Genomic DNA, 121045 nt, shown 5'->3' with positions numbered 1-121045 from the left:
TTTGGCTGGATCTTGCCTACTGCTCTATTTTCTCTAGCTCCCTGGTTTCCATGAGTTTGACCATCAGTTCTCCAGGGGTGCAGCTGCTTGCGTTCTTCCTGCTGATTTGGAGTTGGGGCTGTTTTAAAATAACACCAGTAACATCTTTGTTCTGTTTTGGTTTGTTTATTACATAATTTAAACATTTTGCTGATAAAGTTGGTTTTTTTTTGTCAATGACTGTTTTTTTTTTTTCCATATAGCAACATAAGAAAAAAAAAAATTAGGCTCCAAAACTTTTGACAAAGGTGAAATCGGTGGCATGGCAACTTCAACCCCTTTCCCTCCCTCCCCCCCCTTTTTTTTTTTTTTCCAAAAGGCGTTTGAAGTTCATTTCTCTTTCAGCAAACTGCACTGTTTAAAAGTGGAGGTTCAAAGACCAAAATCCACAAGCTTCTTCCCACCCCTCTCCTGTGCCCTGTAAACCCTGGTCCTCACCTCCCCAACGGTCTCATGGTTCTTCAGGGATTATTATTTCTTTTTCCGTACCCACCCAAAGACATTTTCCAAACCAGTCCAGAGCTGAACGACCTGTTACAAACCCCCCTGTCCCACCCCACCCCCCCGTACTGTGAATTTTACTGAGCGGATACACGAAGGCGCAGGTAGGAATAGTAAGACAGAATATGCTCATCATCTGTACCACAACGCTACGTCTCTAAGGCATGCCATCCTAACCACAATGGGGTGGGAAGCTGTCTCGCTTCCCCTGTGTCCCATCTCACATACCTGAGGGAGGAAGGATCTGAGATGGCTCTTGGACATGCCGCCTGTCTGCCTTCTCCATCTCCTTTGTTTTATTTCCTTGTGTCTTTTCCTCAGTTAAAACCTACTGTCCTTCCTCCCCCTTCAAAGAGGCATCGCTTCCCCAGGAGGTTAAAATCCCTCTGTGTGTGTGTGTGTATGTTTTGGAGGCTGATTGCTACCATTGCTTTTTCTCCTCTGGCTTGGAGCTAAGAAACAGGGGTGATGTCTGGCAAGGACAGGAGGCTGTTATCAGAAATAACTTCTGTTTTGGGCTGGAGAGGGAGGAGAGACTGAAAAACTGAACACGTGAGAATAACGGGTGGAGAGGAGTCTAGCTACTGGCCTACCTCCATTGGGTATCTCATGGATGTCCCACCATGGGCACCTGCCCAGCATGTTAGCTAAGAAGCTCAGTAGGGTGTTGGTGAGCAGCCTGAATAGGCTGAAGATCTCCCTGGAGAAGAGGTGTCCCTTCAAGTGCTGCATGCTCTCATTACCCTCTCTGCTTTGGCATCTCCATATCTCCTCACCCCATGGTATACTGCCTGGAGATATCAGAGCTGATGCTTAGGGATTCAGCTGCCAAATTTACCACAGTTCCTGAACAAGTCTTTCCATGCAGAGGGAAATCCCTGGCAAGGAAAGACCTCTTCTGGCCTTTGGGCAAGTCACATCACTTTTGTCTCTCCTGCTTTCCCTTCTGTGAAGGGCTGTGCCCTCCTCGAGGAATCGTTAGCTACTGCCCACCAAAACCCTGCCAGCTGCAAGAAGCCTGTGGCCGTAAACTACCTTGTTTCATCCAAAGCTACTTGCTGTTACAGACATGCCAGCAGCATCTAGCAGGTCATCAAATTTAGCACGTCTCATCTTTGGAGCTTACATGAGAGCAGTTTGTGACCTTTCATAGATGTTCAAGGAAGAAAAAATAAATAAATGTTTTCCTGAGACACCCTGGAGGACTCTCAGCCTTCGGGTGTCTCATCACTACACTGTCCCTCGCCAGGGACCAGAAGCTAGTCACAGCACTGCCCTGGGAAAGCCACAAAGCCAGCACGGGCAGTGGTTGTGCCTCAGTGAGAGGTTCTAGCCTGAGCCTAATTAAGCCAAGTTTGTTGGGAGTGGGCAGTTGCCCAGGAGCTATAGGCAGCAGGGCTACACCCAAAGCAATACAAGGTTAGACAGAGCAAAGGGAGAGGAAAAGATGAGGAGTTAAAGTAGGACTGCACCTTCCTCCATGCAGCTGTGACCTTTCCCAGGTGCTGTGCAGGGTCCTTCCACCCTAGGGGCGCTCGGCAGGACAATGGCCCACTTCAGCAACCTTCGTCTCCACAAGACTTAAATAATTTTCTTTTTCTCCATGTTATCTGCCCCGGTTTTAATGCAAGTGTCTCCACTAGGCTCCTTCCCTGGCATCTGGGAGCACGTCACAGGCAGGATAGCAGGAGCCTGGCATGTCCCAAGGGATGTGTAAAGTAGCCACAGCTGGTTTGGGAGGGGGAAAAGTATCATGCATTTAATAAACTCTTCAAGGAGAGGAAGAGGGGAGGAGTGGAGGGAGAAAGGGGAAGTTTAGAGACAAAAATGCAGATCTGGAGGCTAGAGGATGTGGGGGGGACCCAGCCCTCATGAAGCTCAGCCCCAGGTTTGGGGCAAATTCTCACTAGAGGCTTTAGGTCACCACCTGCTTCTTCCTCCCTCGTTTCTTGGCTTCATAAATGTCAGGTCCTTTTCTAGGTGCTGTGGGCTGCCCCCTCTGACACTGGGTCAGAGTAGAGCATCACCCCAACTCCACTTGCCTAGGTGCAGTGGGTTGGGTTCACTTGCAGCCAAGGAAAGGTGAGACATGGCATCCCCCCAGTAATGCTTTGGCAGCAGTACTTGCCAAGGCCTCTACTCCCCTTCAGAAATGCCCTTGCCATGATTTTTCAGAGCCAGGAGGAGGATTTTTTTAGCTGAGTTGTCCTCCTGCTGGCCTGAGGAGGTTCACCTGTGGTGGGGCACCAATCCAGTTGGGTTACAACTGCCCGCTGCCAACCAGGATTCGTTTGGTCATCGTGTTGAGAGGTCAAAAGGGCTTGCACTAGAACTATTTAAGAAACAAGAGTCCACCTAGATTTATTGAGCTTAAATACTGTAAGATGATGCAGAAGAGGAAGCCCCTGCTCTGAGCATGCTGGGAGGACGGACCGGGGGGACCATTTCCCAGTGACATGCTGGGAGGGGGGTGCTGGAGCTGCCTCCCCTTGAGCGCAATGAGCACATTGCTCTTTTACCAGTCTCCTCTACCTTCCCCACTGTGAGGGGGAGGGCAGCTCCCTGAAAAAAGAGACCAAACTGTTCCCCTTGGGGCCATGCCGCGGTTCCCTGGACATTGCTGCACGATGGAGCGTTGGCGCCGGGGGTGAGAGGCAGACATGGACAGGAGGCCATGGGGTGGAGAGAGAGATGGAGACACGGACTGAGAGAGAGAGAGAGAGAAAAGAGTGATGGAGAGCTGTAGGCAGGCGGGACATGAGGGCTGTCTCGCTGCAAGACCTCTGGCGCTTAGCCAGAGGCGTTGATGTAGAGCTGGCTCTTGAGGATGTAGTCGATGACGGGCTGGCAGAGGTAATCCACGACATGTCCATCCCCATGCTGCAGGGCCAGTCTGGGGGTACAGGTGGAGAGAAGGGGTCAGAGCCTGGTTAGGTGTCGCTTTTTGCTGTCCCCACAAATGGAGGGATGGGCTGGGGACACCCCTCTCCCCACCCCCTAGCAGGAATCCCCCTGCATCACCCACCTGCTTTTGGTGGAGCTGACAACTGACATAGGGTGGTTTGAATCATCCTTCACCACCAGGATGTTGTTCTGCAGGGGAAGGAAGAAGAGAGGAGTGAAGAGATGGCCTGAAAGCATGTGTCTGCCCCACCAGCCTTGGAGAACCGCTGCGTGGTGGCCCCATTGCTCATCCCACCCAGCAGCCGAGAGCACCTGGCCTCAAGACATTTTATGCTCTGTGGCAGAAGTGCTCCCCTGGGGAGCTGTGGGTCCTCTCACAGTCTTCCCTGGCCATGGGTGCATCCACTTACTTTGTACTTGCGGAGTATGGAGGAGTGGTTCATGATCCGGTCGGGGTCTGCTCCATCCCGGGGCACCACCACGATCCCGAACTCCCCGACAATCACTTCCATCTAGGAGCAACCCAAAGCAGGGAGAGCTTTATGACCACCCTGCGCAAAACCTGCCACTGTCTGCCAACCCCCCTGCGCCATGAAAAGCTGAGACGTGGTCTGGATGGAGATAGAAAGTGAATTGAGGCTATCTCAACAGCCTTTGGCGGAAACATGGAATTATCAAGGTGTGGTGAGTGGTCTGCAGTGGATGAAACAAAAAGGCACAGGGTTAAATCCTATTACTAGATGTTGAGGTTAGGCTTTAGGGAGGACCTGTCGTGGTAGAAGGAGGGTGGCAGCAGAAGAGGTTGCCTGAGGAGGATGTGACCTCTGCCTCACTGGAAGCCTTTATGAGCAGGATGGACATGTTGGTCCTGACACAGGTCTTGTAGGGTTGTTCTTCCAAGGTTGTTTGTGCCAAGGCTGGTGGCCAAGTTTGCCACTATATGGGTATGGCTCCTACTGCTCACACATATCTTGGCTGAGACAAACCAGGCTCATCCAAAAGAGCTTTGGGTCTGCAAATTCAGGCAGCAGGAGCCTGTGAGGTAGTGCTGATGCAGAATGCCTCCTCTGCCTGTGCTTAGACATCCAATTTTTGCATCTTTTGTGCTGGGCTTCAAGACTTGCCTCATCTCAGATTTTGCATCCTTTCAGAGGAGATATCTGCCAGCTAATTGTTTTAAAAAACTTAGGATTGAAGATGTGGTAACTGATTTTAGAAATGGTCGAGAGGTTCAAGGAAGGGGGGAGGCAGTGTTGGCTGCCTGATTTCAGCAGCCAGCCAGATGAGCTCCCATAGCCAGCACTGCTCTGAATGCCGGGAGCAGCATGCAGGTTGGTAACCCAGCCCCTCTCTAGGGCGAGTGTCCCCCCCAAAAACATGACTTCTTCAGACAGGGACCACAGTGTCCAGCATGCTGGGTGTCCTGCTGCAGTCCTTCACTAATGGGGGGGTGGGAAGGGGGGCACACAGAGAGGTGGGCAGTAGGTTTTGTCTATTTGAGTTGTGGCAGTGAAGGTGCTATCAGCTGTGAGTTGGTGTCAGGCATCACCAGGCTGAGGAATCACTGTTTTACTTCTTGGTCTTTGTAAAGATGTGTGCTTGGGTACCAGACATTGCAGGAAAAGCCTGCAATGAAAAGTGTTGATTTGACTGTAAATGTGTTTAATTTCTAAAGTCTGGACAACTTCTGTAAATATCTTATTTCCTACCTCCACACCTCACTCTGCTGGGACTGGCATCTACTTGATGCTGTCTCCTACCAAGTGATGAGGAGTTGGGAGCGCAGCCTTTGGAAATCCTTTGGGATGGGGTTATCCTGCACCCTGGGTGATGTCTTCTGCACGAACAGTGAGTAGGAGCAGGGCTTGGGTCTGCGGAAGGGGAAGCTGGGTAGGGTTGGTGACTTGGGAGTAGAAGACCCTGTCCCTCAGGCTGGCCATGTGTAAGGAAAGTGAGAGTCAGGGTTGGAATGGAGGAGGCAGTGGGGATGGCGGGCACAGCTCCTGCTATCCCCAGGGACCTGAGTGGCTCCCAGGAGCGCTAGGTGTGGGAAGCAGAGGAGGAAGAGATCCTGGGGAAGAGGAACATGGAGAGGTGCCCAGAAGTGGTGACTCACGTCTGCCTCATTCCAGAGACCAGGGATGCAGAAGGATTCCAGCAAGTCACTGCCACAGAGCAGTAAGATGCGAAGCTCTGAAGAAAAGAAGCAGAGAAGCTCAGAGGTGGGAGCAAATGGAGCTGAGCAGGCACCATTTCCCCCACCATCCCATTGCACTACCTGGGGGGATCCTATTCTGCACAGACCTCCCCTGTCAAAACAAGTCCCGCTAAAGATCCCATGGTCCTTCTCACATCCCTACTGGTGCCAAACATCAAATATCCCCCTCCTTACTTTAATTCAGCTCCCCTCCCATGCAGCTGGGTTGTCAGCATTGCTATGTGCTGTTCAACTACTCTTGTGCTCCAGCCCTGAAGGTGCTGTATCCCTGGGGAAGGGAATAATTTCTCTATGCTATGGGCACCCACAATTGCTTCGTGATCTGCTGCGGGGGCTCCAGCCACGGGGCAATGGGGAGAGTCCCAGGGACTGCTCAGAGCTGCCTGTGTTTGCTTTAGCAAAGCATGAAATGCCAGAGGTTTTCCTTGCTCATCTTGGAGGACTTCCATGTCCTCCCTTTTTCTCTCCAGGCTGGGACCGCTGCTTACTGACAGCTTGCTTTGAGGGTTGACTTTGCTGCTCAGCAAGACAGTTGTGCTGTGGGAAGGAGCTTTTTGCTCTAACGGGCCCATAAAAATTAATTTGTTTATACAACCAGCAGAGGAAAGCCATAAACTCACCCAAAGGCGTGGGAAGAGGCAGCTGCATGGGAAGGTGCCTCCCTGGTTGGCATTTCCAGGTGGGTAAAGCCTTTGGGCTCTGCATGGTGCTGGTGCCAGGATGGGCGTTGTGCCAGGCTGTGTGTGAGCTAGCCCATGAAACGGGTCTCAAAAACACCAGCAAGTTCCCCCTGCAAAGCTCTGGGTGATGTACAGTGGTGCTAAGTGCGTGGCAGCCTGATGGGTCTAAAACCCCTAAAGGGCTTTAGAGAAAGGGGCACTGTGGCTGGTTGGGCAGCTGAAATCCCTCCTGCTGCTGTGTGCAAAGCTCTGCAGGGCTGCAGGCAATGTGAGGATGTGAGTGGCACCACCATGGGAGGACAAGTTTTGAGGGCACTTGGGGTCACCTTCAAAGCATGGTGTCATGGCAAGTCCATGCCAGCTCTCGGAGCTGGGTCCCCACTCCCTTATTTCAGGCTGCTTGTCTGCCAATGGGATGGGCTCAGGCCAGTTAGTACTGCTCCTGCTTCACCCCTGAGCCCCAAGAGCTGGCATCGGGGTGCGATGATCCAGCATCCTTCACTCGCCACCGTATCTGTCATGCAGCTGCTCCTGAGCCACGTAACGCCAGCCTAGAGGAGCTGGAGGAACATGGAGCGGGCTGTGTACTCACCGATCTCCTCGTATCTCATCACTGTCCCCAAGTTGGCATTTTCATCTGGAGAAGGAAAGCAAAGCAGAGATGCTCGTGCCCGGCCTGGGAGAGGGGACTGGGAGAAAGGTTGGGGGCTGGTGCTGAAGCTAAGGTGATGCTGGGGCTTTCCACTACGTACCCACAAAGGTGAAGCGCTCCATGGGCGGGCGAACGCAGCAAATCCGGCTCAGGCTTTCTCCCACCTTCCCCAGGATCTTTGCTAAAGGTGAAGAAGATGGAAAATTAATGGGAGAGAGGCTGTGCAACCAACCTACATGAACACTTTGGCCACCTCGGTCCTGCGAAATACTCCTGTGCCTGGGTGCAGGAACCACTCTCAGCCTCTCCCTACCGCTGCCTCGTGCAGTCTTAACTCCTGAGAGCACTACACTGTGCCTTGAAGGGACCAGCTGGACAGCTGAAATCACTAAAAAAAAAAATCACAAGATGCTTGTTTTTATTGGATTTAAGTAATCCCCCCTCTTCTTCCCAGCCAATACCTCTGCGTCCCACATCCTGATGGTTCATGTGGGTTCCAGCTGCACCACCTCTCCTGCCAGCTTATCCCTCACACACACCCCATGAGTACCAGATACCCTTTCTCTTAGCTGCTCTCGCTGCCTGGACGCCATCCAGCTAAATTCCAGTGTGATTTCACAGCCGTTTTAAGCTGCTTTTGGTTCCCCTCACTGTGGTGGATGCTACTCCAGCTCCCCTCCCTGGCATCGCATCTCCACCCAACCCTGGACTTGGTGCATGGAGGCTGATGAACGGACCTGACCCAAAAATAAGAGGATGGAGCACCGTTCCTAACACTCAGCAGTCCTGGCTGTGAGGTGAGTGGTGGGTGGTCACCCCCTCCTTTCTCTACCCTGCTGCCACCTACCTGCAGTGGGCTTGTTGGAGACGTTGTTGTTGTTCTGGTAGATGGTCTGCGAGGACTCGTTCTGGGGCTGGCCGATCACAGGGGTGATGGAGGGGGTGTTGACGTTGGAGAGGATGCAGCCAGTCACTCTCTGCAACAAGAGAGAGAAGTAGCCGGACCAGCACCTTCACCCCAGTTGGCTCCCAAAACCTTTACAACCCCCGTATCAAGACTTTGCATCCCGGGCTGAAGGCCATCTTCAGTGACAGGTACATCCAGGCTTGCTTTAGGATCCCTGGTCCCATCCGACCTCACTTGGATGGGCCTGGGGCTAGCAGGACCTGGCGGATAACTCATGATTAAGGCTGGGGACTGTGGGATTACATTTTTGTGAGGACCCGTGAGGCTGGCAAGGCTGCAGCTGTGCTGCCTGCAGGGAGGCGTTGCCCCCAACACCTGGAGGTGCCTGTAAATCCGGATGAGTAAATAAAAATACAGCAGCTGATGAATCAGTGGTGCAAAGCCAGCGGCTTTGCCCCGGGAGCAAACTCATGCACTTATCTTCTCCCCCAGTCCCTGCAGGAGAAGGAAGGCATCCCCGGGGTCTCCCTGGTTTCCACACCTGGATGCACTGGACATCCTGCCGGGCTGCTTAATGCTACTTCTGTGCCTCCTGTCTGTGCTGCCCGTGAGTTTGTATGATGCTGTTTTATTGGTTTTCCATCCTCACTATATCCAAGTGTTGGCAGCAGCTGTGCCCCTCAGTCACCTGAGGGCAGTTGCCTTCCTTTTTTGCCCTCAGGCCTTCCTGGGCTTTTGAAGAGAGTTTTCCTCCTGGGTTTTGTTCTCCCTTGGGACTTCCCAGCTGCTGAATTTTCCTGTCTCACTCAGCCACTCTGGTGGGTGTATACAGTAGTTTCAGCTCAGCTGGGACACCCACCCACCTCTCCTTCCCCTTGGGATGGAGCAAGTGGTCGACATTAATGATCTGGCTTATGCCCACCCCTGCCTTCGCCCCTGCACCTCTCCTGGAATGCATGGGACTGGGATGGCTGCTGGCTCCAGCTCAATTTGCTTTCACCATCAGGGCAAGGAGCTCAAAGCAGCTGTGATAAGGTACTGCGCACCTCTTCCAGGTCAGGATTTCAGGCACATTCCCACAAGTCTTCTCTCTGACTCTCTCAGCCATATTTTGGTTGTTGATGTCCACATGCTGGTGCAAGAGCAACCCCACTCCTGCACTCTCCTTCCGCCCTTACCCCGAGATGCACCCACAGCGTGGGAGCTGCCTCACCTTCATCAGGTCACGGTGGTGCTCCAGCACGCTGCAGGTGGTCTGCCAGGTGTCCTGGTAGCACTCCCAGGGGTCCACCCTGTAGGGAGCATAGCAAGGCAACAGTGGTGGCCACTGCCTGGACCTCCTGGCCATGTTATCTCCTCCACACCAGGTTTGCCAGCAGTACTGGGAACAGCCACCCTTGCCCTCCCAGCTCTACCATGGACCATGTCCTTTTTCCAGCCCTTCCACCCAGCTCTCCCTAATGGCCTCGGGGACCTGAATGTGCTCCCTGATACCTTTTCACTCTTGGTACCCAACTAACCAGCTTTCATTTGGCTTGGATGTATCTATATGTGTTGTGACCCTGCTTCCTGAGGGCAACCCAGAGATTTTTCTGATCCCACCTCAGCCGCCAGACACCACGTGGCAATGCTGGGAAGGGGAGAGTCCATGGGCTAGTGCTGCAGGTGTAGAAAGGGAAGGTGCCATGGCACAAGGCTGGGGTGGGCTGGGTCAATACAGGCTTGACCCGGATACTTGCAAGATTCCTTGAAGACAAAGGGGCCCACTTGAATTCTCTGCTGGACTAGGAGAGGAAGTCCTCTGGTTTTTAATCAAGCTCACCTGATCCAGTCGGAGGACTGGACAGCCAGCTGGCACATGGTCAGGCGGTGCCGGCTTGAGACCAGACCCTGCAAGAGAGGGTGATGGGGGAGCAGTTATGGGGAGGAGGCAAGTGTCATGCCCTGGCCAGCCTGGGCTTGCAAACCTTCCTGGGGCAGAGCATTGGGCTTGCCCAGAAGGATTAACTCCTGCCCACAAAAAGTTGTTTAAGGTCTTGTTTGCTGGAGGAGGAGAGTCCCTGCCTTGCTTCACCTGTGCTTACAACCAGTCGGTGAGATTTGCTCAACACTGCTGCTCTCAGCCCGGTGCTGCAGTAGGACCAGACTTGGGGATGGTGGTTTCTCAAGGAAATTTCTCCAGCTTTCAGAAGATGAAATCCCTTCCTCTCCTAATTTGGATTCCATCCCCCCGCCTCCCACCCCCAAGAAGGTACTTTTAAAGGTTCCTGTTTGCATCATCGCCATCCCCACAATAAAATTTGCTTTGAAATCATTCAAACAAAAGAGTCCCAAGCCAACCCAACAAGATGGCCATCCCTATTTGGGTGAGAACATTTCTCTTTGCTGTTCAGTACTTTGGCTGGTTGTAGGGTCTCGCTGCAGTTTTTATCTAAAGAGCAAATGGGTTTATCTGCTCCATCCTCTTGGAGACTTTCCCATGGTCAGGGGCTGCCATGGGTAGAGGAGGTCAATGAAAGGACCACAGGTGCAGGCAGCACTGCCCAGTGCTTGACCCTGGCTTGAGACGCCATCAGACATATGATTCAGAAAGGGAAAATGGGGATGACCCACCGTCTTCCCGTAGGAGTCGTGCACGGGCGAGACAATGCCACCGATGACGATGAAGCGTCCAGTCTTATGCAGGTAATCCCGGGCTCGCTCTGAAGGAGGAGGACAAGGAAAAGCTTGCAGGGGGATTCAGCTGGACCCACCAACCCCGCAACACTCCACTGCTGCCCATTGGCTTTGCCCGGTGCCTGTGGAGTGGCTCATCCCAGCTCAGGCAGTGCCAGGTGGGAAAGGCAACCAAGTGAAGGGTTGGCTTCATCTTTACTGCCCGTCTCATTGTACCATCCTTGGTGATGCTGAGGATGGACCTTCCCAGGGACCCACAAACCTTCCAGGAAGGAGTATTTAGTGGGGAGGGGGCAGGTCTTTAGCAAAAGCTAAATCACATTCAGACTCCAAATCACCTTCAACCACCTTGCCAGGGCACCAGGGAGGCACCCGAGAACGTGCACCACCTGTGAGAGCCACTTGGCAGACACAGGCTCATTCAGCAGCCCTGGAAGAGCCAGATCAAGCTCATGAGGTGATGCATGAAGCTGATCCGTTCACTGCCTGCAGACAAATTCTTTCCTTTCTATTTTTCTCTGCTTATAAACTACATCCACCCTTTCTCTCCCCATGAATTCTCCCTTCCTTGCTTGCTCTGGTTTGCTGCTGACTACTAGCCAAAAGTTTTCTTAGCAGCTGAAAGGTGACCAACGGCTCTCCTGACCTCTGGCATCACTTCTGACAAGGGGCCCTTGGAGATGAGCAAGATCAAAAAAATTAGGATTATAACAAAACCTGCTGCCTCTGCCACCACTGGGCTGCAGGGACAACCCCATGGTTTTATGAGCAGAAAATTTGTTGCCAGCTCATGTGTTGGTGGCTGGCCATAAATCCCTGCAGAGGATATCAATGTAGGATGGGGGATGAATGGATTGAGAGCAGCTCCATGGGGAAGGACCTGGGGACACTAGTGGGTGACAAGTTGGGCATGTGCAATGTGTGCTTGCAGCCCAGAAAGCCAATCGTGGCCAGCAGGTTGAGAGAGGAGATGCTCCCCCTCTACTCCATTCTTGTAGGATCCCACCTGGAGGACTGTATCCAGCTCCGGGATCCCTAGCACCAAGACAGACATGGACCTGTAAGAGCTGGTCTAGAGGAAGCCACAGGAATGGTCAGAGAACTGGAACACCTCTGCTATGAAGAAGGGCTGAGAAAGTTGGGGTTGTTAGCCTGGAGAAGAGAAGGTTCCAGGGAGACCTTGTGGCCTCTCAATATGTAAAGTTGGCTGGAGACAGAAAGTCCTATATTTTTATGCTGCAGCAGCAACACCTCCTGCCTCCCAAGGTTTTTCAGCTTTTCCACCCTTTTTACTCGAGCTCTCCTGCTGGGTGCATTGCAACCACCCTGTCCCCTGGGCACACTGCACCCAGGCATGAACCACGGCACTTTTATGGTGTTGCAGCCTGGTAGAAAGCGAGGAGGAAGAGGCCGGTGCGAGCGTGGAGCAGGTCAATGGCAGTGGTGGCCATAGTAAGCCTGGCCCTGCCTCCTCTGCTGAACGTGGGGAAGGTGGTTGGGGAGCACACAGAGCAGCTGTGCCCTCCCCAGCTATTGAGAGAGCAGAACAAAAAAAAAAAAATACAGAAAAGGTAAAAGCAAAAAGGGAGACAAGATTGATGAGTCATTAGAAAGCACTTTTTTTTTTTTTTGGTGCAAGTAGAGGATCTAGAAAATATTTTGCTTTTGCAAAGAAAACAAGCGTTTCTGAAGCAAAGGTGACTTCAGGATTCATCAGCCATCCTGAGATGTCATTGTGCATTGTATCCTATAGACACCCTGCTCCTGGTATTTCCAGCCACTGGTATCTCCCCAGGGAAAGGGGAGCAGCCCTGCGTGAAGGGCTGGTGTCCTCCCATGCAGCAGCAGCAGGGAGACACTTGCAGGGAGCCTTCCTCCCTCCCACCATCCTGCACCCAGCCCCAGCTGGCACACGCAAACACTCACGCAAGGCTCTCCAGCCTGCATGGGATGGCTCATGCTTCCCTCGGTGGTACAGCTGCATTATTCCTTGTAAATTAGCAGGAAAGCTAGCTCCTGCCGTCTGGAGAGATTTTTTTCCCTATCCTGACCGCTCAGCATGGCATCAGCTGTTGGGGCAGGGGACGCACCCTACAAACCCTTCAATGCCAAAGCAGACGCATTCTCATTTCCCAAAAACAAAAAGGAAAAAAGAGGGGAAGGAGAACAGTCAGTATTTGCCAGAGGCAAGCACAATTGTAATGGGTATAAAGAAGAATGGGAGTGGATGGGGGATCCTCCTGTATCTTCTGAAGCTGCAGCAGTGAACGGGGGCTCCTGCGATTTCAGTGGCAACAGAAAAAACCTCGTTGTCCTGCTGCTCATTGAAAATTCACCACAGGATCGTTCACATCTGCTGGTGGCACGAGGGTAACACTGGTTGGGTTCAAGAAGGTGGGAGCAGCAGCTGAGCCTGGGGCCACAGTTCAGGGTGACAGGCAGGTGAGAGCACGACTTGGCACATCCAGATGTGGGGAAAGGGGCTTTTCCATGGGTACATGCGTCTTGCCCGCATGTTTCCTGGTCAAATGATCAGCCTGGCTGGGGTGGATGCAGTTGTGTGGTTTAGGAAAGGACTGTTCTCCTGATGGTGCATCTCTTTAGCTCCTGTGCCTTTGCTCCTGCTCTGCTTTGGGGTAAAATTCAGCTCTAAAATTACTTTAGAGCTCCCTCACAATGGCTTGTGATGGATGAGGAGCACTCGTACATCAAGGAAGGTGAGAAGGGCCAAGCAGGATGAGGAGGCAGGGACCTTGCTGAAGAACAGCCTGGGCAAAATAATTTTTTTCCTCTGAATTTTGAAATTTATACTAGGAAACATTGTTCAGTTATTGGGTCAGTCAAAAGTCAGTTAAGAAACTATAACTGCCATGGATTCCACACCCCCCTGCCCCGAGTGTGCTGAGCAGCCCCAGGCCCTTGTGACAGCCTGCGCGAGTTTTGCCAGCCTCAATAAACCCTTTTCCTTGGACTCATCCAAAATCCTTTCTCTGGCTTCTTTCCCGGCTCTTGTGCCCTGTGCATACCAGCCCCCAGAAAGAGAAAAACAGGCTTCAGTAATTTGATCAGTGCAAGGAGTTAAATTCAATGGGCTGATTTAGAGGTACTGTAAGTTTCCCACCCTGCCCTCAAAATCCTGGGCTCAAAGGGGTTATAACACTGGCTATTTGGTTTGAACCATATTTTTTCATCGTTGCTGGTTATTTATCCGCTGGGAATCGTGTGGGAGCATCTCCATCCGCCAGCGGATTTCACCAAGGCAGCCAGGAGACCAAACTCAGCCCTGTGCATGACTGTGGTTGTCTGTCTGTGCTCCAAGTGGTACCCGACGAAGCACTCTATGAGGGAGCACACACAGGAAAATAAAATATTCTCTGGGGTTTTTTTTTGCAAGGGGGTTTGAGGTTGAACCAGCACCATAAATTAAAGCATGAAACTCCGTGTGTGTGGGATTCCTTTTGCAGCCTACCATGACAGCCTTCTGTAACAACTTGCCCAGAAAGCCAAATGTGGGGAAAAAAATATATCCTCTTTCTTCTCCACTCTGTGTTTTAAAAAGAGGAATCAGGGAGTACTAGCAGCACTTTTCCCTCTCCAATGCTCTGTACTCGCCTTTATTGATGCTACTGGCTTTCTCATTGGTGCCTTCAAGGTTAATCAATCAAGAGGGAGGGGAAAAAAAAAAGCCATTTTTTTCCTGATGCTGCTCTTTCTGGCATCTTTCACAGAAACCATGTCCTGGTATCTCTTCTAGATTGAAAAAAAAAATTGACTGTGTGGGGTATAAGTTACAGAAAACAGCATCAAGAGACATTTATGGCAAAAAAACCAATATTAAAGAATTGAGCCATGATGTTGGAAGAGGCATTAAAAGGAGCAAAGAAATGGTTTTGAATGAGCCTAGAAGCAGAGGAGGTTTGCGGGAAGGCTATCCTGACTGCCTTGGAAGCACACACAACCAGACAATTGAAACGCTTGGAGCCGGTTACCACCACATAGGGACAAAACCCAGGCACGATTTTTGGAAAAGCCAAAGCGGAGCCTTCCTGACACATGCTGCCATGCAGGAGAGCCAGGGCTTCACGTGAGCAGAGAAGCCAAGAGCAAAGGACCAGCATCTACTTGTATATCATAATGCAATTTAAAATGCAATCTAAAATAAAAAGGAAATTTCCTAAAAAAAAAGAAGCCATCGAGTTTTAAATGAACACATCCTCTCATTATTCCCTGCCTCACCCTGACTTGATTTTCCTTGCTGGAAGAAGATTAAAAACACTGATCTACTCATCTCCATGCCTTTTCCTTCACATACAGCAACTTTATAAAGTTCACTGTTAAGACGAGCTGAACTCCTTGCACATAACCCCTGCTTTGCATTCTCAGGGATGGCTGATGGTATTAATTTGCCTTGAGTTTTTGGTGGCAAAAGCCACAGTCTCGCCTGGCTATCAATTTCTCAAGGTCTGTATTTAAATAGCCTGGTGCCAAGCCTGCATCTTTAGGGGATGTGTTCCATGCTGGTGGCACGTCATCTCAGCTCCGGCTCTCAGGAGCTCACGCCGAGTCTCCGTCACCACTGCCTGCCTTAATAAAACACCTTTTCTGGCAGAAAACAGCTCATCTCCTACAAATGCATGCAAAAGATTGGAAACCCAAGCAAACCCGTACAATTCCTGTGACTGTAAGCAGAAAAAGTATTTTCCTGTTTCTACTGCAAGGCCGATAGCTTCAGTGGGATGGATCCTATGGGATGCTGATGTGCCACTGGCCTCAGTGCTCGCAGAAGGGTGTGCTGCTGGGAGGGGATGGATGTTGTTGCTCTCTGTGTCACCATCAAAATTGTTCATTTATTTTTTAACTTCCACGTTATTATTTAGAGAAACCTGTAAAATTGATGCTGCTTTCCAAAATATGTGTGTGTATATATATATATATATAAAGTTGGGATCTGAAGTTTAAAGACCTTGTTGTCTACCTCACAAATACCAAACAACATAAATATGCATGGAAAAAAAATATATGTATTGACTGGTAAATCTCTGCAAGGTAAGGGTTCGGGACGACATGCAGGCTATGAAGCAGCAGTATGGTGTAGCGAATAGAGGGCTGAGCTGGAAACATGAAGACCTGCCTTCTGATCCTACCTCGCCTGCAACTTGCAGAGTGTCTCTTCACATCCCAAACTGGTCCATCTTCACTTGGTTTTGGGGCAGAGCACGTCCATTTTCTTGCAGGGCTGCGTCCTTGGGGCAGCTCTGCCCACTCACACGTGGCTCTGCTGGCTTGCTTGTTCATCTAACCGCCAGCTAAGCCAGACCTTCACAGCGACCCACTTCAAAGCAAAAGCCTTTAAAATGATTGTGTTTTCTTATATGACGTCTCAATCCCATTTGGAGAGGAGCTGTGCCACTAGTGGGGCTGACACTGTGGCAGGAGCAGCCACCCCCGCTGTTGGGATGGTGGCAGAAGACTCAGGCCAGGTGGCACCATGGCTTTGTGATGGCACAAGGTCGTGGCATTAGTTTGCAGTGTCTAGATGTGTCCGTGCTACAATCACACTGCTGCATTTAAAGCTTCATTATTTTTTTTACAAATTAAATCTTCTCAGACTGACTTATTCTTCAGTGGCTAAATGAAGAGCGTGACAGGCAGCCATAGCCAAGCCTGTCAGAACATGTTAGTTCATTGAGCGTTGAGTCTCATCTTCTGTATAAGCCAAGGCAAAATTTCTTTAGCTCTTCTAAGAGGTGCCTGGGCTATTGGTGGTTCATTCCACCTCTGGGCTGAGGTTGCAGTGCCTCCTGTCACAGTGTGTGCTCTTGGCAGGTGCAGGAGGAGGTGTGGGTCTCAACATCTTGAAACTACTGGTGATCAGCAACATGCCTCCATGCAAGGAGCAGCTAGGAGTTGGGCAGCAAGGGCAGGGAGATGGGATGGAGGTCATAGCTGACACAGAAAGGCCAAAGAGGGTGAGTCTTCTACTGTCCTTGTGTCTCCTTCTGCTTTTGGGCCTTCTGCTGTCCTTGGGTCTTCCAACACAAGAAAGTGGGGCTGTGCATGGCACGAAGCTAAGCTGTGGAGCTCCACATGCAAGCATTGGCACTGGCTGTTCTGGGTTTCTGGAATGGGACTCTGGGTTATCAGTGGGTTCAGTGGGTTATCACTTTGAACCGCTGTGGCAGCTCTGATGTGTGGTGCTTCCTCAGAACCCCCAGGTCCATGTTCTCAGAAAAGATCTCTTTCAACAAAATTTTTTGGGTCTTTCATGCAAAATAGCTGCTTGTGGGGACCAGGTTCATGGTCTCCCTGCAGACACGGCTAATGCTAAAGACACTGTAGTGGCTTTGTACTCCTCTTCTCATCCATGTTTCTTACAGCCAGCCATCTGTGCAGCTCCCAACCTTCCCTCCCTACTTGTGCAAAGATTTTTGCCTGGGAAGGAGTAGATTTTGGTCTGAAAAGCCATTGGATTTGGGAATTTCAGTCCTGTTCCTCTGCCGGTTTGTTGCATTTCTGGCCTGTTTGTCTCCTTTGAGCTCAGCCTTCTGTCATGGCTTCCCAGCCCTTTCCCAGCCCATTTCTTGCTTGTTAAATACTTATAATGTCCAGAGACCATGCTGGATCCCAGAAAAAACACTCTGGTATTTTCATTTTCTATGAGCACTTTATAGCCTGCAACACCAATGCAAGGATGTTGGGTTGGAAAAGAAGAGCTCGTTTCTTTTCTGGTGTAAATTGTCTGTAATGCTCCAGACAGTCTTGCATGGCTTTTAAATGTTGTTGACATAAATAAACGACCAATAGTAGACCCTGCCAAAATATGCATTAGACCACTGGCAGCACGCTTGTGCAGTGGAGAGCTTTCAGCCGTGGCTCCCCGGCTCCGTGCCTTCCGGCACAGCCCCGCTGCGGCAGCTGGTGGTTGACCTTAGCCTTACTGTGTTGGGGAAGGAATGGACCGGGATGACACTTGGACCCTTCCCAAGTGCTGGTGGCACCTCTCCACTGCCCCAGTCCAGCTTAGCTCCTCTCCCCTGCAAATGCAGTTCAAATAGCTCTGGCTCTACCACCTTCCTGTGAGATGACGGTGGGGAAAGACGAACCAAAGGATATGGTCCAGGGCTACAAAAATGATAAGTGATGATTTTGTCCAGATTGAATGAAAAAAATAGCATTGTTCCTCTCCAGTAGGAAATCAGCGTGTATTTAAGAGATGTTTCTTTTTGGCGGTTCTCACTGTGTATATTTAATCACTATGTTTCAGCTCCTCTGGCACTGCTCCATCACCTAAATTGATGTTAATGAAATCAAACATTCCTCGTGTTCAATATTTCAAGGTGTAATTTCAAATTGTATTTGCTTTGCCTTTGTATCTGGTTCATCCACACCCCTAAGAATTTCTTTTTCCTTTTTTTAATTGTTTTTATATTATTTTTTTTTAACGGAGGAATGCTGCCAGCCAGCTCTGATTTATGCCTTTCTACCCACTGGGGTTGAAGCTTTAGCCCGCTCATGCTCTGCGCTAGCCCTCTGAAAACACACATGAGGAAGCAGAGAGGCAAGAAAGTTTTGCACAGTCTTAATCGCTCTTCCCTGAGAGCCAAGGCAGAGGAGAGTGCACAGCCACGAGCGATGGAGAAGGCAAAACCATTTCCTGAGTATCTCATTTTAATTTCAAGCAATTTGGCCTCCGACATCCTTGGATGGGAGGCAGGACACGGCCACAAGGTGCTGAGGGCAAGGCAGGCACTTTCCCACTGCCTAAAATACCTTGTCCTGCAGGGGAGATTGACCCAGATATGCCAGCACACTTTGTTTTATTCTTGAGCAGCACTTGCAGGACCTAAATGTTGCTTTCTACGCCCGACCCCAACTTGGGCAAGGAGCCAGCAGCTATTCTCAGTCTAATTGAGTGGGGTGTGTGTGTGTATATATATATATATTTTAAAATTTTTTTAAATAAAAAAATATATAACTCTGAATGCCAAATCAGGGATGTATTCATCAGATGTACTCATCTCAGAGCCCAGCTCTCCCCCCTGCCCCAGGGCCACTTTCTCCGCCTCAGCCAGCATCTTCACCCACCCATCACCTACATCTGCACCTTGGTTAGAGCTGGGGAAACCATTGGCGCCTCCATTCCCTGGACTTCCTGGAGGGGCAAGACAACATTTCTACTGGAAGAACAATCCCTGACTGCTCTTCAAGGGAGGTTTCTCTTTTGGGAAGAAGCAGGAGGAGGGGCAGAGAGTGGTTCTTCATCATGGGGTTGACCCTTCCCAAGGCAAGCCTGGGGAGGTCCCAGTGTGTCCCACTGACACAAACAGCCTGTCCTTCCTCAAGCTCAGTGCCTCTTGGATGACCTCAGTCAGATTCCCAGGAGACTTTTTGTTGGTAGAAAAATCTCATTAAGCCCCCTAATTCTTAATGATTTTCATCTCTGAGCTAATTGCTCTGTTACACATTTCCCCCCCCACCCTGAGAGTCCAAGCTGCACACAGGCATTGTAGAAGTAATAAATTTGGAAGGGACTTCCATGCTAAATGGCTTCATTGCTGCACATTTGTTTTAATGGCTTTTCATAAGCACAAAAAAAGCAACGGTCACCAAATACTTTGAAACTCATGGTGGAAGCAGAGGCTATGAAAGGCCCCAGAAGTGCTGCTGCTGTACCTGGTCCTCCTACCTCCCATCCCTGCAGGCCCTGCACCAGTGTCCAACTCTGAGAGCCGCCCGAATGATGACTAACAAGACTCACGCTATCACCATCTGTTGACCACATGTGGATTCATCACAGAAAAGTGAAACTAAATATTTAAAACGAACCCAAAAAAAAAAAAAAAAAGGGCTGAAGACTGAGTCACAGTGAGCTGGCCTAGAAATAGCAAAGCATTTGTTGCAGACTCAACAATATGGGACCTGGGTAGGGGACCTGGCTGGTCCCAGGTGATCCGGGTTTCTTACATGATGCCATAGAGGAACAGCCTATTTGATATAATTGAAATTGAAGGCATCTTATTTTTCTCTCTTTTTTTCAGAACTGGAGTATTGCAAGGGGCAGTGCATGTGAGAAGGCACATAGGAACCTGCGAAGAAACCCTCTAGGTCCCAGAGCTTGAGAAGAAGCATCTGAGGAAGAGCCTGGCAAAGCAACCCAGGCCAAAGCACTTTTTCCCCCTGGAGCATCCCACCCTGCTCTGGTGGAGCAGGTGGGAGCAGGCAATGCCCATCAGGTGAGCAACATGAGGACAAGTACGGGGAGCTGCTGCTTGAGTTGAAGCTGCCACCAGCTTCTCCAGGTAGGAACTGGACCTACTTTTCTGTCAGGCAGGTGATTAGCACAGTGCTGTCACTCTCACCACTTCTAGGGAGGAGCAGTATAATTTATTCTCAGAGATCTCCGCCCTGTTATCACAGGGAGAGGAGGAACGTGCTCAGCACGTTGCTGGGTCTCACCTGAATGATGGGAAGCTGAGTCCTGCCAAGGTGGACCACCCACCACCTGATATTTGACACCCAGAGCTCCTGCCTGGGTGTCTTAGAGGTCTTGGGGTGGGTGAGGTGAGGTGAATCATCTAACCTGGTAAAAGCAACTCTTAGCAGACAAAAATGGATGAGGAAGATGACTTCATGTAAAGAAGGATGTTTTTTGAGCTCCCTACCACAGGACAGCACTAGAACACCCTGCTTAGAAGCCCTCAGAGAAGGATTAAGCATCTCTAGGTAAGAAGAGTGTCTGTATGCATGGCATTGAAGTGAAAAGTGAGAGGTCACGCACTTCTCCCTGGCTGGTGCATTGGCTGGCTGCCCCATAAGTCAGCAAAGGCTGCGCACACTGTAGCATGGTGTATGGTGGAGGGGAGCAAGTTTTCCTCTTTCAGTGTAGTATTTTCCTTGGTTTTTAGAGAGAAATTTGCCAAAATGTGCATTTACCAGCGCCTAATCTAAAATATCTCTGTGAGCACTGGGATATATCTAAGTACAAACCATCAGTGGGGGAGTGGACATCACTGCAGCTGGACCGGGCAGAAAGCAGTCAGAGTGATTTCAGCTGAAATCTGTCTCTCCTATAGGGTTTTCAAGGCTAACGGCTCTCTGGCTGGTGTAAAGCGATGTAAACACACTGCCCGCACTAAAGCAACATCAATTTGAGGCATGAATCTGGCCTGGAGCTGGTACTCTGTGTCTGTATCTTGGCTTTGAGAAGAGTCTAAATATCAGGAGCAAAAATAACCTGTTTGGCAAGTACAGGGGAGGGTGTTCCAGATAATCATTTCAAAAGAGAGCAGTCAGGACTTTTATCGCCCTGGGCCCGTGGATAAAGTCAAGCAGGACAAGGGTAGCAGCAAAAGGCACCTGGCAAATGTTTTCATTTTCCCGCCATGGTCTTATATTTCACTTCCACCAGGCTGTGGGTGGCACAGCCAAAGTAGGACATGCACCTCAGTGTTCACCCCTGGAGAGGTCCCGGTCCCCGTCTCAGCCAGCCACAGGGCTGGGAAGTGGGTGTCACCCAGTGCCTTTTTCTTTTTTCTTTTTTTTTTCAAATGGAAGCAGGGGGGAAAAAGCCCCAACAGATTTCCACGCTTGATTTCCACTGCCCTAATTTCCTCATGCAAGTGCTACGTTTGTTTTCATTTCCAAGCCGTTGTAGCACATCAAAGGCAGTGCTTTGTACGCCCTGGCGTGTGTCGTGCTGCTCCTTCAGGCTGACACACAGCAAGATCACAACCTTACCAGGAACGGAGTATTTACAGTCTCCGATTCCCCATGGAGCAGAAACGGGGAGCATTTGCCTGGTGGCTCTCTGCTGGTCTTGGATTGCCTCTACGTGGGGCTGAGCCCCGTGCCGTGAGGCTGACCCATGGCTTGTCTCTGCTGGCAAAGCATCTGAAGATGCTGACCCTGGTAGGGAGCTGTGTTGGCCGAACCAAGACCGTGCAGGCAGAAAACATCCCATCTATGGAGATGCAGAAAGGCTGGAGGGATGTTGGGTGACAGCATGGGGTGGCGAGGCAGCCAAGGTAGGCCTCATGGTGACACCAAAGGGATGTCATGTTCCCACTGCTACAGCTGCGTGTCACCTGGCTGCACAGCTCAGTGAAACCCTCTCTCTTTGCAGATCTATTCACAAGGCCCCATTTCCCCCAAAAGAAGCATCGACGATGTCTTTGCACAAAGCAAAGGTGCCAGAAGCAAAGCTATGCCTTTCAGCATCCCCAACACATCTTGGAAGTTCTCTCTGGGAAAACTGGATTTTCTTACTTCCCTTGCCAATAAGCCCTAGCAAAATGTGGTCTTCTCAGGGAAAGCTTAAGCTCAATTAGAGGCTGTTGGATTTTCAATGAAAGTAGAAACCTTTGTGGAGCAGGGGCTGAGCAAGTCCTTCCTTGTCTGGCTTTGAGATGGGCTCTCCACCCATCCCGTGGGGAGCTCCTCTATGTCTGCTTCTTACTCCAGCTCCAAAACAGTTATATCTCAGTTTGTCTCCTGCGGCAAGCCCTGTAGTGGCCCTTGAAAACACATATTTCTAAAGACACTAGGTTTTTCTGTTCCCAAATTCTGCTTCGTGGGGACAAGAGCTATGCCCTGGCCCTGGTTTGTTTTCAGGACTGTGATGGGCACTACGGATTTTGCCCAGCTTTCTCCATGCAGGGAGCCCCAAAAATCTAGCCCTGCTTGGCTGGGCACTGGTGGCACCATGGGAGTGTTTGGATTCAGGGGTTATAGATGCCAGAGAGGACATGCTTAACTCAAAGTTCAGAGGTGCCCTGGCTTTATCTCCATCTTAGGCTAATTTTTCTGTCTTAAAGGTTGTCAGGCCTTTTCGTAGCTGCTTTGGGCTCCTTGGTCCCAGGTGGAGGTTAGGGCTAGGGTAAAGGTTAGGGTTACTTGTGCTGCACACTCAACACAGCTGGACTGTTTCTGCTTGCCCCTTGCTCCCCGGCCACAAGTGGTGGGACGTGGTCTTGACCCCAGCTCTGATGCATCTCTGTGCCTTCTTCCTCTGCTTGGGGGACCCCTTGCGGCTCATCTGCTTTGCTGCTGGAAGGGATTTCAGAGGCACGGGCATGCAGGGGTGAGGATATCTATTTTGGGCCAGCTGCTGCTCAGATGCACAAAGATCAGCCTAATCATGCTCCTACCCATGTCCCCCATTGCTGCGATACCCAATACAAACCCACGGCAGCCTGGCAGGGAAAGCTGAGACATGAGTCCCCCTCATTGCACCAGCCGGGAGAGATTAAGTGACTTGCCCAAAGTCGCACGAGAGACATAGGCTGCCACTGCTGGGGTTTAGCATTCACGTAATTGATATCCTCGGCATCGCGCAGGCTGCTATTAAAATGCATCAGAGAAGACGATGCGGGAGGTGTGAGCATCTTAACGAGCGCAAACACTTTTTAAATAGAAGCAGAGCCCCTGTTTCTTTCTTGAATGAGGTTGTAGGACTAGATTTCTCACTGCTGAGTTTGTTCATAGTCAGTGGAATTAAGAGAAGAAACGTGGCACATTTTGGGAGGTGGCATTGTCATAGAGACAATGTAATGTCTCACAGACCGTAATAAATACTGCTAAATATTTAAGAGCTTATAAATATTTTAAAAGAATCCCTGAGTAGTTATTGATGGAGTTTAATCCGGTGCTTGGGAAAACTCCTCTCTGTGGGTCATAAAGAGGAGACAAGATGCTTGAGATGCAGGAAGCTGGTGATAAAGATCATGACAAAAAGAGTCTGTATGGGGTGCAGTGATGGGAATGTGACATTAACTGATGTATAATGGTACCCTAAAAAGCCATGGGTGCTGCGGTCCTGCTGGTTCTGCTCTGTCCTCCCATCACATAACCCAAGAAACTGCAGTTTCAGCATGTTTTGGGCAAGTCCTGGGAGTGGAGCTCTGTCAGTGACTCACCCCACCACAGCATGAGGCTGGGGTAACCGGTTTCGCTGCCTACCACCGCTTTGAGCCAGGAGCACTTGGCCGGGCTGGGCATGTCTTGCCCTCCCAGACCCCTTGCACCTATGAAAGATTTTGGCTGTTTGCTGTGATTCCAGCAGCTGTCAGTGGAACCTCCTCTATAGCATTGCAGAGCCTGGCCAGCATTAACTTAAAAAGCTGCTGAAAGCCCCAGGTCCAATAAATTGCCCCAGGTGTTCTAAGTAACATTTGTCCTGGCTTTGCCCTGGGTCGGATTCTTCCTGCTGCCACTCAGCCTGTGCTGCCTGAGCCCCACCAACACCGTGCAGAGCAAAGCCAGGGCTGAATCAGGTCCTCCTGGAGTCCCATTACCCACCTCTCGCTCCATCGATTGCTCTGGCTAATTACGCATTCAGATTTCAGCCCAGAGATGAAATGGAAACACGAGGCAGCCTTGCAGAGGCCTTGACTTCTTACTCATGTTGCAGATGGCAGAGGCAAAGCCTCTCTCGAGCTCCTGACGAGCTTTTGCTAGATGGGGGTGGGGAAGTGGAATTTTGCTTCTGGTCATTTGCAGATATATTCACATTTAAGCAAAAGGAGAAAAGGCGAGCTGTCATTCTGCTCACCCATTTCTCCCAGCTCTGTCCCAGGCAGCAGTGCTCTCATTAAACTGTTCTGCAGTTCAGTCATCTCAATAAAGTAAAAGAAAAAAAAGTGATTCTTGAAATTCAGGATATTAAAACAACACACTATAAACAAAAGCCTCAGCTCCTGCCTCATCTTCCCTCTTTACTTACAAAACTCCATCTCTTCCTCTCAAAACCCTCTTTATGGGATGCAACAGACCTCAGTGCTGCTTCTCTACAAGGACTGTGTTGAATAATCAAAGAGAAGCCTGCTGGGATTTCTAATTGCTCAAATTTTCTTAAGAAGCCACACAACAGAGGGTTTTACTTTTGATTGCAGAGTCCTCTTCCATTATTTTCCATCAGAAGCATTTTTTACCCAGCTGTTGGTTGGGATATAAACTCTCTTCAAAAACAGATGCATGTAGGATATAGAGCAAATTTAATTCTAATTAGACAAAAAGGGCGGGGGAGGAAAAAATAGTGGAGATTTGCTGAATTTCAAGAATCACCCTATCTATGAGCTATGTTTTTTGGTGCAAGTCCGTGTCCTGGCACTGTTTGAAATGAAGTGGGTGGGAAGTGGGTGGCCAAGCAGGTTTAAAACATCTAAGGTAATGAGACTCCCTATGAAAAGGCCACATCTGAACAATATCTCTCAAACCCCTTCCTCCCATGTAATCAGACCTGGAGCAACCCATCACTCCATAAACCAATGCACAGGAGATGAGATGCCCTGGATACAGACCGAAATGACAGATTTGATCAAAATCATCTATTCACTATCAAATACTTGGTAGTGCCCCAAAAAAATAGCTATAAAAAAACCCCAAGTGTCTCTGACAGACTCAAATAATACTGTCCCAAACCTTTCCTTGGGGGTCACCCAAATTGCTGCCTCTGAGGATTCCCGCTGCCCCCAGCCTCCATGTTGCTGGACCTCATGGGCACCATGCGGCCTGGAGGGTAAGGGAAGGGAAATGCCCAATAAAGATCTGCTAATCAAAGGCTGATGAGCAGATGTGGAAAAGGGGAATGGAGATGTGTCAGAGAGGGTTGGGTTTGATAGGAGACCCAAGCCCTGGAGTTGAAGCTGCTCTTAGAGCAAAGCAGAAATAAAGCTGTGTTTGGTGAGCCAGGCTGTCTCCTTGAAGCCAGAAGTTTGCATGTGAAAGGATGGGTTGTGAGAAATTTCAGAACTTTGAAAGGCAAAAAAAAATAAGTCTAACATGCCAAAATGGGGAACATGGGCATATACAGAGAGGTCTTTTCTTCTACAATTGAAGAAAAATGAATCAAATGGAAATAGGAAAAAAAAAAAAAATCAGTATCAAAACACTGCATCCTGATTGGCCTGATATCATCTCTCCACACCAAACCCGCCATGTTTCACTTTGCAGAAATCATCAGAACAACCCTCCCATTTTCACAGATCCACAGGACAACACAAGCCCTTTCCCCCACAGAGCTACAAAAAAGCTCGCTCAGAACCTTCCCTCCAAATCTGGCACTCCATTGCCTTCCTCCGCAACCCTGAAACACCAGGAGGGAGAACTATGTAAAACCTGAAGCCTCTGACCTTGCGTGGTGATGCCTTTAACCCCAGTATTTTACCCAAGGCCACCTTCCAAGTGAACCGCTCTTTTTTTATTGAAAAATACACTTTCTACCTTGCTCTGAAGGGCTGCCCTTTGGTTTTCATGCTCTGAGCCCCAGGCAGGAGGAGGACGCTGTTTTGTTGGGGTTCCTTGAGCTGGGACATGGCGGGGAAATTGTTTAATTGTCAAAGCAAGCACAAGCTTGTCATCTGGAAGAGTGCCAGCACTGGTTCTGGTGTGTTAGCAGGGCTTCACGGATTAGATTTTGCTTTTGACATTGGTTTGTTGGCTTTTGTCCTTTGGGTAGCATCTCTTGCATGGGAAGGAAGCAGTAGGTGAACTGCAGCGAGGCCAAGATGGAGGGAGGTGTCCTTTAGGCAGCAAATCCCACTGCTGGTGATGACACTGCTCCTTATGAACCCAGTAGTTCAGCACATGGATGCCAGAGTCAGGGTGGGGACATCTCGGAGGTTCCCCTCCTGAGCCAGCTGCAGGGGTGGATGGTTAAGCATCTACCCCGTGCTCAGTGTTTCTCTGAGTGTCAGTGGGAAAATAAAGTGAATTGGTTTGAGTTTGGGTGTTTTCCAGCCGTGCTGGCCGAGGTGAGCAGCTGGGCTCTCTGGCACAGAACAGTTGGTGGGGTTTTCATGTGGCTTTAATGCAGGATTTTGTTCCAAATCTTATTTTTCTCCAATTTACAAGACTTTTTGCATGGGATCTGCTTTTCCTTCCCTGTGCCTCTTTAGGATAAAAATGGAGTTTCATTTCAGGCTAAAGGCCACCAATGTTAATCTCAAGTTTTAGAAACAATCTTTGCCCTTTTCTCTACTCCTGCCTTTCCTCCCCCCTCCCCCAACCATAGCATCCTAAACTGTTTCTCATAGCCACAAAAAGCTAGAAAATACAACTCAAATTTGTGACTCAGAACATACGTACATCTCAAAGAACATCTGATACCACAAATAACTCAGAGTGTTTTCAGGTCTACGTGGGTGTTTGTCTCAACCCCTTGGTATGGATGGCTGTACAGCACCGTATCTCACCTACTTTTTTATTATATGTTATATATCTTAAGTTAATTATTAATTTATATGCATGGCATTCATTTTCTATATGCAGACGTGAATCAGTCTCATTTGGTGAGCCCTATTGACCCAGCCTTGTAACTGACAGAGGAGCCCTGTTGCAGTTAGTTTGGCTCTGCACAGACAAGAGGGTCAGTGGTGGGTTGCGGTTGCAGGTCTGGGGTTGTAACAAACATCCCAGCTACCTGGAAACCCAAGGATAATGATGATACTGAGTCTTAAATTCACATGACATGGAAAAAAATAACCCAGTGGGAACCTTTCCCCCACTAGAAGATACTTCCAAATAATTAACCCTTCTCCTGTTTGGGCAAAAATCCTATGGGAAGACGTTGGCTTTTGGCCTGAATAAAACATGGTGAGCAAGGCTGTTGCTTATCATGATTCTCATAATTGAGAAAAATTATGATGGCATACAATGGTATGTCTACAGTGGCATAACAGGGCAAACCTTATACTTTCTTTTGGCTTAATTAGTGCCGTGTGTTAAACAGAAAAAGTATACCTCTCTATGTTAAGCAAAAAATCCTCCTAACAGGCTCATGAAGCCCAAATTTTTGTCTGAAAGATAAAGACAATATTTTTGCACAAATTCAGCTGTTTGAAATACAACATTTACAGGATGGAGTACTGTTTTTGTTGGACTCATATAGCACAGAGCTAAATGAGTAACACAGATTTTGGTTGAGATTCCTATGGCTTCACATGATTATTCTTTTACACTTGGGGGGAAGTGTTCCTCAAACAAAAATGTACATGGATTAAGCTAAATTCTGGGCCTTTTTCTTGTAGAAGACTCATTTGTACCTATCGGTTATCTCAAGACTTATATTCCAGGATGTCTACAGAATATATGCATAGAAAATTTCCACATCAAGCCATCCTTTTTGAGCTAAAATGTGTCTTCCTGAAAGATGTCTGAATTTTCATTTACAGCGTCCAGGTGACAGAGAATCCATCAGGTACCCAAATATTTTTTTCCTACTACTTGATTACCCTCACTCAAAACCACATACCATATTTGCACTTTGAAGTTGTGTGGTATCCAGACCTGTTCCTGGCATCTCACCAGTCCTTCCTCTGCTCGATAAAGGAGCCCCTTTCCATGATATACCATATATCCTTTCCCCAAGCAGACACTGAAAGGCGATGATCAAGTTGCTCCTTAACATCTTTAGGATGGATGTAGACTGAGCCTCTCTTAGACTCTTGCCACAAAGCCTGGTTTCCAGACCTGCCATAATTCTTGCTACTGTTTCTCCAGGAAGGGTTTTGCTAACACTGTACATTAAAATACTACAACCTTTCTGCTTCTGCTTGATATTCCTCTGCTTATATCTACAAGGATTGCATTTGCTGCTTTATTTACAGTGTCACACAGAGTTTGTATTCATCTGGCTACGTACTATCACTCCTCAGTCCTTGACACAGTTGCTGTTCGGCAGAAGACGTTTGCCTGTTGTTTATATTTGACCTGCATTCCTCCTTGCTGGACATATGACTTTGCATTTGACTTCACTGTTTGAACAAGCTGTTTTTATCAAACAACCCAATTCCAGCAGCACAACTGATGCATTACCATCGTTAATTGATATTCTACCCACTTTCGGGTCATTGGTACTTTTTACTGGATGGGATTATATATTTTCTTCCAGGTCATTGATAAAGATACTGACCAGTACTGAGAAAAAAATCTCTCATCAGAAGTCTACTAAAAACACACCCACTGCATACCAATATCTCACTGATCCTTATTTTCTAAAATACGTCTTGTTTCTTGTTTTTAGTCCTCTGAATATGGGCCACATTGATATTTTTATTATTACTTTTCTTAATCAAAATATCATCTAGGACTAAATAATGTGAATCATAGAATTCTGTCTTATCAATAGTTGCTTCTATCAACCAAGTCCCTGTAATTTCATTTAATTATTTTTTATTTTTAAATAGTTCCTCTTGTTGCTTATTGTTTGCAATAGGTTTTAGCATTAGGTATAGGATTTTTTTGAAGTTTAAGGTATATTGATGCCTAGGATTACAATTTTCTGGCATGTATAAAATGGAATAACAATGTGATCATTTGCATCTAGAAAATCATCATTTTCTAGCCTGCTGCCCAACTCATTATGATCTATGAAAACAAGATCTGACGTAGAAATACCCCAAGCTGATTTCAATTATTTTTGTGCTTTGAAACTTCTGTACAGCTTTTAGAAACCCCAGGGATGCTTCTCCAGCTGTAGCATGAGACCTTCAGCATCTGCTCCCCAGCCTCAAATCTCCTATCATACATCAAGGGTGGCTCCTTTCTCTGCACTCTGAAAAGGGATGTCAGAGGAGCTGGTCTTTCTAATCCCGTTTTATTCGGTGGTCTGCAGCGGACACTTCACCCTTACAGCACTCGCCCCCACCCTGGGTAAGTCACTGTTTGCATGGGGATCTCCAGGCATTTCAAGCTTTACTCAAACCATCAGTGTTTATGGCATGTCAGACTGCCTTTGACAGAGACTGCCCTTCCTCCATCCCTCTCTCCCTCCTATCTTGCCTGAACAGGCTGTGGCAGTGATTCTAGCATGCCCATCATTTGGATCATCTCATGGATGCTCAGTATTATCAGTCATCTCACATGAACATTTCTGATTCCTCCAACCTATTATCAATCTAAAGGTTGGGTATTCTAAAACTTCAATTAACTCCCTATATTTTTGTTCACTTCTGCCATACCTGGCTTTAGCTGCTTGGACCAGTCCCTCCCTCCCTTCCTGGTCAGAGAGGATATAAAAGTGCTGCAGCGACCGCAGACTCGCAGACCCAATGGGCAAGCGGCATCTTACAAACACCGCCAGGAGCCCTTGCCAGGACCGACCCTGGAGGTTTGTGGGGGCGGGAGCATGACAAGGTGAGGGCAGACGAGGGGAACCCCGCTATCTTAAGGGAAACATAACCCAGGGCTGGATGCCAGCCTTTCTGCCCTTGGCTCTCGGTGTGGCCGGGGGGCAGAGGGCCGGGTCGGCCTCCGCCCCGCGGCGCCTTCAGCACCGCCCGCCGCGGACAGCGCCCGGCCGGGGCGGCCCCGCGCCTCCCCCCGCCCCCCCCCCCCCGTCCCCCGCTGCGGTCCCCCGGGAGCGGGGCTGCACCCCCCCAAAAACGCTCCCCCACACACCCCGGGGTACAACCCCGGCCCTCCCCCCCCCCGCCTCCCCCCTCCTTCCCGCCCCGCTGCCGGGGGGTCCCGGCGGGACTGACCGAACATCTGGATGTGGCCCTTGGTGATGGGGTTGAAGCTGCCGCAGGCCAGTAGGATAACGTGGGTCTTGGTGGTCTCCGTCATGGTGCCGGCGCGGCCCTGCCCGGCCCTGCCCAGCCCTGCCCCAGCCGCTTTTTGTGTCTCGGTGCGGCTGCGGCGGCGGGAGGGAAGGAGGGAGGGAGGGAGGGAGCGAGCGAGCGGGGCCGGGGCGGGAGAGGAGGCGGCGCCGCGGCTGCGGGAGCGGGGCCGGGGCCGGCGCCGCCCCCCGCCACGCACAGCCCGGGGCACGCACACCCCCGCGGGGTGGCTAGGCAGGCTTGCACACGCAGATGTGGCACAAGGCACACACACACGCAGGCAGGCGGGGCACCCCCTGCCCAGGGGCTGGGGGCTGCGGTCAGACACACACCTATATACGTATACACATACGCAGGGGCACACGAACACACACCCACACGCACACGTCCGTCTCCACAGGCACAAATATGTGCACACAAATATGCAGAGACATGCGCCCACCCCCCCCATGCATATACACCCTATTTATGCGTACGTTCACCTGCACACCCCCCTGTATATGCACACACACATGCATGCACACATACACACGTGCACGCGCGTGCACAGCTACACATGTGCACACACACAGAGATGAATCTCCATCCTCCAAAGAGGCCTGGGGAGAGGTGGCACATACCTACACGCACATACACATAACCCAGAGGGATGTGCCCCCCCACTCCCAACCAGTGGTGACACATTGGCATCCCAAGGGCTGAGGAGACGTAACACACACTCATCTGCAGACACAACTCAGAGTTTGAGAGCAGCCATGCTCTGAGTGACCCCTCAGTCCTGCTCAGATGACCCCAAAGACCCCAGCACCCACAGCCCAGCCCAGGACCCACACAGGCCTCCCAGCTCCCCCAGCCCCAATGCAGCATCGCTGCAACACCCTCTTCTGGGCCCCCATGGGGAAACTGCCTTGGGAGGCTTCATCTTCACCAAACACCTCCATTTCACTGTCTGATGGAAGTGAAGATCATATAGATGCTGTGGGTGCACCAAAAGCCAGTCTTTAAGGCAAGGTAAACCAGTATCAGACTGACTGACTGACTACTTGTCTTCATTTCTCGTTTGTGTGATTGCAGTACTGCTGTTCTCTGCTCTAGAAGCTCTTCTCCACGAGAAAGGGCTGGCAGAGCCCTCTCTGCTCACAGCCACTGCAGGCAGAGCTGTGGGCAGCTGCCTTCAGCCATCTCCCAAAGGCTGTCTCTGTCCTGTTGCTTCTCTCCATCTCCTTTGCGAAGCCTTTCCTCCCAGCAGGGAGTTATTTGCCACCAAAAGGCTTCCCTTTCTCTTCCTTCATTTGTTCTCCTCCCTCTGTCCTTAAGAGGCACTGACTGCAGGGCTTCACAGCCACCATTGACTCCCTTCTGCCTGCCTGGAGTGGTGGCTTTCAGACTTGTCTGCAGTAGCGGGGTGTATTTCTCACTGTCCTGCTGAGATGAATTATTTCCAGTCCTTTGCTTGAAAACTTTTGCCCTGCCAGCTTAGCCAGGTGCTTGTGATGCTCGTCAGTCCTATCCCTGAGTGATATGAAGGAGAAAGACCCCCAGGGAACAAACCCAAGAAGATATTGAGTCCATTTGCTCAGAGAACCCTTAAATCCTTGTTGTGGAGGCCCTGGCAGCCATCACACCCTCAGGAGCAGACATTGATAGCAAATGGTGGTCTCTCTCACTGCATAGGGGTGAGGTAACACACCCCAGGGTTATATTTTTATGCTGATTCTTAATTCAGACTGAGCTGGCATTGAGGGAGAGGGATCCTGAGACAGCCGGTGTGCTCTACCCCTCGCTCCCTGCCTCTCCCCTTTGACTCCATCCACATCCCCGGGGAGATGTGGGATATATCTATGGGGTGCTCCTCTTTGGTGACAAGTTGGTTCGAAACCCACTGGTGTTTGAGAGCTCACAGCCCCCTTCGAATAGGCTTTGCAGGTTGAGGGCCGCAGGAGGTGGATCTGGAGGGAAGCAGGCAGAGCTGCCAGAATTTAAACAAACCATTAAATACCCCACCCATGCAGCACATGCAGCATGGAAAGGAGAACACAGTTTCCGTGCGTTAGTCAGAGGTTCTTACAGCCACGAAAAAATAGAAATAAATAAAAATAAAAGGCACTAGGAAAATACTCACAAGAAGGAGAAAAAAAAAAAAGTATTAAAGGTGTAAATGTTTGTCTACAGGCAAAAGTCTTTCCGGGAATCTTATTTTCTCACCAATGAATATCCAGGTGGGGAGCTTGCTGCTGCAAACACAACATGATTTGAATTCTCAGGAGTTTACCCTCCGTGTTACTCTCAAAGCCAAAGAAACCCCACAACAACGGGACTGGTAAGTGACACGGATGTGGCAGATCAGCTGGAAGGTGGGCTTGGCTGGGGAATGAAGTGGGATCAAGAATGGAAACTGACCCAGCGTCCTGCCAGGGTGGCAGAGGTGCTGCCCCCGTAGCTAGCTCCTCTGGCCTCTGCCAAAAGCCGTCGCTGTGGCAGTGTGACCCAGGTGCGAGTCTGGATGAGGTCAGCCATCAAATTAGATGCATGCAGTGGCCCCTAATCCGTGCAAGGTGTCCTAACAGTGCCCTAAAAACATCAGTGTCACCTTTGCTTGCCCAGCTCAGCTGCAAGAAAGGCCAGGGGAAGCAGATCCACCTCTTCCCATCGGCTATGCGGGGAAGGGCGATAAATAAATGAACAAATAACATGCTCTACCTTCTTATTAGCTCTGTGCAGACATCTGATGATTCAATGGGATGAGGTTTTAAGGGTTGTGTTGGGCTTTTTTTTGTTTGTTTTTGCTGCTACTCCGAGCTTACCCTGAAAGGGAGAGACTTGCTGCTTTAGGAAAAGTTGTGGCTCTCTGCAGTTTAACACCGCTGCTGTGCTCGGTGTAACTCTGCCTTTAAAAACCACAGGCTTTAATTAGCATATATTAGCCTTAGGGTACCAGCAGACAAAAGAGGGCATTCTTCAAGCCTGCCTTGGTCATACGTGTGCGCTGACTGACCGGTCCTTTGTGCGCATGTGCACGCGTCTCTCTCTCTCTTTCTCTCTCTTTCTCTGTTTTCACAAAACTTGTTCTCAAATTTTGTTAAAAATTAGCCAAAAAGTTCAAAAGCTGGAATCTAATACACCAAGGAACAGAAAGCTCTTTTCATTTGGAAACTAGGGACACCTGATATTTCTGGGTAAGCTGCTTTCCACACTGCAAGGTGGAGATAACTGTGCTTGTTTTCCATTGCAGAGGCTCCAGCATCTTTACCAGAGGTAGCAATTGTTATTTGTGTGAAGTGATGGAACACGTTGCAAGCCACCACTGTTCCTGCACAAGACCGGACCTCAGGCTCCTCTCAGCTCAGCCATCTCCCCTGGCAATGGACCCAGAGCTCCTCGGCTGACCCTGCATGGGTTTTGGATGGGAACAGAGTTGTGACACTACTGGTTTGGTTCCAGCCCAGAGCCGTGAGAGGCCTTGTCATTAGAGAACACGGTGCTTCCCTCCTGCACGTTCCCACTTAAGATGGTGTCCTACCCCCTTCCCTTGGGGTGGTACAACCCTGCACCGATATGATATGTGGGGGTTTGCCCTTTACAAGAAGACTCCTTCACTGACTCCTTTCCTACAGAAGAGCTCAGGTGAGCCACTTGAAAATGAATTTTTTATTAATCCTAACCCCATTCCCCACTGATTTTGCAGAGAGGCATCTTTTCCCTTCAGCCTTCTGTAGGTTGCACCACCTGCAGCCATAGGAGCAAGAGGTTGCTCCTGCTGTTGCAGGAGAAGGCACAAATGGAGAAAACTCTCCTGCTGCCTGATGACCCCCCCACCACAACCCACCAGGCATGACAGCTCCTGGCGTGCATGGCCCAATCTCTCTGCGGGCTCCATTTCATGCTGGGGTTTGACCTTAAACACCAGAGAGCGAAAGGTTAAGGTGGCCTGTCCAGATGTGGGTTACGCACTGCCTGGCTGCGTCAGGGTTGAGGTCTGGCCAGCACTGCCCGAACCTCTTCCTTGGCTTTCCTGCGGTGCCGGGGTGGGTAAGGGATGTGGTAAATCAGCTGTCACTTAGCAACGCCGCCGGCTGGGGAGCGGCGGTGGGTTTTGTGGCGCGGGAGTGACGCCTGTGAGGCCGTGCAGTGGATCAGCCAGCCCGAGGGCACAGCCCCCTGAGATGCGCACCCAGAGCCAAGCCCCCCGGTAGAGAATGGGGTGCAGAAGGAGCTGCCTGCATGGGGAGAGGTTCTTCGTCTCCAACACAGACTATGTGTGCGGGAGGAGGTTATTTCACCTTAATGTTTTCCAACCCAGCCTTTATTTTCTTTTCCTTGTTGCTTTCCCTGAACCTGCGGGTGCAAATTTCCCACCGGTGAAGACAACGGACCTGGCTGCAGGAGCCAGGTGCTCACTGCCCGCCCTCGCTGTGATTGCCACGCAGCACTGGAGCGCCCCAAAGCCCCCAGCCGATTTGGGCTCCAACCCAGCCCGTGGTGGCGAGCAGCCATCTGCCATCTGCGGAGCTGGTACAGCAGAACAGAGAGAGGGCAGAAGGACGATTAGCTTGGTTTTATTCTCTGAGGAAGAAAATAGCATGGAGAAACACAGCGGCTTGCCTACCCTGGCACGGGGAGCTTGCAGCAGCACTGCAAATTTGTTGCGTGTGGGACTTGAGAAGCGAGGCTAGACCAGATAAGCACACCTGAAACATCACCTGTGGTTCACACCACGAGTATTTCTGCATGCGGATGTGTCCAGCTCTTCACCATCTGGGCAGCTGCTTATGGGGCCATCCAGCAGAAAGCAGAAGATCGTGCCTGTGTGTGCTGGGGTGAGGGATGGGGGCTCCTTAGTCCTCCTGGCACTGCCTTTCATCTTGTCTGTCCCCTTGGGCTTGGTAGGAGGAAGGGGAGCCTTCCAGCTTGAGGCTTTTAAACTGACAGTTTGCAAACTCCTTAAAACATCTATTGGAGAAAAGAGCAATTCCTGCTGGGGGTGGGAGAGGAGCAGTGAGAGAGGGTTGCTCTGCAAGGGCGGGTGAGCAGGGAGCTGAGCTTAAAAGCCTCCCTTGAGCAGAGGACGGAAGCCCTGAAGAGGTTCCTCATATCTCTTCTGGCTCCTTTCCCCCTGGGCTGATCCCAGGAGGGACCTACCATGTGGGAAGTGACCCTGAACTCAGGCACCCTTCCACTGTGCCCCCCTCCCCACCACCTCTCCCCTATCTCTCTGCTGCTGGACCAAGCAAGCACAAATCAGATCGAGTCTTTTGGCCATGTTACCCACAGCTCTCCAGATGCAAGGGCCAGCCGAGGAGTTAGAGGGGCTTAAACCAGCCATGAACCTACCCTGGCACAGTTCAGAGCCTTTGCTGGCCACAGCTAAACAAGGGGGTTCAGTTCTGCTCCCCACATGCCAGCCCTGTAACGCTAAGAAATTTTTGTAATGCACCAATGCACATTAGGAAAAAAAAAAAAAAAGGCTTTTCTTGAGAATTAAGAAACAGCAGATCTTGAATTAGGGTGTCACTTCATGGCCCACTTAGAATAAACCCTCTGGTTCCCACGAAAGCAGGTTTTTCATTTACACTCATTTCTGAGCTATAATCTGAACGTACCTAAACAAAACTCAGGCCTGCAAACCTAGCCCCTGGGAGGGAAAGGATTTGCAAATATAAGGCTGGACTGGCCAAGCTGAACCAGTTGATCATGGAGCAACCTGCACAGGGCAGTAAGTGGAAGCACATGGACAAGGCTCGGGGGTAGCTACTATGGTGTGAGCCTGGTTGAGCTGGAGGGAGCTGCCGAACCTGCAGCAACCAGGTCTGAGGTCATATGGGATGGGGCAGCCTGGCCCCGAGGGAGAAACCTTCCATTTCTGATGGCCCAAGGTAGGAGCAGACATCCAAACAAGGAAGGACTGAGCAGGGCTCTTCAGTCAGCAAAAGAAATGATTTATAACTGAGGTCTGAAAATTCATGAGTAGCCTGGGGAGTGTGGCCAGGGACCAACAGGTGGCTGACTTTTCCAGCTCAAGAGCTTTTTTCAGGATATGGTTCATCGTGTCCTGGAAGAAATTACCAGAGGGCTCCCTGCGATAAAGCTCCCGTGGGCTCCTAGGGACATGTCGAGGTTGTGGACCTAATACTACAGCGTGGTGGCCTCTGCAAACCCGATCCCAAGTGCTGTGCAGCGTTTCTAGGGCACTGGACTGACTTTTCAAGATATCTCCTCGGGAAGGTCAGCTTGGTAACAGATTTCTCTGTTGCCCGTATTCAGCAGCTGAACATTGGCCACAGATGCAATTAGCTCTGCAGGCATTTTAATGTCTCTAATTCTGTCTGAGGTTACAGCTCAGCTACACAGGATGGATCGATCTGCAGAGTCACGACCTGAGCTGGGTTATATGGGATGGGGGTGCGAGGCAGAGGCACTCAGCATGGCTCCCCAGGAATGGCTGCTTTCTCCTTCCCTTCCAAGAGGGATTTAGCTTTTATTTAGCGTGAAAAAGTACTTCTTTCCAGAATGCGCAGCACACACTGTCAGAGAATGAAAAGTAAATCCATTAGATACCTTATGAATTATAAGGATTAAAAGGGATTTATTTAAGAGTTGCAGCGTATTTTACTTTTTTTTCTTTGTTCTGAGTGATATTTGCAAGGGACTAATGAAGACTTGACAGACCTCTATCCAGTCAAAATTCCTGAATTTTTCTGTATAGGCTATATTTGGAGAAATGAGGTTGTAATTTGGGAAAGATGCAGCTTTTGTCACTGACAATTAAAACTCTAAGTAGTATAATCTGGGATGACAACAAATACATTTTAATCATGGTAGCATAATTACAGAGAGGGCCCAATATAAGGCAAAATTAAGATTGTTTAGGTATCTTCATACTTTTTTCTTCCTTCAAGTTCTTCAATTGCTTTTGAGTGCTAATTTCCCACATTCACAACATTTAGATTGAAATAATCACAAAACCTGCAGAGAATCTGGCATTAAATCATTCAGTTGTTGAGCTGTACTCTCATCTTTCCTTTATGTGATGTCTTTTGTGATAAAGACCTAAAAGCAAAGGTTTGGCACTGAGACAGAGGGCTGTCCAGCAGCCACATCGGTACATGGAAGCAGGGGGTGAGTTTACATACACAAAAGGGAGATCTTGGACTCTACAATGCTCACGGGATATTCCTGGACAATTAAAGATGTCAAAGTTAATGAAGAAGGATGGGAGCAGGCTCTGATTTGGACCACTTCTCCATTCTTGTCTTAAACAACTTTGAGGAAATCTCTTCTGCTCCTCTCACTATCTGTTAAGTGGAGATGGTCACGCACCCTCCTGTTAGAGCAGGCTGGATCAGTGTTTTGAGGATAAATGTGTCAAAAGGTCTGTGAGATGCTGAGGTCCTATGGTAACAGGCTGTCAAAGGATGTAAAATAGATTCACATTTGGGATTATGAGACTTTCCCTCTGGAGAGCAGAGCAGCTTCGCTCCTGGGCATTTTGGCTGCATTGCTGGCGAGGGACAGGGTTATTCACGGGGTTTGCAGGGTCTCTGGTCAGCTGTCCTCACTTGGGGATCAGATCCTTCCCAATGCTGTGTAATTAATAAAATGGTAGGCCACACTTATTGGCCCATTAACAACAAAAATGATAATGTGTGTTGACCTCTGTGATAAATCTGCTTCTTTGAAGATAAGACTTTTATCACAAAAAGTGGCTCCCCCTTAAATGGAAGGAAATTACCCCCCTCGCTGCATGTACCCTGAGAAAAGGAGAAGGGAGTCTTTGTGGCTGGGCAGGTTGCCCTGACAGGCCATAGCTTGCTTCATATACCTACATCGAGGCATAGCTCCACTCGGCAATTTATATTGCCGTTAATGGGTTAAATAACACCCATAACACCACCTATCAGATTGCCTTGAAAATACCCGGGGCTGCCTATTCCCCACTGCCCAAGACTCAGAAGTCAGTTCTGCCCCATGCAAACCTCTCAGGTGTTTTGGGGTGGCTCTGGAAGTGAACTGGACTCAAGACAAGACAAGACAAGGCATCTGATGAGTCAATGCTGCCCGCTCCTTGCATCTGCCTGACGTGGCATGAGCATGATGCTTCAAGGGAGCGCTTTGTGGTCTCCTGGATGAGACTTGTGTTTGGTGGCCTAGGAGATACTGTAGAAAGCCAGAACGTCCCACCCCCTCCCTGGCCATAATGCCCCAAATCAAGCTTCTGCCTTCAAATTTCCCTTCTTCTATCCACATGCAAACACAGAGGTCAGGGCGAGGCAGCCCTGGAAACTCCTGTTTGCACAGATCCAACCTGTCAAGCTCAGAAGTGCACTCACAGTTGCAGAGAACAACAGCCTGTGCTCCTGTGACTTTGTCTGAGGTTCAGAACGGTGCTCTAGTGGACTGGAAAATAAAGAATCAACATTTATTTTAAGCAATAACAGTGCAAGTTAATGTTATTTTTATTTTAAGCATTTTATTTTAACCAATAACATTACTGCCAGGAGGGCATGGATGTGCCTGAGTGCTCTTTGCAGTTTGGGGGCTACCTTATAGTCGGGCTGTACAATATCATTCTGCCTGAGAGGAAGCCTCTGGCCAGGGATCCTCTCCAGCAAAAAAAAGGTGGAAAAGCAACAGTTTGTTTGGCCAAGGCTAAAGAATGGAGGGGGAGTCCCTGGAACTGCCCCTGCAAGAAGAATGATGAAGAAAACTGTCAGGAAAATCCCAAGTCAACTCTGTGGGAGGTGGGGAGGCTCACAGAGAGCCTGAGTCCCTGTAAAGTTTTGGCTTTTGCTGCTTAATCCAACGTAAGCTGTTCTCACAGCGCTGCTCTGCTGCTGTGGTATACTGCAAACATGGGACCAGAGAATGACCTGGCTGCAAACAGGGGTTGGAAGCGGGGGGCTGGTGGAAGGGGAAACAGCACCAGGTTAAGGTGCACCTGCTTTCAAAACTCGGGTTATTCAACTCCTCCATAAGGAGAAGGAATGGATGGAAAAATTTGTGAAGAGTAGAGACAGGCCTGAGGTATCTGTGCAGTAGTACGCACTGCCTGGGAGTCTCCTCCAAAATGCAGGGTGCCCTCACTGTGGTCCTGAATACTGCGTCCAGTTCTGGGCTCCCCAGTTCAAGAGAGACAGGGAACTACTGGAAAGAGTCCAGCGTAGGGCAACAAAGATGATTAAGGGATTGGAGCACCTGCCTTATGAGGAAAGGCTGAGAGAGCTGGGACTCCTCAGCCTGAAGAAGGCTGAGGGGAGACCTTATCTATGTTTACAAGTATCTAAAGGGTGGTTTGAGGGAGGATGGAGCCGGACTCTTTTCCCAGTGGCAGGACAAGGGGCAACGGGCACAAGCTGGAACATAGGAAGTTCCACTCAAATATGAGGAAGAACTTATTTACAGTGAGGGTGAGGAGCCCTGGAACAGGCTGCCCAGGGAGGTCGTGGAGTCCCCTTCCCTGGAGATTTTCAAGACCCGCCTGGATGCAGTCCTGAGTAATGTGCTCTAGGAAATCCTGCTTTGGCAGAGGAGTTGGACTAGATGATCTCTAGAAGGTCCCTTCCAACTCCAACAATTCTGTGATTCCATGATTCCGTGAACCAGAGGGTGAGGCTTCAGATCACACTGGAAACATGAAGGGTCTGGGACAAGTCCTGGACAATGTGCCCTGAGAGGCCCAGCTCAGAAGAGCTGAATTTCTGCGTTGATACGAGATACAAACCCATAGAATTCCTGTGGCAGCTGTGCAGACTCAGCCTGTTTGATTTAGCCCAGAACAGGCTCCAGGCAGGCAGAAGCAGCCCCAGTTTGCCCAGTGCTGAACTAGTTTGCTCCTGCTCTGCAGCTGAGAGCCCACAGGGATGGAGGCTGAGCCCCGAGCCCTCCTGCAGTGCCTGCCCGAGGCGCTGCGCAGCATTCGGTGGGAGCTTTGGCACCATGGCTCACTGCCCAGCCCTGATTGCACTGAAACCAGGAAACCCACTCCTGCAGCCCTGGGAGGAGGCTTCTGTTTAAACATGTGGGGCCCTGAAAATCATTTCCCTAAACACGTTCTAGTTTCAACTTGAAGAAATGCAAGGGATTTATTTTCGAAACAAGATCTTTCATTTTGTCCTTGGGGTCACTTACGTGCTCAAATAACACCATTTGCATTAGCCAGCCTCCTTTGTGCTCATCTGATCCCACATTGTCATCTGCCTCATTTCTTCAGGCTGGCCCGCATGGTCGAGCGGCCACTGAACTCAGTGGGACTTATTCTGCCCCAAAAGACAAGTTTGAGCATAAAATGAGTCACCAAGTCAGCACAGGAGGCAGCACCACATGGTGTAAATAGTGTAAAAAGTGTAAATATTCAGATGTGATAGACTGCTGTGCTGAAGAGCAAAGTTACTGCCTAATGTGCTTGTGTCCCAGCTCCATGCTGAGACCTGCCGGCCGCAGTCTCCACATTGGGGCTGTGGGCCACATCCCTCGTGCAGCCCCTCACCCCATGCCCGAGCTGGCTGCCTCCCAGGTGCCGGGGCTGGTGCTGCCAGTGGGTTTGGGTAATGGAGGGAATCTGAGGTGAGGGCCATTTGGGGTGACCCTTGGGGCTGGACACCTAGCAGCCAAACCCTGGGAATCCTTCAGTGTGGGCAGGCAGGGAACGGGCAGCCAGCCCAGTTTATGTGGGAAGTCCAAGCCAACTAGCATCGTTCCTGAGAAAACCTCTTCTGTCAGGAAAGAGTGAGGCTGGCTCCACCACCGTCGCCCTGGCGGACAGGCGGCTCCCTCACAGCGCCGTGGGTCACCGCCGCTCGGCAAGCCGACCCTCCCTCCCCCCCGACCGAGCTCCGTGGAGGGGAATCCGATAGACCGAGGTGTCGTTGCGCGGGGCCCGGGGCGGGAGAGGCCGCTTAACGCCGCAGCTGCAGGCCAAGGCCCAGGCCCAGGCTCAGGCTCAAGCCCGGCCCCGGCCCCGGCGGGCGGGAAGGCGCCTCGGTTGCCGTGACGACGCCCCGCTGCCCCCCTCGGTTGCTATGGCAGCGGACGAGCCAATCGGCGGGCGCCGCCGCGGGTCGGCGGGGGGGAAGGCGCGGGGGAAGGGTTTGCCGGTGGCGCCGCCGGAAGTGCTGGCGGGGGCGGAGCCGGGCCCGGAAGCGCGGCCGGCGCGGCGGGAGGGTCAGGGCGCCTCAGCGGGGCGGCAGGAGGGCAGACGAGGAAGCGGCGGCGGCTGTCGGGGCCGCTGAGCTTTCTGGGGCCGGGGCCGGGACCGGGACCGGCGGGGCGCAGGCGGCCTCTGCCCGGCCGGAGCGCAGAGCGGGGACACCCCCGCCCCTTCCTTCCTGCCGCCCCTCCCCCGCGGCGGCAGGCCCTGCACGGGAAGATGGCGGCGGGGGCTGGAGGCGGCAGCGGTAGCAGCAGCAGCAACGGCGGCGGCGCGGGCGCGGCGGGCCGGCCCGGGCTGTGAGACCCGCGGCGGGACGGGGCGGCGAGCGGCGGAGGATGAGCCTGCTGTGTGCGCAGTATCTCCGGTGAGAGCCGGCCGGGAAGCGGCGGGAGGGGTGGGGGGGTGGGGGAGTCGCCGCCTGCCCTGAGGCGAGGCCGCGGCCAGCGGCCCCGGAGGTGGCGGGGAGCGAGGGGGAGCGGCGTGTCCCTTCAGGCGTGGGGAGTCCTCGCAGGGACAGTGAGGAGCTCGGGGCTGTGAGTGGGATGTGGCCGGGGCGGGTGTGGGGGTTCCCGGCCGCCACGTTACCGGGTCTCGCACCGCTGGCGGAGAGCGGGGGCCGAGGCGGGACGGAACCGCGTACCCGCAGCCGGGCGGCTCCGTCTGCCGCTTAGCTGAGGGCGGCCCGGCGCTGCGAGGGCTCCCCAGCAAGGTCATGCCGGTGCCTTGGAGACGTGGGGAAGGCAGGGGAGCCCATCGAATTCTCCAGCCCCTCTCGAGTAGGTGCCGTGATAACCTGCCGCTGCCGAGCGACCGCGAAGTTTGACCCTGGTGGTGAAGCGAAACCTGGGCTCGCAGCCCCGTGAGGTGCTCTGAACGGGAGCAGCAGGAGTTGTGTCTCAGCCCTCGCCAGTCAGCCCGCGGCCTGCTGGAAGTCCTCTGTCGCAGCTTCTACAGTAGATCGCTTTTGGGGGTGGTCAGCTGAGAGTTTAGGAGAGAAGCAAGTCTGCCAGGGTCGTGCATCTTTGAAATGCTTTGCTGAATGGAAACACTCCTAAGCCCCTGAAGTCAAAGAGTGCTAGATGCTGCACGTTGATATGAGCAGAACTTTGATAGGCTCTTGGGTGAACTTGTCTTTTGGAATGAAATGCTCTTTCTCTAGTGATTTTGGAAAGGAACATTGTGAGATTAAAAATAGCTTTTCAGTAGCTGTAAAATACTAAATAGTGCATTGTCTGTGGCGTGTTACCCCCCAACCCATCCAGAGCACCTCACAGAAAAGGTGTAGATGCGCCAAAAGGGTGTATGCACTCTTTCTGAAGAGTTTGGGGCTTGAGAAAGATTTGTAAGGAGTGAATTCAAGGAGGTTTTTACGTTTCCAAAACCCTTTCTATCCAGGGTTCTGAAACACTTCAGCTGTCTCCCCTTACTGATTCTCCAAGTCCTCCTTTTCCTCCTCATCTTGTCTTGTGTCTCTGCCTGCCTGCCTCTGGTAGTCCAGAACCTGTCTCAAGTTTATCTTTTCAAAAAAGAGAGGGGAAAAAAATAATCTTTTTATCTACTAGCAAGTTTATGAGCCTTTTTCTCTCCCAGGCTGTTTACCTGTGCTCCCTTAGAAACTTTGTTCTTTTTTTTCCTGTTACATTATGGAAAAAGCTCTTACATGGCTTATTATTAGCTCTTGTCTACCAGCAAGAGACTTGTTTTTATATTGTAGTATGTGTCCTAACAATATTGTAACTTCTTGCTCCCCTCTCCCTCCCCGTGACTGTGAGTCTTCGGCTGCCTTGCGTTGTTACAGGGCGGTACTGCTGAAGTTGCGCTTGTCCTGCCCCAGTCACCTTCCTGCACCACTGGACTCTTAGCGCTCTGTGTTCTGCAGCACCAAGCTGGAGATTCTCCTTGCCTGCAAGCATGTGGGGAGTAATCACCTATTTCTCCTAGCTTTTTTCCTCCAACACTCATCCTGGGCCTTTATCACTTTCTCCTGACTGCTTTGTTTGTATTGTGCCTAATACAACGGGACTGAAGCATCTGGACACTAATGTGTAGTACAAGTAAGGACTCCTGTCTCTTACCAACAACCTTATCTCCTCCAAAAAAACCCACCCCACACCAGGACAATCCCCCTCCCAAACTTTTCAAGCACTTTGTAGTTGGCAATCTTCACCTTCTCCCTCTAAAAAACATTTGGGTTTGTTTGTCTGTGTAGAAGGTAAGCTCAGGGTTCCTTAAAAGCTGAGAAATGCTTTTTACATCCACAGAGCGTATATTTAAATTCTTTGATTTGCATAGGGCAGAAATAGAGCTGCAGATTACTGCAGCCCAAGCTCATAAAGAGAACTGGGACTAGAGCCTCAAACTCTCAGAGCCAGTTCTGTTAGTCTTTAAGGAGAAAGGCATCCTCTTTCTTACTGTAACATTACAAGCTCAATCTGAGTGTAAAGATGAAGGAATAAATAGGCAAAAGTGTAATGATATGAAAGGGCAGGTTAACAAAACATTGTGCCAAATGAAGATGTGGAGCAATTAGTCTCTGCTAGTCTTCATTGTCTTAAAACTAAGGAGGGACAGAAAAGTTTTTGTGAGAAATCCTTCTCTCTGTATTTGAAGTTTAGACAGAAGAGAGATGAATTTCTAAGGTGACCGTGTAATGGTTGAATAACTAGTGAAATAATGACTCTGCAAGAATCAAGATGCTGAAAAAATGAGCAGGGAAGAAAGGACTTTTGGCTGGACTGCCTTAACTCCTCCACCACCAGTCTCTCACTTTCTGTATAAATGTATATGAAACAACTGTTTTAAAATGTTGTCCTTAAAAGATTGTGCCCCTTCAATCAAAGTGCAAGAACTGAGAAACACCTGAGACTCCTACAGAAGTCTTCGAGAATGAGCAAAGAAAGTCAGACTTCACGTACCTTTTTAAAAGTTGCAGGAGAGCCCGTTTTTAAGTCATCTTCATATGTTGCAAGGAAGTGTTCAGATTTTTGCTTTTCTAGTCTTACTGTCCTTTCCAAGGTCACCTTTCAAGAGTACTGGAGTGCATTCTGCCTCATCTAGTTTCTTAGATACTTCTCTCGGGTCATTGTTTGAGTTACTTCTTAAAGATTTGCTTTACATCTGGTCAGGTGAGTAGGCCTTTCAGAAGGTTCTTTCAAAGAGCTCTTAGGAAAAAGAGGCATGGTTCACACCTCTGTTCAGGTGAATGTTTGTCTCATCTAGTTAAAAAATTGTACCTATACCATTTTTATGCTGCTTCAGGAATCTAAAAGTACTCCCCATAAATCAAATAAGTCTCGTGGGACAGTCATCTTACAGTAGACATTTCATGTATCCTCCTAGGTACAGAAGAAGTCACTTTTAAGCAAAATGTCAGTACCGATAGGATTTCTTAAATAATACTACAGAAAACTTCTGAGTGCATCCTTTTTATAAGACAGTATCCTTTAATCCACGTTTGTTCACTTTAAGGAAATTATCTTCATTGCCAGTTTTATATGTTAATGTTTAAACGTAGTTAACTTGTATTCAAAAGTCTAGTAGTTTGACTGAGATATGACTGTCTCAATTGCATTTCACAAAGATGTGAACTCTAGTCACTAGTTAAATGTGGCATTACCCTGGTAAATTGTGGCTTTTGGCATTCTGTAAACAAAGAATAAAAAGCGCTTGAATTACAGGCTTGAACACCGCTTAGAAATTCTAGTGCTGACAAACCAGTAGGTAGTTTCCTGTAGTCTTATGATGAGGCTATAACTAACTTCATTAAAGGTTTGACTGCTTTAATAATTTAAATTGTGGCTCTCTTTTCAAAGACTCATCAGTAGCTCCATTAACTTCTGCATCTGCCGTGTCTCTTCATGGTTGCTCCTTTGCTGTCTGCCAGTCTATGACGCACCTTTTGCAGTGTTTCTTCACTGTTAATGGAGGAGGGTAGAGCGGAGGTAATTAAGTGCCGCAGTCTGTGTGTGTGAGTGTGTTCTGGTACCAGTTCCTGATTGGGATGATGTAGAGTTTGTCAGTGCTGGAAAAGCACAAACCAGAATACTGCTTGAAACCCAAAATGAATCTCAACAGGCAAGAGTTACTTAATTATCTTGGGACTATATGGAGGAAAAAGTTAGTAAATGTAACTTCAGTGTTAATAGAGAATCTTGTAATGCGTGCCTGCAGTGTGCTGCCTGGAGCTCATAGGATCACAAGGTAACTTGGCCTGGAGGTGACCTCAGGAGGTCCCTGTCCAACCCCCTGTTCAAAGCAGGGGCAGCCCTGGCGTCAGACCATGTTGCTCAAGGTGAGATCCACTCAGGTTCTTGAAAATCTCTAAGGATGGAGACGGCTCAGCCTTTTGGGGCAGCCTGTGCTACTCCTTGACTGTCCTTGTGCTGGAAAAGATTTTCTTTATATAGAGTCTGAACCTCTCATATTTTTACTTATGCTCGTTGTCTCTCATCCTCCCGCCACATGGCACTATGGAGAGCCCGGCTTCATTTTCTCAATCCCCTCCCCACAGGCATGCAGCTGCTGTGGGTGCCCTGAAGCCTTCCCTGCCCGAGGCTGACCAAGCTCCACTCTTCCTCCAGCCCCAACCAGTCTGGGGGCCTCTGCTGACCTCGCTCCAGTTGATCCACATCTTTCTTGATTTGTCTTGATATCTGAACAAGACCAGTCAGTCTTGGAAAGTATTCCCTCCAGCTTTTTTATGTTCTGAAATGATTAATGGTACTTTCATATATTGTTCACTCGTGAATTTTAAACAGGGGAGGAGTAGTGGAGAGATCAAATACTGTGTTGGCCTTTCAGGAGGCACCTCTTAGCACCATGTTTTCTTTGGGGGAACATAAAGGGGAAAGCATTTCCTCCTCCTTTTTTCTATTTTTCCTCCATACAAGGTATTTCTAGCATTTGATAACTAAAATTGCTGGCAATATTTAGTACGAGCAACATTTCTTATCCCTCTTCAAGGGTGAGGGTAATGGTTTAAAAAGGCAAATAAGATTGATGACAATTACTACTTACTACTGATCAACAAGTTTTTTGTGGTGACCTAAGAAGTAAAAAGAATTACAATTTTAAAAGTGTTAAGCAGTTCCCCTCTGGGCTTTCTGCTGAAGGAAATTCATCTTGCTGAGAGCCCCAAGGCACGCACGGTACCCCTCAGGTCTCTGGGCAAGTTCTTGCCAACCCCAGCCTTTACAGCATGGTATCTGGCTCAGCCAGGCAGTGGTAGACAGAAGCTATTACTTGCTCCCTTTGTACTGTCGTGGAGATTTGGATTATTGAGCATCTTCTTGCCACCCAGGGACAACTTGTGCTAAAGTCACAAGTTGGCTGGGTGTGCTGTCATAGCTCTGATGCTTTTTTCTCAAGCCTGGATTCCAAAGGAAACAAGGCTTGTGTGAATATACTGCTTATCATTTGGTGCTCCCCTGTGTCAAATGTCCTTGACAGATTTTAACAGTCTTCTACAGAGGGATATAAGTTTCGAAGTTGTTTGTTGCCATTGACTTTATGAAAGTTAGCTGGTTTGAAGAGCAACTCAATTGAAGTGTGCCTGTTGAAAGCAGCTCAGCTGATGTAAATCAGCACACGTGGAGCTTCATGTCGGCCATGGCATGTGCACTTTTCTGTCCCTGGAGTTTGAGTTTGCTCCTCTGTGTGGAGTTTGAGTGCAGTTGGTGCAGTATTTTAAAAAAGTGGATAGATACATATCCTTAGTAGTGAGGATTTGAACGCATGTACAGTTTAGCAGGTGGTGGGTATGTTTTTTTGCCAGAGAGACTGGCAGGAAGGTGACTATGTATGAATGTGTGCTGGAGGGAAGAGGGCTGCAGTAACCTGAGAACTTGACCATTCTTGCTTAGTGCTTGGCCAAAGCTTGGCCATATAGACAAAGGGTGTGTTTTAAACTTGAACTGCTCCCAACAGGCTCTTCCTTTCGCCCTTTCCTGCAGCACTGATTTGATGGTGTAAGTTTATGGCCAGGTCTTCAGTGAACTGAAGTTCCATGGGGAACTATGCTAGGTTAAAGCTGCTTTTGTTTTTGTTTTTTGTTTGTTTTTTTTTTTACCTATGGAGTTTAGCCTGAGTTGGTTTCCTGATCCCATTCATGACGTTACCAGACATGTACTGACGAAAGGGGTGAGGTTGTGTGTAACAGGAATGAGGCACTAATAGTAAGGGCAGGGTGGGACTGCTTCTTGTAGTGATAGCGCTCATTGTCATTAAAGTGCTCACTGACCCATAATACTAGCAAATAATGCCCTGTTTCCTAGAATATACCCCTTAATGCCCTTGCGTAGGTAGCTGGTGTCACTGTCATGATTAGTATTCCTGTTTGCAGTCTGGGCTGAGAGTCTCCTTTTTTTTTTTCTTTATTTTTTTTTTTTCTGCAGAACACAGCTTTTTGTGGATGCTGTTACCGCGCTTTCTTTGTGCTGTGCTTTGAGGTTACTTGCAAAACAGTGTTCCAATGACCTAGAAGTGCAGGTTAGTGTAAGTAAAGTTACAGCTGTATTTATTTATTTTTGATGGCAGGCACGATTCTTGTAGCCATTAGTTCTTGTTCTAACCTGCATACTCCTACATAGTTTGATCTTTATTGAAAAGGAGAAGGTTCTGTTGTGGCAGTGAAACCAGGCCATGCTTATCTGAAGTTTTCATTCAGCGCTTAATCTGCACCAAAGCATTCTGAGAAGGCTGAATATAGAGTTTTGGAGGCTTTTTACTGAGTTTTTTTCATTTCAGTGCATGGTAGAAGGATCCATTTGCTTGGTGAATGCTTAGCTATTTTATTTAAGTACTCAACATAAAGAATGCCAAGATATTCAAGCTGCTCGTAATGTGTTTCTTCTGTCCTAAGAGTGCATCTTCCATATAGCAGTTTCATAACAAGTAAGCCTGGCTTGCTCCAGTGAGATGTTCCTGCAAATAAGCTGATCTGGGTACTGAATTGTATCACTAACTTTTACCTCAAGCAACTCAAAAGCTTTGCTTAAATCAATCTGTATAGAATGTGATATTCATTTTGCCACACTGGCCCGTGCTTCTCATTTTGCCACACTGGCTATTGCACGTACTTTTGGATGTCTTGGTGCTTCCCACTTGAGAAGAAAAGGCTGGCTGCAGTCACTGCTCAGGATCGCTTGGGCTGATGGGAGAAGACAGTGACTTGATGGATAGATGCCTTGGCATCTTCCCTGCCCTGCTCAGCCAGCAAAAATCAGTAGGGAAGAGAAGTAATTGCAGATTGAGTGCATAGTGGCTGGGGAGGGAGGAGAGGATAGTTTGCTGTAGTATAGTGTCTGATTTTTGTTGGATGAGGAGCTGCTGGTGGTTGTAGAGTTTTAAGTGTCCTTCATTGCTACCGTTGGATCTTTACAACAGCAGCAGAGATTTGCTAGTAGGAGCAGACTCCTCAGAGTAAGGAATGGTAGAAGAGCAGTTAAGTAATGCAGCTATAATATATATGGAGTGTACGTGGGAGGACATTAGTTACTGCTTTTGTTACTGTGAACTTGAGGCTTGTCCTCATCTCGCTTGAAAACTGCAAAGCTGCTGTCAAGCAGGAGGGGAATAAAACCACAGATTTGTTACCTCAAAATCATTAGCAGAATTGCATACTTTGGTCCTGCACTTTTTAATCTTTTTAGTGTATTACCAGGGAGGTCATTGATTTCAGTGGTGTTTGATAAAACATAAGTTTTTCCTGTGCTCAGGGAGGGGTATGGCATCTTAACTCTATTTCTCCATCTTACTGCACTGAAAAGAACAGAGGACTAACTTAATGTTTATTGCGGAGTGACATGAGGAATCATGGAGCTGACCCGTAAGCTGTAGTTTCTCACTATTTCATTTAGGAGGGAGGGCAGGTGGTTTTTTTTCATATGTGCCTCCTGAGCACTTGTGTTGTTACATGCAGTATCTTGTTTTACAGTTGTACTGGTTTCATCACCTGCTTCCACTTGCACAGCTGTGCTCAGAGTCCTGCCTTTAGGCCACGTTTCTAGACCTGTCTGGCCACTGCTTTTCTTTCCATTTGAGTTTAAGAACTTCTGATCAGAAGCTTGGGGACTTCCTAGACAACCAAATGAGGGGGAAATGACAGAAGCAGCGTGTTGATATTGTGTATTTCAATTCCTCTGAATTAAATCAGCAGCTACCCGTTCAGATCAATGTAATGCTGTGAGTTGGGGTGGAATAAGAACTTTTTGAGTAACACGAGGCCTGCTTTCTCTTCTTTCTGTATTCCAGTAGAACTTTTCTCGGATTATTCACACTGGCTTCTGCACTCAAGGGATTATCATAAGGAACCAGAAGGCTGAGGAGTCTCTTGGGATTGTTACACAGCCGTGGGCGACAGACTGAATTTCACTGATGGGACTCAAATCAGAGATACCCTTGAGGTACTTAGGAGTCCTGCTAGAGTTAATTTTCTCTTCCATCTTTAGGGACAATAAATGTCATTTTTCTGAAAGTACTTATGATGTCTCTAACACATCAGCAGTCTATTTCTCATTTTAATTTCATTGTCTGTGGTGTTGCAAGTATCCTCTAGTGCTCAGCTCTATTGAACTCAGCTCTGCTTCATCTAATATTGGTATATGTAAACTGATTTTTATTTTATTTCCACCCCCTTGTGCTCTGAAGCATTGTCTGTTTTGAGTCTGCGGGCCACCCTTGTCATAAGGCTGAATTACCTCAGAGAGCTGCTCTCTAGCTGTCAGGAAGTGAGAAATTAATTCTGAATGTTTTTCTAGTGAAATCTTTAAGATTGATTCTGCCAAATGAACTTGGGGAAGAATTCTTTAATTACTTTAAAGAACCTTAGGCAGAAATTAGACTCTTTGTTTGGATGCAGTAAAACAGACCTTTTGGGCATCAAGTGTCTTTGTTCAAGACTTACTTTGGTGTTTCTTGGTGCCTTGATGTGTTGAGGCCTTGGTAGTTGTTCCTGTTTGATCAGGCTACAGCAAAGGGTAGTTTGTTTAGAGCCAGCTTGTTCTAGGTTCCCCCAGACTCCCCAGTGGTCTGTGCTATGTTATTTATCACTTTGACTTCCTTACAGGTGTTGTCAGGAATAGAAAGAAAGCAATTTTTGCTAAATCCCTTGGGAAGACCATTTTTTCCCTTTTGTTTTATGATAATCCTATAAATTCTGCTACTGTATTTTCTGTTGCAATGAAAGTCTCTTGGTGTTTCCTCTGCTGTGTCCTGTCTTGGTCTCACTGTGATTTGAAGACAGCACGTGGATATTGCTATGTATCAAACAGCTGCGACTGTGTGATAATCTTTTTTTTAAATCAGGGTTTTCTGTAGCCAGCAAGGAAGCTTTGACAGACTCCAGCTTCAGTTCCTTCTGCAGCGCCTTTGAGCATTTATACGCTTAATCTGAGGTACCCTTGACCATTAATAGGGGTCTCTAAGGGTAGTCTTTTCAGCATAGCCTAATAATAACTAAAACCAGGCATGCTAGTCATCTGCACCTGTGAAGAAGGGGAGGAGGAAGGATGGGACAAGACTTTTGCCTGTTGAATAGATGCTAATTGTCCATCTTGAAGTAGTGTAAATGCTTGCCAAAGGCAATGCCGTGACAAAACTTCTGACCACGGAGGCTTGATCTACCCAGCTATTCCCTAAAAAAAGCCAATCTACTAGTGAGTCTGGTTTTTGTGAATGGCAATAGGAATAATGTCCAAAGGATTTAAGCTACATTTTTTAATATTAAAGGAAGACCTAAAACCACAAAGAGTGTATAAAAACCATGAAAACTGTAGCAGCTCTTTGAGCTTCAAAATCCAACAGTTGCTAGTAAAATAGAGGGAATGTTATTTCAATATGAAGAAAAATATGAGATTTAAGGAAGGCTTCTTTACTGTATGGGTTAATGATTATAAATTATTAAAAGATGGAGAGGAAACTTGCAATAAAAATCTAGAAGGTGTTACAGTGTGTCTTAATGCCATCAGTATGCACAAAGTTGAACATATATGTGAAAACTTTCACTAGAAAAGAAGTTATAAACTGCCCAGTATGCATTGTCAACATTTATTTGAATTAATACTTTAGTTTAGGCCTTAATAATAAGGCCTTAATGTAGGAGCATATTGCATAGATTATGCTAAGGCATGAACTTCTGGCAGTTTTTCCACCCCCTTTGAACGTACCCATACTATTTCATTTTGGAGATTTATTTTGTTTTGAGGTAAACTGTAGGAGTTACAGAGCTCGGGGCAAAGACAGTTGTAGTGGATCGTGGCTTGCCAGGTGTGCAGTCCAGCTTCAGCTGAAGTACTCATCTTTTCCTGCTTTTGATATCAAAGACTTAAATAATCTCTAAAGTTTCAACCTATGCAGAAATATATTTCCAGTATCTTTCTAATGAAGATATCAAAGGCTTGCTGATGCTGCTTGTACAACTACAGACTATTTTGGTAGCTTCCATCATAGACAGGTGGGCAGAAATGAACACTAAAAAAAGTGATGTGTCTACCTGTAACATTATGTTATGTAGTCAGAATTTTGGGATGCTACTTCAAAATCAGGAAAAATTCTTTATACTTTGCATTAAAGGTGGTTATAAAAATATAATTTCTATTGTGTATAACTGATTATATTAATTCCTGAAATAATTCTTTGAGGACTGCAAAATCAGAAACTGCTATGCTGGATGTGATGCAGGCCAAGATTGTCTTGTCTTTAGGAATGACAGATCAGAAAGACATGAAGATCTTTGGGCCTCTAAGGATTCAGCTGCTGGAAATTCTGTTTGTACGGTTGAAAATGCTGTTGAAGATGTGGACTTCAGATTTTGGGGTTAGAGCAGTGTGATTTGCATAGTTTCTGTGTTTTATTGTCAAATGCTGAAATACAGTGCCAAGATTATTCTATTTTAAAATGTTTTGGACATGCTGGTATACTATACAAATCATTTGATGGTGAGATCCAAGCTATTGGGGTTGCAAAGTGAAATCCCAGGGCTGAATTGGCTTGTGCAACCTGAGTAACGCACTAGTGTTGAGTGAATAACCACTAATTGCGTAGTCACATGCTGAAATCTTTTCCCGGCATCATCCCTTCTTGCTTAATTTGCAGCAGTGGTGCAGAAAATGTCTTCTCAGTCTAACCGAGTCAGACCAGTCCCTGTCCCTTCACCACCTTACAAAGGTAGCAGTGGGTTGAGCAAGGCTGGTGATGTTTGCTGAGGGATTTGGTGAGAGGAAGGAGCCAGAGTGCGTAAACCCAAGGCATACCTTTAAGGCAAGATGTAGAGCCATACGGAAATGGTTTATCTGGGATAAGATATAGTGGCTGAGATAGCCTTCTTTGGAGGCGTCTGCCTCTGGAGGACTTTAAAAGCAAGCAACACAAATGCTTGTCAGGAGTAACATCAGGCTGAGGGAATAGGCTATGTAACCTTTTGAGGTCCTTTCCAGCCTTAAGAGTTGATCTTCAGATGGGATGTGTTAGTCCATTGCTGTGGAGCTGTTGCGGAAGGTAAAATGAATGTAATGAAAAAGTCTGGTCTGACTACTGGAAGGGAGACTGCAGACTGGAAAACTGCATTCAGAATTTTGTTTTCTGTGGAGTTTATGTTCAATAGAGATCTGCTAAACCCAATGACTTTTCCATACATGATTCCTAAAGTAGATACTGATTTGTAATTGACTGAACATCATGTGAACTTCTTTAAGATAGAGACTTTTTTAGATCTCCAGCTAAGGTATTTAATTTACATTTTAAATAAAATTATTTTTATAAAAATGGTTAATCCCCAAAAGAGAGATTAGCCTTGGAAGTTACAGATTTGCTCAGATGCTTGCTCCTAGCCAATTAATGAGTTTTTAAAAAGGGAAAGGTAGGTTACTGGTTAACTGGCAGTACCTGAGAGCGTTCCACAAAGCAATGGCTGGGGTGGTGGCAGCTCCATTCGGAGGCAGTTTTGACCTGCTATGAGCAGAGCTGCAGAGGTCAGCTAGATTCAGCCAAGTGAGCTGCACCACTTCAGCCAGACTGGTTTTCCTTGGGACTTGTTTGTGTTCAACAGGGCTCAAAAGCTTCAAGCTTCGCCCTTCGTTGATAGGGTTAGTTTTCATAGTAGCATATCCAGGCTGCTTCACTCCTGAGCTAATAAAATTTGCTAGGTCTGAGCTGGTTGCGTTGCTCATCAGTTTCTCCTTCAGCTGAATGCAGACCAAAGAGTAACTTTACACATTCCAGGAGTACATGTGGTTTTTTTGGTGGACTCTTCAGTATTGTAATGGACGTCCTATCAGGATGAGCCACTCATGAACTGAGGAGAACCAAGAGCAGAGGACTACGGGAGAGTCGTGTGTTGATAAACCAGAAGTCAAATTTGAGGTTCAGTAACAAACTCTCCTTCCCATAGCTCCATGCAGCTCAAATGGGTATCCTTGGTACCTTGTGTCATGTTTATGCTTTTGCTGAAATATGTAGTAAATAGTGCTGGTTGAGTGGTTTGAGGTAAGAATTTAATGATGGTGCTTTTCTTTTTTTTAATATAAATTACTGTATTTGATAGAGCTGCATCAAATCTGTGGTGGTAGAGGATTCTGCCTCTTGTTCTTTCTTATGTTCATACTTTTTTGGGGAAAATAATTCTTCGGATATTCTCTTGTTGAAAAATAAGCATGTTTCAGGACAGCATGGCCTGTGTGTTTCTGATAGAGAATGGGGAACAGCTAATGAGGCTCCTGTAAACTATTGGCAATGATGTACTGAGTATCCATTTAATTATCATAAATGGATGATATAATTCTCCCTGACTGGTATTCAGCCTTCATGCCTTTGCTGTGCTTTCAGTGTGGCTTGCATTTAGTTTCAAGATGGAGAATTGAAAATAATTTCGAAGATGCGGCTTGCAATTAGGATCATACATGATGTAATCTAAGTGTCGTTTGTCATAGCTTGTCTAAACTACTCAGTGCCCTTTCACATTGAAAAATATCTTAGTTATGAAAAGCTATTTTAAAACTTCTGGGTATGTCACATTTGTGCCTAGAGAGGAGTTTTGTGTGATCTTTACATAATTGTGAGTTTATAAAATGAATGTGGTTGGGCAAAAAACAGCTTCATACAATTGTTGAGTGACCACAATGAATAATTTAAATATCGATAATTTTGCCTTAGGCCTTATGTTTTTGAAGGTTTTGACTATCTGAGCATAGATCTCAGTATTAGTGCTTGAAGAGTACATGTTCAAAATTCTGAACTCTACCATATCTATCATAGTTAACTTACTACAAGCACAGGATGAGGGGGTTAACCGTACTTTATTTTTACTACCTCTGATGGTGACATCTAATGTTTTTGCTCTTTCTCTGTGTGCTCCTTAGCAAGGATGAGAGTATCTTGAATTCCCAATATCTGACTCCTCTTTACTGGTGATTACCTCCTGTGTCAATTTGAGTTGTTCTGAGTGTTACTGAGCATAAGGATCAGCATTTGCCACTGGGCAAGAGGTAATTTCAGAGTCAGGGATTGAGAGGAAAACACCGAAAATCAGCAAGATATCTCTGCTTTATATCCAGAGCTATTAGTGGAGGGTAGAGGCAGCAGGAAATTGCTGGACCTTAAAGTAAGTGTGTAGGGGGTTGCAAATATTGCCCTTTCCATGAAAAGTGGGGTGGACTTTCTAGGGGGAAACGTATGTTACCTTTGTAACTGGCTTCTACCTGCAGGTGCCATGCTCTCCAGATCCACAGGCAGACAAGAGGGTAGATTTTAGCCCATGTTGCAAGAGTGTGGCACTAAACTGACTGTGTAATTACCAGTTTTTGAATTGAATACTGTACGTTTGGCCTGGGAGATCTCATACAATGCCCAGGGAGGGTTGGCATCTGCTACCTGACCTTAGCTGATCTGGCTTAAATAGCATAACTTTCTGCAACTAATTTGATGATATCCATGTGAAGCTGATCTCGATGCTCAGATTTCTGTATTTTCCATAATTCTGAACATGGTTTTCATAATGCAAAAGTTGTTATAAGAGCTTAAATAATGTTCACTTATTTTAACATCTATTGTCTGCGGTTTCCATCCCTTAACACAAGTGAAGATTTTACAGGAACTGTATATTACAGGAACTGTAATGTAACAAATGAGTACTGGTGTTACTATATATTTATCACAACTGAAACCTGATATTGTGTGTGCCCTAATCAGGGTGGATTTGAAAGAGTGAAAGATAGTAATATTACAAGGGCATAATTTGTTGGGTGTTTTGTTTGTTAGTTTGTTTTTTCTTGTTCAGAAAGTAATTCTTTTGTTTTTCCTTGCTCAATCCCAGAACATTGTGAGAATTGCCACAAAATAAGTTAGTTCAGCTGCAAACCTCTCACATCTCGCTTAGCACCGTAGTCATAAGTATAACCTTTCTGTGTGCTTACCAGAAGTTCCCCATTGTTGGTTGTGAGTGAGCAGAGCTTTATGACTTTTCTCTCTGAGATCTGTATCTTTCTAAGGGGGCTGGCTGTCAATGGTTGAGTGGATTGGAAGGAAATCTTGAAGAAGTTTTTGTGCCATCACACCTTTAAGATTGCTTTAGTTTTGAAAAACTATCTTATCTAATGGGTAGTATAAAGATTAAGGAGATACACAAATTATGTATTCTATCTTAAACCTTTTGCCTTTAACTTGTTTTCAGGTCAACTGTAAAGCTGACATGTCAGCCAATGAAGTAAATGTGTTACTGTATGGATGCTGATAAGGAAACAGAGTATTCCATAAGTGTATTCATTTGCTGACTGTTTCCTATTAGAAACTTTCATTATATAGAATCATAGAATGGTTTGGGTTGGAAGGGACCTTAAATATCATCAAGTTCCAAGCCTCCTGCCATGGGCAGGGACACCTCCCACTAGACCAGGTTGCTCAAAGCCCCATCCAGCCTGGCCTTGAACACCTCCAGGGATGGGGCAGCCACAGCTTCTCTGGGCAACCTGTTCCAATGTCTCACCACTCTCACAATAAAGAATTTCTTTCTGGTATCTAATCTAAATCTCCCCTCTTTCAATTTAAAACCATTACCCCTCGTCCTATCGCTCCACTCCCTCATGACAAGTCCCTCCTCATCTTTCTTGTAGGCCCCCTTTAGATATTGGAAGGCTGCTATAAGGTCCCCCTGGATCCTTTTCTTCTCCAGGCTGAACAATCCCAACTCTCTCAGCCTGTCCTCATAGGAGAGGTGTTCCAGCCCTCTGATCATCTTCGTGGCCCTCCTCTGGACTCGCTCCTACAGGTCCGTGTTCTTATGTTGGGGGCTGCAGAGCTGGACACAGTACTCCAGGTGGGGGTCTCACCAGAGCGGAGTAGAGGGGCAGAGTCACCTCCCTCACCCTGCTGGCCACGCTTCTTTTGATGCAACCCAGGATACAGTTGGCTTTCTGGGCTGCCAGCGTGCACTGCCAGCTCATGTTGAGCTTCTCATCCACCAACACCCCCAAGTCCTTCTCCTCAGGGCTGCTCTCATTTCATTCTCTGCTCAGCCTGTATTTATGCCTGGGATTGTCCTGACCAACGTGCAGGACCTTGCACTTGGCCTTGTTGAATTTCATGAGGGTTGCACAGGCTCACCTCTCCGGCCTGTCCATGTCACCAACAAAGATGTTAAACGGCACCAGTCTCAATACTGACCCCTGAGGAATGCCACTTGTCACTGGTTGCTACTTGGACATCAAGCTGTTGACCACAACTCTGAGTGCAACCATCCAGACAATTCCTTATCCACCGAGTGGTCTATCCATCAAATCCATGTCTCTCCAATTTAGAGACAAGGATGTCATGTGGGACAGTGTCAAATGCCTTGTAGAAATCCAGGTAGGTGATGTCAATTGCTTTTCCATTATCCACCGATGCTGTAACCCTGTTGTAGAAGGCCACCAAAGGCCTTTGTCAGGCACAATTTGCCTTTAGTGAAGCTATATTGGTTGTCACCAATCACCTCCTTATTTTCCAGGTGCCTTAGCGTAGCTTCCAGGAGGATCTGTTCCATGATCTTTAAAGGTTTTCCTTAGAAAGTGAAAAGATACCCATGTCTTGAAGTGCCACACATATTAAGTATCCATTAGTTCTTTCCTGAGTGGGCCTTTTTTATAGTTATTAAATTGTTTTTAATCGTTTGATAATTTGCGCTTAATTTTTCTATACTGAAAACACTGTCAGGGTTACCTGCAGAGCTATGCTGTCGCTTCCTGGAAGGTAAACAAAGTAAAGGTGACTGGACTTCTTGTGCTTATTGGTCATGGGCAACATTCATCTAGAGGTTAGTTTTCTCCCTTTTGGCGCTAGTAAAATTCCAGATAAGTAGTGGGTCAAGATGGAAAGTTAAAGAACAGCATAGTCAGTATTTTAAAAATATCTTTACAAACCAGCGACTATGGAAAATGCAGCTGAGTTTTCCTGAGCTACTCTTAATACTCCACGCTTATTCCAAGCTATTTTTGTTTGAATTGAGAAATACAGGGTGTTGGGTATTTAGTTTGCAGGTTACTGTCCTGACTTCAATTTTAGAACTCGGTGGAATAGACACAGTCATATTGCTGATCCTGAACAACTGCCTGCAGACCAAATCCCATTTCTGAGGCATTTAACTCACTTTTGCAACACTGCTCTTCTGAGAAGGCTCAGAGTCACTCCTGTGCTTTACGTGAGCTCTAGGCTGTAATGAGAGGGAAAGTGCAGATTTCGATGGAGACAGTTGAACACTAGAAACCTTATCAGGGTAGGAGACTTGTATTTCCCTCCACGTAGATTGAATTGGAGAGTAAGCATGTATCAACTTCCCGTAGTGTAGCTTTTACCTGTTGAGCACATCTCTTTCTAGTCTTGACACAAAGGAACTGACTTCCACGAACTGGAGGGGAAAAAAATGAGTTTGAATGAAGCTGACTATGAGGGTACTTTTTACCCAGGGAGGAGGATTGTCAGTTCTGATCAAACTTGGGAGAGAGTTGCTTTTGGTGGTTGCTTTTTGAGGATGATTATTATGACTTGCTTCTAATAAAGTCTGGGCTAGGAGAAAGGGGGAAGATGGGACTTTAAAAAATCCTATTGTGTCCCCATTTCTCATCATCCCTCTCAGATGATGTGAGAACAAGAAGGCAGTAGAGCAGGATTCCCTGTGGAGAGGGTTTGGATTCAGGTGGTGATTGGTGATGCCAAGCATCTGCTTGCAGAGGTGCGTTTTTCACTTGCACAGTTACACTGATGCTGAATGAATTGTTTGCATGGCCTTGATCTACAGCTATAGTCTGATAAAGCCATTGGTCAAATAAATTAGCCGTACCCTGACTTCAGCTGCCTGTAACAGGAACAATGAGCTTTAAACTTGTCAGCATATAATATTGACAATAAGGTGGTACTGTTGAAGGTGTTTTTCATTACTGTATCTATGAAGACTGTCCTTCAAGTGTAAAAGGCACATGGAGCATTTAACTTGATGAGTCACAGCCTGAAGATCTCTTGTTATGTCAGCAAGAGCTGACATCACCGAAACCTGCCTGCTCCCGAAGCAAGTGATTCCTGCACTTCATGAATACTACAGTCAGTTAAATTAGGTGGCAACGCTGGCAAGTTTGGAACATTTAGAACTTGTTCAATAAAGATAAAGCTGCTTTTAAAAAGTTGTTAAACAGTACATATCTGATGCACGAGTGTGTAGGTAAAGTCTGTACACAAATAAGTAAAATCTGTATCAGACTCCATATACTACTACAAAATCATGACTCCATCCTATCATCCTTTCAGTAAAAGATGTGTCAGGTTGTTAACTGGAGCTGCTGTCTGAAGCCTGTTTTATTCAGGTGATGTTGAATTAACAGGTGAAGGAAATACCAAAGATGAAGTTTATTCACAAGTTCCCTGCTACTGTTATTCAGGTATAAAAATGTAGGTTTGTGCGCGATTCTAAGATTGCTATAAAAATATTTTTCTGTGACAGGTCTTAGTTAGAGATACAGTTGCTGTCTACAGAATAGTTCAGGGAAGTGAAAATTATTTCTACATTTTTCAAAATCCAACTTTTAGCAAAGTGTACCAGCTGTAAAGGATTAGCGCCCCGTGGGTCTCTAAAAACTGCTAATAACGCTTTATATTTTAGCAAGTGTTAGTCATTACTCTTAGGTATGGAAGGAAGAATGGTTATTTCCCATGATACTGTCAACCACTTATATCAGACAGTAGTTTTTGCTCAGCGCTGAACTCCAGATGTGAATGCTGCCTTGGGTACAGTGTTTAGGGACTTCTGAGCAACCCAACCATCCCCTAAATTTGCTGTAGAATATTTGGTACCTGTGCTGTTAGTGTTTTCTACTGCTTTCCCCTGCCCTGAATCAGCATGGGCATACTTAAATACAAGTAAGCAAACAAAAAGCCCGCTGAGGTATTAAGCCATTATAAATTTTTGTCGAAGTTTACTATTATTTTGAGGAAAATCTAAAATAGTGGTTGCAGGTTGTTGCTTTATAGTTCCTTCTGGATGTGAGCCTTGCCACTTATTGGAATGGTTAAAATAGAGTAAGAATTTGTTTTAAGTGTATTTGACTTTCTTTTTAGTATGTTAGCATAGAAAATTTACCTTCCCTACCCAAAATGAAAGATTTCCTACATTTATTCTATATGTGCTCTGTATCTTCTTATTCCCTTTCAGGAGAAGGAAAGCTTGCTGGCAGTGCCCTTAATGAGCCTTCGGATCGCTCCCCTCCAGCTAAGGCTTGCTAGGCTGCAGGCACTTTTCATTGTGGTACTATTTCTGCACGTACCTCCAGGGAAGAGAAGTGCAGGAATATAAATTCCTGCTTGGAGTCAAACTACCCTGACCATTTAACGTGGCTTTTAGTTTGTATTCACAGAACAAGTGATTGGATTCTGTTTGCTTTTGTAAGCCCAGCTGCCTGGGCTCATTACCCATTTTAGTACTGTAAATCCGCAATTCCTTATTGGGGAGTTTGTGTTACTGAGATTTAATAAGGGAACTGATACAGCTGCTGGTGCTTCAGGGCTGCCAGGGGAAAACCGGGTGGAGTTCCCCTTTAGACATGGTGGAAAGCAGAATGTTGTGTTCAGTCGTTGTTGTTTTTTTAAGGTAGGGGGTTTTCCATGTTTTTTTTTTTTTGTAGGACTTGTCATGCCGTAGCAGATCATGCCTGGCTCATCTTCGCTGTGTAAATGAGAGGAGTGTGGTGTAAGAGAAGCTTAACTTTGACCTGTTGGACTTCCAGAAATAACAGGTGTTAGCTGGTTTGCTGCTTTGAAAGCTTGGGCTTAATTTTATTTGCTTTTCTGTGATTGATAATGAAGCTTTTAGCAAAACTGTCCTTCTGTAGAACTTATATTACCCTCTTACAGATGCAGCATGATGTATGCAGAACTGAAAATTTATTATTGTGTGTGCCTTGAGTTATAACAAAACTGAAGAATATATATTGAAACAGAGATTGAGCTGTTTTGGGGCAACAGTAAAATAAATGCACTTGTTTAGTGATACGGGAATGGAGTTTGAAGTCAGGTGGCAGTAAGAGGATTAGAAAACTTAATTTATGAAGGTCAACGTTTTAGCTTACAAGAGAGAACTGGTGGTTCAGAGTGTGCATGTAAGTCTTTGGTTTTCCAAGTGGCTGTTGTACAGAGGCAGTTGTCAGTAACTCCACAGGGCGGTGGGGTGTGCTGTGGGGAAGACTCGGTTTGCAGTAGAGGGATTTTAGGTTGGCATTTCAGAAAAAAACTTTAGGACTACCACTGAACAATAGAGTAGTCAACCAGGCAGGTTGTATGATCTTTTCTGGTAAGATTTTAAGACCAAATTAAGCAAACTTGTCCTAGTGTAAAAGTGTAAGTGGGACTACGTGATCTTTCAATGTACCTTTCAGCCTCTCAATGTGATGGTTTAAACACTTGAAAATGTGTATGGGAGAGACATCACTGTATTTGTGGGGTTTCCTTTCTGTAGTGTTACCAGCTAAAGGGGAACAACTTGTTCTCTTTTTCTGCTTAATTGATCTAATTGACTTAATTGATTAAGAATGATAAACACTTGAAAATGGAAAAACAGAATGTGTGTGTCTTGTCTTCCTTTGCTAAATCCAGTGGCTCATTCCGGGCTAAATGTAGCCTCTGAGTTCCCCTGAGTTACAGCAAAACAGGACTTTGTATACTACCAGATTCTTAAGAAAAGTTTTCTTTGCCATTTGGGGAAACTTCAATTTTAATATATGTTATGCCTTCAGAACTTCAAAAGAAAGTTCTGACTACTGTGCTTTAAAGTTTTGAAGCTTTTCGAGTATTTTAATAAAATGAAAAATCCTTTAGCTGTCAAGCAGTTTTACTGAATTGAGTGGAAGGCTTTTGTATTCAAGTTTGACTAATGCATGGGGCTGAACTTTGATTAGGAAATTATAAAGAGTGGCTATTATGATATACCAAGATGATATATCATCTGATGGAGATGCTCGAAATACAATTTTTTGAACTATGGTTTGTGCTTATTTGGCTTTGGACCAATGAACTTGGGGAAGCTTGACTTGAAGACTGAACTGCTGAGTCCAACTGGGCAAGGAGGTACTTGAGAATATTCTTGAAATGATAAAATGTGTAAGCGAGTCGTACCAAGTTTGCTGGCAGGCATCATGTATTTGCACCAGAATGAGTCATTCAAATGCAAATTCAACATGAGACAGTGCAAGAAAATATATGGATGCTGTAAAAGATGCTTGACAATATAAGGAGCCATTTGCACTCTCAGAAATTCTTGCTGTTATCAGTGAAGTCTGATTTGTGCCCACTAGGAGTCTGAGGAACAGCCACGCTCTTCAGTAAAGTCTGTTAAAGGAACAGGCAATGCATCTTTTTCTCTTGAGATGCCACTGATACAGAACAAGTTTGGTACCCAGGCTGCCCTCTCTTATCCTGGCTTAGCCACAGTGGATGCAACTGTTTTAAATAAAAGTTGGGTTTGGATGGAAATGAGATAGTGACCATGCTAATGTTAGGCCTACTTTACTAATTCTCTTGGCCTCTAGGAACTATTGAAATAAGTTCTATATGTTTTTATTAAAAATTATAGTGATAATCCCTTTAGTGTAGCTTGTTGCAAGGTTATAAAATATAAAAGGCAGTTTGCTTTATGGCTAGTGAAGAGACTGGTGCTGAAGGGTCTCATTCTGTAAGCCTATGAGTATTGTCTTCCAAAATGGGTGTTCTAATAAGAAAAAAAAAAAAAAGAAGTTTTTGATAAAAATTCAGGTCCAGTGTTATTGTTAGGGCTCTGCATCTGTCAGCAGTTGCACTGATGTAAGGGTCAAGGCTCTCTTCATCTAAATTCTCCAGGCAACAGCTAGTCAAAACTATGAAAAGAAAGCCATTACAGTGGTGCTATTTGTATTTCCCCCTTTAAAGATTAGTAGTTAACATAGAGGAAGTCAGTTCTGCACAAGTAATTTTCAGAGGAGCAGTTCTTGTCTTTTAAAGGGGAGAAACTTTTTGCCTGGAGGAGAATTTTGGGCTCTTGTTTGCCGGAGCGGTACCACGTGTCCCACTCGGGCTGAGCCTCTCAGTAGGTTTCATGGCTTTGGCAACACAGATCAGGCACTCAGCTTAAAGAACAAGTTTGCACAACTGGCAGGTGTTTAAAGTACAAGCTGGCTGCTCAAAAAAGAGTCTTCAACACCTGAGCAAGTCAGCTTTTCCTTCTGAGCAGTGGCATTTCTAGCTGCCAAGTCATAGCATCGCAGAATTGACTCGGCTTTGTGCTTGACTAGACTTGCAGGTCAGCATCGCAGAGGCTCCCGAGGCACAGCACGCAGTGGAGATTGCTGTCCTTCGTCAGCTCTTCTTAGCTGTGTGGGGGAAAAGATCTGCTCTTTCCCATCCTGCTCGCTGCAGGGACGGGGAGGGCATCGCTGAGGTGCCTTTCGTTACCTCCATGTCGACAAGGCAGAAATGTTTCTTGGGCTTTCAGCTTTCTCATGACACAATATCTAAAATTTTCCTTGCTTGTCTGTCAGTAATAATAGGGTATCTCTTCCAGCGTTCCCTGTTGTTAGGAGCTGAAAAAATGTTTTCATGCCTTCTTGAAAGAAATAAACTAAAAGAAGTTATCTTAAATAGATTAGATTTGTGAAGCAGGTGAGAAACATACAGATGTACTTCTGGCAGCAGTTAAGATATTCTTAACTTAATTAAAGCCCTTGGAGCATCCCGTTGCTTCTTAGATGGTACGCTGTGGTGACTATGGTGAGTTGCTATAGATAATTCTTGCATTTAATAAACAGAAATTTTTGTGAAGGGACTTACAAATACGCACCTTTCTAGTGAAGCATTAGCACTATTGTGATATCTTTTTAATCCTGATGTGGATCTCAAAACCTTGCCTGTAATTTGTGGCCAGCAGGGAGAACCCGGAACAACACAAAAACTATTTTTACGGTCACCACAACTTCACATCAGTAAAAGAGAATATATGCTTGTTTCTGAAGCCTCTTTGGGAATTAGGTGGTGCTTTCTCCTGGCCCTCCCTTCTTTCTCAAGCTGACATCTGACTTTCATGTTAGTCGCAGTGTGACTTCCATCCAGTTTTTTTGCTGAGGGAGGCAAGTGGAAGTGGGTATTTCATATGCGAGGAGAATTCCATGTCTGGTATGGAAAGCTTACGCTCTTTGCAAATATATGTAAACATTTGAGTGTAGCAAAAGCAAAGGGACATGTTCCACCAGAACCCAGCCAAACCAGGCAGTCTTGTGTCCCTTCTGCCTCTGCTTGCCCTGTGTTAATTCCGTGTCAGTCACACAGGCCAGCAGCACTGCCCCGTGAAGTTTTGTGTACTGCTGACACAGTGCTTAACCATAGGATCTCAGTTGCCTGTTCCATCCGGCCATTCATGACTGTTCATAAATATTTATTTATTTATTGAGTACTGTGTCCCGGTGTTCCTCTATTTGAGAAACAATTTGCCAGCCTCCACCAGCAGTGGGGATTTGCAGAGGATATTCAGCGAAGGAGTGGTTTACCTGTAGTTGCCATTCATTCTGCATGTTCTGTATGTGTGGTTTTTTTCTTGAAAACTTGATCAAACCATCACTTCAGGGAGGTAGTTCAAGGAAGAGAGGTAATTCCAGAAGCCGTAGTCTTTTTATTGCCTCTCCTGAAGGGAAGCTAGTGCCGCATGGAGGGGCAGGAGGGCTGTAGCAATGTGCTGACAGGCACTGATGGGATCTTGCTTTGCTCTGATTGTGTTGGCTACTGCATTTCACGTGTGACAACACATGTGAATGATTTAAAGTTAATATCAAATTCCCAGTTACAGGTAAGCAGGTATCACTAATGTTCACAGGACACTGCTGCCAGGTAAAGCTTAAAAATGTAGTGTAAGCATTTTTTAGTTTGTATTTTTTCTGAAAGAGACTTAAGCAGGGAAAAGTAAACAGTTGACTTATGGTATGAATTAGAAGAAATCATACTGTTAAACAGTAGCTCAAATCTGTACTGCGTGGGGTAAATTATAGCAGTGTAGGTTGTAGGTAGCCTCTACAGAGCTGACCCTGCTTTCTCACTGTTGCATGAGTGTTCTTTAGCATAATTAAATTATTTTGATCAGTCTGTTTTCTAATTTATATTGTTCTATTGCTTTCTTACAGGCAGGCAGAAGTCCTGAAGGCTGACATGACAGGTAATTGCCTTGATTATACAGTTGATCTAGCTGCTAATACTTTATTCCTGATTTTGTTTTCCTTTTGTGTTCTTTATGCTTCTCATTCCTAAGAATTCTCTGGAAAGCGTGTGACATTACGTTAAGGGTTTGTCCCCTATATATAAATAAATAGCATTTTAGCATCTGTGCCCCTCTCTCCTGTATCTAAAAATACATGTATTTTTAAAGTTGACTTTGGGTGTTTTAAAGCATTTGGAGATGGAGGTCATGCCCCTAGTCCTCTCCCATTGTGTTCTCCTTTTGGGAATAAGAAAGAGACTCCTGTCCAAAATGCCACAGGAACTGCTGTATTTGGGATAAGCAAGGATCTGGATGGTTTTGAGAAACCTGGATGATGGAAATGTTAGTCTGAACGCTGCATGTGTTATGAAATTGCAGTCTATACATGCTATAAAATGCTACAAGCTATGTATTAATGTGAATGGTTTATATTAATGCATCAGCCACGCAGTACAAGCAGCTTGCATAATGGACCTGTGCTCAGCCTTACCACCTTGGTGTAGTACACATAGCAGGTTGGTGTAGTCCCTGTAGGAACATTAGAACTGCCTGGATCCTTCTGATCCAGCAGGGGTTGGCTACACCATCAGCAGAATGGTTTCCCTCGGGGTAAGGCCCATGCCTTGTGCTCCCACAGCCACAGCTCAGGTGATTTTCCAAGGCATGGGATATCAGACTCTCTAACTTGAGGAAGCAGGGAGCAGTGTTTGCATTCGCCCTCAGTGATGGAAAGCAGATGGCTAGCAAAGAGTTAGAAAATGGCAAGCATGCAGTAATACTTGCCCACAATGTTCCCCTAAAAACCAACAGTGTTGGCTCAGGGGACTGTCCTATTTAGCATCCCCTGATTGATTTCTTTTCTGCTAATTTTTTCAAGCTACTCGGTAATTTTTTCTAAATTCATCCAGTGGCAAGAAGTTCTGTGGCTTAATGACTTACGGAGAATCACCTCCTCATGTCTGTTTTTTTTGTTGTTTTTTTTTTTAACTTGCCAGCTGCTGACTTGGCTCATGTCTAGTTCTGGTATTGTAGGAGACTGATCAGTTAATCAGTGATCAGTTAATCCTCAGTCCCCCTGTAGTTCTTGTATTTCAGTGTTCTGATGAATCTGTGATAAAAACGGGTGTTTGGCATTGGATATCTTACACCGGGCTGTATTCTTTCCTTTGGTGGATGAGTCAAAAATCGGTTGGAGTAACTCCATAAGTTTGAGTGTTACAAAAACTGTTGTGTCTTTGTTTTTTCTTTTTGTTGCTCAGATTCGAAGCTGGGTCCAGCAGAAGTCTGGACATCCAGACAGGCTCTACAGGACTTATATCAGAAAATGCTAGTGACCGATTTGGAATATGCTTTAGATAAAAAAGTGGAGCAGGATCTGTAAGTACCTCAGTAAATTTGTAGGTATATATGTAGTCTGGGCTGACAAGTAGGAAACCCTGAGACTTCCAGAAAAGCAGTTGGATCGTATGAACGGTTCTTGCATTTTCTTTAAAATGAAAGCTGTGCTGTGGGTGAAACATGAGAATGCACTGCAGAGTCGATGAAGAACGTTCCATAGGTTAGTATTTTACCTCTGGCAATTAGCAGCAACCGTGTCATGCAGGAGTGGGTTTTGGTGAGCCAGATAGAAGGGAGAGAGTCTTCTGTGCTGTCATGGAAGCTCTGAAGTTTAGAGTTTCCAGAAAGAAGGAAATTTGCCTGATGTAATCACCTGGAGCTTTGAGCAAGGTCTAACCAGAGTTGAGTAGCTGCCAAAGACCCTCACTTTAAGCATGTGGTTCTTCTGGCACTCTGAGAGAAGCAAGATGAGTAGGCTGGCTGAGTTGTTCTGTCCATGCCTCCAGATGCTGAACGATTTTTAACTGAAATTTCTATACCCCATGTCCTGCTTTCAGAAAAGAGCACTATGCTGCCTAAAACAAAACAATTACAAGCAAATATTAATGCTGTTACAGTGTTGGCTATACAGTATCAGGATTGGTTTCTGTAGTTAGGAGAGGTGGGGGAAGGTAACTCTTCTGTATTTAATGTTATTTGTAATCTGAATGTTGCCTGAATTTGTATAGACAAATTAATTTTCACGTCTGACGCTATGTAATTAAACAGTTCTTTCCTGTTGCTTGTGCTATCTGCATTGGAAAAAAAAAAAGGAAAACACTTATTTTGTTTTCAGTTGGAATCATGCCTTTAAAAATCAGATCACGACGCTACAGGGTCAGGCGAAAAACAGAGCAAATCCAAATCGGAGTGAAGTTCAGGCGAACCTTTCTCTGTTCTTAGAGGCAGCTAGTGGCTTCTACACACAGGTGAGTTGCAAAAAATACATTGGCAGTGGTATATTTGCATAGTCTGGAAGCAAGCGCTCTTGAGCCTTTTGCTGCTTGTGTGCGGGTCCTTTACAAAGCTTTGGCTGCCGGATCTCCTGTGCTGCTCCAGCAACTGCTCATGAGACATGAGCTCTGATATCACAGCAGCACGAAGAACTAGTATTAATCTCTTTGAGGAAAGGTAGGAGGATCGGTTTTAGGCGGGTAAAATATATTCTTTTCCCTTAGTGTAGTGTTCCCTATTGTTGTTCTGGATCAAGCAGTGTACCAGTGCTCCCAGTAGAACATGTCTACAAAGCTGGTGATGTGCTTTCTCTTGATCGTGCACAGCCTTGAGTTGATCTGAAACTTCTGTGAATCTGGCAGTTGTGCATTTAAGTTGGGTGGTTGTCTCCAAGAGTGTTATGTAGTATTTACAATATATAATGTCTTGCTGTTTTTTTAATCAAGGCTTCCAGGCTTACAAGTACATCTTCAGTCTTAACTGTTGACAAAAATATTGAATTATTTAGAATTGCTAACTTCAGTTATGGGAGCTTTTCTCTTAAGCATCTTTCATGACATTTTCAGTTAAATGCAAAAGGGGTGCGATTCCTGTTCATACTTTTATTTCTTACTGCCATTTTTTTCCCCATACGCTCTTTCCAATGTTAGATTTCAGCTTGTAGATTATGAATAGTAAGAGCTGCTGTATGATAATGGCCTTAATTAAGTTAACTTGCCTTTATTTTCTTTTTCACCTCATTTGGTGTGTGCTGCAGCACACAATTTCAAGTAGTGGTCTGACAAAACTTTCTACCAGCTAGTTTGCACTGGCTTCAAGTTACAACACACACAGTAGGGCATTCTTACTGTATCGCTTCCTAGTTTGATTCTGAATATCTGCAAGGCAACCCCAGTTTTTTTTCCAGAATCTGTGATTTTATTTTTTTTCCCTTGCGCTTTTTTTTCTGCAGGGAAGCAGACAGTTTGACGGGCTGTGGTGTGGTTGCCACAGGTTTTCTACAACCTATACAGTTTGTCTTGCAAAAGCCTTGTTCTTTCCTGTGGTGTATCAGGGAATTTTGATGCTCTTGTGTATGACATCACAGACTGGGTCGTCTTTCTCTGTTTGGTGTGGTGTTAATTGTCCCATTTTTCAATCTAAAGATTTTGCTCAGGCAAGATACCTGCTCTTCAACTGCGAGGCCTGTGTAAATGACATCTTTGAAAGAGAGCATGAATTCTCCTAATTCAGCATGTTGGAAGATGTCAAGTTTCTCACTTTTGTCCAGCTTTCATCAGTGAGATTCCTCGTTTGGGGATTTTTACCTACTGTATAAAAGACAGAGCAAAAGGGGAGGGAGGTCTAACACAAACCTTTTTCTGCAGCAAGCAAAAGCATCACATCGCGTGTTTAGCTGTTGACAAAATGCATATCTTTGTGAGCCCTGAGCTTTCTATATGCTTTTATCTGGAAGTGGAACCCTGCTGCAGGCCTGCTTTATTTGGAGACTGAGTATGTTCCCAGCTGGGAGAAAGTCTGTCAATCCTTACTTGCATTTTTAACCCTGTAACACAGTAGAATAAACACTTTTCATCGCTACTTGGTGACTGTTACTTCCCAGAGTATTTCCTGGACTCCATTAGGAAAAACTTCAAAAGCGCTGATTCGAATGGCAAAGTTCAGGTTTTCCTTGGATCAGCTTCTGAGATATCCGATCAAGCAGCTGATGCCTTGTTCTTTGAAAGAGTCTGACTGTTAGCTAACTATTTACTGACAGCTCAGCCGCTGAACTGTTAGCCACTATTGCCTTGTGTTGCCTACAAACTTGGTTTTTTCCAGGCTTATATCTAAAGTTTAAGTCAGGGTAGTACTGTTTCTGACATTGGAACAAGCTGCTGCTTCAGAGGAATGGCATTCCTTTCTCTTGTTTTTGGAGAACAGTGTCACTTCATCTAGGTATAAAAAGACTGTGTTCCTTTTAAGAGAGTGGCCTGTATAAAAAAAAAAAAAAAAAAGGGGGGGGGGGAAGCCAACAAGATTTTTAGACCTCTGATAATCAATATCCACTGATGATATTTGGTAATTTAAGTATCATGGGAATTGAGTTGGTTACTGGTCTGGGATGCACAGCTCTTTCTTACAGAAGGTTCTGGGCAGAATAATGCAGCATGGAGCTCAGTGACTTTGGTATGGAGAATGTAATTTAAAGTCTCACTTTCAGTAACCTAGGCTTATTTCACTTCAAATACCTTTAGCTAATCCATGCCTCTTGAGTCATGCTCTGTTACTTTTGTCTGTTGTTTCAATACTTTCCTGATTATTATTTCTATCTGCTACTAAACTAGACCTGTTTTTCTAGTTATTACAGGAATTGTGCACAGTTTTTAATGTAGACTTGCCATGTCGTGTAAAGTCTTCCCAGCTGGGAATCATTAGCAATAAACAGACGCACACCAGCGCCATAGTGAAGCCGCAGTCTAGCTCCTGCTCTTACATCTGCCAGCACTGCCTTGTCCACCTTGGAGATATAGGTGAGTTCCTGAAGGAAAAAGAGGTGGGACGTTTGAGTCCTACCAGTGGTCAGCCTTCATGAAGAGGGATCAGTACATACCCTGGGCAACTACTAGACCAAGAGTGCTCCAAATTAGTAGCTAGTAGCTAATTGTATGTTTGGTGGTTGCTGCAGGGGGAAAGTTCTGGAAAGCAATGTTGTTAGACTTTTATAGTGTGTGTTACATGTTAACACACGGAGACAGTTAATCGCTAGCTTTCTAGTGATTTGCTAGAATCTGTCTTCTAGAATACTAATCATGTTATAGCTGCTAGGCATAGTGAAATATTGAAACTGGTAACTGTTACCAAAGCTTGTTGCAGCAGGCTAACACACTTCTCCATTTCAGGATGTTACTTTTAAACCTTACATACAAAGACAACAGTTAGAAATCCAGCCTTTCATAAACAAGGTTTCTAAAATTATTTCCAAAATAATAGTAAAATGTTCTTCAGGTAAACTGCATTGTATTTAAGTAAATGCAGGAGAGTTGGTTGGTGGTTTTTTTGGTCTCAACTTGGGTTTTTTGTTGTTTTCTTAGCTCGCTATAGGAATCAGACCAGCCAGGCAGAGTCTTACTACAGACATGCAGCTCAGCTTGTCCCTTCTAATGGTGAGTCTGGGATACCTTTTAGCTTCATAATTCCAAAATAAGATTTGGGGTATTGCTTTTCTTGTGTGGCAGTTGGAAACTTGGGATTTTATATAAACCTTCCTCCCCCAAATACCCCAAACAATCATGCAACAAAGCCTGATGCATCGGTAAATCATTTAGATAGTAGCTGTTTGCCTGATCTGTGTCACCTGTCTCCCTTTTGTGAAGATTTAAAAAAAAGAAGTTAATGCACGGCTTCACTCCAAGGCTTCTCTACTACTACTACATTATACTGTGCTACATTCTTATGTTATAAAGTACAGTTAATGAAAACTTGCCTACCAGTGGCATATTTTCTATTATTGCTTGTTCACATGCCAGTTTGTAAAGTTCAGTAGCAAAAATTGGACTTTTCAAGTTGCTCGTGCAAGTTAAGAGCTTCTTTAGTTCAGGTATATAGCTTTTTACACCATATTTGTTGTCCAGTTTTAAAGCATGTGTTTAAAAAAAGAAAACAACCCACAACTCAAACCCCACCACCACCAAAAATGTATTCCAAGTTTGGAAACTTTTTCATCTGAGTGGTACTGATATGAGGCTGGAGTAAACGGGTCAGCAGATGAATCTGAACTTTGCATGCTGAAGATTTTAGGACTTTGCTCTCCTTTTTAAATGCTGAAATCCAGCACACGTCAGTCTATGACAACTTGTTGGACAACTTGTCTTTTTCTCCCTTAGGTCAGCCTTATAATCAGTTGGCTATTCTAGCTTCCTCCAAAGGAGACCACTTGACCACAATTTTTTACTACTGCAGAAGCATTGCTGTGAAGTTTCCTTTCCCAGCTGCCTCCACGAACTTACAAAAAGCACTTTCTAAAGCACTGGAAAGGTAAGACAAAGCATAATGTGTTTCTGCTCAGATAAGATGGAGGAGACTTCTCCCAAATGTTACCTCCCTTGCCAAAAGCTACTCATATTTGATAGTAGAAACAGAAGTTTCTCAACCTCGGTCTAGTCAGAACGTCCTTACATATATATGGACAAAGAATAGTTTGTGTCTTGGATGCTCCTGAGTGTGAATAGTGACTGCAGGAAATAAGCACATTGTGCCAACATGAAAAGTAGCTTTGCTTGGACATTCCTCCTTCCTTGAACTTCACAAAAAAAGTATGTGATGTTACATGCAGCTGTGTCTAATTCCAAAGTCTGAAGTCTGGTATTTCTGTTCTGGATGTAGTCGTGATGAGGTGAAGACTCGATGGAGCGTGTCTGACTTCATCAAGGCATTTATTAAATTCCATGGCCACGTGTACCTGAGTAAGAGCTTGGAGAAGCTGAGCCCTCTTCGAGAAAAGTTGGAAGAACAGTTCAAGGTTAGTTCTAACAACATATTAATTAGTGTATTGAGGAGAGTATTTTTAGCAGCTGAGTTCTGAAATTACAGTCTAATAATAACTTTTTCACATGTTAAAATATAAGAAGCTCAAGTAGCCAGTTATGGAAGGTTTGCATCGCAGCTAACACTGCATAGCTCTGTTGATTTCTGCAAGTAATAACGATTTTTCCCATTTGACATGTGGTGTGGTACTGGTGGAAATACAGCAGAAATCAATGACCACAGTTGATTCTCTGCTCTTTAACCTGGATGATTCTTGGATACCTGTGGAAAGCACTTGATTCATCCGGGAAGTCTTGGCTCAGCTGCCTGAGGAATTTTGAGAGCTTTGTTTTTTGGATGGTGTTCATTCGCTCCCACTAGTTATTAAGGCTGCTTTTAATCTTCCTCAGACAACTTGCCGCTCCTGTCAGTGGTTTGCCTTTAAAAACAGTGTTCCAGAACAACCTTAATTTGTGTGTAGACTAGAACTGTTCAGAAGGTTTTTCCTCCATTAATTATGTAGCCAGCTCATTAAGTTAGACAATATACCAAAGACTGTAACAAAGAGAATTTTGTAAGGTATTTATACAGGGTGGTAAAATTTCAAAGAGGACATTGTATTAACTGTTAGGTGCCTTTTGGAAACTGCTCTGCTTCAGCATCATTTGTGGAAAATGTAGTATGGGTACGTTCAACAGAGCAGTTGATACTTTTTCTAAATTAAGAAAGGGAAGGTGGTCGCAGCGATATAAAGAGCTACAAATGTTCTTTACAGTGTCTTTTTGCATTTTTGTATTGGACTGTTACAACTAGGTCCAAACTGTCTTTAATATAAATTAAGAAAACGCAAAACTTGTTGTGAATTGTATTAGCTTTGAATGCGAGCTGCTTAAACGCCGTTTCAAAATGAAATAATTATATCTCTTTTTGTGTTTGATGTTGGCTGTTGAACAAGTACTGCTCTTTCCACAGTGCTTATAATCAATAATTATGAGCATTGCTCAGGCATGTGTAAGTCTTATTTTTCTGAACTGATCCAGGGTCTTAAGAGAGCTAATTGAGCCCTGCTTTGTTGCTTAGATTACTCTTTTGTTTATATGATGTGACATATGGCATAATTTGCTAGAGAGCAACTCTTGTGACTTAAATGGGTTGAGTGTGGCTGTGAAATTGGCTGTGTGGTGCGTAATCACTTCAACTGTGGCTGATTCTACATGTGAGTGAGGAGAGGAGTCGGAGGGTTCAGGCGGGCCAGTGATTCTGCTGTTGACAGCTCTGCCAGTTGGAATTGCCGGCTCTAGAGTGCTTCATGCCCTTAGCTAAAAATCAAGGTTGAACATGGAGATCAAACCTTTTCCTGATGCTTACGCTGGTTAATCCATTTGCATCCCTGACTGTTGTGTGTGAAGATAAGTTTGTTCTGGTTTAGGATATCTCCTTTTTTTCACAGTGCTGCAAAAAAAGCATTAAAGTTTCTTTTCCCCTTTTGAGAAAGGTGTCTTTTACAGCATAGTTACTGAACTGCATTTGTAAATAGCTCGTGCTATTTTAGTCCACCATGGCATTCCATGACCCATGAAGTCAGATGTGGAATTAGTCTTTAATACATAACCACACAGTAGTTAAATTTTCCTGGGGTATTTTTTTTTTAAATGTCACCTTCTCCGTGCTCTTTCTTCAAAAGACTGAAAAATACCGTGGATGTACGTCTCTGTAATTGTTGCAGTTGCACCGCAATGCTGTCATTGCATATTAAAGTCACACTTGCTCTCAGAAAGAAACGTATCCAAGGAAGCGTTGATTTGTTGTGTGTATGAGTCGGTGTATGAGCAAAAACCTTGGGTTTAACAGCGAGCATCTCCCCGTATCCTCCTGGGAAGCCCAGTGCTGTGCTAATAGGGATGACCTGAAAACAAAATCTAGAATGAATGTTGCCTTAAGGGCAGAATCATTAGTCAAGCAGTGAAGTAGCAAGTACTAATCCTTTCAAGTGTGTGCTTTCTGGTATAAAAATATATACATTGTACACGTGTCTTTGTTGCAGAGGTTGTTATTCCAAAAGGCCTTCAATTCTCAACAGTTAGTACATATTACTGTTATCAATCTGTTTCAACTACATCACCTGCGAGACTTCAGCAATGAAACGGAGCAGCACAGCTACAGCCAGGATGAGCAGCTCTGCTGGACACAGTTACTGGCCCTCTTCAGTGAGTATGAAAAAAATTGTTTTTTTAATTTCTCTTTCATTTTTATATGGAATCCATTAGTAATTTGCTCTCAGCATCTAGCTTAATGGTTGAGTGAGATAAGTGATGAGAAAAGCGATATTCTGGGGGAAAGTTAGGAGATGGTTGTGCAGGATTGTTTGTCTAGTAGTGCTGACTAACGCTGGATTTATGTGCCCTGGACTTTGAAGCCTTGCAGAACTCTGCATCTGGCCATGATCAGCTTAGCCTTGTTTGTAAACACCTAAATATCTGAATAACTGACTTTCTCCAGATTCCAGCCTGGAGTTGCTTCTGCAAGCAGATGGTCCCACTGGTGTGGTTACTGTTTCTCAGCTGGGTGCCTGACTGCGGAGCTAGCTGCAGTGCATTTCTGTGCCTGCTGACCTGGGAGGGGGAAAATGCGGATAGATAGTTGGGTTGATCACTTCTTAAAAATAAATGAAATAATATTTTTGTAATGAGCTTGGGTCACTGGATTTTGTTAGCTTACCAAAATGATGTCATTCCATTTAAAAAAAGGGGGGTGGGGGGGAACCCACCAAGATTTTGCTTCATGGTAGAAAAATCTTTATTGAAAAAAAGGTGGTCTGATCTGCTGGTGGATCTTTTAACATGAAATAATTGTGCTGCTTTGTTCTAAAGAACTAGCTCTTAAAAATTGGGTCCTATGGTGATACATGTTTGATTAGGTTATTTAGTCAAATTTAAAGTGTCATTTCTGCATTGTTTGTTTTGGCATTCTTTGTTTTTTTGTGGTTTTTTTCCTGCTCTGTTTCTAGTGTCCTTTCTTGGAGTTCTGTGCAAGTGTCCTTTACAAAATGACTACCAGGAGGACTCTGGGGCTGCATATCCTCTTCCAGCTGTGAAAGTTTCAATGGACTGGCTGAAACTTAGGCCCAGTGTTTTCCAGGAGGCAGTGGTTGATGAAAGACGGTAGTGAGTGTTAATCTTTCTTTTGATACATTTAATTGCATAAACTAGTAATAACTGATGATACACAAATTAGTAATGGGGAAAGTGATTGTATAACTCATTACTACAGACATCAAAATGATAGAGAATGTATGTGCTATAGAAAGTTCATAAGACAAAACCTGAAAGTTGTGGGCTATATGAGCAAATTCATTGTTTTAATTGGCTTTAGGTTTGTGTGTAACTTTTTTAAGATCAGAAGCATCTACTTTATAATGCCTGGCCCGAGTATAACTACTTGAGAGAGTACCCTTAGTCTAATCTATTGTAATGATTTCTCAGATTTATTGAAGTAGGTGGTAGGAGAATATTTGCCTCAATTTCATGCACTAAGGCATCTCTTGGGCAGTGCTGGAATCCAGTTTTCCTGGCTCATCATCCAGGAATTAAATTGAATTTAGTAGAGGGAGTCTTAAAATGTCAGCACAGGCGTTACTGTTCTGGACTGTTGCTCTAATTTTTCACTTCTGCCTTTAATCTCCTAAATTTAGGCTTAAATAGTTCAAAACTCATCAACTTTTTTATAGCCTGTTAACTTTTTGTGAATTATAGCAATTCAGTACAGTGTTTCTGAATTGTGAGATATTGCTTCGGATAGGAATGACTGCTACTGATGCAGTTAGATGAGTGTTTTTCCTAGGATGGCCACTATAAGGAAAGCAGTGTGAAAACAGCTTGCTTAGCTGATCTTGTGCCATGTGCCACAGTGGTTTCAGCTCCATCTTGGTAGTGTGTGCTGTAAGATGCTACTCCAGTCAAGGCTTGCATTTTATGTATGTTGATGTATGGGAAGCAGGGGTGCCTATAACCTCTGCTTGCTAAATAAGTAATAAGTACTTGCTCAAATGTGTGCAAAACCTAAAGCCCTGTAGCTTTGAGAACTTCAATTTCAGAGTTCCTGAAGGCAAGATTAGGGAAAATAAGAGTTCACGTTGTTTTGAGATGGTAATAAGTATTGCTGTATGCATGTTCTGAAGGGAGACTTTATACCAGTATTTCACTGGGAAGATTTTACTGGGAAGATTATTACTTGATATAAAGTAGTCCTTGCAGAGAGGAGGTACAGGCAATACTTTATGGAGTATCAAAGTGAGTCCCCAGGTGTGAATGTATATTTTAAGTTAGCCAGAGCAGGTCCTTTTGCCCACAAAGCTATCAGGCTCTCTTCAAAGAGCATGCCTGGCTTTTAAATCTGTGGTGTGATAACTGTGATGTTTAGTTACTCATTGTAGAAAGGAGTTGTGAAGCAGGCAGCGTACAGCTGTAAATTGCACAGGTGAACTTGAAAAGAGTTAAGATTCGCTAAGATTTGTCAAAATGGGCATTAGTAGTCATTACACTTGTTGTCTCTAGAAAGTAGAGATGACTGTCCATCTTCCCCGTTATTTGTAGGATGAGAGATGTATATTTATTTCTACTGGAAGATCCTAATGAAAATCATTCTTTGCAGACTACACACACACATCCACATACTCACCTTTATTGGCCTCTGTTTAATAACCTGATGTCTGTTTTATATCGAAAAACCTTCATTACTCTGCATTCATACTTAATTGTGCTCTTGGTTCAAGAAAAATAACCCTTATTCCTTTTCAAAATTTCAGTTGTTCCCACTCTATGCTTATCATTTTCCTGGGGATAATTAGTCCTACCTCAAACTGAATGAGCATCTGAAATAGGAAGGAAATGTGTTTACCTAGAAAAGTAGATGAATGTGAAGGCGAGAGCTGAGTACAGAAATTACTACATCAATACTACTGTATGCTCTTTAGAAATGAGTTTTTTCAAACCTGCCCTGTGGATGCCGCATTAGGTCTAGGTTTTTACATCTATCACTAATCACTTTTCTTTAGAGATCTTTTATTATGAAATCTCATTATTTCAAGTGTTGTGCAGGAAAAACTGCAGTTCGCTGTAGGTTGCAACAGACTTGCACTCTCCCTTTTTTTCTTCCTGTTCCTTGTCAGCTGTGGGAAGGAGCTTAGTTTAGTGTAGAGTATAAGCATAATGTTTCCTGTTCCTGTGGCGCTGCAGGAAAGCAGCTCACCTCAGACTTTCAAGTGCACATTATGTTCTACAATCCAGGTGCTGGGTGACGGCAAAAAGCCTTGCTGAGGCAGGGCGGAGATCCATTTCACTAACACGAAGCACAGTGGGCACCTTAAAATAGTTTGCCTGTTGCCTCCAATGGCTTCATGCCTGTTCCTAAAGCAGAAGCAGGATGCTTAGACGTTTGAGTTGGAGCTTTTAAAAAAAAATAGGAGAAAGCAGACTGTTGGTGGCAGTTAAAGATTAACCACCTATGCAGTGATCGTTGAGATTTTTAAATTAATTGCTCCAGGGCCTTTGTCAAAAAATTCTAGTTGTTGCTCTTGCTGATACTGCCAATGCAAGGCAGGGAGACTGTTAGCTAACCTCTAGTTTAATGGTCTTACTCAGTGCAACCCTTACTTAGACCTTCTTGGTAACTGTTTCAGTGCTACGGGAGAGTGTTAATGTTCACAGAAGTACTTCTGCACAGCGGTATCTTGATGAATTGTTTTGCTTCCTGATTAATTTACTGTGTTTCTGAGAGCAGTCAGCTTTGGACTGGAAAACGTGAATTGCAGACAGGTGCTCTGAACGTTTGCTCATGCAATAGGTTTGTCTAGTTAAATTCATGGCAGGCTTTCTGACTTGCTGCATAATGAACACTATGCTACGAGAGCCTGGCTTCCTTGGTAACCTTAGATTGGCTTTTTAAAAATATTCGTTTTTTTCAAGAAAGTGGTCTTTTCCCTGACACTTGAGAGAAACTTTACCTTTTCTTGGCAATCAGAGGCTTAACGGAAGCCGTGACTGTATAACAGAGTTCGGTGTTTTCTTGATAAGGCAAATAGATTCCATGTTCTGTAGTTTTCACTTAGTTTGTCTGTTTTCTGATTTGTAGCATATGGCCCTGGCTGATTTCTCTTCTAAACAGCTTCCAGCCACATGAAGAAGATCTATCCAATAATAATGGTAAGGATCCTTTTAAACTGTGCTGTAAAGAACTGGGAATAATGCATGGGGTTTTTTCTGACGTTGTGGGGAATTTTAATTGAAGAGCAAAAAGGGAGCAAGTTGTCTTCTAGTATTAGTGCATATGAACACTTTGCAAATGCTGCTTTCTCATGCTGAGCAGACTTTGCTCTGTTTCATCATTCCTGATCTCCTCAGACTGCAGACCTATGATACTGTACTTAATGGATTCATGCTTTCTTTATGCTGTTTACTGTCCATTCAACAGCAACCCCCCTTCCAGAAGAATTTGAGTTGCAAGGATTCTTGGCTCTGAGGCCCTCGTTCAGGTGGGTGACAGCTGAAGGAAACTGTGCTCTTGCTGATGTCACTACTTTGATAGACATTGACCTGTTCCCTACAATATCTTATTTATGAGTACTTAGTAATGTAAAAATTGATGTAGGTAACTTTGCAAAAGAACTGTAATAGGCAGTGCAGGACTTGAGTCTCCATTGAGTAAATCTTCAGTACAACTCTGGGGAAACTTAGGAGCCTATAATACTGCTTATAACTTTTTTTGGTTTTCTTCAGTAAAATGAAAGAGGAAAAAATTAAATAGGAAAGGAATACGTTTACATGAAAGCCACTTGATGTGGTTTTACTTTACTGCTTTTTATACTGTTTTTTACTGTGTCCCTGTACCTAACATCATGGACAAATGTTAACAATATTAGATGCATTCACTCTATTATTATTTTTGTGGGTTTTGGTTAGCACACGGATGAGCTTTCATCTTTATGTTAAAAAAAAATAAAAGCACCTCTTTAACGTAGATGCATCTTGCCAGAAGAGAATTGCATCTGTAAATGAGATGTCCATAACTGTCATGTTTGAAATAGGATCTGATGAAATTTCACAGTTTATAATAGAGTAATGCTGACCCAATTTTATTTCTAAAGAAATATGATGTTGCAGAGGCTGTCTAATTACTATTGTCCCCTCTCCTATGTCAATACTAGGAACTTGGATTTTTCCAAAGGCCACCAGGCAATTACAGGAGATAAGGAAGGGCAACAGCGTCGGATACGGCAACAGCGTCTGATCTTCACAGGCAAATGGATTGCTGATAACCAGCCGAGGTAATGGCAAGTAGTATTTGTGTGTTTCAGTTGCTGCTGTAAGATTAGGTAACACAGGAGCCACAGCTGAGCTTTATTTTGTCACTATTTGGCACAGCAGTTAGATACAATGTGAATTCAAGATGCTGACAGCACTGTTGTGTAGGTCAGCATGCCGTTGCTTCATAGACTGATTATGATAGGGAATGTATTTGGAGTAAAGCATCATGCTTGAGACCTTTTTAGTGATACTGCAGCACAGCTAAGTGGAAAACAGTATTTGAAATGGTAGCAAGAGTGTTAGCATGTGAGCATACGTTGTGCTAGAGATACCCGTAGCTGGGACACGTGATGTGACATCGTCTTGTTGCTGGGGTGAAGAGATGCATGGTGCATATGTTGACGTTCTGCTTTTATAACTTGGGGAAGTGTGTTACTCTGTGAAAAACTATTCCTACTTGCTTTTCAATTGCTTTCTGTCTTTTTCAGGTTGATTCAGTGTGAAAATGAAGTAGGAAAGCTGTTGTTTTTGACGGAAATCCCAGAATTATTACTAGAGGACCCTAGTGAAGCCAAAGAGAGTCTCACCTTGCAGGAAACATCTATTGCAGAGCCGCTATCTACAGATGGGAGTCCTGGACTCAAATCAGTTCTGTCCTCTGGCAGGAGCCTGAACAACAACTGTGATGCAGGAGAAAAACCAATGGTCACATTCAAAGAGAACATCAAGCCACGGGAAGTTAACAGAGAGCAAGGGCGAATCTATCCCCCTAAAGATGTAGGTAGGGAAAGACGGGACTATAGCAAAGGAATAGTAGCCAATAAGAATGATGGAAAGAAGGATAACAATAAAAGAAAGAACGAGACCAAGAAATGCAGCTTGGATAAGATGCAGGAAGCAGGAAAGCAGAATGTGGCAGTTCAGGTAAGCCTTTAGATCAAAGGGGTACTGCATCTTAGACAGTACAATGTTTGTGTTGGGGCCATTGCTGCTTGTATAGAGTACAGTAGAGTTGAGGTCTCACTGTGGGCCCTGCAGGTACAGGTTATGCACAAAAAAAATAGGAAAACATCTGTCTCAAAGATGAGGTATTAGTGATCTTTCGGTCTCTGCCCTTGATGCTGTCTCAGTTTTTTGGGGAGGAAAAGGTAGGGAGAAATGAAAGGTGATTTTGCTACTTTAGCTACCTTAAAAAGGAGACTTCTACCTGTTGTTCCACAAATTATACAGGCTACCAAGGCAGTTCACCTGGCCAGGTCTTAGTCGTGCTCTTGGTCTGTTGTGAAGGAACTGGGTACTCTGGATTTTTCATTCAGTTGACTTGTACACATTCAATAAATTCATCACAAAAGCACCCAGTTGTTGGGTGGAGGAAGATCATCCATACTGTGTGTGCAGTCAGGTGGCCCTCTGTGGAAGTAAGGAAAGCCACACTGCACTTAAACCATAATTCTGTGCTTGGGCACTTGCTCAAAATTGTTGGTTTTCATATCACCTGCTCTTTTCTCAGTCGTATTTTTAAGGCATGCTTTTTTCCCCTATTTCTGTGAGCATTATGTACAAAAATGCTGACCTCATAAGTAGATAGTGAATTTACTAGTCTGACTTCCATTGAGCTGTAGTAAATGAGGGTGTAGTGTTTCAGGGTTGATCTGATCTTTACCTGAATAGTTTGGCTGCATCTCAGTCATTCCCTGATGATGTCTGGAAGCATTTAATGATAGTGATGGAGACTATTATTTCCCTAGAGAAATTGTGTTGGTTCTTCACTGTTCTTGCAAGTGGAAATTATTTCCTAATGCGCTTCATCTCCCTTGCCTCTCTGTAAGCCTATTACTGCTTCCCAGGACAAGCCTGCAGGATAACTTGTCTTCCACTTTGCAACTGCTCTGAAGGCCTGTGTAATTGAGGTCTTGTTTTCCCTAGGCTAGACAAACCAGCTCTTTCAGGCTTTCCAGCTTGTGTTGTTAGGACCCTTGGATCCTTTTTCTTGTTCTGCTCCTGATTATTTGTATTAAACAACATTGTTATGAAATGGAAGATGAACTGGCAGTGTTGTTCACTTGGTTTTGTGGGGGGGTTCTACCAAGGTGGGTAGAGGGGAGTAGTCTACAGAAACCATATGGCAATCATTTGTGAGTCACCGAACAAGATTCTGGTATCTGAAAACCAACATAGGTGAGTTAGAATAGCAGGTTTCTTATTTATTTGTTGAACATGCCTGGTTGCAGGCCTGAGCACAACTCCCAGGTTCAGTGTTTGTGCCCTGTCTTGCAAAATAAGGACTTGAGGCTGATAAAACCCACTGGATCTTCTGAGAAGTATGTGTAGTTTTTTGGATAGGGAAGATATTTTAATTTTAACCTAGCTGATGTATCAGAAATTTGCTTGTCTTAGTCTTAAGAGATAACAAACCCAGGAAAAACTTTATTTCAAACCTAGTTGTAGCAGAATCTGTTCTGATGTGCTTGGTCACTCTTCATCTCTTGTTCAATAGAAATTAATTTTGAAGCTTTAGTTCCATCAGCTGTATTTGTTATGGCAACTCTTCCAGTGAAGTGCCTTTTGTTTTACGTAGTTTGGTGGACTTATTTATCCAGACCTACTCCAGAATATGGGGAGAGTTTGCTTCTTCCCACTAAGAAACCTGTGTAGGTTTTGTGCTGATTGGTCGTCTGTTAGTGCTCTGCTTTGGCTTTCCTGGAAGTTTCAGGCTTTATCTCCTCCATAGTTCATTGCCTTCAAAAGCCTAAACGTTAGAAATGTTGCAGCTAAATGTTAACAAAAACGTTGAGGATGTTATACAGAAGTAATTAGTCCCGTTTCACAGATAAGTGGACAACTTGCACTCTCAGACAGGATCATGAAAGTGTGACATAGGTTGAATCTCTCCTCTCTAGGGAAAATAGCGTTAGGTGCTGAGGAAGGTTTAATGCAGACTTACTCAAGGTGTAACGTACTCTTAAGAGATGAAATGGTGATTCTCTCAAGTGCCATGTAGGAACCCTCAGGACTACTCAGGGAGTAAATATTTAGTAGTATTGACACATTTGAGGTGAGGTCAAGTAGAGGCAGGGAGGCAACTGAAATTGTCTTGATTAATCAATTTTAGTTATTTATCTTTTAAAAGTTAACTATAAATCATGCAGGGGGTCTTTTGGAAGCCACCTTTGCGAATGTGTTATAGCAGCTTTGAGTTTATGATGGACTAGAGCTCATGTTTTGAAATCCCATGCAGAAGAGTGTCTTTGAATTCTCCAATGTTGCTATCAAAGAATGCATAGATCTCAGTATGGGTTATGAAAAATGTTTGGCTCATTGTGGAGATAAAAGGGACAGCATGATGTAAGTTGAATATTCAGAATGTGATGAAGGGCAAAGGTGGGCAGTGAACAGATGTGGCATGAACAGGGGCTGCATCATTCATGGTGCTAAGTATCAGCCAGAACCTTGAGGTGGAGTTCCCTCCTGACTTTTTCTAGCGGGAGCTCAAAAATACATCCAAGCCTCCCAGTCTTACAATCTACATTTTTAATTAAATGCAAAAAATAAACTACGTTCCCATAATTTCTAAATGGGGAAATTAAAATTTATTTGAAAAAACTCAAGAAAGCATTTGAATGCATCTACCCCTTTACCACTGTATTTTGGCAGAAAAGACCTGCCCTCTGAGTCCTTTCAACTCAGCAGCACTAAATGTTGAAATAAACCCCACAGAGTTTTGGTTTGCTTGGTTTGGATTTTTTTAATTGTTCCCTGATAAAACCCCTTTCTTTCAAATCACCTTTGAGGCTTGGCGTCAGGTCTGCTCCTGGGCCCTTTCTGTATTGCCCGGGTTCCTTGCTTGCTGTCTTTCTCCTGCCTGCTCCATCTTGCATTCCAGGCAGTTCTGCCGAGCTGAACAGAAAGGGAAAGTAGTCTTCCCCTCTGTCTTCCTCTCCAGGAAGACCCAGACCGCAGCAGACTCAGAATCAGGTAAACATTACATTACATTCTTCTCTCTGCCTTTAACTGGTGCAGCTCTTTTAACAGAACATACAGCAGTTACACAGTAAACTGAAAGAGGTTAAGCACTTCTGCTATTTGTCTTGTGTGCTCTCGATCAAAAGAATTTCATATTATGCAGGAGTTGTGCATATACGTTGCTGTATGGATTAGGCTGAGAGAGTTCCCTAGGAAGAATGTGGTAGTGTTTGTTTTTTGAGGTGCTGCAGGTAAGTAGCATAAGTTAGGTTGAAGCAGTGCCCTAGGAGAAGCATAATAGCATCTGAATTTTCTGTTTTTAAGGACCTGTAGGTGAGCAGCACGGTAAGTTTTTTTTGTATGGTTTAAGGATATTATTATGTCTGCTTCCGACTCTCTTGCTAGAGAAGGAGCCTGTTGCAATCTTCTGGGTAGATACCCTTAGAGTGCTTTTGGGAGGCAAGGAGTGCCTGAGAACAGGCAGGAAGACCTGCCTGAGGTCAGTGAGGAGGGAACTGAGTTCCTGTGTTCCAAAGCTCTCCCAATTACTTAGGGAAAAGAAAATAATCTCTCAGACAATCTGGGAGTTCATTTTTTGGCTTGAGACTTGATGTAGGTAATTACGGGAAAAGTTATCTAATTTCTTCTTACTTTCTTCTGTATTAGGTGAAATCCCAGACGGAGATGAGGAAGACTCCAGTGTCTGAAGCCAGGAAAACGCCTGTAACTCAGACTCCAAGTCAGGCCAGCAGTTCTCAGTTCATCCCCATTCATCACCCAGGAGCCTTCCCTCCCCTCCCTAGCCGGCCAGGTAATTAGTGTTGTTCTTTTTGAAGTGCGATTTCCTGTTGACTGCAGAGAAAATCCTGTAATAGTGGTTGTTACCAGCCTCTGAAGGTAGGAGCTGTTTTAATGAACATGCATTCCCATGTTGAAAATCTTACGAAGTAGTAAAGAAGAGGCATATCAGAACTGAAATGAGGTAAGATTCCTTTTGCTTTGGAATCAAGGTCGGTCATGAAATCTGCCACCTTCCTTCTTAGTTAGTGGGTGCGAGATCAAGGAACTTCACAGTAGGCTGTTTCTGTAGTTAGTCAAAACATGACAAAGTCTTCTGCTAGCTCAGGAGGAAGCATTCACTCTGCATAGGACTCCATTCCAAAAGATCAATCATGCTTCTCTCTTCTTTAAAGCTCAGTTTCTTTTGTAGTGGTGCTCATGTTTCATGCTGTAATTTGTGTCATCTTATTTGCCGCGTTGCGTATTCCCAATTGTTGTGGAGTGTTGCTGTCATACCTTGCTGTCCATGTTTGCTCACAAAATAGCTGGAAGCTGTATCTTCCCTGCAGCTGTTATGTGTAGTTGCTCTATATAAGACAGAGGGACATCTTCCCTATCCCAAAGTCAGCATAGAATCTAGCCTGTGAGACACAGAATTAAAGCTTGCCTTTCAAACCTGGCTTTTCAGTGTGAACTGCAGGAAAGGAATTGATCTTGTGGATATGAGGATTTGTTTGCTTACCATCTGTCTCTGTTGTAATTGATCCTGAGACTGGTGATCCTCTGGGAGGAGGCAGTAGACTTACCTATTGCTTCTGTTCGTTGCTCCAGAAATTTAGTCCCTGAAAATGTGTGTGTTTGAGGGGGTGGAAACTTTGGGGCTAAAGCATCAAAAACCCCAGAGTGGTGAAGGAAAAAGGTGGGGAGGAGATTGAGATGGGAGGTGGGAAACCTGTGACTCTCCCAGATTCTGCCTTGGCTGACTGCTATCAGTGCCTGGAATATTGCAAGAACACTCGAGCAAACTGAATCCTCTTGCAGAGGTGAGAAAGGACATTATAGTGCAGGTATGCAAATCGTACTTGGTGTTTCCTGTCCTCATGGTCTAAAAGAGCAAATTAGGAAAAAAAAAATAACAACCCGACCACTAAATGTTTTCTGGAGGGAGCTGTCTGCTCTGTCAAATTAAAGTGTGTTTTTATTTTTCCAGGGTTTCCACCTCCAACCTACGTTGTCCCCCCTCCTGTGGCTTTCTCCATGAGCACGGGGTACACCTTCCCAGGTGGTGTTTCTGTCCCAGGAACCTTCCTCCAGCCCACAGCTCACTCGCCTGCAGGAAACCAGGTGCAAGGTGGGAAACAGTCCCACATTCCTTACAGCCAGCAACGGCCCTCCGGACCAGGGCCAATGACCCAGGGACCTCAGCAAACGCCACCTCCTTCCCAGCAACCCCTCTCATCTTTACCAGCTCAGGCAACAGCACAGTCCGCAGGCCAGTTACAGGTCCAAGCTCTGGCCCAGCAACAGCAGCAACAGTCCCCTACAAAAGCTGTCCAGGGCCTGGGGAAGAGCCCGCCACACCACTCCGGATTCCAGCAGGTAAACTTGACTAATGTGATGTGCTAAACTTCATTTAAAAGTAAATGGCAACATTCAAGACTTAGGTTCCTGGATTACCTTTTCAAAACTGTCATTAAAGACCTTAGTGTGGAATTTTGCTCTGTGAACTTCTGGGCAAATTCGAAAAAGCTGAAGTGTAGTGAGTACGAACATGTGATTCTGTAGCTGAGGGGAAGGTATCTACTGGAATGAGAAGGTGGTCATCTGTTTTCTGTGTGTTTCTCTTTATAGATGAGGTATGGAAGTGTTCTGACCAGGTATTTTTATCTTAGGCCTTTCTAGATTTCTTGTGTGAGTAGTGAGGACTCAGTCTGAACCTTCACCTGCATTCTCCTTTTGGCTAACTGGGTTGCAGTGTCAGTTCCCTCACAGCTCTTAGATTTATGCTCAGGTTGTGCTGGAGAAATCTCCCTTCTGGCATGTCCGGACTCTGTGGTGAGACCCTCTTGGTATTCTGGGCAGCAAACTGCTGGCTCAGTACCTTACTAAAGGTGTTTATAACGTCCGGGATTAGAGTAAGGATTATACTTGGCTGTTGGTTAAAACTTGACTAGGGAGCATTAGATGCCTATTGAGACTACATTTTGGTGAATAGCATAGCAAATCATGTGGAAATGTCTATAACAAGAAGAAGCCAGATTGATAATTTGAGTGGCATTAGGCATTCAGTTAATATTAATTGTTCATATCTGCTGGTGAAATTATGTATCTCTGCCTCAGTATCCGCAGACAGACTCGTCAAAGCAGCTCTGGAACCCGCCTCAAGTCCAAGGCTCACTGGGGAAGATCATGCCTGTAAAGCAGTCCTATTACCTGCAGGCCCAGGACCCTCTAAAATTATTTGAACAGTCATTACAGCCTCCTGTGATGCAACAGCAACCTTTGGAGAAAAAAATGAAGCCTTTCCCAATGGAGCCATATAACCAAAACCCCTCAGAAGTTAAGGTGCCAGAATATTACTGGGACTCTTCCTATGGCATGGCTGACAATAGGGTGATGGCACAGCAGTCTAACATGGACCGCAGGGGAAAACGGCAAGGAGTCTTCCGCCCAGAGCAGGATGCTGTCTCCAGGATGACCTTTGAGGTAAAGATCCATGCTCGAAGTGGTGAAAAACAGGCTCTGACATTCCTGACAACTCCAGGAGTTTCCCCATTTCGGGAACGCCCTGTAGCCCAAGGAGATCAATGCGAGCTTATTTAGTAGGAAGCAGTGTATCAGTAAATGCAGCAATTGGTGATGAATTCTCCGCTTTAGTTGGCTGTGTGTGGGATCCAGCTCTCGAAGATTTGGTTTCAGGTAGTTGTAAGTCTTGTTCGGTGTAGATGTGACGTTGATCTCTGTACTGTGTCTGTCAGGTCAAGAAACATGGCAGCTGATAGTTTTGGGGAAAAATCTTAATGTAACAGCTGATAAAAACTGTAAAATCCATCCAAATAATTGCAGTTGAATTATCACCCTTTAGATGAACTCTTAACACCCATTTATTTCTTGAGCGTGTTGAATGGCTGAGTCTGCAGTAGTCAGGTTGAGGCTAGAAATTGAAGATGGTAGAAGCAGTCTTGTCTTGGATGTTTTGGGTTTTTTTCCTGCAAATCCCACCGCGCAATGAGAGAGCTGAATGACTTGCTTAGCTCTTGGTTGCACTAATGGAATACTTCTGTTCACGCAGTTGTGCTTCCTGTTGCTGTTTATAAAACCTGCAATCTTTGTTATTTATTACCAGTCCTGGAGTTGTCTGTGAGCGCTTTTGGCAATGTTTATAAGGAAACTTAAACAGAGGCCTCTTTAAACCTTTGGTCAGATATGCCTCTGTAAAGGCACTCAGGCTTTTCAGAAGGTTGGCTGAGATTGCTTGGCTTATCCTTCAGAGAAAAAAGCCAGACAACATACAGGAGTCTGCCTCTGCCCTGGTGTCAGGTTGTGGTTTACGGATGGAGATGGGGTCAAAGCCTTGTTCTCATTCCTAAAAGGGAAACCTTGCCTTGTTATAAGCACAGTGCAGTAGGGATGGAAACTGCGTCTGTGATGCTTGTGTTTTAAGTATCCCTCACAAAATTCAAGATGTCAAGTTTCACCAGCACTTTGCAGGGTTTTTTTGGTCCAGTGGTCTGGTCAGCTGTATGTTGGTGTAGCAGCCGTTAGCAGTTGGAAATAAGTCTCAAGGGATTTAAACCCTCACACATAGAGAAGGGAAGAAGATGCAAACTCAGTTCTACTTGAAGCCTAACTTCCTCACAGGTCAGCTGTAGAAGAACAATTGTAAGATTTCACGCTCCTTGAATGTGAAAACAGGTTCAGTATTTGGCATGAATTGCGATGGGGAAGCACATGCTCCACTAATTAAAACTAGCTGCCCATCATTTTGATGATGCGGTGCTCTTCCCAGTACGCATTAGACCTCATGGCCAGTTTTACTTTCTGCTCAGCATTTTCTCTCTCTGTACCTTGACACGCTTCTGCTGCTCCACTTTCTCACCTTGCACTTCTGCATGCCGCCTGCTGCCTTTTTCGTGCTAATTTCTCTCCTGCTGTGGTTTAGCTTTTCCTCACTGTCCCTTGCTGTTCCCCTTTCTGCCTTCTGTTGTCTCACTGTGCTCATTTCTGTCACTAGGACCCCAAGAGCTCCCCTCTGCTTCCTCCGGACCTGTTAAAGAGTCTGGCTGCCTTGGAGGAGGAGGAAGAGCTGATTTTCTCTAATCCTCCTGATCTTTACCCAGCTCTACTGGGCCCTCTCGCCTCTCTTCCTGGACGAAGCCTCTTTGTATGTATTTGATGTAATACTGCTGCTTCTCACTCTAACTGGCATCTCTTTCTTCTGTGAAATTTTATAAGAAATGTGAAATTCCTTTCTCTCCGCCATCCCTCCTGTCCAATTCCCTGCCTCACCCTTGACCTAGAGCAAGAGCTCAGGCCAGCTGAAGGCCCTCAGTGTAGCTCTTGGGCCAAATCCAGGCCAGCAATTTTGTTCAGAAATTGAAACAGTGGGGTTTTTTGTAAGTACAGTCCAGAGGAGAAACATTGATGCGTCATTTAATGCAGGGAAAAACTGCCCTACTAAATGCAGAAGAAATTGTAAAAGAACAAGATGACATTGGAAGAAAATTGCAAGCAACTGGCTAAATAATGACTAACTCCTGTAGAAATACTGTCATTTTTGACAGACTGAGATATTTTTTTTTTCCTACATTTATGTATTAAAACCTTCCTAGTTCACTAGCTGGAGGGTCTGAGCTGCTGAATTTCTAAATTGCCTTTGAAAACTGCAGTACGCCTTTCTAGTGTGGCTACAAGCGTGTCCATTAAATACTACTATTTCAGATTAGTAGCAGTAACAAAGAAGAGTTATTTGTGACTCTACTTGAAATCTCTCATTAAGTCTATTCCTCAATTTTACATACCATCCCAAGGAGCCACTAGCAAAATAGACACCCATTTCTGTCTCATTAGATACCCTTGCTAAGAAACTAATAGCTGCTTCTTCAGCAGCTTCCTTTGAAGCTCTTACAGTTGCTGTCTGCTGACAAATGGAAGGAAATTCTTCTCTGTGCAAGCTGTGTGGATATGCGGAGTGTGAATTTTGTCTGCCTTTTAAAACGTGCTTTCAAAGTAATGAGTTGTCACTTTGAAAATCTAACAAGCTAGGAGCTGCTTGCCAAGAAAATGAGGCTGTTTGTCTTAGGTTTACAGGATAAAAGTGAAGATATTCCAGATATTGAGACAATGTCAAAGAGAGAGGGATGCTAGTTCAGGTTTTTGTTGTTTGAACAATGCATTTAAAAACATCAAATGTGCTGAGCTGGTATGAGCGCAAGAGGCTTTTATTTAAAACAAGACTACAGCTTTAATTTTGGGTCACGCTCAGTTTTACTTACGGCTTCACAGTTCTGTGGCTTGGTGATCCTGATCTTAAGTTTGGTGATGTTTGTTGTCCACTAGCCTAGCTTTGATTTTTCTTTGGTTTCTATATTGATGATAACTGATCATATTTCTTCCCTAAATAGGCTTCTTTCCGAGAGACTATTTTTCACTGCTTAATCATAGTAAGAACCAAAGAGAAAGCTGAGAAATATTATGATGGAAATAACTGTATGAGAGGGGGTAGTGTAGATGATGGAAAAAGTTATGGTCCATAATACCTTAACATGGAACCCCAGGGGAGTTTTGGAACCTCTGTTATAAACACTGGGTGTTTGGGGGTTTTTTCCTCTCTACAGTCATTTATAATAAAAATGAGAGATCATTAAATGAAACTTGGCTTGTTTAACACAATTAAAAAATCACAGCACTTGGCTGCTCTTACTGTCTAAGAATGTCTGTACAGCAGGGAGGCTCTCAAAACCAAAAGAATATTCTGTCATTAGCAATATACAAGAGTCTAATCATGTTTGAAGGAGCCCTCTGATCACTGGGAAGGATCCTGTCTCATTTGTACAAAATTCTACACAACCATAGGGGGTTTTTGGCAGGGATATCCTCTCTAGATGTATCAGACAGAGTATTACACTTAACGATTTACAAAGCTGTTCTGGCAGTGGGGTTTGTCTGAGACTCCCAGCTGTCATGATTGTTGATTTTTTTAATTTATTTATTACAGTTGGTAGGGAAACTACTGATTTTCTGCATTTGTTAATTTGCTCCCCCTGTCCTCCAAGGTACTGGAGCTAAAATAGAAGGAAGGTTTTAAATGTGACCAAAAAAAACGTGGCAGTTTCTGATAATGTACTTTCCTCCTGTTCGCTACACTGACCACTAACTGATTTTTCCCTTTTTGGTTTCTGAAGAAGTCCCTGCTGGAAAAACCATCAGAATTGATGTCTCAGTCATCATCTTTCTTGTCCCTCAGTGGCTTTTCTCTTAATCAGGTAAGTGAGGACCACTCTGCAGTTCTTTGCTGTTTGAGCTTGCCATTAAACTAGGTAACATGGCAGAAATATGGGGACATCCTTTGGTTCAAACCAATGGAAAACCTGAAAGAAATCTTGTGGCTGCCTAATTTCAGTCTGTATCAGCAAGATTATCTTTGCCTTTAGCAGTTGTCTTCCCAAATTCCTCCTAGCTGTGTTTCTGCAGACGTACTGTTGAATCTTGCTGAGTTCATGGGCCACTTGCTCTTAATAGAATTATGGAGTTGACTGAAAAGGTGCACCCCAAAGTGTTACCATGTAGCTTTTTGTTCCTGAGCAATGGATTACCACTTCTCTCCCAGAGAACTGTGCAAATTCTTGATACAATTTTTTTTTTGAGTACTGGGAATTTAAAGATTTTTGTGAAGGCTTTGCAGTCCAGCCAGGAGAAATCTGTTCTGATTCAGAATGTGATGGACTTCACGTTAAATAAAATGGTCAAAGAACAGGGGGCTGCGGAGTGAAAAAGGAGTTAGGAAAACACTTTTATCTATCATTGTTTCCTTTGTACAGTCTCAGTCTTTGAAATGAATCCAATACCTAAACTCTTAAATGCATTTTTTTGCAGGAAAGATACCCAAATAACAGCATGTTCAATGAGGTATATGGGAAAAACATGAATACCAGCACAAAAACAGAAGTCACCCCTTCAGTTGCCCATCAGGAGACTTCGCTATATTCTCTCTTTGAAGGGACTCCGTGGTCTCCATCCCTTCCAGCCAGCTCAGGTAATCCTGGTATGATTTTTGATTTTAAGAGGATTTCAGTTAATTCTGAACCTACTGCAAGTTAAATGTAACCAGATATTAAAAAAAACAATCTGCTTGACAAGATGTCTGAATGCTTCTATTTGTTTTTCTGTATATATCCTCAGAAATATGAGGTGATTCTGTAATTAATAAAGCATAAGAACCTGGATTTTAATTGAGGTATTTGAGCAGGATAAAATTTGTAGGTGGTGTTAAATCCTGAAATCTCTTTGATTTAGATTCCTGACAAGCACTTGGGAGTAGGGCTTCAACTCAAACATCCATATACTTTCAGTGTTGCTCTTTAGAAAAAAGCAGGAAGAACTGGATTTCACAATTGAGACACTTGAAAGAGAAAGAAACTGTATGACCAAAAAGTGTGAAGAAAAACATGACTGTTTTGGGGTTTTTGTTTGGTTGGTTGGGTTTTTTTTTAACTCTTAAGCAGCCTAACAATGCAAACCAGCTTTTTCCTTAGTAGTTATCTTAAAGGCATAAACCATAACTATTCTGTCATGATTTTATTCTCACTAAAAATCCAAAAGAGTGTGGGAGGAGAAATTAGTTGAATCTAAGCAATGAGTGGATTTTAAATAACATCTTCACTGGAGGAGATTTTTGGTTGCACTGAGACTTTTGCAACCAACCAGGAATAACCTTTGTGGGTAAAATGGAAGGAGTCGCAAAGTGCTTTTATTCTAGCACCATTTATGGCTCACGTGGTTTCAGCTTTCTTTCCCTCCACCTCTTCGTTCAAGACTGTAGTCTCCGGCCACCCTGCTATGCTGTGTTGTCTTCAGGCATCGTTCTCGCCTGCCTGCAGATAGGCTTTTCCCTGTGTGCTCTCCTCTTCTGCTCAATATTGGGTTCTGGTCTGAATTGCTTTAAGACTCACTTCTGTGTAAAACATTCACAGGCTTGGGAGTTGGAGTTGTAAACTTGCAAACTCCTCAAGGTCTAATGTAGTATTTTTTTTTATTGGTTTGCCAAGCTTGGAGACAGATATGGGGGTTTTTTAGATTGAGAAGCTCTTCAGGAAACATGGGGAAAAGTCGCTTTGGCTAGCCAGCCCTTTTGAGATTTTGCTGGTTTGTTTTTTCTGGTAAGCACATATATGCATTAAACACAGTCATTCTGTTTTTGTATACACACACAAATTTTCACTCAGAGCTTTAGGAATTTGCATTATGCTCGTGTAATGGAGGGAATAAAAACTGACCTTCAGCACTGCAGAAAACTGGGTGATGGCAGAATTTGCAGCAGCACTAAGAAATTCAAAATTGGGAAGGTTGCTGCTGTTTCTGTTGACCTTTTTGCTCTTGCCTTGTAATCACCAGATCACTCAACACCAGCCAGCCAGTCTCCTCACTCCTCCAACCCCAGCAGCTTGCCAAGCTCCCCTCCAACCCATAACCACAATTCTGTTCCCTTCTCCAACTTTGGACCTATTGGGACTCCAGACAACAGAGACAGGAGAGTCGCAGACCGCTGGAAAACCGATAAGCCAGGCAAGTGCTGGGTTCTAGGCTTGCGTGAAGCCAGCTGTTGGCTTTTGTTTTGCAGTGGTTTTGCTATGTTCCTTTGAACTTGTCTATCTTCCATTTTAGCAATGGGAGGGTTTGGTCTGGACTATCTCCCAGCAACATCGTCGTCTTCAGATAGCAGCTGGCACCAGTCCAGCACTCCCAGTGGCAGCTGGGCAGCCCAAGGGCCTCCTGCTATGGAGGACTCCTCAGCTGTGCTTATGGAAAGCCTGAAGGTATGTTTGACTGAAATTGTGTTCAGGAATGGGTGCTTGGCCGGAAGATCCAGTGATGAGCGCTAGCCTATTGCAAGAGTCAGAGTTCAGTGTCAGACACTGAAGGTTTTTCCTGCAGATTCTCTTACGCAGGCAACGTAGGAGGTGTGACCAGTGCTGGAAGATGTCACAGTCTTCCAGTTCTTGCTGTTCTAGAATATTTTGCAGAACAAGACCAGGCTGGCAGAACTGGAAGAAATTATAACATTTGCTTTGACTAGTCTAAAATTAGTAATCATTAATGTGGGATGAATTTTTATGGTAATGATGATTCTGGAGGAGGATAAGCTTCTTCCAGGGAGTTTCTCTTTAGAAAGACCTTCTTTGAAGTCTGAATAACTTTCATGGTAAGCCAGGTATAAGTGATAAGGGAAGAGGGAGAATATAGAAAACTGTCTCTGCCTTCTCATCTGTAAGAGGGGGGGCTGTCTAATGCAAGGAGGTGCTAGTGTTGGCTCTTTGTTTTTAGTCCATCTGGTCCAGTTCCATGATGCACCCTGGACCCTCAGCCCTGGAGCAGCTGTTAATGCAGCAGAAACAGAAGCAGCAGCGTGGACAAGGCACCATGAACCCGCCACATTGAGACAGAGGTGGCAACCCTTGCAAATGAAGGCTCCATAAACCATGGCATGTTGGGTTTGCAGGACTGGCCCACACAGTCCTGTGCAGGTGGCAGCCCTCTCTTCTGTTCCTTGCTGTCAGGAGGGCGTAAGTGCTCCACCAACCCACTGAGTGTGCACAAAACGACTGCAGTGCAAGAAAACAACATCAGGAACTCTCCCATCCCTGGGCCCTCTGGAGGGAGAGAGGAACTGCTGTTTGTCTCACTCAGTAACCCGATATCACCGCCTCTCACCTTCTCCATCGTGCATGTCCCCAGCCACATGGGAAGTAAAAGCTGAGAATGAAGGGCAGATGGGAGAAGCCAATGAGAACTTCTCAATCCTTTTCCCCTCTTTGGGGAGATAAAATAGGAATCCATTAATGATTGCTTTGCTGACTGAGAATGTAGTTGAAATTACTCCTAAACATCTTTATTACTATCTCAGTAGTAAGATCACACTGAATTCTTCCGTACACAGACGTGCTTCATAGTCAGTGTGTAGCAATGAAAGCCCCAGTTGCTGCTCCGGTCAGAGGTGGATGGTGGCGAGGTGGGGCTCTATCTCCTGGTCTAGTGAAGGAGTTTCATGAAGGAGAGTCTGGCACTTGACACCACTTCACCTTTCACCCAAAGGCTTTGTCTAGCCCCTGGGTGGATTAGAGACTCCAGCATGAAATGCCCTCCTTTCAGTAGGTGTTTGAGCTATAATCGGTGACATGGGGCATTGCAGCACTCTGCTGGACAAGCAAGTTAACTGCTATGGGGTTTTAAATTGATGTTTGATTCCTGTACATTTTACTGTAGCATAGTGGCTAGCCCCACAAAGGGCAGGCTAGTCTGTGCATTCACAGCCTGACTCATTTTAATAGGTAGGTAGAAAGCTTTCAATGGTTTTTGGTTGGTTTTTTTTTCTTTCTCTCCATACTCCCATCTTCGCTGGACGCTAGTAGTTTCATTACCAACGTGCAACATCTCACAGAAAATAATCAGGGGTCCAGCAGGGCTGGGTAAAACCTACAGTCAGCCTGGACAGTGCGGAGTGTACGCACCCCCTGCAGGCACGCATCAGCTCTGCAGAAACCCGTCCCCCCGCGCCCCCCGCCCCCAGCTGCAGCCCCAAACTTTCAGTTCCAGAATGAAACTCAAGGCAGCCATGGACACGTGTGTAACCCACACACGGAAGAAAGCATAGTGCTGTTCATAGATTAAAAGGTGCAGAAGGGAAAAGGAGAACATTTTATTTGCTATTTATTAGGGGGAAGGAAGACTGGAAGCTTCGTTAAAGAAAAGGACAGCATTTTTGTTAGGTTTCCCAGGGAAGTTACGGAAACAATCTCAATGTCCATTTGCTGTGTTTAGCAGTAGGGGTTTGTGTGATGATTCAGGTTCTCTGAGCTGGAAGTCAGCTGCAGAGCAAAGCACATGCAGGAGCCGAAGTGACACTGGAGCCTGGGCAGCCCCAAAGAATACAAAAAGGGAAGACGGAGGAGACACCGTACCCCCCCAGGGGTATGAGCAGCTCCCCTGTGATCTCTACCTTAGCAACATCAACTTTCCTTGTTGCGTTTCGAAGCTGTGTTTCCTTTAAAAAGTCCAAAAAGTGAAGTTCCCACCCAGTGGTAATATGAACCAAACCCCTCTGTACTGCTCTCCAGCCCTCCCAGTTTGTGTATTGAGCTGTGTACCCAGGCAGCTGCCACATTCCAGTGTTTGAACTGTCACTGACTCTTGCACCCAAGACGAGCTAACCAGGTTCGCCATCTCACTCCTGGCAGTTCCAGGGTCCCAGCCGCACCATTCCACTTGTGCATGAGCATCTGGCCTCGGGAATGCGTCCAACTCATGGCTGGGACTTCCTTCTGCCCTCCGACACCTCGGGGAGCGAGGGAAGGGGCCCCCAACAGAAACTGGTTTGTGTCGTAAGCTTTTTTTGTGTTTTTTGTCTGTCTGTGCAAGAACTGCAGCTGCTGAAATCAGCTTTGCCTTTAATTAAACCATGTTCTCTCCATCCAGGTCTGTGTGTTGCGTTTATTTCCTATGTAATTCAGCTGCAGGCTTTTAAAAATGCATTATTTTTCTGGAGAAGTCAGAAGGTGGTTAGAAGTTGATTTTTTTTTTTTTTTTTTTTTTCTCTTTGAAAGAGAACTAAATAAATTACAGAGATTCTGGCTTGGGCTCAGTGCAGATAATTGGATTGTGGTTTTGTGTTGCCTGTGTTCAATGTGTTTTACATACTGAACCAAAAATCTGGGACAGGAGTAGTTTGCAAAGCTCTCCTTCGGTTGCAGGCTGGAGTACTTGAACCTGGTAGAACGGAGGCAGTGGGAGCTGGAGGAGACAGATCCATCTGCCATTGACCTGCCTGTAAATCAGGATGTTGGCTGTTTGCAGGCCATTTCATACTGCCAAATGTGTCAAAGAAAACTATGGAAATACTCTGTTTTTTTTAAATGACAGGTGTTTATTGTATCCAAACAACCCTTTAGAATAGGTTCCTTTTAGAAATATATATGAGATGTAGGTTATTGGAAGAGTGAGGTTCTCCAGAGCTTGCGTGATAGGATCCAAAGTGGGGAAACTGCTGCCCTTAGCCTCTTCGAAGCAAAGCACTCCCAATGCTATAGGTGGCTGGCTGTATCTACAGCTTGGATATTTTGAGGATGGGGCAGTGTAGATATTTTTAAAATGCCTGCAGGACCAGCTGTCAGCAGCCAGGGAAGGTGAAACAGTGTGAAAGTAGTGCCTAGGGCAGAGGGGGAGCAAACCTCTTGGATAGGGAAGAGGCTGTTGAAGTTGTGTAGGCTTTTGTATAGGGAACAACTTTGCTGCTGTATGACCTGCTGAGGTTCCAGGCATTGTCTCTCTAAGAGAAAGCTCTGATATATGGCTCCCAAAGGTGAAAAAATATGTATATTTTTTTATTGGTGGGTGTTTTTAAAGTCATTGTGGTTTTGAAGTCCATTAGAGCAGGGCAAGGCTGCACAGCGTCTCTTGTTTAAGCTCCTGGGGTTGGCAGTAATTTTTTAAGGAAGTAAACGCTGTTGGAAGTTCAGCCTTTCCTGGTGTGCAGTTTGCTGAATGCCAGTTCCTCTTCTGGATCTGGTGGCAGGGCTATAAACGCAGGTGGGACCACCCTCTCCTGGGTTTTCCCAGGTGGTGGCTTGTCTGTAGGAAAGGTCTGCTAAGGATAGGGAAGGTGGGACAGAGCTATTACTAGCAAGTCTCTTGGTAAGCACAGGTTTTAGGACTGAATGTATTCCTAACAGGAAAACAATTAACAACTTTTGCGTTGTTCTCTAGGTACTGATGACAAAGGTAAAATAAAAAAGCTTTTAATAAAAGTAGCAATATTTTAAGTCACTTTTCAAATGCAATTATTAATACGGAAACTTCTTAATTGTAGCAGTTGAATTCTTAATTTCTTTCCATGTCCACATCTTTAAGCTGTTCTGAAATCACATCTCCAGGTCTTTGGTGGTAGAGTTCTGAACGAAAGCAGATGGGAAGATGCCGATCTTCCCATTGCACTGGCCTTCTAACCAGTCTTCATTCACTGGAAGATAAAATTGACACAATTTTTGTTTGTCACCCTAGGGATGTACAGGAGCATAATAATCTCCATGTGCCACAGACAGGCCCAAGATCACTACCCTAAGGTTTTTCTGCTGCTAAATAGCTACACTAAAGCCTGGTGGAGAGAAGAATGTGGAGGAAAGGGGCTGAGAGGGAATGAGGTAGAGAGTAAAGTTGTAAGGTAAGAAAAAATACACTGCCGAACCAAGGTGGAACAAATAGATCAAAATAGAGACCAAGGGGCTCAGAAACTGCCTTGAATACAAGACAGTGGAAACAAAGTGAGTGTGGAGAGCAAGGAAATTACCTGAGGCCTCGCACTGTCCAAGATACCAACTGAAGTGTGGTTTCACCTGCTGTTCTGTGTTCATCTCAAAAAGTATCATTTTTTTTTTTTTTTTTGCCATTAAAACAATTTAAGTTGCCTTGGTTTCACCCAGGCTCAGCAGAGGAGGGTGCCCTGTTCAGGGTCTGTACCTCATTCTTCACCTGATGGGGGCTCACCTGCAGCTTTTGCTGGAGCACAATAACCCTGTCCTCCCTGTTGTGCGTCCTGCACAGGCTTGAAAGGATCTACATCAAAGACATGTACTAGATCCTGCTGAGATTTAGTCTTGTATTTAAGCTTCAATTCTCATAGAAACGCTAAAGACTAATATTAAAGAGGATTGAGGAGGCTAATGGAAGATTGTACCCTTAGAAAGAAAACTAGCCAGAGAAAGGTGCCAGGTGAGAGGAATGGGAGAAGTAGCATTCTGGCATGTAACTGCCTTCGTTCCTAACGTAGGGCATAGTGCAGCGGCCAAAATGAGGCATCTCCTTTAAAAAATAAATTGTGATCAGTAAAGTTAAACACAGCTCAAGTGGACCTCTCCCATCTTGAAACTGTGTGAGGAAGGGGGGGTTGCACAAACGGGTGTGATGAAAATACGTTGGAGGAAGTGTGTGTGACACTGAGGTTTGGGTGGGAAGCCCGTGGTAGAGTTGGAAGAGCTCTGCCTGTGCTATAGCACCAGGCAGTTGCGATGGAATCATAGAATTGTCTAGGTTGGAAGGGACCTTTAAGATCATCTAGTCCAACTGTGGAAGGCGGCACTTGTAGAAAGCAATCTTGCAGACTTTAAGTCCTGCTTGTCTTGTGGCTCCAGAGGATTGGCTGGTAAGTTGAAAACCCAGTCCTTCATCAGGAGCATGCAAAGCTGGAAACACTTCAGTAGGTTGAAGATTTTATTTTTTTTCTTTTCCCTTCATGGGGATGGAGCAAATTTGCCCTGTGAATCTGGAAACTGTGGAAGCTTGGTGACACAGGTGTTAGCGATGTGAAAGAAACCAGCTCTCATATGTGTTCTTAGGTTGTCCTTTCCCCTGGCTTCCACCTGCCACCTCATGCTCATGCAATCTCTGCAAGCTGCGTTTCTAACCTGTCTTGTGAAGAGCATTCTATGCAAGCTTTCTCAGAACAGGCCTGCGGCAGAAATCTGAGCAGCCTATTTTCCATCTAAAGGTGGCAAACTGCAACTTGCAGAAGTTTGCTATCAGTGAAGGCTGCCTGAGCCAGGCAGGTCCCCAGGATGAACCGGTTTGCTTTGGAGGACTGGAGGATTTGGGAAAAGAGATCAGAGTCCCTAGTGAAGCTTGTAGGCTCCACTGAAGAACATGTGTCCGGTGTCTGACAAAACACCTGAGAGTTTTTGGCCTGCCTGGCAGATGTTGGGAACCCACAATATCCCTCCCTTCCCCTGTCGCAGAAGGAGCACGATTTACCTTTGGATAAAACAAGTATCACATCTCCTGCCTGAAACTCCAGGTCTTCAGGTTGGGTGGCTTCGTAATTGTACTGTGCTACAACTTGGTTTGGTCCCGTCTCCTCCGGCGTTGCCTCTTGTGGTGACTCTTCTGGCTTGCTGTCCAGTAAAAACCCCTCTCCCTAGGGCAGGAAATAAGCCGGTGAGCAGAGCTTCTCTCTCTTACCCTGGGACAAAGGAAAAGGAGAAGCCAAAAGCTCTGCTTCTCCTCTTCGCCTGCTCTTTGCTCCTCTGCCTTTCAAGAGGTCGCTGGCTTGCTTTGGAAGCCATAAGCCTCCGCTCACAGCAAGAAAAGCAAAGACGGCATCTGCTTAGGTTCCTTGCCAGGAGCGGGCAGAAGAGGTGGCTGCCACTGCCAGCTGTCACTGACCTCTGTGATTTCACACCAGACTGTTAGACAGTTGTCCTTGCTCTGGCTCCAAGCCACCTCCAGGTTCTCCGTGCTCAGAGTCACCAGCGCTTGGCTGTCTCCAGGCTTGTACCTGGGTGTGCAGAGGATGCGGGGTAAGGGTGGGAGCCCTGAAAACACAGCTCCAGCCCCCTGCAGTGGGCAGTGCCTCACCTCAGCTGTGTGTGCTCGGGCTGCAACTCCAGCTTCTTGCAAACCAGGTCCAGGAGCTCTGTGTAGGAGAGGCCTGGCTCAACTTGCAGGGCAACTGTGTACTTGTAATGCACCTTGAGGACATGGGGGCTGGAGATGGCTGCTTCGGCCTTCTGTGGACAGTAAGCCAGATGTCAGAGCTTGTGTGCCTTGGTGAGGGCAGGGAGAGGGACCGAGATGTGGAAAGTGTGGTTGCCTGAATCAAATCTGAGCTGTGGGCATCAGCTGGCGGCTGGTCGAGGAGACGTCTCTGCTGACGTGTGCAGCCTTTGGTACTTCCCTCAGGGCAGGTCAGCAGTTGTCCCATTCAAGCTATGGCTGGTTGGCAGCCCTGGGCTTGTCCCAGGAGAGAGTGCAGTAATAGATTAGGCACTTAGCAACCAAATTGTGGCTTTCGAGTGACCAAATTTGGGGTGTGTCAGCCCTCCAATCCCCTTATTCTTTTTTTTTTCTTTTTTTTTCTCTTTTTTTTTTTTTTGAGTTGGGATTGTCATGTTTCCCTATCTCGCTCCCCAGTGTGACCTTCTGATGCACTGATCCTGCCCAGGAGCATGTGCATTACAGCCAAGCTCTCCTATTTTTTCCTTCTCAGATGCCACAGGTCAACCAAGATAAGAGTCATACAAGGGCTCTGCTGACAGGTCCAGGCCCACTGGGGAGTAGACCTGGAGAACTCCTCCTAGAAAAGCAGCCCTAGTCACCTGGTTGGGTTCTGATGACCTGCTGGCCCCTAGCCCTGTTGTTATGCTTTGAAGAAGCTCCTGAATGATGAAAACCTGAAACGCTTCCAGGGCCATGCTGCTTGCTGAGCATGCCAGCACCTTTCAACATGCAATAAATGCAGACCTGTAACACCAACAGGACCTTGGGGTCTACATTCACAAGATGTTACCTTTGCCGCATCTCTTGGCTGCATCGCAGGAGCGTAGTCTGTGGAGGAAGATAAGAGGTGGCTCAACAAGTGGGACAGGGTGAGCGTTGCTGCTCTATGCCTAAATATACATGCAGATCTCCTGCAGCCCTTTTCCTCAACACCTATGTCTATTGGCAGCAACACCAACCAACCCTGGAGTCAGTGGTGGTCCCTTGAGTGGATGCAGCATCAGCTGCAATGGGATTCATCCATAAGATGTAGATATAATCACTGAGCAGAGGTTTGGGCTCTGTGCCTTCCCTCTTACAGGGATGGGGGCTATAGGGGTGGGATGTCTTTCCTGGGTGGATTTAAAAAATAAATAATAAATACATGAGCTGCTGGTTTTAGTGTCTTTGCTCCTCTGATCTCCCTAGGTCCATGCCGAAAACTGGAAGCAATTCCTGTCCTTCATCAGGGTTGTAAAGCTAAATTCAGAGCTCCAGGTAGGGTGATTTCATGCAGGTTTGTTGCATTCTCTTCACAAGGATCTGATCTACCTTTTGTCAGAGCTTTGACACGATTGTGCTCATTATGGGAAGAGACAGAGCTACACTGTTGAATGCAGTCCCTCTGCTAGATCTGTGGTAGCTTTTGCTGCCACAACGATGCTCTTGGGGTCCCTGAGCTGTTTGCCTTTAACTCCCCTGAGCCACAGCCATCTTCTGTATCAACTTTACTACTGGACTGCCTATGAGGTTGCTCTGCTTGGGACACAAGCCTTTCCTGTCATTAGTAGTCTTTTGGTCCACCTTTCCCCACCACCGACTGGCTCAGGCCCACCTCAGAGCAGGGGCCTTGGCAACTAGTTGTCCATCTATTCCTGTTTTTCTTGGCGGGTTGGCTGTTGATAGCCAGAATAAACTGCAGCAGGTTAACACCCACGTGGAACAGTCTCTGCAGGGTATTTTCTACCCCAAATGGGTTTTTCCTGCAGCGGTGTGGAGCTCACAGCTCAGTCGCAGTGACGTCTTTTACCCATTAGTTGCTGTGCTAATTAAGGGCATGGAGGGATTTGCTTTCCTTGGGAACCCACGTGCTCTATTTTACTCCATCCTCAGCACTGCAGTTGCCATCTCTGCCTCCTGCTTTAACGCCTCTCCGTCCTTGACTGCAAATGGGCTCAGAAACAAGACAGAGATGAACCCCAGCTTTGGTGTCAAAGCGTGAGGACATGGCAGAGAGGAAACAGTCTCAAACCTGGTGCCAGGGACTTTGCCCCCTGAAGCACCCCTGTCCCTTGAGCTCCCCCTCACTGACCTGGTGCTGGCCGCCGTGGCTTCTCTGGAGCAGGGGAGCTGGGCGGCTCTGGGATCTCAGCTTCAAGAGGTGTTTCTTCCTGTGCCGGATGGGAAGAAGGTGGTGCTGTCAATCTCATCCTTCCTACGGGAGCTGGGGTGCTGCCCTACAGAGCCCCTGCCTCCAACCTGCTATTTTCCCAAGGTCTGTTTGTGGTCTTGAACTACAGAGGGGTGACTTTGCTACCTCTTATCTCCCTGGCATTGCCAGCCACCACCCAGAAGGGCCATCAACACAGCATCCACCCAGATTTTGCAGGTCTCTGAACTCATGTTAAGGTGACCATGAGCCAGAAGAGCCAACCCCAGCATTACAAGGGAGAGGGAGGGAGTTGCAGGTATGGGTCCTGCTGGAAGGCCCAGAATAGGTAGTGGGTGAATGTGTGGGGATCTGCCCTCCCCAGGACACCATGTCCTCTTAGGCCTCCTTACCTGGATGTGCAGCTTGTTCTGGAGCTCCATGGGCTCAAGGAAGTTGCAGGGGACGATCCCTTTCTGCAGGGGAAGGAGAGGTGAGTGGGGATTGCTTGGCAAGAGGCAACCCATGACTGGAGGATGCAACTGAACTTGTCCCCAACTTGCCCTGAATCCAGGAGAGTCCCTGAGTCTTGAAGGTTAGTTGCTGCAGGTTGGATGGGTTTCATTGAACCCTGTGGCCTAAGCCAGGGTGGACATAAGGGCCTTAAGTCAGAAACTCATTTAGTTGATGACAGCAAGGCTTTGCCCTGCAAATCCTCTGCAGAACCTCTCAGCGTCCACCCTGTCATCTGCCCCCCTCCTGCCAAGCTTGCCCCTGGTACCTTTCCATTGAACATCACTGTAGCCCAGTTGTCCTTCTCTTTCTTCAGTACAAAGACAATGTTTCCCGGCAGAACCTGCAGCTCCTCGGCGGTTTCAGGGATGAACTCATACAAGACGCGGTGCGGCTGCCCTTCAAGGGCCCTGAGTGTGGGAGCAGCAGCCAGGTCAGGAAGGTGGGCAACATCGTTATTTTATTTTGTAGGGGGAACCCAGACCTCTGTCTCCTTGTTTCTATGATCCATTCCCTCCCTCCCCCAAGTTTTGGGTGCTGGCAGGACACTCAGCTGCAATGATGCAGGACAGGCTTGGACCTGGCTGCTTGGGTTAGCAGCATTGCCTATCGTTCATCCAACTCACCTGAGGATTTCTGGGGTCTTGGGCCTGGGTGGAGGACCAGAGGCCTGCCAACAAGAAGACAAAAAGAAAATTATCAGTAATCTGGGGGCCTTCAGTTGCCCTGCAGAAATGTCCTGCAGCCTTCTACCATGCCTGCCATGACCCCTACATGGTTCCTTCCTCTCTGTGCTGGTGTCAGGTCATATGTTTTCAACCTAAAGGGAGTTTTTTGCTGCTTTGCAGCCAGCTGCAGTAGGGTTTGGGCTCTCTGCCACCCTGATGTGTAAAGCAACCACCTTAAGTGCTGTGAGGAATATTATTGGCTTCGCTCCTTCAAAGGAGCGGTTTCCAAAGTCATCCACTTGCAGTTGGTTTTCAGAGGCACAATCCTGTTTTCACTTGTGATTTTCATTTCAGCTTGCAGAGGGTTGAGATCACAGATTTGGGATCAGCTGGTATAAACTAAGTTGTGTTTCCTGTTATGCTTGTGAAATCCCCAGCTGCGGTTGTGCTTTATGGTCTCTCCTGCCTAAGTAGTTTGAGGTCTCCGGTGGATTTAGCAACCCTCTGAAGAAGCTACTTGAAATAGTCCTGACTCCGGCAGCAAGGTGTCAACGCTTGGCTGCATTGAGAAGAGTGCCTTTTATCTTGCGTCAGGGTGCTGTAGGCTGCAGCAGCTGCACTTCCCTCTAGCCTCTCAAAAAGCTCCTGTAAAAACTCTTGCGTGCCTTTAGAGATGGAAAGATGCTGTGACATCATCAGGAAAATGGCAACAAAGACGAGAAGGGCTTCAGGAACTGGGAGGAGGATGGAGAATGAAAGCAAAACTGCTCTTGCTTCTCTGATGGCTTGAGCTGAGACAGATGAACCCGGTGAATCTTATGGGGAGGGTCTGAGACTGCTCCCTGACAGAAGCCATCGCCCTGCAGCAACAGTGGGGGCAGAGGATGTGCTGGGAGGCCACGACTTCCTTATTCAGGGAACTGGTTTGACCTCAACCATAGATGTGTAGGTGGGTTCGGGCTGCGCTCACCGATGACGGAGAAAGCAGCTGAGATGTGAGGGCAGTGTCCACCTCCCACCTGTGGCAGTAACGGGAAGGTCACGGTGGCAATGCTGCTGTTTGCTCCCTGCTGTGAGCTAGAGACCTCAGCAAGCTGTGGGATGATACCCATCCCAATGTCCTCCTGAACTTTCACTGAGGATGCTCTTCACCGGTGGTGTCTTACCTGTGGTTGGAGCGGAGCAAATCCTGAAAAATCATCCTTATCCACCACGGATGCCACCACCTAGAGCCAAACACAGACAGGTAGTGACTTGGTGCTTGTAGAACTCTCTTAGACATCTGTCCACCCTTCTCCTTTGCTGTTGCCTAAGCCAAGCTCTTCAGGATGTTTCAGGTTCAAGAGGGCCTGTGATTTTAGGCAAAGCGTCTTTTGACTATAGTCAAAAGTGCTTCAAGGCATCAAAACTCACCTCAGCTGTGGTAAGTTTGCAGTTCTTAGCCCCATCATTACTGCAGTTAGAGCCATTATAACCTAAAAGTTTCCATTTATATTTTAATCAGAAATGTTGAAGGGAGTCTAAGAGACCAACTCAAGCCCTTAAGCATCATTTAGAAAGTTCATAAATGTTTGTGTGCAAGTTTCTGGGGATCCCCTGACACTGAAGGAGCCCTCTGGTTCTTGGTCATGCAGTTCCCCGGTGCCTGCACAGCCGAGGGTTCCCATTCCGGAGGAGCGCTGCCTCCAAGGACCTGAGCCCAAGATTGATGTACCAGTGCTTGGATTTTGCACACTTGTAGCAGAAAAGCTGCCTTGCTTATCTGAACTGAAAACCCCCTTTCAAACAGAGCAGAGGAAGAACTGGGGGTTGGTTGTGGGTGTCAGATTTTAAATAGCTTCTTGCCCTCCCCCCAAAATATCTTGGCTTAAGTTGAAGCTCTGGTGGGACCTCATTGCTGTCTGACTGTCCCTCATGTTCAGAGAAACTGAAAATAGGCCATGCTCTGCAGAAATATGCTTTCAGCTCCTCTATTCCTGGAGACTCCCTATTCCCCACAAGACCCCTACGTGCCATCCCTCCCTCCGTGCCTGGGTGGGGATCCCTGAGGCATGGACCAGCTTCATATCTTTGGCTGCCCACCAGGCAGCAGATAGCAGCCCAGAGGGGTGGTGAGAGGGTGGTCAGCAGCTGTCCTCAACCCACAGGCGTGGCCTGAATAAATAAGATATTTCTTTCTTACCGTAGCCTTCCCCAGGTAGTCCTTTTTCTCCAGCTGAGCCACTTGCTTTTCATTTGGTCTAAACAGCTTCCCTGTGGGAATGGCCACCAGGTCACAGAGCTTCTGCTTCTGTAGCACAGAGAAATCACAGCGCTTTTCAGAGGTGGAACCAGGGACTGCTTTACTGTGCCCTTCCTTCTACCTCTAGGGTAAGGTCTTGCTCTGGAAAGTCAGAACTCCACCGTGACAGCCCTGACATGGTCCATTTAGCCATCCCTGCCCTCCCCAGTGACCTAAAGCTCTTCCCACCACCCCTTGCTGCAGTACAACACGCCATTTCGGACAGCCCACTGCATCTTTCTCCTGCTCTGCTGAAGCTATATCTTTAGAGAGGTGGTTTCTGTCGCTCCAGTTTTTCTCCCTCCTCCCTGTGAGGCTGCTGTGAGCAAACACAGTGACTGTAAGACTTGGTCCTCCTTACCAGGATGGCTTCCATCGCCCTGTCAATCTTGTTGTGCTGGGGCTCGCTCTTCATGCTCATGGCCAGTGTCAGGTGCTCCTCAGCTTTCTTCCAGTCCTCTATCGTGGCGTACACCAGCCCAATGTTATAGAGTATCTGCCAGAGGGATGGGAGCAAGGAAATGAGCTCTTAGAGCAGCCAGACCTTTTCCAGGAGCGCAGTGAAGGAGAAGACAGCGGGGTGGTGGCACTGCACAGAGCACTGCACCATCTTGCTTGCTTTTTTGCAAGGCACAAAGAGAAGTTGGCTGTCGTCTTAGGTTTCTTAAGATGCTGAACAATCCTTTGGGATCAAAACTGCCATCAAGTCTTTCTCACCTCACAAGCAAAGAGCTTGTGCCGCAGCCCCAGGATCTTGTAGTCGATGAGCTGGTTGCCTCGCAGCTGGGCCAGTGCCTCTTTGAAATCCTTGATGGCCTTTTCATGGCTGTGAGCAGAGGACAAGGGTGTCACCACCTTGGGGGTGGCATTCTGGCTGCCTGGTACCCCTCACAGATGCCTCTAAGTTGTTACTTAAACTTTTTTTTTTGTTGTTTAATTGGGTCTCTCCTATCTTCTTACAGCGTTTTCGGACACCCCAGGGGGAGGAGAGATGCTCCAAGGCTGGTGCTAATCCCAAGACTGTGCTGCTGATGAACAGGAGCATCTGTTTTACCTTGAGGGGTTGCAATCTGTCTCCTGCAGTACCAACCTGCCCGGGGCTGTCCTCAGCTAAAGGCTGGCATCTCTGCAAAGGGCAAACCCAAAACTTTAAAGCCCTCCACTCACTTCTGCCTCTGGTAAAACACGGTCCCTCGCTGGAAATAAGCCACTGCCAGGTGCTTGTCACAGCCGATGCTCCGGGTGAATGCCTGCATGAAGGTAGGGGTGGGGCAAAAAGGGGATGAGAAGGGGAGAGCTTTAAAAAAGCAGAGGCCATAAAGTGGTTATAGCTATCCTGCTTTAGCCAAGGGGCCGGTGCTGGGTGCTATGTCTCCCTGCAGCGCTGAGCACTGGGTGGTAAAGCCTGTACCAGGCTCCCAATTTTTTTGAGTTGGAACCATCTGCCACCACTTGCTTGGCAGCTTGCTGCCCCCATGGTCACCTTTGGGAGAGAAGGAGGGCAAGCAGCAAGCTGTCCACCTCTTCTGCTGCTTCGCCTCTGATTCACTGAGAAAACAGGTTCAGCAGGAACCGCCCGGGAGTGTCACGCTTCATCCCAGCTTTAAAAGGCCCCCCGAATCCTTCCCTTAGTCAGACCTTGGACCTTAATTCCTCATGTTGCCACTGAGTCCATCCATCTGGCAGGTCTGCCTGCAAACTCGCCGCTGCCTGCGAGTAGGGCTGTACCTTACCTCCTCCGCCTCTGCCAGCTTCCCCAGAACAAGGTGGAGGCAGCCGATGTTAAAGCAGATTTTGGCAGGTGGGTTCTGGACCGCTGAGAAGGCATCCAGGGCTGCTCTCCACTCCTTCCTGTCTGCCGCGCACACCCCTTCTTGCCACAGCCGTATTGTCTCCACCAGGGACATGGTGTGGCGGGAACGGGAGGTTGTGGGTCTCACCCCTCTCCTTGTCCTTCCTTGTGGCGCTGCTCGGCCTCTCTTTAGCTCCCTTCTGCCCGTACTTCTGCCTTCTCTGCTGCCCGTGTCGCAAGCCTGGCAGGAAGTGGCCTCACTCGGCGTCAGTGAAACGCGGCCCCGGGATGGGGAAGTGGGGCAGAGGCTGCCTCTGCTGCAGCAGGTTTCCACACTGAGCCGCCACGGGTTGCACGCTGGGTCCTCTCTGGCAGCTGCCCCTCACCTCTTTGGGTTTTGCTTCTCTGGGTTTTTAATGAAAAGTCATGGATTTTGTTGGCCAGGTGGTTGATCAGGTCAAATTTAGAGTTGCAAAGCACTGCGGCTGAGTCCCTTATGCCCTCCAAGGTGTGGCCGTCAATGGAGGTAGTTGCTAAACGGTTCCTGCAGGTATCTCCTGGCAGGCACGGCTGCCTGCAGCTGGGCTGGGGCTACCCTGCCTGTCTGCCTAAGCAGGAAGGCAAAGTGCAGCCCAAGGCGCAGCCTGGGAAACCTTTTGTCCTGCTTGTCCCCCACCATGATGCCCCAATGAGGAGCTCTGCTGCTGGGCGTGTGAGGATCTGCCCATGGATGGGACTTGGGGGGGCCAGCAGCCATGCCGTTTTGAGCCCCAGCAGTGGTGGTAGCTCACGCTCAGCCCAACATCACTTCTGTCAAGGTGTTTTATGGCCAAGGGAGCATAACCTGGTTCGGGAGAGCTGCTGGGAGGAGAGGGGGACACTGAGCATGTGGCAGCCACCAGGGCAGTGACGGCAGGGGTCTGACCTGCCAACTCAGAAGGTTTGGAGCTGGGTGCTCCACACGTGGTTTCTAACTAATTTTGGAAATACTTTGCCTCTGCCTCATCTACCAATGATGTGATGCATATTTTGTAAGAGCTTAAAATATGTCAGCAAGACTTGGCCCTCGTGCATTTACTCACACTCCCCCAGAAAATTACAAAATCCCAACAACTGGAGGGAGACTGTGGGCCCTTTTGACTTCTGCTTGAGAAGAAACCTGAGCTATTACAGAGCAAGGACTTGTTTTTCATTCAAAAGTAGGACCAAGCACATCCTTGAGCCTCGGGGTCTCGTTGGTTCTGCAGTTGTAAGTGTGTCCTTGGCATCTCTTTGCACCCTGACGACTCCCGTGAGCTTCCTGTAGGAGCACCGAGGAGACTCTCTGACCTCCAGAAAAGCAGAGGGAAATGCAACCAGCCAACGTGATGCTGGAGGAAAGGGGTGGGAATAACAACACGGTGAGCATGAAAACACCCCTCTGAGATGCCTTTTCTCATTCCTTTGAGGAATGGGAGACCCCGTCTAGCAGGAAACAGTTCATCTTATTGTAGGGATAATTTTCTGCTCATTTAATTATCTGAATTGGCACACTGGTAGGGCCAGGTTGGTCCCAAAATTGGTACAAGGGGAGCTGGAGGAGGATGCAAGATCACCCCTGTGACAAGTGTTGGGTTGGTTTTTTTCTTGTATTTCACTGAAAGATGGGATCTCAAGGTCTCTTGTTCCCCTTTCTCTTACCCAGCTGACTTAGCAAGAAAACTCATTTCTTCTACAATAACGACCAAGAGGAAGTTAGCAACAGAGGTGGTAACATCTCCCATGGGAGATTCTTGGAATCCAGTACAAATGGAGATCACCAAGAGACAGGCAAGAAATATGTAGAAATGCCCAAAATCTAGCTAGGGCGCAGCAGTCATTTTTAACTTTGTACTGCAACAAGATGCATGAGTTTATCATCAATCAAGGCAGCGGTGGGAGGTTTGCAAGTGAGCCTCAGAAGTGCTTGAGCCTTCCACGCCATCCCTCTTTAAGTAGGTCCGATCTGCACGTAGAGTATTTTTCACTGAAGGCTTCCTTCTCATAATAGGAAGGGAAACATGTTTTGCAAAATGAAATTGTTTAGGGATTTTTAGTTCCTTGCCCATCTTAGGTATTTAAGAAATGTGTAGACATGGCACTTCAGGGCATGCTCCAGTGCCCGAGATTGTTGGTTTGTGTCTGTTTGTGGGGTGGGGTGGTGTGTGGTTGTGGGCGTTTGGTTTGGTTTGGTTTTGGTGTTTGGTGTTCTGGGATTTTTTGGTGGGGTTTTTTTTTTTTTTTGGTGGGTTTTTTTTTTGTTGTTGTTGGTTGGACTTGATGATCTCAAAGGTCCCATCCAACCAAAAATATTCTGTGATTCTGTGATGTTTCTCTGCTTTTGTCTTTCAATCCTTTGCGTAAGGTGGCACAACGGGTTTTTAACACCCCCTCTGCCTGGGTGCATATAAACCGCCACTGTGAGTGGGGATGAGCGAGGTTTGGGGCCAGGAGCTGAGGATGACCTCCACCAGCCCCAGCTGCTAGGAGATGGCTGCTAGCTTGTGGTGACTCCTTTGGTGAGCTCCTCTTCATCTCATGGGCTGGTCCCATCCTCGGGCTGCACCGCTGGAGGTCTTGTTAATGCCATGCTGGTGGATTTTGGCTGTGCCAGAAGCACTCGGTGCCCTCCACCATGTGCCTGCCAGGGATACCAAGTTCAGGCTCTGCTTTGCCACCAGAGTGGAGGGAGCTTGTGCCTCCTCCTGCAGGGCTGGAGCCTGAGGATTTAATGCTGCTCTGGACTCGCTCAGCCAGTGGTGGCCCTGGCGCAAGGTGAATGCAGCATCCAAATGCAGGTCATCATTCGGTGCGGCTGCGGCTTGCTCCATGTTGTGTTTATACGGTCCATGAAATCAAGGCAGGATTGGGAGGAGAGAGGTAAATTTATTTATTTTTTTTAAACTAGATTCACTTTTTACCTTCCTGTCATTCAGTTGACAGAAGAGATGACTTCCTGCAAATCTTGCACTACTACCCCCCCTCATGCAAGTCTTTTAGCACATCCCTGAAGGCAGATGCTGAAGACGTATGTTTTTATGTAAATGTTTCTAAATACATCACAGCCTAGCCTGAGGGGAATCTGGAGAACCCTAAGATTGCGCTTCTTGTTGCTTTGGTTTATCTAATGCCACCTAGAGGTAGCTGACCTGTTGATGTCAGCTGTTTTGGAAAATAGTTTTCACATATCTGGGATTACAGCTTGCTTTTTTTTTTTCTTTTTTTTTTTTTTTAAAATGAGGATTGATTGGTGTCTTAGCCAAACTCGGACAAATAAAATGAAACGGAGAAGCCCAACACAGTCCCTGGGAGAGCTGTAAGGCCAGAGCCATCGCTGCATGTGCCCAGGAGGCTGAGGCTTCCGCATGTATCGTTGAAACCGATGTTTTCTGTGGCCTTTGCAGCAGGGCCAGGTCTTCCACTTTGCATGGCCTGTTGTTGCGCCTACGTTCTTCTTACTGACTCCTGAGTGAATGCAGTGCATCAGGAAAGCCTTGGTTTGAGCCATCCGAAGGCACTAGCTCCACTTTTCCAAAGCAATGACTTGGGTAATGAACAGGAAATGTCCTTCAGATGTGGGAGCACCCAACACCAGGTTTCTATACGCTCAGGCCCTTCAGAAGTTCAAGCCGAGTGCGTGTGCCACTAGTGCTGATGTAGGCACACGCAGTCATCCCACCCACAGGAAAAGCCCAGGAACGTATCTTCGCTTAAATTATTATTAAAACCAACAATTATATGTTTAATCTCTTGGAGCTGGGGCAGGCAGAGACGAACAAAAGCCCAGCTGTGAAATCAGGAGGGTCACTCCACACAACAACCCTGCTAGGCCATTACCCTTTTCCTTCTTTTGTTCTTAAGAAAGCATCTAACATTAATGGTTGTGATGATCTCACTCTCTGGCTACAATTTTAGCACAGGCAGAGACATCTTTAGTAGTCCTGGTTTACAGCATTTCTTCTTGTTTAAATATCTCACTGAAATAATCTTTCTGGTTGGATGAAGCTTCTCAGGTACCACTATTACATACAGGAACAAATAACTGCTAGAAGTCACGACACAAGCCTATCAAGAAAAATAATGGAGGGAAAAAGTTTTAAGGCTTGCTTTCTTACTGTTTTCCACCCTGGAACAGGAGCCTGCTGAAATTTCAAGGCATTTCAGACACCAAGTAAATATTCAGTGACGATTTATTGTCTGGCCTTTATTATTATTACAAAAAAAGCAGATATCAAAAAACAGCAAAGATTTCACAAGTTCCCCAACAGTTTTACACAACTGAACTGCAGTAAAATGGTGAATGTAAAACACGTGTATTTCAGTTCTGGCCCTAAACCTTCAACGGTGATCTGTGGTCTGGGATGTCCTGGGCTTTCCTAATTCTTTATGTTGGAACGCGATTTGTGCACTAGCTAACATGCTGTGGCACAACGCCAACAGGAATGTGAACTGTCTGGGATCGTTTAAGATCCTATACTCCTAGGAAACAAAACGGGAGCTTTGCAAGGATGGTGTGGATACCAGTGTGCATTTCTCAGATTACCCCAGGCAGCTGCTATGTTGTGCTTGACAAAATCAAATCACTTTCAAGTTGCTGAAATGTGATTTGTTGTATGAAAGCTGCTTGTTTCTTCTTCGTCTCTTCAGGATCTTTGCTCCCCAAAACAAAAGAGTTCACTGGGCTGGGCACCAGCATAAATGGACCGTCAACCTTTTCAATTCTACCATCCAAACTGCATGATGGACAACTTCATCCCGTTGTGACTCTGCCGCTGCAGACCCAGCATTTGACTGATCACAGGGAACCAGAACAGGCCGTGAGATGTGAGGTTAAGTAAAATGCTCAGCTCTCTGGAATGATAATCGGGGTCAGAAGGGAGCCTTTGCTTTCTGACCTATTCATGGCTGTAGGTTCAGAGGTTGACCAAAGGAAACATGGTCCAGTTACCTATATTAATAGCTGCCCCACTTCTCAAATACAGATCTTGCATCAAAACACTGCATGGCTAGCGAAAAGAATTAAGACATTGCCCTGTGTCCCTCAGCATTTGCTTGGAAAGTCAGGTCCAAATCTGCCATAATTATACACAAATGCAAATCATCCTAAACATGAAGTTGTGGATGTCTCCATACATGTCACTGAAATGTTCACGAGTACCAAATATTCCTGTTAGAAATAAAATTGCACCTTCATAATTTTCCAGAATTTAACAAAAAAGAGATCACGATATGCATTATTCATCAGGTATGAAAGAAGCCGCGAGAAGGCAAGCTGAGAGACAGGCGCTGCCCACAGGGCAGCAATGGCATTTGGTTGGTTGGGTTTTGTACCAGCATTTCCCATGCCGTGGATGGCAGACAACCGCTTGCTGCTGGATTTAAACCGTTTTCCTGGCAGTCAAAACACGGACAATGGACCCTACTCCTCCAGCAGCCAGGGCCTGAGAAGAGAAACATGGCAATTAACAACAGGTCAAGGTAGCTACAGGCTGAAACAACTGCTGCTCAGAAAGGCTTTTTGACTGTATTTCAAATGACGAAACACCGGCACTCGGTACCAGGAAAGGATGATCACATTTGCTTTAAAGACAGCTATTTAACGAGCTTTTATTTCCCTGCATAACCAAGTTGCAAACTTTGCTTCCCTCTAGGAAGACAACTACTTCCATCTGCTTGAATCCCTGGATTGAACCATTTTGTTTGCCTCAATCTAACTGAAAATCGAATTTTAACTCTAGAATCTCTACCAAAGGAATCAGAGTAAGTAGGCATATGATATAAGTCAGCTGTGAGCTCACAGGACTGTACCCTCCTCACAGTGTGAAATACGGCATTTCAGTCTTACCAGACAGAAAAGTAACTCTTCCCAGGCTCGGCGAGTGTGCCTTGGACCCAAGAACCAGCTGCCTCGGATAACCAAGGTAAGAGCATGCCCTATAAACACACCTTCTCGTGCCACTGCAGCAGCACAGCGCTGCTGTTGTCAGAGGGGCTCTCAAAGCCTTTGTAGATGTACTTCATTAGCAGGTCAACACCGTTCTTGTCCAGCGACTGCACCGCCTTCTCAATATCATTGGCTTTGAAAGAGATGAGGACCTTCAGGACAATACTTTCTGCACGATCCTGTCAACAAATAAGGAAAGCATTCTCATACAAGGTGCATTCAAATATTACTCATCTCTCCAACAAAGAAAACTAGATTTTTTTTAAAGAATTCTAACATCTGTTTTAATAGGGCTGTTTGTGCACAAATCTTGTGATAATAACGTGTAACAGACACGTCCTCCCAATCATAAACAATGTAAAACAGTTTAATGTGTTTGTCCTGCTCTAGGTTTTCTGCTACTCTGCTTGTGTTCACAACTCCCCACCTATTAAATGAGGTTATGGCTAAATAATCAAGCTTTACATGAAAACTCAAGGTTTGGCAAGTTCCAAAAGGATTTAAAGAATTAAGTACTTGTCTGGCCTCCCTTACCACCAGAGCCTTTTCCGTGCCTTTGTACTGTTTAATGAGATACAACTATTATATTCCATGGAAATGCCATTGGCCAGACTAGAGGAAGTGACTGCTGGAAGCCACACATTTTCAAAACAGTCAACTTGTGTCCCAGGCACATAGGATACAAACTGGCAGCATTAATATTTTGCATTAATAACCATTTGCAAGTTCATCTGGATGTCATTTCATGCCCAGGAATGTGTGGCGTGATTACAGTGGCAGATTAGCCATGTAATCAGCAAAGAGCAGCTCTTCCTGTTCATCCATCACTAACTGAGGGAGGATGAAAGAAAAAGGTCTTGGGTTTGTCAGACTTTTCAATAATTCCATTACACAAATACTTCAAGCAGACTCCTTCTTCAGAAATTATGGATGTTAGCTTTCTTGTTCAATTAAATATCCCATAGCCGCTTGGTTTACCAAGACTTCTCACATGAAGAGATATAAATAAAAACATAAAAGTTCTGTATCAACTAAAAATGAAGCCAAGCATTAAAATTCAGTCACTCTGCCCTCTTCAGTTCCACTGCCTCCGCAGTGTGTTCTTAAATCCATCAATACAGAGGTAATGGAAACAAGTTCTTAATGCGAGGACAAAGCTGTTCCATCTCTTATACAGCACTATCTGCAACAAACAGCTGGGTCTCAAAACCCTGTGAAACCTGTCAGGAAAGGGCGGGGGCTAGGTGAAAAAATCTCCACTGGTGGGCGACAGCCTGGTGCCAGAGCAGCACAGAAAGGTGCCCGTGCAACTCTCCTCAAACAGGGGGAACAGACCTCTGCAGGCCCTCGCCATCTGGGCAGTTCCACATCTTATCTGCCTCTTCCTCTCACTGCTGTCGTCACGAGCCATTCAAGGCTTACTCCGGGGAGATGCAGAAATACACGCACATATCAGGCTCCTATATTCTGACACAGGGGGAGTGCTTGCGTTTTCTGAGGTTTTAACGGCTCAATTTTGATTGGATGCGATAACCATCACTTCTTCCTTTTTAGTAGGTTCACAGTCTGGCTGTGCTAGCAGAGTTTCATTAGTCAGAGGTGACTACTGCAGTTGTGGTTCCTTGATCGTTCAGTACTGACTCCATCTATGTGCTGCCAGGTCTGGATCAGACACAGGCACCTGGTGATGTGTGGAGTTAGCCAGGGCACACAATACACAACCAATACAGGCAGGGGAACACACAAAGCCTGAATTAGCACCCTGTTAACGGTACGTGGACAGATGACATCCAAGCTACGGTATTTTGAACAAGATTAAGACAACAGAGCAGAGGGATATTTTGACATCAGGGAATACCCTAAAGCCAGATTCCTTGGCTTCCTTAAAGCACACCTGGCAGGGTTGGTGGGGCAGGGGTTATAGAAAGAGGAAAGGATTTTTAAGGAGTAACCCACGAATGAGTTAGTTATTATTTCACCTTCACTGCCTGGTTCTTTGTGTTGATAGGAGGGTTCTTCAGAGCTGCCTGTAGCGCGGCCATCATGTTCCCTGTGCCAGGTGGTTAAGGACAAGACACCATGTATTTGGAAAGCAACAGAACCAGCTACAGGACAGTGATACTGGTAGCTGGCTTGTGCATGACTGAAGATACTTAAGGTTCAGTGGAGGCACCAATTCCCTCAACAGATAGCACAGATTACAGTGTAAAGTGGCAATTGTTAGGCCATTTGAGGAAGGAGCAGCGCCAACAAGAAGCTGCATGGTTCCAGTATTGGACAATACTTCTTAAGCCCTTCATTGAATGAGGATCCAAGTAAAAGAAATCATTCTCCATCACTTCTGCAATTTGTAGCCCTCCAGAACAGGCCTCAGCTCAGCATATCCACCCCCAAGAGCCACCGGGACAGCAACCCAGCAGCAGCTGGTGGGAAGAGCTACTCCACAAGCCAGCCAGCCAGGTAAGATGGCAGCGGGAGTGGACACACAGAGCACTCCTTTGTGCCACAGGAAACCCCCTTCCTCCCTTCCCCTCCCCCCGCCCCGTACTTGAAGACACCTCACAGATACCGCAGCCCCGGGACACACAGCCCCACCTCTGCTGTGAGGGGGAGGAAGCGAGGCCACCTTCCTCCTGTCAGCCCTGGGGCCCTTTCCTCCTGTCAGCCGCGGTCCCCTTCCTCCTGCCAGTCCCAGCTCCCCGTCAGCCCCTTTCCGCCCTCCTGTCGGGACACGGCCCGGTCGCCCAACTCCGTCCCTCAGCGAGGGAGCCGGGCACGGATGTTCCCATAAAAGGCAGCCCCGGCGGCGGCAGACGCCGCACCCGCTCCCCGCCCGCTCCGCACCACCCCCTCCACCCCCCCGCCCCGCCGCGGCCGCTCCTGACGGGACTTCTTCCCGCCCGGCGGCGGAAGGATATTGCCGCAGGCACGAGTCCACCTCGCCCTCATCGGGCCCCGCTTGCCCGTCGCCTCCTTCCTCCTCGTCCACGAACTTGTTCTCGTCGTACTCGTCCACATCCACCCGGCGGAACCGCGCCGACGACACCGTGTGCTTCGCCATGGTCACCCCGCTCGCCGCCGCCCGCCGCTCCGCGCAGGCGCCCGCCCTCCTCGCACCGCCTCCCTCCACCCCCGCCCGCCTCCCCCCTGGGCGCACGCGCCAGCCGGCTCGCGCGCTCTGCGCAGGCGCGCAGAGGGGAGGCGGCCGGCCCGCGGCGCGAGGGGGCGCAAGCGGGCAAGGAGGGGGCGGAGCGGGCGAGGGGGGCGAGCCGCCATTGGCCGGCTGCGAGGCGCGTCGCTGCCTGCGTGCGACGCGTCCGGTCGTCATAGTTACGGGTGCGGCGTTACCGCTTGAAACGCCGGGTGCGCACCGACCAACCGGGTCTTTGTGGAGGCCCGGCGGCGGTGTGCGGTCTCCTGGTGGACCCAGACAGCCAGTTCTCCCTGCGGACGTGGAGAGACGCGCGGGAATGCCGCGCAGGATCAGCTTCGGCTTCGGTCCCGTTCTCCGACGGGTACGGTTAAGGCAGGACCCCCTCCGCCCTCTCGCAGGCCTGTTGGGGACACAAAGCCAGGGTCGCACAACAGTGGTACCAACGTCACGTGTGGCCCCCGATGGATGTACGGGGTTTGGCTCTGAACTCGGAAGCCCAAGCTCAAACACCACTTTGTTACTCCGAGGTTTAAAAAACAGCGCTGGCTTGATGCCTCTTGGCAAACCAAAGTAGGATTACCCCCGTCCTACAGCAGGGGCAGCTCCTTGCAATTGTGTCAGTTAACATTTTATCAGAAAGCCAGAACAAGTACGGTCTAATTCAAGAAAACTTTTCTAAAAAAGCGCCTAGGCGCTGTGAAAGTAAGAGGTCTGGTGGACTCTAACACATTTCTGCCTTCATTAGTCATAAGAGTAATATTAGTCTGATGAGGAGCGGCTGAAGGAGCTGGGGTTGTTCAGCCTGGAGAAAAGGAGGCTGAGGGGAGACCTTCTCACTCTCTCCAACTCCCTGAAAGGAGGGTGTAGCCAAGGGGGGTCGGCCTCTTCTCCCAAGTAACAAGTGATAGGACAAGAGGAAGTAGCCTCAAGTTGTGCCAGGGGAGGTTTACATTAGGTATTAGGAAAAATTTCTACACCAAAAGGGTTATCAAACATCGGAACAGGCTGCCCAGGGAAGTGGTGGAATCACCATCCCTGGAGGTATTCAAAAGATAGGTGGACATGGTGCTTAGGGACATAGTTTAGTGATGGCTTTGTTAGTGTTAGGTTAATGGTTGGACTCAATGATCTGAAAGGTCCCTTCCTACTTAGACAATTCTATGACACTCAGAAAAACAATTGAGCTTCCAAATGGGATCACCTCTGCTGAAGTCAAGGGTGTTTAGGGCCACACTGACAGCCAGCCTCTTTTTAAACTCAGATACACAATAGCTGTGGCCACAAAAAGAGTAAAAAAGGAGCAGAATCGGTGACTTTACAAAATTAGCCAGTGTGCTTAGTCACAGTTGACATTACCTGGGAAGGAACCCCTGTTTGCTGGGGAAAAACGTGTTCTTGACCTCAGTTGCCCCGTTCCTTAAGACCTTTAGTATAATAACAAATATATTGAGTCACAAAGTGAAAACACTGCTCTAAATGATAGGGTGGGTTTTTTTCCTTTTCAAGTTACACTTGGACTCTGTAGATCTGTGTTATATATATTATCCTCTTAGATATTTCTTACCAATTAGAAAATTACACAGCTTTGTGAGATTCCTCTTAATGGAAGTCAGCAGCCCTAGAAAAAAAATATATGCACACGCACATATATATAAGTATATAAATCCTATTATTAAGGAAACAGCTAGTGGGAAAACTTTATTCATATATCAGCCTTACCTGCAGAACCACCTCCTTGATAGAGGAGGAATTTGGGATACCTCATGTGTTCCGCCAAAGTCGCCTCAGCTGGGAAGATATAATCCGGCTGTAGTTGTGGTTGTAGTTTGTGGACTGTTTACATTTTTCTGGTAGAAATTGACTTAAGGGCAACAAATAAATACATCTCAGGAGGTAATCAGAAGATACTGAGGTTTTGGTTTTACGGCCATGGGTTTCAAAGGTATAGGACTAAAATAAAAGCACGTTATCTTCATAATCAGTTATTTAAGACCCACAGTTATTCTGTGGGTTAACCTTTGTAGTTAGGTGACTTTATTGGTGGGGATTTTTTTGCCATCTGTGATCTCAGTTTTACAGTCTGAAAGCAGTTCATTTTGTATTATCTTCAGAGTAGGTGTCTGCTGCTTAGAAGCATTTCAGAATTACGAGTTTCATTGAATTATTCCTTTGGCATTTTTAAATGCCTTATGATATTTTTAGGTCTGGGGGATACATGTTCCCTCTGAAAAGGCAGAAACATGCCTTGGAAAAGGCCCAAGTGGCTTTGAGACATCGGAGGTAGCAGGCTGCCTTTCATTGCTTGGGAAGGCTGTTGGGAGGCTGGGCTAGGAGAATAAAAGGCCTTTAAATTCTGCTGCAGAGCAGGCTTTCCCTGCATTGCTTGTGGAAAGGGTTTCCTAAAACACGGTTTCATTCCTGTTAAGTTAATTTGATGTGTATTTTGTAGATCTGCTAAGGTGTTTAACAGGGGAGTTGGCTGATAAAGGGTTGACCCTGGGATGCCGTACACAAAATTGCAGAGGAGGTAATGCCGTGTCCCCCCAGGCAGTATCTGCAGAGTCACCCGAGGCCACAGGCTGGAGAGGCTCCGCAAAGCTTCACGGTTCCACGCCGCAGTGGGGAAACCGTCCTCAGTGTGATAAAGCTGAGAGAAATAGATGCAGAGCATGATTTCTGGATACCTCAGCAAGAAATTGTAGATTTTACTTACACAGCAGTGGTAAGCCTCATTACACGGAGAGTAATTTGAATAGAGGATAATGCATCTGATGTTTTCATAGGCATCTGTAACTGTGTCCAGATAACCGCCCACCTCAAACAGCATAGATTCTGGATGGTTGTCTTGGTCAGTACAGTTGGTAGCATGGCCTTTTTGGACTACTGTGCCTGAGAAACTCCTCAGTTCATAGAAGAGAAGGTGTTTATTTTGGAGAGTTGCTGTTGATCTGTATGGGAAGCCAAAGACCCTGTGAAATTCTGCATGAGGGACTCTCGCTTCTTCACCAGTTCGTATGTGGTAGGGACATTTAGCACAGTTGTGGTTCTGCCTCTGCCAGCAATAGGGCTTTACCACAGTCCCCTGATTTGTCAGATACTCTTGGAAAATCTTCTTCTCTCCTGGATTCATGTTCTGTTGAAAAATCTCCCTGTTCATGTGCTGTATAGTTGACAGTCCTGAACGAAAAAGGAAAGTAATATTTTAATTCAAGCCTTCAATTATTTTTTTTTAACTTAAACGGCAAAAATAATAGGGGATAGTCTCTTCACAAATGTACTGAGACTTGTAGCAGCATAGAGAAACTTGATTGATGACACAGAGAACAAAGCTCTCTTGCAGCCTGGGAGAGTTTTCAGTTTTCACCTTTTTGCTAAAATCATGAGTAAAAAATATTCCTCTGGCTGCCGCCCTCTTATCCTAGACAAAAGAAACTGCATAATAGAAACAGCCATGCTTTTCAGGAATTGATTAGCAGATGAACATATGCAATCTGTCAAAACAAACAAGTAAACAACACCAACAAAAAAAGGTATAATTACCATCTCAGCAGCTCCAGCTCAGGGTAATAGTGAATATTTATGATTTCCTTCACTGGTTTTTTAGGATTGGTTCAGAGTTTCCACTCTAGTGATACTGCAAGCTTTCTTTTCAAAGAAATTTTCTTCACCAATTATATGGTGAAGAAGAAAGTTACTATTTCCTCCCCAGTTTTCAGTTCAGCTGTAGAAGATCTTTCCCAAGAGCGGTAACTTTGCTCCAGTTGCAATGGTGACAGCAGGCAGGCTCCTTTAGCTGTTTACAGGTGCCAAGTGCTAGGAGACGAGAATACAAACAGGATTTTCTTTTGTACAGCCAGCCACCTGTGGCAGTTAAGCTTCTGTTCTTCGCCTGTCAATATTTGTTTCCTACCTTAAGTGATTAAGTTTCCTTTGTTTCTCTAGTTCTGCTTTGATACAAAGTTTTTATAGCTGAAAGATGGATGTTGCTTTAATGAATATGTTACTGAATTTGTTTCCAGGTGATTGTTATTTCTGTTTGTATGTCTGTTGTGCCCGCTGGGCAGAAAGCTCCTGTTGTACTTCTGCTCTCCCACGCAGGCAGCAAATGCGTCCTGTCTTTAAGAAGTTTGTGTGTGTCCCTCACTGAGTCTGTAATTCAAGCAAGCAGCGGGCCATTTCATGAGTAAGCTAAATCGTGCCTGCTTTGTTGGGCAGGGTTCCAGATGAGTGCAAACACAATTTTTGTGTAGATTAACAACTTTTGGCCCAGCCCCTGAGGCAGATAATTATTTTTCTTCACTGCTGCTCCAGTTGAGCCGCTCATCATCCCTGGATCCAGTTTAATTCTGTTACTGCTTTTCTGACTATGAACAACTTTTCCATGTACATATTTTATTACAGCTTGCTTCTGCATTCCATGTTGTTTTGCCCCTCGACTGTCAGTAATTCGTTTTCTCCTTAAATTACTAATTTGATTAATTCACTTTGTTTTCCACTCCTGACTCTATGCCAACTTCCATGTATTTTCGTGGGTTGGAGCTCTTTCCTGATCAAGGCCATTGTGCAGTTCTCATTCAGATTACGTCTAAAGACTACCTTCCTGACATCAGGAATGCCCCATTTGTCATTTTTGATGTTTCTGTACATTTTTGATGCTCAGTTACACTCTGTACTATGCATTGCAACGTAATTGTGGCAGTGGTGTGGCTCAGAAAATGAAAAACAGCAGGTCTGAAGAAGGGAGCGTTTTTCTTTGTAGAGGCACAGTATGAGAGAGTTATTACCACCACGCCAGTTCTCCTGTAGGTTGCCGATATTATTAAAGACAATTTTAAAAGCTGCAAATATGGGGCAAGGTTCCTTGTCACTGCTGGTATTTTTGCAGAGCTGGAATGGCCACATGATGGCA

At 46.1% G+C, this 121045-nt stretch overlaps 5 protein-coding genes across 9 annotated transcripts; 1 reads left to right on the top strand and 4 right to left on the bottom strand.

Annotated features, from left to right (window-relative positions):
* Window positions 1–2878: 2878 nt before the first annotated feature.
* On the bottom strand, window positions 2879–30192 carry NMNAT2 (nicotinamide nucleotide adenylyltransferase 2). Its single transcript, XM_074152317.1, has 11 exons — window positions 30056–30192; window positions 10515–10603; window positions 9724–9791; window positions 9115–9193; window positions 7842–7971; window positions 7095–7175; window positions 6935–6979; window positions 5561–5637; window positions 3855–3956; window positions 3566–3633; window positions 2879–3433 (listed from the first exon to the last, which is right to left on the bottom strand). Exons 1-11 carry the CDS (start codon window positions 30138–30140, stop codon window positions 3331–3333), a joined length of 927 nt encoding a protein of 308 aa, XP_074008418.1. The 5' UTR covers window positions 30141–30192; the 3' UTR covers window positions 2879–3330.
* A 31891-nt stretch (window positions 30193–62083) lies between these two features.
* Window positions 62084–95564, top strand: SMG7 (SMG7 nonsense mediated mRNA decay factor). 4 transcript variants are annotated; one of them, XM_074152699.1, is made up of 23 exons: window positions 62084–62109; window positions 64925–64956; window positions 66258–66375; window positions 67172–67304; window positions 69671–69842; window positions 70404–70475; window positions 71196–71346; window positions 71695–71830; window positions 73880–74042; window positions 74843–74999; window positions 77965–78035; window positions 78304–78364; window positions 79037–79156; window positions 79625–79913; window positions 83766–83910; window positions 85090–85478; window positions 86220–86585; window positions 88114–88263; window positions 90284–90364; window positions 90975–91134; window positions 92493–92663; window positions 92763–92914; window positions 93423–95564. In XM_074152699.1, the coding sequence occupies exons 2-23, from the start codon at window positions 64950–64952 to the stop codon at window positions 93534–93536; spliced, it is 3378 nt and encodes a 1125-aa protein (XP_074008800.1). In that variant the 5' UTR covers window positions 62084–62109; window positions 64925–64949; the 3' UTR covers window positions 93537–95564. The 4 variants fall into 4 exon arrangements, with proteins under 4 accessions (XP_074008800.1, XP_074008799.1, XP_074008802.1 ...); XM_074152698.1 differs by lacking the exon at window positions 62084–62109 and having other exon boundaries at window positions 64929–64956; window positions 79625–80060; XM_074152701.1 differs by lacking the exons at window positions 62084–62109; window positions 88114–88263 and having other exon boundaries at window positions 64932–64956.
* A 441-nt stretch (window positions 95565–96005) lies between these two features.
* Window positions 96006–107222, bottom strand: NCF2 (neutrophil cytosolic factor 2). Its single transcript, XM_074151730.1, has 15 exons — window positions 106962–107222; window positions 106396–106478; window positions 105946–106054; window positions 105590–105724; window positions 105130–105237; window positions 104114–104173; window positions 102906–102949; window positions 102548–102689; window positions 102180–102242; window positions 101710–101788; window positions 100429–100466; window positions 99498–99649; window positions 99306–99417; window positions 98895–99057; window positions 96006–97110 (listed from the first exon to the last, which is right to left on the bottom strand). Exons 1-15 carry the CDS (start codon window positions 107133–107135, stop codon window positions 97013–97015), a joined length of 1560 nt encoding a protein of 519 aa, XP_074007831.1. The 5' UTR covers window positions 107136–107222; the 3' UTR covers window positions 96006–97012.
* Window positions 107223–111217: 3995 nt separating this feature from the next.
* Window positions 111218–116043, bottom strand: ARPC5 (actin related protein 2/3 complex subunit 5). Of its 2 annotated transcripts, none has more exons than XM_074152145.1 (4): window positions 115899–116043; window positions 114962–115041; window positions 112985–113161; window positions 111218–112479 (listed from the first exon to the last, which is right to left on the bottom strand). In XM_074152145.1, exons 1-4 carry the CDS (start codon window positions 116041–116043, stop codon window positions 112417–112419), a joined length of 465 nt encoding a protein of 154 aa, XP_074008246.1. In that variant the 3' UTR covers window positions 111218–112416. The 2 variants fall into 2 exon arrangements, with proteins under 2 accessions (XP_074008246.1, XP_074008247.1); XM_074152146.1 differs by having other exon boundaries at window positions 114962–115034; window positions 115901–116043.
* A 2254-nt stretch (window positions 116044–118297) lies between these two features.
* Window positions 118298–119266, bottom strand: APOBEC4 (apolipoprotein B mRNA editing enzyme catalytic polypeptide like 4). The gene has a single exon (XM_074152573.1). It carries the CDS (start codon window positions 119264–119266, stop codon window positions 118298–118300), a length of 969 nt encoding a protein of 322 aa, XP_074008674.1.
* Between the last annotated feature and the right edge of the window lie 1779 nt (window positions 119267–121045).

The sequence above is a fragment of the Numenius arquata genome, chromosome 8 (genome assembly GCF_964106895.1).
Source record: "Numenius arquata chromosome 8, bNumArq3.hap1.1, whole genome shotgun sequence".
Classification (NCBI taxonomy): domain Eukaryota; kingdom Metazoa; phylum Chordata; class Aves; order Charadriiformes; family Scolopacidae; genus Numenius; species Numenius arquata.
This window is presented reverse-complemented; position numbering and strand designations above follow the sequence as displayed.

What these genes read in the sequence shown, in the direction of transcription:
- ARPC5 (XM_074152145.1), bottom strand. Translation starts at nt 116,043, where the DNA reads ATGGCGAAGCACACGGTGTCGTCGGCGCGGTTCCGCCGGGTGGATGTG. An exon ending in GGACTCGTGCCTGCGGCAAT is followed by an intron (nt 115,042 to 115,898) that starts ATCCTTCCGCCG and finishes GTCCTTAACCAC; the next exon opens with CTGGCACAGGGAACATGATG. An exon ending in CAAAGAACCAGGCAGTGAAG is followed by an intron (nt 113,162 to 114,961) that starts GTGAAATAATAA and finishes ATTTGTTGACAG; the next exon opens with GATCGTGCAGAAAGTATTGT.
- NMNAT2 (XM_074152317.1), bottom strand. Translation starts at nt 30,140, where the DNA reads ATGACGGAGACCACCAAGACCCACGTTATCCTACTGGCCTGCGGCAGC. An exon ending in GGGCCACATCCAGATGTTCG is followed by an intron (nt 10,604 to 30,055) that starts GTCAGTCCCGCC and finishes CTCCTCCTTCAG; the next exon opens with AGCGAGCCCGGGATTACCTG. An exon ending in CTCCAACAAGCCCACTGCAG is followed by an intron (nt 7,176 to 7,841) that starts GTAGGTGGCAGC and finishes CTTCACCTTTAG; the next exon opens with CAAAGATCCTGGGGAAGGTG.
- SMG7 (XM_074152698.1), top strand. An exon ending in CTTTCTAAAGCACTGGAAAG is followed by an intron (nt 71,347 to 71,694) that starts GTAAGACAAAGC and finishes TTCTGGATGTAG; the next exon opens with TCGTGATGAGGTGAAGACTC. An exon ending in GTGGCTTTTCTCTTAATCAG is followed by an intron (nt 90,365 to 90,974) that starts GTAAGTGAGGAC and finishes ATTTTTTTGCAG; the next exon opens with GAAAGATACCCAAATAACAG.
- APOBEC4 (XM_074152573.1), bottom strand. Translation starts at nt 119,266, where the DNA reads ATGAATCCAGGAGAGAAGAAGATTTTCCAAGAGTATCTGACAAATCAG.
- NCF2 (XM_074151730.1), bottom strand. Translation starts at nt 107,135, where the DNA reads ATGTCCCTGGTGGAGACAATACGGCTGTGGCAAGAAGGGGTGTGCGCG. An exon ending in AAGACCCCAGAAATCCTCAG is followed by an intron (nt 102,690 to 102,905) that starts GTGAGTTGGATG and finishes TCCCACACTCAG; the next exon opens with GGCCCTTGAAGGGCAGCCGC. An exon ending in CCCGAGCACACACAGCTGAG is followed by an intron (nt 99,418 to 99,497) that starts GTGAGGCACTGC and finishes CTGCACACCCAG; the next exon opens with GTACAAGCCTGGAGACAGCC.